Genomic DNA, 134,674 nt, shown 5'->3' on the forward strand with positions numbered 1-134,674 from the left:
TTTTTCATGGTTCAGACTAGGCCCCTTAGTTCCAGTGAAGGGAAATGTTAACGCTACAGCATACAATGTCATTCTAGACAATTCTGTGCTTCCAACTTTGTGGCAACAGTTTGGGGAAGGCCCTTTTCTGTTTCAGCATGACAATGCCCCCGTGCACAAAGCAAGGTCCATACAGAAATGGTTTGTTGAGATTGGTGTGGAAGAACTTGACAGGCCTGCACAGAGACCTGACCTCAACCTCATCGAAGACCTTTGGGATGAATTGGAACGCCGCCTGCAAACCAGGCATAATCGCCCAACATCAGTGCCTGACCTTACTAATGACCTTGTGGCTGAATGAAAACAAGTCCTCACAGCAATGTTCCAACATCTAGTGGAAAGCCTTCCCAGAAGAGTGGTGGTTGTTATAGCAGCAAAGGGGGGGACCAACTCCATATTAATGCCGATGATTTTGGAATGAGATGGTCGAGCAGGTGTCCACATACTTTTGGTCATGTAGTGTAGTTTCTTATCATTTTGATGTATAGCATTTAGAATTTCACCATTGCAAAGTGAACATCACTGTAAGGTTCATAAAGCAGTGAGACAGAATGCTGACTACCAGGCAACTCCATGAAACACACTCTGGTACTGCCCTCTTCAGGAGACCTTTATTCATGTCAAACATTACACTTCACTCACTTTTCGATTGAGTTCAGCATATCTGTATGCTTTGCATGCATCCTGTTCACTTACGTAAAGATGACATACAAGGCCCTTGTCATAGTTTTGAGGTTTGAAATACTACTTTCATTGTCAGTTGATATCATAGCGTGAGTCCTGGCTCTCACTCCTCTGTCTTTAGGAAATACACCTTTTTAGCTGTAGATTTTTACAGGAACCTTTCAATTCACATTGAACAGTCGGATCATGTCTCTACCGCTCACTCCAGCACAGTCTTCCTGTGGTAAGGTCAGATGGCATGCCAAGACAGCTTACTCCACCAAACTCAGTGGCCTATGGATGAGAAGAGCAGATAACCAAAGGTGGGTTAGTCACATCATGAATCTGCAAGTTAATTTTACCATAAGTGAATGAATCTCAGGAATTCCATTGTGTAATCAAGTGGTAACATAAGTAGTTCTTGACTGAGTAATGTATGTAGTATTTAATCAATTTGGGGTTTTGCTCTCATTTAATGATTTCTTAAAATTTCCTCTCTGCATCTTGCAAATAGAGTTTATTAACAAATGTATGCTTGACATTGTCAAGTCCTATTTTACAGGTGAGAGAGGATGCTATTCTCCAATATCAATATTTGTTGCAGAACATGACATGTACTGTATACTGAACAAAAATATAAATATAAATGCAACATACAGTTACAGTTCATATAAGGAAATCAAATCAAATTGTATTTGTCACCAAATACAACAGATGTAGTCTTACCATGAAATGCTTACTTACAAGCCCTTAACCTTAATATTTACTAAATAAACTAAAGTAAAAAAATGTAAGGAACACAATAAAATAACAATAGCGAGGCTATATACAGGGGGTACCGGTACCAAGGCAATGTGCGGGGATACAGGTTAGTTGAGGTAAGTAGGGGTAAAGTGACTGCATAGATAATAAACAGTGAGTAGTGTTGGCGTTCCGGTACCGCTTGCCGTGCGGGTAGCAGAGAGAACAGTCTATGACTTGGGTGACTGGAGTCTTTGACAATCTTTTGGGCCTTCAATTGAAATATTCATTAGGCCTAAATCTATGGATTTCACATGACTGGGTAGGGGCGCACCCATTTATTATTTTATTATTTTAAACCTTTATTTAACTAGGCAAGTCAGTTAAGAACAAATTCTTATTTACAATGACGGCCTACATGGTGAGCCTGGGAGGGCATCGGCCCACCCACTGGGGAGCCAGGCCCAACCAATCAGAATGAGTCTTTCCCCACAAAATAGCTTTATTACAGACAGAAATACTCCTCAGTTTCATCAGCTGTCCGGGTGGCTGGTCTCAAGACAATCCCGCGGGTGAAGAAGCCGGATGTGGTCCTGGGCTGGCGTGGTTACACACTTGGTCAGAGGTTGGACGTACTGCCAAATTCTCTAAAACAACGTTGGAGGCGGCTTATGGTAGAGAAATGAACATTAAATTATCTGGGAACAGCTCTGATGGGCATTCCTGCAGTCAGCATGCCAATTGCATGCTCCCTCAAAATTGTAGACATCTGTGGCATTGTGTTGTGTGACACAACTGCACATTTTAGAGTGGCCTTTTATTGTCCCCAGCACAAGGTGCACCTGTGTAATTATCATACTGTTTAATCAGCTTCTTGATATGCCACACTTGTCAGGTGGATGGATTATCTTGGCAAGGAGAAATGTTCACTAACAGGGATGTAAACAAATGTGTGTGCTAAATTTGGGAGAAATAAGCTTTTTGTTTGTGTTGAAAAATTCCGGGATCTTTTTTAATATCAGCTCATGAAACATGGGACCAACACTTTACATGTTGCGCTTATATTTTTGGTCCAACCCATAGTCTTTTACTGTGAGTGGTCCCACAGACCCACACTCTGCTTTATAAGACTATGTATTTGTACCTTCACTTTTCATGATAAAAAAATTATACATCTGTATAATTCCTCCTGATAAAAAAATTATACATCTGTATAATTCCTCCTGATGGGCCAAATCCTAATCTGAGATTTCAGTAGCATACATATTTTATTAATAATGGAAATATACTTTGGAATGTTCAAATCAAGTATTTATGATACCGAAGGCTATATTAATGTAGGCCTACTACCCACACAATTGAGTCTATATCAGGCCTACACCATGAGAAGATGTAGTTATAAATTAGCCTGACATGGCCGACTTTATGAAATCAATCATTTACATTTTAAAAACAACTTTATGATGCACAATAGCCTAATGGCGGGAGATTGTATGAAGTTTGCACCACATGGTTTCATATTGAAAACTCATTCAAACTAAATGACAAAAGCAATGTTTTTATCCTGTCTGCAAGATTTCTTCAGTTTCTTTTTCTAATAATTTCATTTTAAATTAGGCTACAGATTAGAAATCATAAAATAACTACCAGACATCTGTTTTTTTAAGAAGTCCAAGGTAAAAGAAACAAAAGAGTGACCAATCCCAAGTAGTTCTGCTGAGGTTAAAATAACTTTTAATTTGAGATTTAAGTATTGTACTTTCTCTTTGTCTCCTTTTGATTCGTGCATCCATGGATCAGTAAATGTTAACCAATAGTTAATTAGACATTTCCGCATGCAGCTATAGCCAAAACATGTTGCATTTGTTATTCTGATGTCATTCCATATAGGCTAGAGTTTAACAAACTCTTCCAAGCAAGACAATTTGTTTGGCCAGAGGCTTTCTAATCAATACAAGATAATTGCTTTTCTAATTTTGTTTACTGTTTAATGAATGTTCTTGTGGTCCTGTCCAAAATGATCATAACATTTTATAACATTTCCAATACTCCTGCTAAGGGGCTTAGAATGAACAATTACTGGACTTCCGAACTAAAAAGTATCAACAACCAACCACAAATATTCAAAAAAATACAATTTATCTCACAGTGTAATGTAAAAGACCTCATAGTTATTGGTAACCTGAAAATTATTTTGTATTTTAAATCCATGTCAGGAGAAATACAACTTAGGCTTCTTCAAAAATGTTATTAAAAGACATTGAGTTTATTGTCAAAGCAATGTGACATTTTAGAAATATTATTGTTTGTTTCATATAAATAGCCTACTCATTTGTTTAACCTCTCATATCAACAGTTTAGGAAAAAAGATTTATAGTTAGTTTTCAAATGATACATTTATGGTTATTGATAATCAAATCCATGAATGTCTTGTACAATGCATATTGGAACCGTCAATTACAAATAGCTATATTCAATTCAAATAGGCCTACCCAGTACACTGTGGCGAAATACACAATGCATGCACCCCAATCGAATTTTTTTGATTAACGTCATCCAAGAAGTGAGCAACAAGTAAAACATTTGTTTTAGCATTTGGGTTAAAAAGGGTTAAAAAATATTTTTCCCATGAGTAGACGTTATAAAAAATAATGCTTTCAGTTGCATAAACCTGCATTTTCAAAAAACAGAACATAATGAAAAGCCTTGTTTGGGCCTAGATCTAACTATCAAACATTAGGCTATTGCGTCATTAGCAAATAAAAAGTGCAATCAAAGTCAGAAAACACAATCACACACTCACTATTGAATGGATTTGGTCATTTTTGTCTCATATTAAATACTCCTGTATGGATTTTGCATGATTCGTTTGACTGTTAAAATGCAAACCTGAGACTTCAATTCAAACAGGTGTATTATCCATTGCGTAATCAAGTTGCTACCCTAGATAAGACCTTAATATTCTAAATCAAATTGTTATATTACGATTCTAATGAAAGGGCCATTTGACATTTGAACAGTGAAGTTAAGTCGAAAGAGAAAAATAATCCAGTAATTGCCTATACATAGGGGATGTAAATGCTACTACTAAAAATTATTAGTTCAGTTTAAGATAGGTAGCGACAAAAATGGTCTCTCGCATGCAAGCTACACATCTCTTAGAACCTAGTTATATAATTGCAATAAAAACCGAATTCTTCAACCAAAGAATGCATATTCATGTCGGTCAATTATCACTAATTTCTAGAATTATGTAATATATATATATATATATATACTGCTTTATGATGTTTTTAAATGTGCTCATGGCCTACAGTTTTCAAGCCCTTTAGGCCTAATGAACTGAAACGCAGAAAGCAGGTGAACACACTGGGTTATTATCTGGGAATGTCACTCTTATAAACTCAAGTATGACATTCCTAAATGTTTTCATTTATAACATGTCATAAGCCACATACTTTCGTGAGTGTTGAAGAATATTGGTAAACTTTTTTGTTGTTGACGTTTCCAATATGAAGCTGCAGAACCCAGTTGGAGACGCGGGGTTAATTCCGTGAAAAAGTAAAGTTATAAGAATACTTCTACATTTATGAAAGTGAATATCAATAGCAAAACGACTAGGCTATGAATTAATTATAAATAGGCTACTCATTAATAAATTATCAAATAATCTTCCGTTTGGAATGTTAGTATAATAGTAGGCTATAGCAAACTTGAGATGTATTTTCCTTGAGGATTTACGCACAACCGACTGTGGTCAAGTTCCCTGCTGCTCTTTTGAAAAGTGTGTGAGCAAAGTGGGGTTAAAGGCAATGGCAGATATGACAACACCTGAAACTTTGACAGCTCTCTAAACCATGAGGTTCCCTCCCAGGAAATACATTGAATTGAATTGTTTATGTGTAATCACCAGTGTAACAAAGAGCTGGGGATGTAATTCTGAAAACACACACACACACACAGAGAGAGAGAGAAGTATAGCCACGTTCCAAACTTTAAACTTGCCATAGAACAGTGAGAGGAAGAACAATTTCATTGTATATCTATCAGAGATGACATGTTTTGTAATAGCGGCTCACAGTGGGTAAATAGTTGTCTTTTTGCTTTTTATGAACTACGGCATCAAGTGCCACCCTAATACAATGCCCTAGCCACACACACTCCCTCTCTCGCACACACACATCCGCGCACACAGACACACACACACAACCTTCGTGTTCATATATTCTTTCTCCGAGACGACTGTAAGATCTCCTATTAGCCCATCGTTCGGGCCGTCTTTAAGGACATCCATGATCATACGAAGCATTGGTACCATCATAACTAAGGACATCTATGTGTACAATGCTGCAAAGCAATGAGACCGAAGACTCAGTTCTGTAATTTAAAGATAGACAACCAACAACAGCACGATACATTACGACACCATCAAGCAGTTTACAGTTAGCAGTTTCTGCCCGAAATCGTAGCTGTAATATTATAGTAAAATCTTTATTTTGTTCTATTGTACCTTGTAGCGAGGATTCTGCTGGGATTGAAGCTGCAGATATCGCGTGGGACGTGTCTGATTGATCTCTGTGCGGTGTAGTCTCCCCTCCGAAGACCACGGATTACCTCTGTTCGCGGATAAATGGATATGGAATAATAATAGAAACCCGTCGACGAGATGACCAGGCGCTGAACCGCGGTGCTGCATAAACTCTAACTTTTCTGGGGGGGTTGGCAGTTTCGCTTTGAAATGGTACGTTAACAAATCAATTTAATCATTATTTGTCTATGTTCCAACAGACGCAAAGCGAGAATGATCACGAGTTGTGTGCACTTCGTAAAATCCAATTAAGATAATCGCGTAGAGCTATATTTTGGTGTTCTGCTCCTTTGTTTCTCAGCAGTTGGGCTACTCATTTTCTTGTTGGTTTTCAGCCAAGCGGAACGTTTGTTGGAAAGGCTAGAAAGGCAGACATACTGTATATTTGTTACACCGACGCGTAATGATTAAGATCGTCTGCTAAGCGTTTTGGCACTTCTCCCGTAGTGAAATGTATTAGTTTTTTGCCAGTTTGAGTGGGGCAACGCAGATTCGGTACCGGACGTCGAAGGCCAAGTTGAAGTTCAAAGCCAATAGACTCTGTGCCGGGTTTAGTTTGTTCAGCAGAAAATGGCCGTAGCCTCAGGCGCGCCGGCTTGAATTTGAACGGTAGACCGACAGAGGCGCTCCGTCCCTGGATGCAGTACAGTCCGAGTGCGGTTATAACACACATACTCGCGAGTGTTTTGAAAGTGCACTCAACTGGCATATTTAGAGTTTTTGTGAAAACAATGTAATTTATTTGGCCCGCTGTTTTGGAAATAATAAATAAATATATTCAGGACGTTATATTTTTGGATGTCATAAATAACAAAATGGCCAATTTTGTCTGAACTGCAGTTCACTTCATGAAGGTTGATTTACCCACCACCACCACCGAACTGCTATAGACAAACTTGTGCTAATGGATTGGATGCAATTATTACTTCACGGTATTGTCAGATCAAGGTGAAAACAATATTGATGGAGACAACATTGTCCCTTCAGACTGATCTCAGAATAGTTTTCTTAGCTTTGCCGGATATAACCTGGTCTACTCACTCAAAGTAGACCAAGAAGAAAGTTTGTATGTCCTTTTTCTCTGGTCTGCCCATATGGAGAGTCCATGTATAGGCCTACTCTTGTGTGTAATGACATGGGGATATACTTACACTTTATAGGCCCCTTACAATCAACTTTTTGTGTGCATAGTTACAAAAGCAGAACGTGTCCATATAGTTGAAAGAGAGAATGTGATCATCTTTCTTGGATAGTTCTCCAAATATTATTGTCATTACACCTACCACTTGTTTTGTGGTCAAGTCACATCTGACAATAAATACAATACTGTAGAAATTGATAAAAGTAGGTTAAGTCTGAATTCAATGAAAAGTAACTGTATGCTCACCACTGACGTCTTTGCGCTTTTACGTACATACGTTTATAGCTTATTATTAGTTTGTATAGATGTCTGTGTGACATGATTATAGAAAACAGTTGATAACGGATGATGAATTCAGAAGCTTGGTTTTCTGAATTGGTATTACATGATTAGGATATCCACGTTATCAGAAGCTTATCGATTCTGAACATTTTGAAAAGCGGTTACATTTACAGCAATAACAGCTCAATTAAGTGTAGTTCGTGTTGTAGGTTAGTCGTGAGAGGCCACTTGGGAGTGCAGGCTATTGTGTCTGTGATGCAAGACTGTCATCAACGCACTCCGATGGTTCATTTGTACGATATTACGCAGCAATTTGCCAACGACACGTTTTGAATAAACGGCACAAGCGCACATCCAACATCGCTGTCTTCGATGCTGGGATAGGCTACGCGCGGGAGGGAGTGTACGCTCTTGCTTGGGTGAGAGAAAGTCCTCTGCAATTTTTGTTTCTGACCATCTGTTCCAGCGTTGCTCCTGATGATCTTACGCATTACTTTGTTTTTCGTGGATTTAACGGGTATTGCTGGACACAGGGAATCAGGGTTACTGCTTCTTTAAGTTCTTTTGGGGGGATGGGCTATTTTCATAACGTCATTTCATTCCTCCCTCTTTTTCATTTTGTCATTCTTTGATTCTTTTTCTCCCCCCATTTCCTAAATGGAACAGATTGCCCGAGCCTTTTCATTTCCTAGCTTTCCTAATTTTTATTCAAAGTTACCCTTTTTATTTTTTGGGATTTTTAAATTGAACTTTTCTTCTGTGTCATAATTTTTGGAGGGCTAACACCTTAGTGGACGTAAACTGCAAGTCAATTGAGGCGATGGTGGAGGTGTTTATGGTGATGATGATGATGATGATGAACTGTAAAAGAATGATTCACTAACTTGTCTGTCTTTTGCTACCTGACAAGTCATTATAAGTTCATTTTCATCATGATGTACTCTCCTCTCTGTCTTACTCAGGTAAATTATTCATTTTGCTTACTTTTTGGGGAGTTATTATGCATGAGCGTCTGTGTTGATTGAATGAACGTGGCTATGAAATGCAGATGATATTTCAGTTTAGAAAAGGGCGGGATGAGTGTTGGCACAGTCGGTAAGGAGACGTGGAAACCTGAGTCTCTCAGCTTATATTAACTTCAGTCGTTTTGTTAACACTGCTATAGTTTACTCAATAGCATTATGCTGACTCATGTTTAAAGCAGATTTTTTTTGTCCCAGCTTTTCATGAAGTTTGTTAAATTTGGAGAAGTGTATGGCTAAAATAACATGTAATTCATTAGCTGTGGCGGATGAAGATGCATGATGGCAAGCTGTGCATGCCAGAAGTATCAGAATTCTTAATCTTAAAGTATCAGAAAAAGTTAGTCTATCGACCCTGTGTATGGAGAGTTCTCCACAAAGTATCCCACTCTCTTTTGAGTTAAGGAGGGACAACAAACCACCCCAAGAACTGTGGTCAGGCCTGGAGCACTTCGGCTCAGTAATGATGTCCTGATTAATTATTTAAATGCTTAGAATCATTGTAAATAGAGAGTGTGTGTGTGTGTGTGTGTGTGTGTGTGTGTGTGTGTGTGTGTGTGTGTGTTTACCTGTGTCATGGAGTAGTTTGCACTTAAAGCGTTTTGTGACATATTCGGAGTGCGGAAAGTTGTGTATCCAAATAGTCTGTTTATTTAGAACAACTATCACAGCCTGCAATCAGGATATTTATTTAGAATATTTATGATTGAACAAGTCAGAGGCGCATTTCTTACCTGATGTTGAGGATTCTTTTATTTTTGCTTCATGCATTAGGATTAGGCCTATTTTGAGTCAGGTTGACGCACAACGTTTAGACATCTAGTTGAAGAAAATTAAGAAAATGTCGTTTTCATCTAGTATGCAATTCAAATTTAATTGAGTTGTAATTGAGGAGATAATATTTCATACACTTTGAATGTAAAACTTAGAAGTAATATCTAAAGAAAGGGACAGCCTGGCCTAAATGAGAGAAACCACGTAGCCTATGACCTTGCAAGGTAGGCCTATAATAGTCCATGGTTAGATTTGAGGAGCCTGTTTCAGTCTGTAGGTGGATGTGTTTCACTTGGTTAAAATGATCTAAATATGAAAAAAACTTTCTTCCATTTATCGATAGCCTTTAGATGCCATTTACACACGATAAGTCATAGCCATAAAGTCTTCATAGAGACCTATATAGTTCACCAGTAAAATTCAAATGTGTTTTTTTTTTTTTTTCAAATGGAATTACACTTAACTTAATTCACATAAAGTAACGGGATAAAAAAATCTATATACCTTATTTTAATAGCTGAAGACATAAATAGTGCTTTAGTTTCTGTTAATAAATGCACTGCAAGAGGAATCCAGGGAAGAGCTTGGGTTTTCTTGCCAGTTGGCAGAACTCAAGCAAGGACAAAGGGTGTTTTAAGGTCGATTTTCAGTAAAAGGCATCATCTGTATATTGAATATGAGACTTGATGTGGCATTTCAGATGGACACAACTGCCGTATTTACTTTGGCTTTGGGATCTGCAATGGATTTTATAGCCCTGTTCAAAGATTTGTTTTAATTACAGAGGAAATTGTACTTTTCTTCAAAAATAAACAGACACATTGTTGCAAGGTTCTAAACTGTTATTCTGAAGGAGGAGAAAGAATATTAGAAACAATTACTCATGTTGCTGTATGCAACAGGTTCCATATGTTTTACTGAATGTATATTTCAATAGTATTGTAACTTAACTTTGTAATAATACTGGTGACAGTTGTATTATTAGTGTGCTTTTGGAGTTGCCTTATATGAATTGTAGCAGTTCAAACTAAATAATGCCTTTGCTAGTTTATTTTTTAGAAGACTTTATTGATGTCTCAGATAGTGACATTATATTTTTACTGAAATATACAGTATATAATTATGATTCGTTAAAATGAGCCAATGCACCTATGGTTTATTCATTGAGATTATCCAAATGAAATAATTAATATGCTAAACCAATTGTGACGTGAAAAGTAATAAAGTTGAGTAATTATGTAGGATTAGTAGTTTTAACTCCTAGTTTATGCAGCCAGCTGGTTTGTTGAATTGCTCATATGCACATCTTTAAAAGTTTTGAACAATGGTGAATTCAGACTTGTTTTAAGGTAGTAGAATATCAGTGCTGTTTGTAATATTTAGATTCACGTTAATAAAGCGAAACAGTTCGAAACAGTTCCTGATCGGCTCCTTTCATTGAGTTGGAATGCACAAGTAATTCATAAATTCCTGTGTATTTTAATTTGTAAACACCTGAGACTTCTGAATTCTGACCACTAGTAGCCCTGTTCTAAATGAGGGAGGAAATGTTTGTTTACAAAAAAGCACTCCGCTATAGTTTTCTAAAGTTGGAGTTGAGGCGCTTTGCCATGCTAATTTCTGAGCCGTGAGCCTCCACCTGAGGAGAGCTGCTCTTGTGCCCAGCTCAAGTTGCACCTTTTCCTGGTGTTGATTTTGACAGGGTCTGATAGCTGGAGTGAGCCAGGCTGAGCTCCACAGTGTGCTGCTGCACTGTACTGTAGCTGTAGCAGGCCAACCAGCTAGGCAGGCAGGCAGGAGGTGAAGGGCCGGACCAGGCTTGCATGAGGCCTCTGGTCTGCTGGCTGTCTGAGGCAGGGAGAGAGAGGGGAGGCTGGGAGAGAGCAAGGGAGGGAGGCAGGGCGTGCCAGACAACGCTGCTGCGGCTCTGGCTCTGCTGGCAACCTGAAGGGTTGTGGCACTGCTAACGCACAACACAAGTTAATACACATTATTCCTTTTCTGCTTCTTCTCTCTGTAGCTGCGAAATGCAGATCGCTAGATTCAAATGTTCTGCTAACTTTTCCAAGAAGAAGATTTTTTTCTTTACTTCAGTTTCATTTCCTTGAATTCATAAGCGATTCTCCTTTAATGGCCTGACTGAGTTTTTGCTGACCTCTAAACCACTGTTTAACAAATTCTTTTCAGCAGGTTTTCCTGCTTGTGGTAGTGGGTTTTAAGGGGCATAACCCCAAGCTAGCATCAGTATGTTCAATAAATCTTGTCATGACTAAGTGCATGCCCTCAGCTACAAAGTGACAGTCACACCAGGGTATTCCTACAGCTGCATACAAAAACAGATATAGGGTCAAATATATATTTTAAGAGGGAGTAGAGCAAAAAATGAGTAGGCAGGGGTTTAATGCTTGGTAAAAATATATGTGGAATTCATGGATGACAATTTTTCTGTTATTTTTGACAAATGTAGATATTTACTAAATGTATTATGCTGAATCACATGATCATGAAATTATGACCCACCTTTTGTTTTTGTGAAGGCATACATTTTCAAGATAGAGTACTTTGAAGCATGTCAGTTTATATTATCTGTCAATCTGAGACTGCCGCTTTGTAAGCCTGAGCAGACACAGTTTGGGGCATGTTTGCCAACACACTCTGATGTCTGCTGGAGATCTCAAATCCCACTGTGCTGTAAGTGTGCTCTCCTGCACCCATTTGTCATCGATTCATTCCATTAGAGCTGCAATTAGTGCCCACGAGAGAGCCCAGCGTCGGGCCATTCACTCACCTGCCCTGTGTTTTGTTGTAATGGATGTGAATCCTAAATCTCATGATTGTTCGCTTACTCAACACAGGCCTTTATTTTTGTCCCTGCTGTACTTGTCGTTTGCAAAGTTGTTTCCATTCATCCATCCGCATAATAGTTTTGCTTTTGTGCGATCAGTGCATGCGTTGCATAAGCATGTTATAAAATGTAGGTTTCCTCCCCAATACTTTTTAAGCCCAGTCTCAACAAGAACTGTTTTTGTGTGTAACAGTTGTTCTGGGCCTAGCAGACAGAGCAGGCCCTTCTTTAATTAATGCTGAAATGCTCTCCATGGTTGGACACATTGTGTTTTGAGTGGCGCTTGCTGCTCTCTCAAACCCAACAGTTTCCAACAGAACCCCTGCTGGGTAGAGACTGGTCCTCTCTGAAGCCATCATCATCAACAGAACCCCTGCTGGGTAGAGACTGGTCCTCTCTGAAGCCATCATCATCAACAGAACCCCTGCTGGGTAGAGACTGGTCCTCTCTGAAGCCAGAGAGGACCAGTCTCTACCCAGCAGAGACTGGTCCTCTCTGAAGCAATCATCGCTAGAGTGGGGGTGGGGAGTTCTTTCGGAGCAGAAATTCTTGCCCCACTTTTCCTCTGTGTCCTGAGGGGTAGTCCCTGACATGCTGCTCCTCTGCACCGCTCATCAGATGCACTGTATCTGATGATGGTCGCTGTCTGCCTGCGTGTGCCAATCAACATGCTAATTAAGTTTATTTTGATTATTGGCCTCTCTGGAGTGTTGGGGGGGTCTTCTACTTTTTTAAAGTCTTTATTTATTAATGTCAAGAAGTGGAAAAATGGGACGGATCTTAAGTGGAGCAACTGCCTTCATGTGTTGATCCCGGTGACTGCCTGATTGTCACTAGGGAAAGTGGGAGGGCGGGGACCCTAAAAAGTGCCCGCAGTTATAAAACCTCGGGACACTTGGCATTGAGGCTGGGACTCCATGTGTCCGTCGCTGCAGATGTCTGTGGAAGGTTGGCTGCATTTCATATCACACCCAGGTTCCTCGGCAGGGAGCATGGTGAGGAACATTTTAAAATATTTACAGTATGATGCCTTGTTTAAATTCCATCTGAATATGCAACCTCCTCTCACCGGCAGCCAGGGGAGATTAGAACTGAGGAAGCTTTCTGGGCTTTTCACTTGTCACATTGGCCAGACCAGGGTGTTGCTAGCTCTCTGTGACAGTTTAGCCAGGTTGGCAATGTCTCTCTTGTGGAATGATGCTTATAGTGGATGCCTTGGCCTGCAAAACCCTGGCTCAGAACTGGCCTACAGGAGCCAGTTAGAACAACTACATCTAGGCTAGTCTCTGAAGTGCTATTAGATAGAAGGAATTACAAACACAAACAAATAGGCTACACTTCAGCTCTGTGGTCCCTATTCTTATTCAGTTGTTATTTGTATTTGTCTGAAAGATATATAATATCTATTACCGTGTACCCACATGGGCAAAGTTCTGGAAATGGAGAGACATGGTCTTTACTGTGTTTACTGTCTGTGTATGTGTTTTGGAAGTGGATGAAAGCTTGTGAAGGCAGGCAGTTTGTTTCAGAGTTACGGGGTTTGAGGCTCAGTATTCGGTCGATGTGAGATGAACCTCCGTTCTTGGCAACACAGAGTGCTGCTGGAGACGCTTTTTGAAATGGTCCAACTGGAGGGATATCAAAAATATACTGCTGCCGTGGCACAGCACTGGGTTTATTTAAAATATCTGTGAATCTAACCTTGGTCCACTGCTGGTGCCAATGTAGCCTTGTTATGTAGCCGTGTTATGTAGGCTTTTTGTAGGCTTTTTATGCACCTGACTGAATTCCTGAGTTTTAACCATTCAATTACTCTTTCTAACATCCACCAAACTTTATTTTTAAATGTACCATAGAGCTCGTAAAATGGGAAATATTTTCTGAAGGATTTTGCTCAACTCATCATAGCGTCACGTTGTCTTTGTGTTAGGCTGTACGCCACGTAGTGTATATTGATCCGACAGTGATATGAATTGTTTATCAGGAATACTCTGGCACTTGACAAGTTCTTATTTTGAAGGCTCAACACATAGGGATAGAAAGGGCATTCAGGATCTTGGCTCTGTTTGCCTTTGATAATTGTGTGTGTGTGGCATTAGAGGTGCTGGTGGGGGGTGGCAGGGCGATCATGACTACTTTAACACCACTTCTCCTGTGTACTGTAATATAAAAGAACGGCATACATGGCAAGTGCTGTAGCAGTGTGTGGAGATGGTTCTGTTGTTTATGGCTGTAGAGAGGAACGGTAAGCGAGGAGATAAAGCTGTGTTCTGTGATTGGGACCCAGTCATGCACAACTGCCACTGAGGGAGAGCAAACATTCGCCCTGCTCACTCCTCTGCTGCAGGTGCTCTCAGGAGGTCTATCATGCATATTTTGTATGGCTTGAGTTTTCTTTCCTCCTGGAGCTGAAATTCAAATATTTTGGCTCAGTGTGAGACAGGCGCATGTGACTTCCAGCCGCGTGTGACTTGTCCACCACTTTGTATCCTTAATATTAATACGGGTACTATATTACCACCTGAAATTAAGTGGCTTAGAAACGCTATCTAATAGCGTACGAGGCTTTAATTAATGCAACACAGTTTATTGGCATATTTCAAAATGCATGTCTCTAAGAACATACTCAATTGAAACACTAGTGATGCTTGTCACAGTGGAAAATAGGCTTGTTCTCTGTCCCTCCATCTCTCCTAGCTGGGTTCAGCTCTATCCCTGACTGACTAATGCATACAGTAAAACAGCCTCTCTTAAAGCCTGATCCATAGCCCATCATGTCATCTCATCCAGGTCAGGGACACAGCAGGTACTGTACTGCTGCAGCAGGAGCCCAGTGGGCTCTGTGGGTTTCTCCCAGTCCACCAGCAGACCTACAGAACAGTATGGGTGGTATGTGTGTTGTGTTGTACTGTATGGTGGTGCCCTCTGCAGCATGCTCTCTTGCGTCTTATGTTCCTGTTGGACAAGTGACAAGGAACTATCCTGCCCTCTATTGAGATGCCCAGTTCTGATATTCCATCATCGTTGCAGGTCATTTGTGATTTCATTACAGTAGGGGGAAGAGTTGGAGCCCAGTGCACCGAGGTACAGTTTCACACTGCTTAATAGTTGTTCTGTAATAACCAGAACAAAATCATTTCTATGTTTCTTTAGTAGAATCAGAAGCATAAAACATTTACCGTGAAGGAAACTGACACTGTTCTGCAGGTTCCGAACCACACGCATTGTTCATTGTTACTTTGACATAAAGGTGGAATTTAGAAAGAAATGACAGATCCCTTCTGTTGAATTATTTGGTTTAGCAGGAACCTGAAATGCTTAGAAACTGCTCTGTGCCTGTGGTTGGTTTTACTCCCTTGTTTTAGTTTCACTCAGTCAAAACAGGGTTTCCTAGTCACACAGGGTTGACTTAATTGCATAAGAAAAATAATAACTCACAAAGACCTATTCAGCAGCAATAACTTCATTGTGGCAGTGAATGCAGACAATGTGCGAGTATTTAGGCACATCATATATCACTGTCAAAGCAGAGGCTGCTCAGTGTAGAGATTTGCAGGAAGTACGGAGATAGAGACAGTCCCGTGGGACTCCTGCTAGCTGGCTGCTGCTGGGCTGCTGGAACTCAACTCTCCTTGGCTCACATACGCCACAGGGCACTGGTCCCAAACCAAAGTCAATTATGGAGGGAATTGTATGATATTGATGTTTCAGAAGATCTGATGATGGTGGTGATGATCAGAATTTTTGATGAAAGGATATTTTTTAAGTGCATGTCAACGTTTCCATGACAGTTGACCTAATGAGGCAATCTACGACATAGTCATGTTTGTCATTGTCCCCCTGTAGAGGGATTTCTTTGTGTGGGAAATAAGTTCACCCTTTCATCCGGTGTGCCATGTTAATAGAGGGGGGAACAGGAGGGTGGGCGGGGGGTGTACTCTCAAGGGCGGTGACCTAGGATACCTGTGAGGACAGTGCTTGGGCCTGGGCTGACAAGAGGTTGGGATACGATTGGGGGCTTTACCCTATGCCTGAATGGATCTCTATTGCAAAGCTGCTGGGGGATAAACCATGTTCAGCAAGTTTTCTGTTCTCCCTCTTTTTTCGTGGACTTCATTTTTTTGCATGAACCGTTCACTTACAGCCGCTCTCCCACCAAGCAGAGCAGAGTAGAAAAACAGAGCACAGAGCATCTATTCATGCTGGGTCTCTTTATTGAAAGGGTTTAAGAGCATTCTGCTCACTCTCTTTTCTCTTTACTTTAGATGACACTGTGAGTGTATTCCTCGTCTTCCCGGCGCTCTCACACTGTGCGACATATATCGACGGGCTTAAGAGTTGTCAGAAAATACATTCGAGGGAGAGGGCCCTATAAAATCCGCGATGCGGACGGAATCACGGAATATGGACTTTAAAACGAAGTTCAACAATATAATTTTTTTTATTGAACCAAGTAGGAAATCTACTAAATGTATTATTTCAGTAATTTACAACAGATTATCATAAGACATGAACAAAATGCATCAGTGATTCTTATTTTCCTTCAGCTTTCTACAGCGGCAGTGTGGGAATGTCTCTGTCTGTGTGTGGATGTTTGTCTACCACTTTGTGTAGCTGTTAGCAATGAAGCTAATAATGTTAACTGTCTCTTGCTGGTGCGCACTGAATTATAGGGTATCTACACCCAATGATACACATTTCTTTGATTTTTCCCAGACCTCAAAAGTGGTCTCCTGATGTGGTTTAAGCATTGTTGTGGACTTAGAACACACAATGTTGTTTTCTTTCTATTAAAAACGTGTGATTTTGAGAGAGAAACCCCCACCAAAAAACGGGGGGGAAACTGAATTTGGGAGGGAAAATAAAACAGATTGTATTGAGCCCTAAAGAGGGAGAGAGAAGCAGAAAGACTGCAGGCCCCTTCAGAGGTGTGTGTGTCACAAGCCCAGACAGGGCTCCCTGTGAATTAGGAGGCTTGGCAACGAGCTGGGAACCATGAGGACACGTCAACATTTGGCCATTCTGCTGTGACCTAATATGACTCCAGCACCGTTCCGCTGCAGAAGTAGGGCAGGAATATCGCTCTCACCCAGTCTTATCTCAACAGGCAATATTGCACATGAGAATTTCCTTTTACTTCAGCCCTGATGGTTGCCACATAACTGTACTCCGAGGCGGTGTGATGTTTATTGATAAACATTGTCAAGGTTGTTGGAAGCTGTAGAGGAGGCTGTCTAATGGAACACGTATGGAACAAATAATACGTTCTCAATACTGTAACCTGGTTAAGTAAAGGTTGAATGTTATGACATAAATGAAACGATGGTGAAGTACAGTAAACTGTTTCATTTGAGCTGTTCTGAGAACACTCAGTCTACAGGAAATAGACTACATATTTAACATTTCAGTGGGAAAGTATTGAAACAAAGCATTTAGCTTACTCACTTCCTCAGAGAAATGGTGTGCATTTTTTCCAGTCATTTTTTAAGTTTGTATATTATGAAATTATGATTCTGAACATGTGTTACTGAAAGGATGCTTCTCCACTCCCCGACCACGCTGTTTCAATATCACTGGGAGATTTCAGTTACAAAATGATACTTGAGACTAAGGAACAAGCAGGTCAATTGAAGACTCAATAAAAGCAAACCTCATTACCAGAGTGGGATTCAGCCACAGTGAGGCTCAGTGGGTTGATCTTCAAAGAGCAGTCAGCCCACATCTCACTGAGTGGCAGCACAAGGCCTGATGGCTCCAGCACAGCTCTCAGTGCAGGGTTTTCTTCCTCAAAACACTTATGGAGGAGGAAGGGAGCTTAAAGAACAGGCTTTGTTCAAGGCTCAGAGCGGTGCCCTGTTGTGGCACGACAGGGATTAGGGAGATTAGCCCGCTAGTATGTTATGTAATTGAATGTAACTGTTAGGGAGAGAGGCGCTAGGGACATCACTGTCAGGATTTACTGCTGCTTGAAAAATCACCCAGCCACAGAGCGAGGGAGAGACACAGAGAGAGAAAGACTGAGATGGAGAGAGATGGAGATAGAGGGGGAGAAAGAGACAGAGATAGGGGATTGCTGTTGGCCCGTCATGATCAGGTCACTCAGTTATTTTACCTAGAATGGCGCGGCAGACGTAAAGCTCTTCCAATTTGGGTCAGAGTTAGTTTAATCTGGAAAACATTTAGTGGAAAGTCAACAGAAATTTATCCATTGCCAAGCTGGTCCTAATTATATTTTGTTTTTAAGCTGATCCTTCTGTTATGCCCTCTGAGATATAGAACCATGTTTATCTATTCAATCAATTTCTATGAATAGACACAAATTGTCATTTATTTTAATCAGCCACGTAAGCCTCCAACATTTCTCTATTTGAATCATTCAATGACCAGTATGGAAAACAACAATGTACTTTGATGCAGTGGTGGAAAAAGTACCCAATTGTCATAGTTGAGTAAAAGTAAAGATACCTCAATAGAAAATGACTTAAGTGAAAGTCACCCAGTAGAATACTACTTGAGTAAAAGTATTTGGTTTTAAATATACTTAGGTATCAAAAGTAAATGTAATTGATCAAATATACTTGAGTATCAAAAGTAAAAGTATAAATCATTTAACATTCCTTATATTAAGCAAACCAGATGGTACCATTACATATTTTTTTCAAGAATAGCCAGGGGCACACTCCAACACTCAGACATAATTTACAAAAGAGGCGTTTGTGTTTATTGAGTCCACCAGATCAGAGGCAGTAGGGATGACCAGGGATGTTCTCTTTGATAAGTGTGTGAATTGGATCATTTTCCTGTCCTGCTAAGCATTCGAAATGTAACGAGTACTTTTGGATGCCAAGGAAAATATAATGGAGTAAAAAGTACATTATTTGCTTTAGGAATGTAGTGAAGTAAAAAATATATAAATAGTAACGTAATGTACAGATACCCCAAAAAATTACATAAGTAGTACTTAAACTATTTTTACTTAAGTACTTTAAACCACTGCTTTTATGTGCTTTAATCAACTAGAAAAGCACAGTAATACTATTGTAATTCTCTATTTTTATGTAATGCCTTGAGGCTTCTGGCCACAACATCCTGGCTGTTAAGAGGGTAAAAGAGGTCAGGGCAACTTAGGATAACTGTATTTATGATCATAGGAAATCTAACTGGTTGTTCAAGACATCGATCCACGTATGCAAGTTCTCATATGTTTACTGAATATTACAGCACCTGAACAGAGTTGCTACAGACCTACTTTTAAAGAGGCTAAACATTTTGTGAAGGTTGTGCTTCTGGCACCAACAGCTTATCCGTTCATGACATTTTTCTCATTAGAGATGTTCGTAAAGTAAAATATGTTAGTAAGTGTCCCGTGTGGCTGAGTTGGTAGAGCATGGCGCTTGCAATGCCAGGGTTGTGGGTTTGATTCCCATTGGGGACCAGTACGAAAAAAGTCTGAAAATGTATTAAGTCACTGCTGTAAGTTGCTCTGGGAAAGAGCGTCTGCTAAATGACATAAATGTTAAACACCTTATACCTGCTCCTCAACCAGATTTACAGCACAGAGCCAGAGGCTGCAAGTGTTGCTAGCACTCATGGAAGAGAACTACATTCTCTTGACAGCAACCCATTTAGTTAGAGCTTCAATAAAACTCTCACACTTGCTTTTAAAAACCATATGACTTAACCGATCTTGATAAGGAAAGCTTCAAACTGGGACGTATAACTGTCAGCCAGTCTTGAAATTCACTTCTGACTTTAAATTATTGAAAGGCTCCATATCCTCCTCTTTTTGACTGATCAATTATTAATCCCATTTGAAAGTAGATTTAATTTGATTTGGGTCTCTCGCTCTCTCTCGGATCTGCGGTTCCCCTGACATAGAGGAGTGGCGAAAAAGACATAGAGAGAGACGGAAGACCTAGTTATTTTTCCCTGGATTCTCCAGGATTAGAACTGTGCTGTCACAGTAGAGAGCTGAACCCAAATTCAATGAATGTGATTAAAGCAGTGGAGAGGACAGGGGTGGAGAGGAGACAGGGACCCCGCCTGTCCACGGACCAGTCAACCGCAGACCAAGAAGGTTACTGAAGCCCCTAGCTCCTCAGGCATAATCAGCCTGGGTCCCTTTTTTCCCCTCATTCTAATCATAAATCACCTTACAAATATGATTTCTTTATGACACTACAATAAATTAACATCTTCTGTAGAAACAGGAAGATCTGTCACCTGTGCGTCTGTGGTCTGTTCTTCACCACAGTCAGTTTATTTCCCTGTCTTTGGGTTATTCTCCGTCGAGCTGGGAGGAGGACCGTTCTGGGCTTAGTGTTGTCTGAGCCTGCATTGGCACACTCATTACACAGGCGAGTTTTAAATAGCTGTTGTCTGCTTTCCCAAATAGTTTTGTTGTGTTTAGCAGCGTGATAAACATCCATTATTAATCCAGCTATGAGTAGTTCTTCATAGGGTTCCCTGTGATGCGCTTTATGCCATTTTGCAGATGCCTTTCCAAGACTCCATGTTCTACTTTTCAGGCACAGTGTATCGTAATAGGGACATCAATATTGTATAGTCATGTTCCGTTGTATTTGCATGAAGTCTAGGGGGCCTGTTCTGTCTAGTGCATACTGTACTTTCACTGTACAATGACTTAATGATTGTGTACATGGTGCACCTTCACAAGTAAAAACCTAAAAATGATGACTCGGACTGAGTGTAGCCTAAAAAAGAATTGTCTAGTTTACAAAATGGCATTGTTTCTCTCTCACAGAGGCGGACATGCTTTGAAATGGGGCAGTTTTCAAAAGGACGTCAGAATTCCATGAAAACATTTTGTAATCTGTCTCCACTTAAATAAAGACTATTGTAATGTAGAAACAGCTGGGATGGAACTAGTTTTCAGAGACTGTCCTTTTTATGTATTTGGATTGGGATGAGATTAGAATGAGATGCGAGTCAAATGATCTCACCATCGTGCTGTTGCTTAACAGATCCATGCTATCAACATGATTGAAAACTATAATCCATATAGCTACTACAACAGGTCACACCAGTAGTGTGTGCTTAACTAAAAACTCTAGCTAATAAGAATAGTATTCTGAAGATACCACATTAGATAGCAGGGCAGTTGAGTTTTCAAATTAAGTAAAACAAGCAGTTTTTACACTAGGCCTATATACACTACATGACCAAATGTGGACACCTGCTTGTCGAACATCTCGTTCCAATAGCATGGACATCAATATGGAGTTGGTCCCCCCCTTTGCTGCTAGAACATCCTCCACTCGTCTGGGAAGGCTTTCCGCTAGATGTTGGAACTTTGCTGTGGGGACTTGCTTCCATTCAGCCACAAGAGCATTAGAGAGGCCAGGCACTGATGTTGGGCGATTAGGCCTGGCTCGCAGTCGGTGTTCCAATTCATCCCAAAGCTGTTTGATAGGATTGAGGTCAGGGCTCTGTGCAGACCAGTCAAGTTCTTCCACACCGATCTTGACAAACCTTTTCTGTATGGACCTCGCTTTGTGCACGGGGGCATTGTCATGCTGAAACAGGAAAGGACCTTCCCCAAACTGTTGCCACAAAGTTGGAAGCATAGAATTGTCTAGCATTTCATTGTATGCTGTAGGGTTAAGATTTCCCTTCACTGGAACTAAGGGGCCTAGCCCGAGCCATGAAAAACAGCCCCAGACCATTATACCTCCCCCACCAAACTTTACAGTTGGCACTATGCATTCGGGCAGGTAGCGTTCTCCTGGTATCCGCCAAACCCAGATTCGCCCGTCGAACTGCCAGATGGTGAAGCGTGAATTATCACTCCAGAGAACGTGTTTCTACTGCTCCAGAGTCCAATGGCGGTGAGCTTTACATCACTCCAGTCGACACTTGGCATTGCGTATGGTGATCTTTGGCTTGTGTGTGGCTGTTCGGCCCTGGAAACCCATTTCATGAAGCTCCCAACAAACAGTTATTGTGCTGACGTTGCTTCCAGAGGCAGTTTGGAACTCGGTGAGTGTTGCAACCGAGGACAGACGATTTTTACACGCTACGCACTTCAGCACTCGGAGGTCCCATTCTGTGAGCTTGTGTGGACTACCACTTCGCGGCTGAGCCTTTGTTGCCGCTAGATGTTTCCATTTCACAATAACAGCACTTACATTTGACTGAGGCAGCTCTAGCAGGGCAAAGATGACTTGTTGGAAAGATGGCATCCTATGACGGTGCCACGTTGAAAGTCACTGAGCTCTTCAGTAAGACCATTCTACTCCCAATGTTTGTCAATGGAGATTGCATGTCGATTTTATACACCTGTCAGCAACGGGTGTGGCTGAAAGAGCCGTATCCACTAATTTGAAGGGGTGGCCACATACATTTGTGTATATATTGTATCTAAAGGTGTGTTTTTCCTGAGCACACTGCACATGTATCTGTGTGAGTACAGTATGTGTTGAAGAACCCTATCAACCCTATCTCTGGGTCACTGGAGCTAATGGGGTCTGCTGCTGTCATGTTCACGTGTGGAGGCATAACGTGTCCACATGCCTGCAGTCACAGTGTCTGCTCTACATGGGCCCTCTATGATATTTATTGATGGGCCGTGGCGCATTGGAATTTTCAGTCTTGCCACCGGCTGTTATATGAAGTCGGTTACAATGTTTTTTTTTAGCTAGGCCTTCTTTGTGTGTCTGTAGGTTCATTGGGTTTGTGGTTTCTGATATCTACTGCAAGGGAAAGACCAGGATAACATCTGAATCAAGTGCCATAAAACCAATTTTATATGTGTCCAACTGTAACAAACTGGAACTATGAATGGAAATGATCCAACAGCACCACTAGAAAGTTCTGTCATGATGTCATGCATATGGTTTTATATTATTACTCATTGCTTACTGAGTGAATAACAGCATCTGTGACTCAAGCCGCTCAATGGGTCCTTTAGGGGACATTTGATCCCAGTAACCGGTTGGTTAGTCCGATGCGAGTTTCGATGGATGTCGTGCGGCGCTTTTGGTGGCATCATCCTCTACGTCAGCAAAACAAAGGGGTCGATTGTTGACTTCAGGAAACATCAATGGAACTGCAGTAGAGAGAGCCAGCAGTTTTAAGTTCCTGGGCGTCCACATCACCAAGGACTTGTCATGGACTAACAACATCACCACTCTTGTCAAGAGTTCCTACTTCCTAAGGCGGCCGAAGAAATTCGGCATGCCATCCCGGTCCTCTCCAAATACTACTGCTGCACCATCGAGAGCATCCTGACCTGGTGCGGGAATGGGACCACGAGCGCAAGGCCCTCCAGCGGGTGGTAAAGATGGCCCAGTACATCACTTGGACCGTGTCCCCACCCATCCGGGGCATCTATTTGAAACAGTGCCTGAGGAAGGCCCTCAGCATCATCAAAGACCTAAGGATGAGGTCTGATACCAACAGTCTCAGAGACAGTTTCTATTTACAAGCCATCAGACTGCTGAGCACTTGAACTGGACTGACCACCTGCACTGATTCTCCACACCTTAGCACACATGCACTCTCACACACACACACACACACACACACACACACACACACACACACACACACACACAGATATACACTGATCTAAACACACACACGCTACACACAGATATACACTGATCCAAACACACACACGCTACACACAGATATACACTGATCCAAACACACACACGCTACACACAGATATACACTGATCCAAACACACACACGCTACACAAACATTCATGCTACATTACAACTAAATACTGCACAATTTAAACACTTGCCCACCAATCCCCCATTCCCCATAACACGTGTAAATATTGGACTATAAATTGTGCCTTCCTGTATTATACTGTACTTATGCTAAAAAAAATTATATTCTACTGAGCCATTTACTTTATGTTCATATTGTTATATTTTATGATTTCTTATTGTTGTGAAGGAACCTGCTAGTAACCATTTAGTTGGATGGTGTCCTGTATACCATGTGTATCCCGTACATACGACTAATAAAACTTGAAAGTTATTCATGTCAGCCGTGTCATAATGTGGAGTGGCCCCTGGCGATGCTGTCAATGTCAGTGTGCATGGCCTCAAATCGTTTTAGTCCCAAGGTCATGCCCTGGCTGACCTGGCCATTGAGTTGGGGCTTAAGCAGAGCTCAGTGTCTCGCAGGCCTGGGACTGTAGAGTCAATAGGAGTCTATGAGACGGCACATATTCTCAAGGTCTTTGATCCTATAAATCGAAGGCCCATTGTTTTGTGCTTAACAAGGTCAGAGCTCAAACCTTTTGCGCTGCTGTGAGATTCAGCAATGCATTACTGAGGACACCTGACCAATCATGTTGTTGAGAGAGAGAGAGAGAGAGAGAGAGAGAGAGAGAGAGAGAGAGAGAGAGAGAGAGAGAGAGAGAGAGAGAGAGAGAGAGAGAGAGAGAGAGAGAGAGAGAGAGAGAGAGAGAGAGAGAGAGAGAGAGAGAGAGAGAGAGAGAGAGAGAGAGAGAGAGAGAGAGAGAGAGAGAGAGAGAGAGAGAGAGAGAGAGAGAGAGAGAGAGAGAGAGAGAGAGAGAGAGAGAGAGAAACTCCCCTGTGTCATTTTCTGTTATGCTGCACCAATCAATGTAGCTAATGTATGATGTCTTTGTTTCAAAGAGCCCTACTAGCACACCTGCGATCAGAACCGGGCTGGCAGGGTTCAATGTCAGGCTGAAGCATTGGTCTTGTTCCCACGCTGGCGGCCTAACAACTTAACCGTGGTGGTGGTCTCAGCTGCAGTCTGCAGTGTCGGCGCCTCAACCTGCTTGCAGAACATGACTCAGTCTGTCAGCATGTGTGCAAACCAGGGAATTCCTAGCCTGCTCACCTCTCTCTTTCTCAGTATGAGCACGCCAGGGGAGGGTTGGAGAGGACAGATTAAAAGTAAGTTCTTTTGAAGTGAGACACTGACTGAAAAAAATGTCATATTGCATTTACAGGAAAGTAAGCTTATCAGGGGTTTCACCTTGAATCGGCAGAGTATTTTCAGCCTGAGTTCATCATTCTGGCACTGACGGAGGAGGAGCGATATGTCTGTATTGTCGCTTTAAACTGTGTCATTATGAATCTGGATTCTCTCTTTTTGAATCTTTCGTCATGACATGGGTTGCTCCAGTCATCCATGGATCTGAAACTTATGTATGGCAACGGAAATGCACAACTCCCTCCCACAAACAAACATAAATATCACTGATTGTCATGACTGAAATATAAACTGAAATAGCCTATACATTTGTATTCAATCCCAATGTCACAGTTTACAGGAATACTGAAACGGTTAAGGTCAAATAAAATTGTATTTGTCACATGCGCCGAATACAACAGCTGTAGACTTTACAGTGAAATGCTTACTTACAAGCCCTTAACCAACAATGCAGTTTTAAGAAAAGTAACCGAAAATAAATAAGAAAAAAAAGTAACAAATAATTAAAAAGCAGCAGTAACATAACAGTAGCGAGGCTATATACAGGCGGTACCGGTACAGAGTCAATGTGCGGGGGTTACCGGTTAGTCGAGGTAATTGAGGTAATATGTACATGTAGGTAGTATAATAGATAATTAACAGAGAGTAGCAGCAGCGTAAAAGGGGGAGCAATGCAAATAGTCTGGGTTAGAGGTCGACAGATTATGATTTTTCAACGTCTATACCGATACTGATTATTGGAGGACCAAAAAAAGCCGATACTGATTAATCGGCCGATTTTTATATATTTATTTGTAATAATGACAATTACAACAATACTGAATGAACAATGAACATTTTTATTTTAACTTAATACATAAATAATATCAATTTAGTCTCAAATGAATAATGAAACATGTTCAATTTGGTTTAAATAATGCAAAAACAAAGTGTTGGAGAAGAAAGTAAAAGTGCAATATGTGCCATGTAAGAAAGCTAACATTTAAGTTCCTTGCTCCGAACATGAGAACATATGAAAGCAGGTGGTTCATTTTAACATGCGTCTTCAATATTCCCAGGTAAGAAGTTTTAGGTTGTAGTTATTATAGGACTATTTCTCTCTATATAATTTGTATTTCATATACCTTTTGACTATTGGATGTTCTTATAGGCACTTTAGTATTGCCAGCCTAATCTCGGGAGATGATCGGCTTGAAGTCATAAACAGCGCTGTGTTTCAAGCATTATGAAGAGCTGCTGGCAAATGCAGGAAAGTGCTGTTTGAATGAATGCTTACGAGCCTGCTGCAGCCTACCACCACTCAGTCAGACTGCTATATCAAATCAGATTTAATTATAATATAATAAACACACAGAAATACGAGCCTTAGGTCATTATTATGGTTAAATCCAGAAACGATCATTTCGAAAACAGAACGTTTATTCTTTCAGTGAAATCCGGAACTGTTCTGTATTTTATCGAACGGGTGGCATTCCTAAGTCTAAATATTGCTGTTACATTGCACAACCTTCAATGTTATGTCAAGAAATGGTCTTCACACAGTTCGCAACGAGCCAGGCGGCCCAAACTGCTGCATATACCCTGACTCTGCTTGCACAGAATGCAAGAGAGGTGACACAATTTCCCTAGTTAATATTGCCTGCTAACATACATTTATTTTAACTAAATATGCAGGTTTAAATAAATATACTTGTGTATTGATTTTAAGAAAGGCATTGATGTTTATGGTTAGGTACATTGGTGCAACGACAGTGCTTTTTACGCGAATGCGCTTGTTAAATCATCACCCGTTTGGCGAAGTAGGCTGTAATTCGATGATAAATTAACAGGCACCGCATTGATTATTTGCAACGCAGGACAAGTTAGTTGAACTAGTAATATCATCAACCATGTGTAGTTAACTAGTGATTATGTTAAGATTGATTGTTTTTTATAAGATAAGTTTAATGCTAGCTAGCAACTTACCTTGGCTCATTAATGCACTCGTGTAACAGGTGGTCAGCCTGCCACGCAGTCTCCTTGTGGAGAGCAATGTAATCGGCGTCCAAAAATGCTGATTACCGATTGTTATGAAAACTTGAAATCGGCCCTAATTAATCGGCCATCCTCTAGTCTGGGTAGCCTTAAGATGAGCTGTTCAGGAGTCTTATGGCTTGGGGGTAGAAGCTGTTAAGAAGTCTTTTGGACCTAGACTTGACGCTCAGGAACCGCTTGCCGTGCGGTAGCAGAGAGAACAGTCTGTGACTAGGGTGGCTGGAGTCTTTGACAATTTTTAGGGCCTTCTTCTGACACTGCCTGGTATAAAGGTCCTGGATGGCAGGAAGCTTGGCCCCAGGGATGTACTGGCCCGTACGCACTACCCTCTGTAGTACCTTGCGGTCGGAGGCTGAGCGGTTGCCATACCAGGCAGTGATGCAACCAGTCAGGATGCTCTCGACGGTGCAGCTGTAGAACTTTTTAAGGATCTGAGGACACATGCCAAATCTTTTCAGTCTCCTGAGGGGGAATAGGCTTTGTCGTGCCCTCTTCACACCTGTCTTGGTGTGTTTGGACCATGATAGTTTGTTGGTGATGTGGACACCAAGGAACTTGAAGCTCTCAACCTGCACCACTACAGCCCCGTCGATGAGAATGGGGGCGTGCTCGGTCCTCCTTTTCCTGTTGCTGTGATTTCTTGAACGGTTCAGGAATCTTGTTATTTCTTGCAATTAGAAAACCTCCCTCCATCACTCCCACGCTCCTAAATTATGCTTTTTAACATTGAAAGGACTTTCTTTGATGTTGAGGCAATACTACATTATCAGTTACTCTCTCAGGATGTCTGTTACTGAACAGTCCTTTGCCAAGCCTAGAGAGCCAGACGCCCACATGTTCAACCATCCTATATACACAGAGACATGGATGGTCATTACTTGCAGTCTCTTTTCCCATGTTAGGGGCTCTCTTGGGATGTGTTGAAGGCACACAGATGCCCCCTGTGGCTCCTTTATCTCTGACATAAGGCTGTCTCAAAGCAGCTCAGACGCACAATTGCTTGTGCTGCTTGAACCCAAAGCAGAGGCAGGGAATAGATCCGTCAACATAAAGCAACTTATTGTTAATGGCATGCAGTGGAGTTAATTGTTTATTTGCCACTTCTTTACAATTAATAGCAGAGAATTATGCACCCTCACTACTCACACTGAGACTGATTTAATGTTGTTTTCTCATTCAGTCTTTTCTAAGAAGAAGAAGTGCCATGGACAATGGCCCTTTGTATCAATCCAGGGGATAAGAATGAACATTATCCGTTGGGTGATCTGTTCATCAACACTAATAAACAACTTTGAAGAGGAAATTGCAGATGGGTTTTCCCCAGTATTGAACTGTGTCGTATTAAGATGTGAATGTGGCAAAACTCGTACCGACACATCACAAAACATCGTTTGTTAGATCATCATTTCAAAGGTCAGGGGGTTTCCTTTCAGTTGACGGAGCACCTCCATAGTTGTCAGCCTCCACGAGGGAGATCGACAGAGCCGGCACAAGGAGCTAACCCAAATATTGCAGTGAGTCTTCCCTCTGTAGCTTGCTGCCTCTGAGTGTCCCCCCGCCTCACTATTGTCATTGTGCGTGGCTGAGGGCTGACTCAGCAATTGTGCAGCGACTAGGCAGGATGACTCACTGCTGGAAGTCAACTACATGTCCCCTTTGACCCACTTAACATGCACAGCCCTACCTTCCAAGGCCCTGCTGGAAACACGCCAACACACTTTCCCTAACTAGCTCTGTTATTAGTCAGTAATGGAGCCAACCGTTATTGACATTCAGAATCACACAGGCACATTCCTGTAATAGAGAAGTGTGAGAGTGGTGCACTCTTGGGGTTATGATTGTTGGTTTGTTCTTGAGGGGAATGATATCGTTTAACATCATAATAAGGAATGCCTCTGAAACTAGTGGAATTGAGTTTATGGTCTGGAGGAGACAGACATTGCAGACACTTTCGTGAATGGTCAGTGTCTAGCCAGTCACACCCTCGTCACTTTCTTTCTAAATCTGGTTCCCTTCTCTGCAGTATTGTGCCTCTTTGTAGGTGGAGTTGGCCGGAAGTGTGGTTGGAAGGCCTTTTTGGTACTAGCAGAGAGCATTTTTCAGATTGTTGGCAACAGGCTATTTTAGTATTCTACTACCATTCGCATTGAAACGAGAGAGAGAAAAGGGGAGGGAGGGGCAGAGAGAGAGATTTTGTTCAATTTTAATCCAGAGCCTCTGGCGATTGGTGCAGTTACAGTGCAGGATGGTGTGGGGAGGGAGGGATTATTGTCATGAAAGCTTAGAAAGGCATAAATTCAGAGTTTAATAACTTCTCCATGGCACTTGCCTGGATAAAGAGAATATGAAGAAAAAAAATCTCTTCAGTTTAAGTTGATGTCATAATATCGTACCTACAATATTCACAATGCAAAATAGAATAAGGCTATACCAACCTTCCTTATGGCAGAGTTGGTAGATTCTGTAGAAGTCATTTGGAAGCTCCACCACTTAGATTTATTTTGTTAACTGTAAGAACACTTTTTCTCCTCTCTGTGTATGCTTGGGTCGGGACACGTGCATCTGACCACAACTCCACCATTCTCTCATCTGCTAGAAAGACCAAACGCCTCCCAATTCCTCTCTCATTGAAAAAAGATTGGCAAATAAATTACATTTTCTGTTTAAGACAAAATAAAAAATGGTATCCGAGCAACGAGCAGGAATAAAAGCACATCTCCCTGGGCTCTGCAATAACAAAATTATTCAATTACTGCATAAATACAGCTGTTAAGGCCATGCCTTTCCTCTGTGTCTTTCCTCTCTGTGTGCAGGGGCCTAGACTAAAGTTATTTCTGGCCACTCTGACTCCAGTAGCCACCAGTATATCCCTTTAAAAAAAACATGTAAAATGTTCATTTTCACATCGGGCTGGGCGATATGGCCTAAAACTCATATCTCTATTTTTTTCGAACTTATGGGCGATTCACAATATATATCTAGATTTAAAAAATAATGTTTTCTCTAAATAAACGTTGTACAATTAAAGGTCAAATACACTGGATTTAAAATAGTCAGCAATAATATAATGAATTTAGAGCTTGTGTAATTAAACCTAGGCGGAATATAGGCCTTCCACAACCATAAGACTCACTAATAATGTAATGTAAATTATACCTAGGCTGAATTTATGCCTTCCACCATCCCAACCGTGAAGCACGGGGGTGGCGGCATCATGTTGTGGGGGTGCTTTGCTGCAGGAGGGTCTGGTGCACTTCGCAAAATAGATGGCATCATGAGGCCGGAAAATTATGCAACATCTCAAGACATCAGTCAGGAAGTTAAAGCTTGTTCGCAAATGGGTCTTCCAAATGAACAATGACCCCAAGCATACTTCCAAAGTCGTGGCAAAATGGCTTAAGGACAACAAAGTCAAGGTATTGGAGTGGCCATCACAAAGCCCTGACCTCAATCCCATAGAAAAGTTGAGGGTAGAACTGAACAAGCGTGTGCGAGCAAGGAGGCCTACAAACCTGACTCAGTTACACCAGCTCTGTCAGGAGGAATGGGCCAAAATTCACCCAACTTATTGTGGGAAGCTTGTGGAAGGCTACCTGAAATGTTTGACCCAAGTTAAACAATTTAAAGGCAATGCTACCAAATACTAATTGAGTGTATGCAAACTTCTGACCCACTGGGAATGTGATGAAAGAAATAAAAGCTGAAATAAATAATTCTCTCTACTATTATTCTGACATTTCACATTCTTAAAATAAAGTGGTGATCCTAGCTGACCTAACACAGGGAATTTTTACTTGGATTAAATGTCAGGAATTGTGAAAAACTGAGTTTAAATGTATTTGGCTAAAGTGTATGTAAACTTCCGACTTCAACTGTAAGTATTCAGACCCTTTGCCATGAGACTCGAAATTGAGCTCCGGTGCATCCTGTTTCCATTGATCATCCTTGAGATGTTTCTACAACTTGATTGGAGTCCACCTGTGGTAAATTCAATTGATTGGACATGATTTGGAAAGGCACACACCTGTCTATATAAGGTCCCACAGTTGACAGTGCATGTGAGAGCAAGAACCAAGGCATAAGGTTGAAAGAATTGTCCGTAGAGCTCCGAGACAGGATTGTGTCGAGGCACAGATCTGGGGATGGGTACCAAAACATTTCTGCAGCATTGAAGGTCCCCAAGAACACAGTGGCCTCCATCATTCTTAAATGGAAGAAGTTTGTAACCACCAAGACTCTTCCTAGAGCTGGCCGCATGGCCAAACTGAGCAATCGGGGGAGAAGGGCCTTGGTCAGGGAGGTGACCAAGAACCCGATGGTCACTCTGGCAGAGCTCCAGCGTTCTTCTGGCACATGACAGGCTGCTTGGAGTTTGGCAAAAGGCACCTAAAGAACTCTCAGACCATGAGACACAAGATTCTCTGGTCTGATGAAACCAAGATTGAACTCTTTGGCCTGAGTGCCAAGCGTCATGTCTTGAGAGAACCTGGCAGCATCCCTACGGTAAAGCATGGTGGTGGGAGCATCATGCTGTGGGTATGTTTTTCAGCGACAGGGACTGGGAGACTAGTCAGGATCAAGGCAAAGATAAATAGAGCAAAGTACAGAGAGATCCTTGATGAAAATCTGCTCCAGAGCGCTCAGGACCTCAGACTGGGGTGAAGGTTCACCTTCAAACAGGACAATGACCCTAAGCACACAGCCAAGACAATGCAGGAGTGGCTTCGGGACAAGTCTCTGAATTTCCTAGAGTGGCCCAGCCAGAGCCTGGATTTGAACCCGATCTAACATCTCTGTAGAGACCTGAAAATAGCTGCGCAGCGACGCTCCCCATCCAACCTGACAGAGCTTGAGAGGATCTGCAGAGAAGAATGGGAGAAACTCCCCAAATAAAGTTGTCAAGCTTGTAGCGTCATACCTAAGAAGACTCGAGGATTATTCGCTGCCAAAGGTATTTCAACAATGTACTGAGTAAAGGGTCTGAATACTTATGTGAATGTGATATTTTTTTTAATGTACATTTGCAAACATTTCAAAAAATCTGTTTTTGCTTTGTCATTACAATGTATTGTGTATAGATTGATGAGGGGGAAAAAAATATTTAATCAATTTTAGAAGAAGGCTGTAACGTAACAAAATGTGGAAAAAGTCAAAGGGTCTGAATAATTTCAGAATGCACTGTATGTGTATATATATGTGTGTATTTATGGTTATGTATGTATAGATTTTTTCTGCTCCAGGGATATAATTATTGTTTGGATAACCTTATTTACTATTATTATAGATTTTTATCAAATAATGTTTCACTCTTTATGCAATGCGAACTGCAGAGAACACCAGAAGAAGAATGATCAATTAATTATCACAGTTAATTATTGTAATATTTTGTTGTGTCAATTAATCCCATAAGGGATGGGTTGCCAAGTGGCGATTTGACACAAAAATAAAATGTAATTCATTCATACAGAATAATACTCTGAAACCAGGTTGAATTGTCGTACCCCATCCTAACTCCAAATATTAGCTTGTTTTCTCCAATGTTTGTAAACAAAGCGTAAACAGCAACTGTATATCCTAAAAACATGGTTAAAACTATAATTTTGATATCGTGGTTAGTCAGTCCTTGCATCCATAGCATAGTCTATGGATTTGATAGTGGTTGAGTGCTGGCAACAATTTAATTATGTTTTTTGTGGTTGCATTTCTCAAGCCCCATCCCTCAGCTTTTTACTGAAACTGTGGCGGGGAGGTCACTTTGTTGATGTTTTAATCAAGGATTGCTGCTTTAAACACCTTTTAAAAGAGTAATAGTGTTATAATATGGTGCGATCCTCTAGTGAGTGAGTTACTTTTGCGCCATTATCAAGCAAGCTTCAGAAGTCGAGAACAAAATTCTCATTATTGCAAACAAAAATGATGATATTGAAAGCAAAACATAAACCCAAAAGTATTGATTGCAAGACGAAATATTACAAGGAAATCATTTCAAAATGCGAGAAGAAATTAATTGTAAATGGATGCCAAAAAATTGTTTTCAGTGAAATAAATATTATGTTACGCTGGCCTTTGTTTTGGATGCCTTTTTTTGCAGTTGCAAGTTTGGCAGGTTCATTCCAGCAACATATCACCCTGCATCCCACTGCTGGATTGCCTATGAAGCTAAGCAGGGTTGGTCCTGGTCTGTCCCTGGATGGGAAACCAGATGTAGCTGGAAGTGGTAAAAAATAAACATGGGAAAAATAAATGTCACATGAAAAGTTAACATGTGAAACTTCACATGTCTGAAAACCTTGTGTCTGCTTCTTGGGGGGGGGGGGATCATAAAATAAATAGACATTCACGTGGAATTTTTCGGATGTGATTTGTTCACACGTGTCTGAAAACCAAGTGTTTTTTGTTGTAAGGGATACCATTGAGTGGCCAGACTGAGCTAGGTGCACAGAGCAGATCTCTCAGCAGGCCTCTGCGCTGAGCTGCCTTCAGACCCAGGCTCTGATCAGAGATCTGCAGTCTGTTTGCAATAGGGAACTCATTCATCACTTCTGTTTATCAATAACATTCTCATCGTCAGAGCGTAAACAGATCTAAAGTCGAGGCAACCTTTTGATTTTGATTGTAGGAAAATCAGAGCATTCCATTGGAGCAGGTCCAGGCCTAATATGGAAAGGCAAGAGGAGAGCGAGGGCCTGCTTCTCAACTCCTTCCCTCTGCGCAGCTTTTTCATCCTCGTGTTACTGTAGTAAACACGCCTTAAGGCAGCACTTGTTTTGCGGCTAGGTTAATGGGTACATTTCAATGAAGGCGTCTGTTTGGTCTCAGACCTCTATTCACCTGTGTATTGGGGTGGGGTTGGGCTGAAGAGACGCTGGAGCACAGGTGAAAGAGGGACAGGTTTGTGTGGCTAGAGACTACCATTAGGGGCCTGTAAAAGTCTGGTTTGCACAGATGGAGGCTATAGCTAGGGGGTATGTGGATGGAAAGAGCTAAGAAAACATAAGAACATCATAAAAGTGGAGGCAGGGATAAGTGGAAAAGAGCGACCTACCCTAAAGATCAGAAATGCACCCCTTTAACTCCAGTTAACATGTTTGGAGTTCACTCTAAACATCTTGGGAATATTTCAAAAATATGAACTAACCTCAGTGAAATCCTAATTAGTGTTTACTTTTGCCGCAGGAGTGGTTGGTGGAGATTCCAGCTCAATGTGTTTAATGAGAGCAATTTTACATGGGCCAGGGAGGAGAACATCCATGGTTAGGAGTCTTGTATGTCTGGGCTAGACTGTTAAATAAGCCCCCAATTGAGAAGTATAGCACACATTGAAAATGGATTTGGCCTTGGCCTCAAACTGTTACAATATCTTCAGGCTTTTCCCTATAAACGTTTTGTGGTGTTATCATTTGGCTAAAACACATGATTTATGAATGCCTGAAATGGAAGCTAACTTCTCTTCATTTTGACAGGAGAGATGCAGCTCTACTTTAAACGTTCAGTTCAAAACCCAAACGTTATGTCGATGTTAGATAGATGTACTGAGAGATTGTTGTACCCGTGGCAGTGTTGAATTGCCTTCTCTTTTTGGAAATTCATAAAGGCCTCATCAGATTGTCTGTCTTGTTTCCAGGCCTCTGGTTTCTATCAGGAGAGTTTCTCTTTGTTAGCTTTGGAACGTAACTCTATCACTTCTCCATGATCCCTCTTCCGCCCCTGATTGTAGATGTGTGTATGTGTGCTTTGCATTCAACAAGCCAAGACAAGGGACTCTGAACCCCGGAATTACAGCTGACTGTTTTCTTTGAACCCTGTTCAGATATAAAGTTGACATAAGCGGACATGAAAACACAATTTGCCCTGCTGTTAGTTTAAAATAGAAGGTATAAGTCTGGCTTCCTCTTCTCAGTGGAGTCACTGCTTTCAATATATTGGTTTTTACAACTGTCCCGAAACGGAATACAATGAAGCCAGACTGAATAAACCTTGAATGAAGGATGTCACCACAGATGTTTTAATGCGATTACATTTTTTTTTTTTTTAAAGCATAAACCTTATCATACAGAATGCCCTCAAGGACATGATGCATATTTTATTTAATACAAACAGTAGTGTTACTTTTCAAGAACAAAGGAAAGAATACATTGGCCATCCCAGATGAAATGAAACATCAGTGTGGGAGGGATGGGTTTTTTAAAGATTTATCTGAAACCGATGTCGTCTGCTTGGAGCAGGCAGCCATGGTTGAGACAGCTGGAAGCATTTAAAATGTTGTGCTGCTGAGAGCAGTGCTGCAGACTGTTTATTGCATGAGATCTGCAGAGTGCCACAGTCATGTCCAATTACACTCCCTGGGCCGGCTCCTAGGGCCTGTATTGGCTCTCTGGAGCACCTTCACACTCCACTCTGCTCCAACCTCTGTGTGTGGACACCAAGCAGCCCATAGAGACTCCATTAATCAACATATTAACCCTTTGAGGAAAGAGATTCCAGAATGTTCTATTTGGAATTGTACAGTTTTATGAAAGAGATGATGATCACTGAATAGTTGATATTGTAACATTTGTATTCCACAAAGGGTTAAACCTCTTAGACACCAGGACAAACATACTAAGCCAAAAGGGCAGCAGGGCAAATGGCTTGTACCAATTTGAACACTATACTCGCAATACATCTTTAACTCTGCTTATATGTGCAAGTTTCATTTGATTATATTTGGATGGATGATCTCTTTGCACGCAGTCACTCAAAATTCATTGGCCTCCATGTGCAAAGTACAAACACATACATATGCATGCATTTATAGCCTTTGTGCTCACAAACAACTATGTTCTCACAAACAAATACATTGTTTGGCTCAACCTGCATACGTGCAAACACATACACGCAGGCACCGTGCCTATATTTAATACCATATAGTTTTGCATATTATACAGTACCAGTCAAAAGTTTAGACACTTACTCATTCCAGGTTTTTTCTTTATTTTTACTATTTCCTACATTGTAGAATAGTAGTGAAGACATCACAACTATGATATAACATGGAATCATGTAGTAACCAAAAAAGTGTTAAACAAATAAAAATATATTTATAATTTCAACTCTGAACAGTTGATGTTGAGATGTGTCTGTTACTTGAACTCTGTGAAGCATTTATTTGGGCTGCAATCTGAGGCTGGTAACTCTAATGAACTTATCCTCTGCAGCAGAGGTAACTCTGGGTCTTCCTTTCCTGTGGCAGTCCTCATGAGAGCCAGCTTCATCATTGCGCTTGATGGTTTTTGCGACTGCACTTGAAGAAACGTTCAAAGTTCTTGAAAATTTCCGGATTGACTGATCTACTTTGAAGAATCTAAAAGAGTTTTTGATTTGTTTAAAACTTTTTTTTGGTTACTACATGATTCCATATGTGTTAGTTAATAGTTTTGATGTCTTCACTATTATTCTACAATGTAGAAAATAGTCCAAATAAAGAAAAACCCTGGAATTACTAGGTGGGGGCAGGCTGGTGTATATGGGCTTTTTGCTCTGTGGAAATATGGAAGTAATTAGAGATACCAAGAGGATATTGCTGAACGGTTGTGTTCTAAACAGCAAAGCAACTGGCTTGTGAGGTTCCCCAAAGGCACGCAGATGTATATTTTGGTTGTTGAAAATCGGACCACAAAGAAGGAAAACAATCAACAAAGCATAATTGAATAAATGATTAGTGTTGGTGGTGGTGTTTCACTGAGCATGGAGACAAAGAACCACTATAGTTAAACTTGTATTTTATTTACGCTCATTTGTTCCATACACACGTACTGTAGATGCTGTTTACGGTTACGGTTCATACAGCATGGTCTTTTCTGGTGCAGTAGTACTGACCCCTTCTCTTGTCTCCTTCTCCAGGATGAGTTTCATCCGTTCATCGAGGCCCTACTGCCGCATGTGCGTGCCTTTGCCTACACCTGGTTCAACCTGCAGGCGCGCAAACGCAAGTACTTCAAGAAGCACGAGAAGAGGATGACCAAGGAGGAAGAGCGGGCAGTGAAGGACGAGCTGCTGGGAGAGAAACCCGAGGTCAAGCAGAAGTGGGCATCGCGGCTGCTGGCCAAACTCCGCAAGGACATCCGGCCCGAGTGCCGCGAGGACTTTGTGCTGTCCATCACGGGGAAGAAGCCCCCCTGCTGCGTCCTTTCCAACCCTGACCAGAAGGGCAAGATGAGGAGGATCGACTGCCTGCGTCAGGCCGACAAGGTGTGGAGGCTGGACCTGGTCATGGTCATCCTGTTCAAGGGCATCCCGCTGGAGAGCACGGACGGAGAGCGCCTGGTCAAGGCTGGGCCATGCAACAACCCCATCCTCTGTGTCCAGCCACACCACATCAGCGTCTCGGTCAAGGAGTTGGACCTCTACCTGGCCTACTTCGTACAGGAGAGAGGTACGTGTACTACACTCACAAACACACACACGCGCATTCTCCCTCTTTATTGTCTTTATCAGAAGTCAGTCAACTGTTGACCATTTAGAATATATATTTCCTCCCCATACAGTAACGGCAAATAATTACTAGAATTATGACGCCTATGTGTTTTACTAGGAACAGACTATAGGTAGGAAGTATCCTTAAGCGTCAGTGACATAGGAGGAAGTCTACGTAGATGCTGAGTCATAGTGAAGACTCAGTGGATGTTCAGCCCTGTCCAGGGGTGGTGTGTAAACGCACACATCCTGCAGCAGCAGACCTAGCACCGTGCTCTGGGACCTTTTAAACATCTGTTTTACTCTGTCACAGCACTGTGCTGTAGAAGTTGGTTTGTGTGACAGTGTAAATAATTTTAAATGAACATGGGTTTCGAACACCAGCCTCGGAGATGTGTTAAAATTTACAGTGTTGAATAAAAAAGGGTGTAGCCTGGTAGTTAGCGGGGAAAGCTGGGCGCCAGCTGATGCACAGGCAGGAGGGCTGTCTCTCAGGGCTGGTGCCAGCAGACATCAGCTAGGACCACTCTGCATATCCACTGCTACATGGCTCATCCTCTGATGGGGCAGCTCTTCCCTGGCCCCTGCCGTGGGTCCCGATCAGCCTGCCAGGCCACCCCACATAACCCACAACCATTAGGATAGACACACAATGGGCCTGTGTGCCCACTATTAGGTGAATAGGCTGTTCTATTAGGTGTCATTAGTGGCAGGGAGGAGCACAGCCTGTCATTAAATAAAAGGATCATAAAAATTGAATAATCTGTGACTGTAAGCCTCTGTTACAATGAAAATATTATGGGAACAATTTGGCGTCCGTATGCAGTTAAAATAATAATTTTGCTGTTTTAAATACTGAACGCTGGGAATCAGCACTGCAGATGAAGTCCTCAGCCCCTTTGTGCGTGAGTTGACCCTAGCAGACAGACAGGGTGTGTGTGTGTCAGGATGATGGAGAGCGAGTGTGAGGGGGGGATGTGTGCGTATATATGTGTGTGTGTGTGGCATGGCCGAAATTGTGGTGTAGATATTTAAAATGCATTTCCTGCAATTCTACACAGTTTGACATTACTTATTATGCTTTTCTTGAGGGGTATTTTGAGAGCTATATGGAGGGGTATTTAGAAAAACAGTATAAGTGGAAGGATAATTGAAAGACCCCCCCCAACAACAACAAAAATTACGTGAAAAAAGCTAACTTCCTGCATTTCAACACATTTTGCCATGGTGCACAGGGAACAATTTCCAGTTTTATAATGCATTTCTACACATTTTGCCATGAGGCTGAGAGAAAATGTTGTAGTTTTAAAGTAACTGTCCAGTGAAAATCCCACTTTTAAAAGTTAATATTCTGTTAACTCATACCTAAATAATGTTGTTGACTCATCCTATACTCATATTTGTGGCCAAAGCATAAATTGAAGAAACCCCCCCCCACTTCTATCTCAAACAGACCGTTTAAAAAATGCTTGCTATTTCCTCATAGAGGATGATGTCACCTTCCTGAGGAGAATGAGCTGGCCATGCAGTCTACTCGCATTAATATTTTTAATGACCAGTATACACCATTCTGTTGTCGCCGTACGCCTACACCATTCCAACACAGAAAAGCTCATTTTTAACATACGTAATAACAATATTTTGGAAGGAAAACTATTTCACTCATATTGTAATATATTTAATAGAAATCTGGAAACACTGGACAGTTACTTTAAAGGTTGACTTGGCAAAAACACAAATAACGCCTTTAAACTGTATAGCTGATCAATGTACTGTACCATCATACCAGGTCATTAAAATAAATAATAAATAAATAAAAATTGATGAATAAGATATTTGGCTACAGAAGTCCCATTTCTTACTTCTCTACAGCAGGGATCATCAACTATATTCAGCCGCGGCCCGATGGTCATGACCATACACTTAAACATTAAGAACACCTTCCTAAGACGCTGACCACACCGCCTGCGTTGTGTGCGTGAGCATTGCAAAATAAATGTACACATACTTGTTATTCAATAATTTAATCCAAGCTGCTCGCGCGAGACAACGAGCGTCTGTGTAGCCAGGCACTAAAATAGAACCAGGTTCTATTTTTGACTCTTGATACGCTGCAAGTCCCATCTCCTCATTGGTTTTTAGGAGCATATACCCACGTGGGTGATTGAAAGATGAACTGAGGTCCACACTCCAGTCAAAGTTGGTTGCCAACCGCTATATAAAGTCCACAGAAGAAGAAGAAGACTGAAGGAGGAGAGATTACTAAAAACTAACTAGGTTTCCCCTTTTTTTCTGTGGATGAATTGTTGGAGTAGAGAACATACGATTTTGTGTGAGTCAAAATGGGTAAAAACAAAGATCCAGAAAAAAGGTCCTTGTGCATTTCATGTAAAATAACAACCCAATGTTTATATCCCAGGACAAATTAGCTAGCAGCAACTAGCTAGCTAAATGTTCATGAATGTTTCATGTGTTTCAAACTGTCCCCAAATGAATATAGCTGGTTCAGAGTTCGTTTTGATATTTCAACCTGCGTGTCCTGATCGTGTCTGGTGTGGTTGGACAAAATCAACATGTGAGAGATGGCGGCACACCCAGACGCATGAGTGTGCCCCATCTAGTCAGCATGTAATATCGAGTTGCACCCCCCCCCCCCCCCCCCTTGCCCTTAGAACAGCCTCAATTCATCAAGGCATGGACTCTACAAGATGTCGAAAGCATTCCACAGGGATACTGGCCCATGTTGACACCAAAGCTTCCCACAGTTGTGTCAAGTTGGCTAGATGTCATTTGGGTGGTGAACCATTATTGATACACGGCAAAATGTTGAGCGTGAAAAACCCGGCAGCGTTGCAGTTCTTAACACAAATCAATACCCCGTTCAAAGGCACTTCAATCTTGCCCATTCACTCTCTGACCGGGGCACACACAATACATATCTCAATTGTCTCGAGGTTTAAAAATCTTTCTTGAACCTGTCTCCTCAGATTAAAGTGGATTTAAAAAGTGACATCAATAAGGGATCATAGCTTTCACCTGGATTCACCTAGTCAGTCGATGTCATGGAAAGAGCAAATGTTTTGTACACTCAGTTTATATCTATTATGCGTGAAAATATTTTGGAACAGATTTCCAAAATGAACATAAATTTGAGCTGATTTGATGGTGTATTTTTTTAAATATATATATATATATATGTCCAACAATAAAAATATATATATATATTTTTTGCTCAGAAGACTTGGGGAGACAAATAAAACCACCCACAGGCCGCCAGTTGGGAAACCGTGCTCTACATCTTTTGTCCAAAAACAAATCCTGTGAAATTAAGTCAACACATACTGGAGGAGTTACTGGCTAACTACACATAGCTAGCTTAGCTAGTGAACTAGCTATGTTTTATCGTGGCGTGCATGACCAGTATGACACAACAAAGGCACACCCTATTTATGTTTGAAAATTGAGAAAGAGGAGGAGTTGGAACGTTTTCGTGCCCAAAGTTGACCGTTAAAGTTAATTCCCTGCAATTCTACACATTTAACCATTGCTTAATGGTTATAAAAAATAATATATCTATTTTTGGGGGGGGGGTTTAAAGAAAATATTGGGTGGGACGTATTGACATGTCCCATCCCCCGTGGCAATTTTGCCAATGGTGTGTGTGCAGTGCGGTGGCCCAGATAGGGTGACTCCAACAGTGGAGGCTGCTGAGGGGAGGACAGCTCATAGTAATGGTTGGAACAGAGCAAATGGAATGGCAGCAAACACAAAGAAACAATGTCTTTGATACCATTCCACTATTCCGCTCCAGTCAATACCACGAGCCTGTCCTCCCCAATTAAGGTGCCACCAACCTCCTGTGCTCAGCAATAGCAGCATCCCAGGGCAGGCTGTCTCCACACAGCCCCGATTCACACACAGGCCTCCCACCCCTCCCTCCCTCTGCAGCTACGGATGCTCACATTCATTACCTTCTCATGTCACCACCAGTATCATCATGCAATTGTACATACTGTACTGTACAGTACTCCCATGTACAGCCCAGGCAACCCTGTGGATGTTCCCTGCTATGCACACTGTCCTGGTGTGATTTGTGTGTGTGTGTGTGTGTGTGTGTGTGTGTGTGTGTGTGTGTGTGTGTGTGTGTGTGTTGTGTAGGCTACATTATCAATAATTGCTTTCATTTCCCTGAATACTCTTAGCCAAAATACATTTTGCTAAAGTTTTGGCGCTTGTTAGCTTAGTTTGTTTTCTTCTTAATTATTAATATCTTGGTATTTTTATTTATGATATTTTTCTACATTTCACTCTGAATATGATTGGCCTACTGTATCTGGAAAGCTGAAAGCCTTTCTGTTCTGGTCAATCTGCTGTACTCGTTTAGATTGAATAAACATGGCTGTTCCTGAGGTGAACGGAAAAAGAAAGATGGCAGAGAAAAAGAAAGGGGGGGTGGGAACCTGATAGCCGAGCTAGCACTGGAAATTGTTTCTGTCCTCAGCTGTGTGTTGCGTGTCTCCGCCACTGATCTACCTCTGGCCGGCTGGCCCCTCCCAGTAAATCCTATCACAACCCCCCCCACCCTTAGTTGACCTTCACCCTGAAACGTCTGGGTCACGGTGCTGCTCGGCCTCCCTGTCACCTGACCTGCCTAATAGCCTACAAACCCCTGGCTGTAAACACTCAGATAAGGAGCTGCAGCTTTTCACTTTCACTCAGACCAAAGAAAGAGGGAGGGAGGGAGGGAGGAAGGCTAGTGCTGAGAGAGGGAAAGGAAGGAGGCGGGAGAGGGGAGGGAGGTAACCAGTCAGCATTTGTTCTTAAAGGCACAGACCCCCCTTTCAGTTTCAAGGCTATGTTATGCTCTGCTTCCTTCATCAGAACTCTGTCCCCCTCCTCCCTGCTCTCATCTCTGAGTTGGACAGAGTGAGCAGTGTTAAGCCATCAAACAGCAACACCAGCTGGGCTTTGTGTTGGTCCCTTCTCATAGCCTGTGTTTTGGTATCTTAACTAATTGAACAGAGTGCAGTACTCCTAAATGCATTGGATGCGAAGGACAATGCTGGGTTAAAATTTGTTGTTTGAGTTAAGTTTTTATTACAGAACGGAAAAAAAATATTACCCAATGCAACTGTGCCAGCTCTTTGAACACGTTCAACTTATATTGTGTCATTCGGGATTTTCCAGATCTCGTGTTCAAATACTTTTTGTTAAACTCAATGTGGCATAAAAGTTGTCATAATAGATGGTACGGTGGTTTAACCAATTTCACAAAACACTCTTGTGAGGAGAGTGTGCCAAAGTTCTAAGTGAGCTCATACTGAGAAGCCGAGCTCAGTCTCTCTTCCTCGACCTGACCGTGAACCCCTCCCATCTGCGGCCTCTTCCATCTGCAGCCACAGCATTGCACAAAACACGTGTGTGTGTATGTACAATACCAGTCAAAAGTTTCTTTATTTTGACTATTTTCTACATTGTAGAATAATAGTGAAGACATCAAAACTATGAATTAACGTGCCTCCCGGGTGGCGCAGTGGTCTAGGGCACTGCATCGCAGTGCTAACTGCGCCACCAGAGTCTCTGGGTTCGCGCCCAGGCTCTGTCGCAGCCGGCCGCGACCGGGAGGTCCGTGGGGCGACGCACAATTGGCATAGCGTCGTCCGGGTTAGGGAGGGTTTGGCCGGTAGGGATATCCTTGTCTCATCGCGCTCCAGCGACTCCTGTGGCGGGCCGGGCGCAGTGCGCGCTAACCAAGGGGGCCAGGTACACGGTGTTTCCTCCGACACATTGGTGCGGCTGGCTTCCGGGTTGGAGGCGCGCTGTGTTAAGAAGCAGTGCGGCTTGGTTGGGTTGTGCTTCGGAGGACGCATGGCTTTCGACCTTCGTCTCTCCCGAGCCCGTACGGGAGTTGTAGCGATGAGACAAGATAGTAATTACTAGCGATTGGATACCACGAAAATTGGGGAGAAAATGGGATAAAATTAAAAAAAAAAAAAAAAAAAAAAATAACTATGAATTAACACATGGAATCATGTAGTAACCAAAAAAGTTGTTGTGTTGAACAAATCAAAATATATTTTCGATTTTCGATTCAAAGTAGCCAACCTTTGCCTTGATGACTGCTTTGCACATTCTTGGCATTCTCTCAACCAGCTGAATGAGGAATGCTTTTCCAACAAACAGTCTTGAAGGAGTTCCCACATATGCTGAGCACTTGTTGGCTGCTTTTCCTTCACTCTGTGGTCCAACTCATCCCAAACCCCAATTGGGTTGAGGTCTGGTGATTTGTGGAAGCCAGGTCATCTGATGCAGCACTCCATCACTATCCTTGGCCAAAAAGCCCTTAGGTGTGTTAGGTCATTGTCCTGTTAAAAAAACAAATGATAATTGCACACCAGATGGGATGGTGTATCGCTGCAGAAGGCTGTGGTAGCCATGCTGGTTAAGTGTGCCTTGAATTCTAAATAAATCACTGGCAGTGTCACCAGCAAAGCACCATCACACCTCCTCCTCCATGCTTCACGGTGGGAACCACCAGAGATCATCCGTTCACCTACTCTGCGTCTCACAAAGACACAGGGGTTGGAACCAAAAATCTTTTAACGAGGCACACCTGTTAATTGAAATGCATTCTAGGTGACTACCTCATGAAGCTGGTTGAGAGAATGCCAAGAGTGTGCAAAACTGTCATCAAGGCAAAGGGTGGCTACTTTGAAGAATCTCAAATATAAAATATATTTAGATTTGTTTAACACTTTTTTTGGTTACTACATGATTCCATATGTGTTATTTCATAGTGTTGATGTCTTCACTATTATTCTACAATGTAGAAAGTAGTCAAAATAAAGACAAACTCTGGAATTAGGTGTGTCCAAACTTTTGACTGGTACTGCATGTGTTTACTGTAACATTGTGCTGTTATCTCACACAGACTAAAACTACTACACTGCAGTGTACAGTACAGTTGTCTCTGTGACTGTTGAACGGCATACCGTAAGTCTGCACATTGCACTGTGGCGGCTGGAGTCTGCTGCTGCAGAGGCTCAGCCTCAGAGAGATCACGCTCTCTCCGGCTCAGTCAACAACACGCATGTTCAGTCAACACAGCCACAGAGGAATGTGGTCCGCGGCTCTGGCAACGGAAATTTAGAAGGGGCGGGAGGAGGAGCGAGCCACCTCAGGTCAAGTTCAGCAGTGTTGTTTGCCTCCGATAGGGGGAGGTGTTCTGCTCTCGCCTAATCACTTTTAAAGGGCCAGCGCCTGGAGTTCTTTAACAGCCAATGAAACAGGCTGTGATAGACACTTGAGCTAATTATATCACCTTGGACGGCTAAAAATGGTACTGTGAGCTCCCCTCCATGTTTTGCATGCCTTTCCCCTCTGGTTATCATATATCATTGCCAGTAGTTTGAAGGTGCTGTAGTATGACTGATATGGAACAACACCAGGCTACATTCATTGGTAGGCCACGTTTTCAACATAGGAATTAATCAATCTGGTGGTGGTGTTAATTACTACTTGATATTTAAACATAGAAGTTTAAAGGTAAACAAGACATTAGTCCATATTGTCATATGAGTTTGCCTTTTGTTTACTGTAAATAGAGGAATGTATCCTTTGTCTCTACCCCCTCTGGCCCTTAGGGCTCCCATTCCCAGTTGACAGAAATAACGCTTGAGCCTGGACCTGAGCCTGGCCAGGAGTCTCACTTTCAGCCTGCTGGAAAATCCATGGGGCTGACCCCTTTCCCCCTCCCTCCCCGCTCCAGCTTGCGCTTGGCTGCATATGTCAATATGAAAGGAAGTAGAGCAGGGAGTTGGTGGCTGTGATTCCACTGTAGTCACCTTCACAACCCTATCTTTCACTATTATCACCAGGCTTCTACACTCACACACACACATAGATACCGCCAGTGTGAGAGAGGAGATGGATAGAAAGGCAAGCAAGAGATAAATAGAGGGAGGGAGAGAGAGAGAGTGAGTGAGAAATACAGTAGATAGCATGAGGGAGAAGGAGAGGGAGGTCACGGGTGAAAGTCAAAGACATTGCAGCACTACGGTAATCAATCTAATAGATCGATAGGCTGGGAGTGTGCTGGCAGAATGCAGATGGGTCGTTTCACGAATAGAGGACATTTTTGGGTAGTGTAACTTGATTTTAAAAAAGTAAAAAAAATCTACACATTTTAGCATTCTGTCATAGAGCACAAGTTCTCCATAAAAAAAGACTATAGTAAGTGCCAATAAAGTGGCTTTAAAGTAACATGGTTGAGGTTTTCATCTTAAATCAGGCATTACTCCCCCTTGTGACAGGGGAAATGGAAGCTTGTTGTGTGCAACAGGGAAGGGCAATTGAATGCAAGCTTCACACATATATTTTTTAAATTGTTAAACATTTGTATAGCCTATCGTTCTAGGGGTTTCATAGTTGACGTTTTATGCTCGATGCACTTAGTTTTCCATCACAAAACACCAGACAATGGCCAAAAAAAGAGTAGAACCAGCTCACCTGCTTTTACACTATCATTTGACTAGTATATGAGTAAAAAAAATATTAAAAAAGGAATAGTTTCACCATATTAAAACAAGAGTTCAGTTCACATAACAGGGTTGACCTTTAAAATGAGGGACAGAAGTAAATTGATCACTAATCACATGACATTGATTATTTTCGTCAGAAATTACTTTGTCAAAGCAAGAACATAACTAGGGCTTTACAATGATGGTGAAAAAAATGCGATATTTGGGGTTTAAGTGGGTTAAACTCTTCCTAGAAGTCGGGAAAAACATAAGAGGGACATGTCAAAATGCAGATGTTTGGCGCTTTAGCAAGTCTTTATTCATATTTTAAAAATCTGATTTATTTAATGTTCCATGTGGTCTATATTAAAGAGCCACTGAGCATGCCAATATGCATGTGTGTTTTTCATTTGCTCATTAGAAAAACGAGATTTCAGTCTTGGAGGGGTTTCCTGACTGATTCCGCGTTTGGTTAATGATGTTTGTCGCCCATGCGACACTGTAGACGCCGAAGCCTATTTCACTTCCTCAAAATCCCCAGAATGAATCTAGAAACTCAAGAAATCTATAATAAATGTTGACGTTTTTGCCAAGGATGTTTTAGTTGCGCAATTTTTACATATAACTAAGTTGTTTGGTGCAATATTTCTCAAGTAAAAAAAATGTGCGACGTGTTGTCTTATGTAAACAAAGTCGGGATGCTGGGCAGGTCTGTCTCACTGTCTACGCTATTGGATAGAAAGCAATCACCGCAGTTGTTTAACCCATGTTAATGGGCAAATGTACATAATCAAATCAAAACCCAACCTTCATTTACCCGTTGTGATGCACGGATGTGCCAAACTCTGTTTTAGACAAGACTGAATTTATGCCCCAAATTATCCTATTTACACTTTGTAGTAAATTTTGCCACTAGAATAACTGTTTTTGACTCATATTGATGCCACATACATTTGAAGTTGGAAGTTTACAAACCTTAGCCAAATACATTTAAACTCAGTTTTTCTCAATTCCTGACATTTAATCCTAGTAAAAATGCCATGTCTTAGGTCAGTTAGGATCACCACTTTATTTTAAGAATGTGAAATGTCAGAATAATAGTAGAGAGAATGATTTATTTCAGCTTTTATTTCTTTCATCACATTCCCAGTGGGTCAGAAGTTTGCATACACTCAATTAGTATTTGGTAGCATTGCCTTTAAATTGTTTAACTTGGGTCAAACATTTCAGGTAGCCTTCCACAGGCTTCCCACATTAAGTTGGGTGAATTTTGGCCCATTCCTCCTGACAGAGTTGGTGTAACTGAGTCAGGTTTGGTGCCTCCTGAAGCCATTTTGCCACAACTTTGGAAGGATGCTTGGAGTCATTGTCCATTTGGAAGACCCATTTGCGACCAAGCTTTAACTTCCTAACTGATGTCTTGAGATGTTGCTTCAATATATCCACATCATTTTTCTTCCTCATGAAGCCATCTATTTTGTGAAGTGCACCAGTCCCTCCTGTAGCAAAGCACCCCCACAATATGATGCCGCCACCCCCTTGCTTCACGGTTGGGATGGTGTTCTTCGGCTTGCAAGCCTCCCCCTTTTTCCTCCAAACATAACGATGGTCATTATGGCCTAACAGTTCTATTTTTGTTTCATCAGACCGGAGGACATTTCTCCAAAAAGTATGATCTTTGTCCACATGTGCAGTTGCAAAACGTAGTCTGGCTTTTTTTTATGGTGGCTTTGGAGTAGTGGCTTCCTTGCTGAGCGGCCTTTCAGGTTATGTCGATATAGAACTCGTTTTACTGTGGATATAGATACTTTTGTACCTGTTTCCTCCAGCATCTTCACAAGGTCCTTTGCTGTTCTGGGATTGATTTGCACTTTTCGCACCAAAGTACGTTCATCTCTAGGAGACAGAATGCATCTCCTTCCTCAGCGGTATGACGGCTGCGTGTTTCCATGGTGTTTATACTTGCGTACTATTGTTTGTACAGATGATCTTGGTACCTTCAGGCATTTGGAAATTGCTCCCAAGGATGAACCAGACTTGTGGAGGTCTACAATTTTTTTCCTGAGGTCTTGGCTGATTTCTTTTGATTTTCCCATGATGTCAAGCAAAGAGGCACTGAGTTTGAAGGTAGGCCTTGAAATACATCCACAGGTACACCTCCAATTGACTCAAATGATGTCAATTAGCCTATCAGAAGCTTCTAAAGCCATGACATAATTTTCTGGAATTTTCCAAGCTGTTTAAAGGCACAGTCAACTTAGTGTATGTAAACTTCTGACCCACTGGAATTGTGATACAGTAAATTATAAGATAAATTATCTGTCTGTAAACAATTGTTGGAAAAATGACTTGTGTCATGCACAAAGTAGATGTCCTAACCGACTTGCCAAAACAGGTATTCGAAAGCCAAGTTAACAAACAGATTAACGACCATTTCGAATCCCACCGTACCTTCTCCGCTATGCTATCTGGTTTCAGAGCTGGTCATGGGTGCACCTCAGCCACGCTCAAGGTCCTAAACGATATCATTACCGCCATCGATAAGAGACATTACTGTGCAGCCGTATTCATCGACCAGGCAGAGGCTTTCAACTCTGTCAATCACCGCATTCTTATCAGCAGACTAAACAGACTTGGTTTCTCAAATAATTGCCTCGCCTGGTTCACCAACTACTTCTCTGATAGAGTTCAGTGTGTCAAATCGGAGGGCCTGTTGTCCGGACCTCTGGCAGTCTCTATGGGGGTGCCACAGGGTTCAGTTCTCGGGCCACCCGTAGCACGCGCTCCAGCAGGTATATCTCACTAGTCACACCCAAAGCCAATTTCTCCTTTGGTCGCCTTTCCTTCCAGTTCTCTGCTGCAAATGACTAGAACGAACTGCAAAATTCCCTGAAGCTGGAGACACATATCTCCCTCACTAGCTTCAAGCACCAGCTGTCAGAGCAGCTCACAGATCACTACACCTGTACATAGCCCATCTGCAAATAGCCCATCCAACTACCTCATCCCCATACTGTATTTATTTATTTATCTTGCTCTTTTGCACCCCAGTATCTCTACTTGCACATTCATCTTCTGCACATCAATCACTCCAGTGTCTAACTGTTATATTGTAATTACTTCGCCACCATGGCCTATTTATTGCCTTACCTCCCTTATCTTACCTCATTTGCACACACTGTATATAGATTTTCTTCAACTGTATTATTGACTGTATGTTCTGTTTATTCCATGTGTAACTCTGTGTGGTATGTGTTCAACTGCTTTGCTTTATTTTTGGCCAGGTCGCAGTTGTAAATGAGAACTTGTTCTCAACTAGCCTACCTGGTTAAATAAAGGTGAAATAAAATTAATTAAAAAACTATAGTTAACAATAAATTTGTGGAGTGGTTGAAAAACAAGTTTTAATGACTCCAACCTAAGTGTATGTAAACTTACGACTTCAACTGTAGGCTGTTTTCAAATGGATTTGTTGCTTTTTATAGGCAGTCACTCTTTAAAGGGCACTGCATTTAATATAAAACACTTTCAAAATTCAATATTGGTGCAACATTTCTACTTAAAATATCAAAGGGACGCAAAATGTACTCTATTCGTGGAATGACTCAGGTATTGTGCTGAGTCTGGGCTCTGTGTTGGAGAGATGTCAGTGGACATGTGAGAGAACTCAGATAGGCAGGCTGGCCGGGGTGTGAGAGGATACTAATGTGCCTGTTTACTAGGAACACGAAACAACACAGACTGACTCAATAAGAGATATGCCCGTATGCTCTGTCCCACAAGCAAGTTGTTTTGTTGTGCATTGGCTTTTTTTACCTTCATTTTCTAGGTGTTTGTGTTCTCAAAGGAAGTATCATTTTAGCACAGCAAGTGGTCTTGGGCATACATCAATATCTATACATTTGGACTTGGTTATTGGGCCATTTAAAGTAGGCCTAGCGATGACCGGTGATCAATTTCATTTGAACTTAGTCCAAAACAGGAAATAGGTGTATATTTAGATTTTTTTCAATCAAATGTATTTATAAAACCCTTCTTACATCAGCTGATGTCACAAAGTGCTGTACAGAAACCCAGCCTAAAACCCCAAATAGCAAACAATGCAGGTGTAGAAGCACAGTGGCTAGGAAAAACTCCCTAGAAAAGGCCAGCACCTAGGATGAAACCTAGAGAGGAACCAGGTTATGAGGGGTGGCCAGTCCTCTTCTGGCTGTGCCGGGTGGAGATTATAACAGAACATGGCCAAGATGTTCAAATGTTCATAGATGACCAGCAGGGTCAAATAATAATAATCACAGTGGTTGTAGAGGGTGCAACAGGTCAGCACCTCAAGAGTAAATGTCAGTTGGCTTTTCATAGCCGATCATTCAGAGTATCTCTACCGCTCCTGCTCTCTCTAGAGAGTTGAAACAGCAGGTCTGGGACAGGTAGCACGTCCGGTGAACATGTCAGGGTTCCATAGCCACAGGCAGAACAGTTGAAACTGGAGCAGCAGCACGACCAGGTGGACTGGGGACAGCAAGGAGTCATCAGGCCAGGTAGTCCTGAGGCATGGTCCTAGGGCTCAGGTCATCAGAAAGAGAGAAACTTAAACTTAAATTCACACAGGACACTGGATAGACAGGAGAAATACTCCAGATATAACAGACTGACCCTAGCCCCCTGACACACAAACTATTGCAGCATAAATACTGGAGGCTGAGACAGGAGGGGTCAGGAGACACTGTGGCCCCGTCCGACGATACCCCCAGACAGGGCCAAACAGGCAGGATATAACCCCACCCACTTTGCCAAAGCACAGCCCCCACACCACTAGAGGGATATCTTCAACCACCAACTTACCATCCTGAAACAAGGCCGAGTATAGCCCACGAAGATCTCCCCCACGGCACATCCCAAGGGGGGGCGCTAACCCGGACAGGAAGACCACGTCAGTGACTCAACCCACTCAAGTGATGCACCCCTCCTAGGGATGGCATGAAAGAGCACCAGTAAGCCAGTGACTCACACGGAACCCAAACCGGCTGCACGTGTGCACCATCGTGAGCTATCGTGCATACATTTATTTTGTCCCCCTACACCACATATGTCAGAGTCAAGGCCCGCGGGCCACATCCGGCCCGCGAGAAGGTTTTTTACGGCCCCTGGGATGATCTTGATTTATTATTAGAACCGGCCCGCAGACCGCAGCAAGCCGGCAGCCCGCAGATCTTTTACACGCACCAATACTACATTTCCCACAATGCAACGGTGACGCACCGAGCAGTAGGCTGCTTCATTTCAATATTTATTGGCACAGCAGTCGTCAGCATCACAGTAAAATTAACTTTCAGATACCCATCAAAAATGGCAAAACGGAAGGTGGACACTGAGAACCGGGGGTTTCAAACAAGGTGGGAGTCGGAGTATATGTTCACGGAGGTAGCTGGAAAACCTGTGTGTCTTCTGTGTGGAGAAAGTGTGGCGGTACTGAAAGAGTATAATCTGAGACGACATTATGAAACGAAACACGCGGACAAAAACAAGAATATGGACATGGAACAAAGGCTACAAAAGGCAGAGGAATTAAAACGAGGCCTCAAATCTCGACAGGCTCTGTTCAAAAAAGCCAAATCACAAGGCCAGGCTGCTGTCAAGGCCAGTTTTATTTTGGCAGAAGAGATCGCTAAATCAGCCCGGCCATTTACGGAGGGGGATTTCATCAAAAACTGCATGATTAAAGTTTGTGACGAAGTTTGCCCAGAAAAAAGGCAACTCTTTTTAAATGTGAGTCTGAGCAGAAACACCATTGCCGAGAGAGTAGACCAGTTGTCCATCAATCTAAAAGAGCAGCTTGTGAAAAAGGGAAAAGATTTCATTGCATATTCCTTGGCTGTGGATGAGAGCACCGACATTTCTGACATTGCCCAGTTGTCAATTTTCATCCGCGGAGTGGACTCCAGCCTAAGCGTGACAGAGGAGTTTTTGGCTTTACGTCCTATGCATGGCACAACTACGGGGCATGATTTGTATGAAGAGGTGTCAAGATGTGTAAATGAGATGGAGCTGCCTTGGGAAAAACTCGTGGGTTTGACAACCGACGGAGCACCTGCGATGTGTGGACACAGGAGCGGACTGGTGGCGAAGATACGGGAAAAGATGCAAGAGGAAAACGCGACAGGTGAGCTGACAGCTTATCATTGTATCATACACCAGGAAGCGTTGTGCGGTAAAGCCTTGAAAATGGAGCATGTAATGAGCATCATCACGCGCACAGTTAACTTTATCAGAGCCAAAGGTTTGAATCACCGCCAGTTCAAGGCATAAGAAAATATTGCTTTATTTATCTGATCATATTGGAATATATTTGTTAGGTTTTCAGTAGGTTCAATTAGGTTCACTAGACTATATGCGTCATTTAAAAATTTTTCAATGAACATTCGAACAGTCCGGCCCTCGGCTTGTAGCTAAATTTTTTATTTGGCCCTCCGTCCATTTGACTTTGACACCCCTGCCCTACACCAAACGCAATCACGACACGCAGGTTAAAATATCAAAACTAACTCTGAACCAATGACATTAATTTGTCGGCAGGTCAAAAAGCATTAAACATGTGTGGCAATTTAGCTAGTTAGCTTGCTGTTGCTAGCTAATTTGTTCTGGAATATGAACATTGAGTTGTTATTTTACCTGAAATGCACATGGTCCTCTACTCCGACAATTAATCCACACATAAAACGGCCAACCGAATCGTTTCTAGTCATCTCTCCTCCTTCCAGGCTTTTTCATCTTTGAACTTATATGATGATTGGCATCTAAACTTTCATAGTATTACCATGACAACCGGCAAAACATTTCGTCTTTCAATCACACACGTGGGTATAACCAATGAGGAGATGGCACGATCTGCGTCAGAAATAGGAATTACTTCTATTTTAGCCCTTGGGAATGCAGACACTCGTTGGTGCGCGCGAGCAGTGTGGGAGCAATAATTGTATAACATGGATTTCTACATTTATTTTGTGACGCTCGCGCACGCAACGTGTCCGGTCTGGTCAGCATGTCAGCCCCTGTAATAGGGTTTGAGGCAGAGAATCCCAGGGGAGAGAGGGGAACCGGCCAGGCAGTGACAGCAAGGGCGGTTCGTTGCTCCAGTGCCTTTCCGTTCACCTTCACACTCCTGGGCCAGACTACACTCAATCATAGGACCTACTGAAGAGATGAGTCTTCAATAAAGACTTAAAGGTTGAGACCGAGTCTGTGTCTCTTACATGGATAGGCAGACCATTCCATAAAAATGGAGCTCTATAGGAGAAAGCCCTGCCTCCAGCTGTTTGCTTAGAAATTTTAGGGACAGAAAGGAGGCCGTAGCTTACGTGTAGGTATGTACGGCAGGACCAAATCGGAAAGATAGGTAGGAGCAAGCCCATGTAATGCTTTGAAGGTTAGCAGTAAAACTTGAAATCAGCCCTAGCCTTAACAGGAAGTCAGTGTAGAGAGGCTAGCGCTGGAGTAATATGATAACATTTTGGGGTTTTAGTCAAGATTCTAGCAGCCGTGTTTAGCGCTAACTGAAGTTTATTTAGTGCTTTATCTGGGTAGCCGGAAAGTAGAGCATTGCAGTAGTCCAACATAGAAGTGACAAAAGTATGGATTCATTTTTCTGCATAATTTTTTGACAAAGTCTCTGATTTTTGCAATGTTATGTAGATGGAAAAAAGCTGTCCTTGAAACAGTCTTGATATGTTCGTCAAAAGCAAGATCAGGGTCCAGAGTAACGCGGAGGTCCTTCACAGTTTTATTTGAGACGACTGTACAAGCATCAAGATTAATGGTCAGATTCAACAGAAGATCTCTTTGTTTCTTGGGACCTAGAACTAGCATCTCTGTTTTGTCCGAGTTTAAAAGTAGAACATTTGCTGCCATCCACTTCCTTATGTCTGAAACACAGGCTTTCAGGGAGGGCAATTTTGGAGCTTCACCATGTTTCATCGAAATGTACAGCTGTGTGTCTTCCGCATAGCAGTGAAAGTTAACATTATGTTTCGGAATGACATAACCAAGAGGTAAAATATATAGTGAAAACAATAGTGGTCCTAAAACGGAGCCTTGAGGAACACCGAAATATACAGTTGATTTGTCAGAGGACAAACCATCCACAGAGACAAACTGATATCTTTCTGACAGATAAAATCTTAACCAGGTCAGAACTTGTCCGTGTAGACCAATTTGGGTTTCCAATCTCTCCAAAATAATATGGTGATCGATGGTATCAAAAGCAACACTAAGCAACACTAAGTATCAATAACAAATTCCACTCACCAAGCTCAATAATAGTTGAAGAGGCTAATGGAATAGAATTATATCTGACATTCTCTAAGTATGACTTTTCAAGCAGAGCACTTTGACACATTGCTTTCCGAGTCCCTGTCTCTGTGCTGTAAGAGTGCTATTTAACACCCCCACCAAACCATTATGAGACCACATCCTCTATGTTGCTGTAACCCAACTCACAACGTTACTCATAATGTTATAGCTAAGAAAGAGCTCACCGATGGCTCATGTTTTATATTAAATCCAGATGCTAGATCCCTGTAACGTCTCATTGAAGATCTAGGTAACTTTTCTGGCCTCTCTGGACTAAAACCTAGTTATGATAAGTGTACCATATTACTTATTGGATCTTATAAAATACAACTTTTACATTACGCTGCAGTTTACCTATAAAATAGGCTGACGCTGAAGTAGACATTCTTGGTGTTCATATCACAAAATATATAAATGAGCTTTCCACAATGAATTCCAATAGAACACTAGTAAAAAATAGATAAGATCCTGTAACCATGGAGAAGTAAATACCTGTATTTATGGAACAATTACACTGATTAACGCCTTAGTCATATCTCAGTTTACTCACTTATGGCGCTGCCTACCCCTGAGGATTCGTTTTTCAAATCTTATGAGCAAGAAAGATAAAGTGTGCCTATCTACATAATGAATTTGAACTGGGTGGGTTGAGATTATTACATATAAAAGCACTAAACCTCTCTCTAAAAGCTTCACTTATACAAAAGTTTTACTTGAACCCAAAATGGTTCTCAAGTAGATTACTAAGAAAAGCTGATCCATTGTTTAAAAATTGCATTTTTACCTTTGTGCACATTGCCATGTCTCATTTTCAATACATTTTTCAAACAAGCATCGCAGAGCTGGTAACAATTTCAATTTCATCCTCCTGAAAAGATGGAACAAAAATGATGGTTGAACTCAAATGTGTTGGTTGATAAAATACCTGTATTTATGGAAAATATGTTTGAAAAGGAGATTTTGTTTTTAAATTATATTGTAAATTGGAATGGTAGAATTATGTCTTTCATGGAGTTATCAGAATTCTCTGGGAAGATCTGCTCAATCCAAAATTACAATTGATTACAGCATTACCACAAAAATGGAGAAGGCAGGTGGCAGCGGGAGGAGGTAGGGAACTGGTCTGTCTGCCCAAATATAAAGGATCAAAGCTGGCAGAGGAACAAAAATAGCATAAATAGGAAAGTATGCCAGTTTCATTTGAGGACCAGGATGTTGACAGCTGTGCCATGCAGATTTCAAAATAGCTGGGAAGAGATTTTATGAATTGATATATCAAACGATGCCAGATTGAACAATGTGCTTTTCAGCTAAAATTATTGTACAGAATTCATGCCACCAACACACACTTGACTTTCCAAGGGGATCTTGGAGGGCTGGTGGCCTGGCGGTTGGGGGCTTGGGCCGGTGGCCGATAGGTCGCTGGTTCGGGTCACCATTTTGACTTGGTGGGATATCTGTTGACGTGCCCTTGGACGGTGTGCTTGTCCCTGGTTGCTCTTGTGGGTCGCTCTGGATGGGAGTCTGTTCGAATGTTAAGTAAATGTTAAGTAAACGGCTTCACTGCTGGTAGATTGTATGTTTTAATATTCAATTAAAAAATATTCCAAACAAAAAGCGAAAAACAAAGAGGTCACCAGCCCTAATGCCTGGCAGTTAAAATTGCTAGTGCTAACACCCTCCCACCCCTTGCTGCTTTTCATCTTCAGACCAGCTGCAGGCTCATATGCACCCTAATTGCTGAGAAGGTTGGAACATCAGTGACTTAACATTAGGCTCACTCTCTCCCTGCCTGGTCTATCCCACACCCAGTGGTCTGGTCAGGGCCTGGCAGACAGCAGAGCAGGGCTCCCCACCACAGCTAATTGGAGTTGAGGAGAAGTGGATTTGAGTCGTGATCCTGTGGGTAGGTGATGAGGCCATCAGTCTCTGGGAGTCTGGAGTTACCTCTCCTCCAGGTAGGGCTGGCATCATTACTGTATCACCATGTAACCAATGGTTATGGTTGAAGACCATCATGAAAATATATTAAACATCATCATTTATTTTGGAATGAACAGCTGACTGAAGATGGGACGGCCCTGGCATTCGTGCAGTTGAGTCAGTTTCTGCGATTAACATGGACTCTTAACAACATGATGAAGCTTTTCCACTTGCTGAAACAAGCAAGGTGTTATAGCAAATGGTGAATAGAATCGGCTTGGAACCTCTAACCCAGACAATTTGACTGGGTACACTCGCAATGGCTGTCTGGTATTGTGATGCAATAATTTCTATGTAATGTAGAATGTTCGTTCATTCAAATGATGTTAACTGCTGTGGCTCATGCAGTGGAATGTATGTTTTGTAATCTCAGTTGAGTCAAATAAAAAAAATCACAGCACGTGTTGATGGGTACACTTCCTGCTATTACTTCCTGCTTTGCTCCTATTGCTACACTCGCATTGGTCGCTAGTCCACTCATTATCCCATCTTTGACTTGAATGGAAATTCCCGTTCAATTCATTATATTTCTATGGCAGCACATGAAATCAGGAGCAAAGGAAAGGGGAACATGTGCATATTCGAATGTGTTTTACTGAGACCGCAGTCATTTGGCTGGCCAGTTACCGACATCCTAAATTCCATGACCGTCACAGCCCTACCTCCAGGTCCCTCTATTCAGGCCAAACAATGTGAGGGAATCGCTTCCCCAACTCCCAGCTATTAACAAAAGAGAGAGAGAGAGATAGATTTTGATGGAGGGAGGACGGGGGAGTTTGTCAGAGAGAGAATACAAATATTTTCATCAGAATTGATGTGCAGCTGTTGTCATGCAGAAAGACAGCTTAATTGACTCCCCTTGTCTTGACACTGCCAGACTGTTATTTGGTCTGGTGGAGGGCGTCAGACGTCAGAATCCTCTCCACAGAGCCGTGTTACGTTACGCCTGTGTATCAGAGACAAAAGAGACCCACTGAGAGGAAAATAAGCCTCTAGTCCTGGAGCTGGAGGTGTTGTTTATACTCTCATTCCAGTCACTCAGTAAACCACCTGATTCCATTAATCATGGTTTGAAACAAGCTAATTCAGCTGGCCGCCCTGCTTCTCCCACTGTTGATGTTTCTAATAAAATCTCTTTAAAACCTCCAGGACCTTAGTGTAGCCACGGAGCCCCTGGCCAATCCAACAGCCTCCCCAAACCCCAGTGCTCTGATTGGTTTCCTTAGTGAGCCATGCCCCAGCCAAGCACCAGCACTGTACTGGAGCAGCAGGAGAGACATTTATTTTCATTAGGCCTGGGACTTCATTATGAAAACACGTCTCATTCTCAGCCAATGTTATTTTTATTATATGTACATCATCCTCCTCACTAATGGGAACTTACACATAAAACATTTCCCATCTTGAGTACATAGGAGTGACAATTTGACACACAGTCACGTTGTTTCCAACTTTGCACAGTATATTCATATAGTATAGGGACTGTGACCTTCTGAAGCGTCCAGTTTACAGTAGCTCTCTGTCATTTCTGGTATCACACTGTATGTGTACAGTAAACAAAACACTCATACGCAGAGTGAAACTTCACATAGACACACCTATGGGACTCCAAAACTTAGTGAGGTTTCTGTTTTACAGAGCATAACTTTAAGTTGCTTTCATGCAGTTGGTGAAATGACTCATGAGTAGGACTGGGCGATGTGGCCAAAATATTATATCACGGTATTTAAAAGTAATTGGACGGTATGACGGTATTTGATGGTATTTTAAGTTTTTGAATAATAAAAGTTCTACATTTGCTTTATGAGTAGTGACTGATCCTAGGGTGGCAACACATACATTCTAAGTGATTTCAATGAGTCTTTCTCCATTCTGATTGTTTTATACTGTTCAATTCAACTTCAACCAAAACTAATTTCAGCACTTTAATCATTTCTGCATTTCCTGCACTCAACTGCAGTGGTGGAAAAAGTACCCAATTGTCATACTTGAGTAAAAGTAAAGATACGTTAATAGAAAATTATTCAAGAAAAAGTGAGTCACCCAGTAAAATACTACTTGAGAAAAATTCTAAAAGTATTTGGTTTTAAATGTACTTAAGTATCAAATGTAATTGATAAAATGTACTTAAGTATCAAAACTAAAAGTATAAATCATTTCAAATTCCTTATATTAAGAAAACCAGATGGCACCATTTTCTTTTTTTACATTTTTTATTTATGGATAGCCAGGGGCACACTCCAACACTCAGACTTAATTTACAAACAAAGCATTTGTGTTTAGTGAGTCCTCCAGATCATAGGCAGTAGGTATGACCAGGGGTGTTCTCTTAACAAGTGTGTGAATTGGATAATTTTCCTGTCCTGCTAAGCATTCAAAATGTAACGATTACTTTTAGGTGTCAGGGAAAATGTATGGAGTAAAAAGTACAGTATTTTCTTTAGGAATGTAGTGAAGTAAAAGTAAAAGTTGTCAAAAATAAAGTAAAGTACATATACCAAAAAAACAAAACTTAAGTAGTACTTGAAAGTATTTTTTACTTAAGTACTTTTTACCACTGCTCAATTGAAATAGTTTCCACACTGCCACGTAGGGCTGCACGATATGGGCAAATAATTTAGGACTTATTTTTAACCAAATGTTGCCATTTGACTTGCGAATTAGAGCAAAACTCTTGGAATCATGGAAATAAAATGACTATTATAATTATATAGTTAGAACATACAGTACATTTATTAGCTAGCTAGCTATTAGCATTAGCGGCTAACAATTAACGTCTTGCTAAGAAAAGACAAACTAGCTGTTTGCTGATGTAAGAAACACAAATTAATAGTGACATAATAGAACGCTAGTGGATTTATATTAAGAAGCAAAGTGAAACAGGATTGTTGTCAACATTATTGCATGTGCTGCATTGACCATGCAGACTGAACGCAAGTGTCTCGTAGTTGAGTAATATCAAATGCGCTCCTTGAGTGACAGGGGGCGTGGCTAGGTCTGTGTGGAAAGTGGCATGGAGAGAAAGAGCGGCGAGAGATGAAGTAAACTATAAAAATTGACATTACACATGGCGTATCACATTTAACAAACCAAACATTCAAATACCGGTATAGAAGGTAAAGTAAAAACCAAAACCTGTCCTTGCATCAATACCGGTATATCATAAAATACAGTATACCGCCCAGCCCTACTCATGAGAAATCACTTTTCAGAGGTTATGATGTATCTGCATCCATTCGTTGTTGTAGGTAGATGATGAGACCTCTGAGCCTCTTTGAAGCTTGTTGTAGGGGACGGCTGGGAGCTGCGGTGTTGGTAGCCAGGCTGCGGTGTTGGTAGCCAGGCTGCGGTGTTGGTAGCGTTGGAGCTGATCAAAGTGCTGAAGGATAGAAGTGACAGATGAAAGGCAGACATGAAGGAGTGCTGCTGTTCCTCCCAGATGGAGAGATGGAGCACATGTCCTCCCATAGAGAGACTTGGCAGGATCTCCCGCTCACTGAGACCTAGCCTACATACTGGCCTCCTTTCAATGCTCGGGGAGCAGCAACTCTCACACAGCATACACAGACGCATGCACGCACACACACACGTACACGTGCGCATGAATAAACACTCAGGGGAGTCACAGAGGAGCGTACATGCTCCAGATACCCATGCTACACAATACATAAGATGTAGTGTCCATCCATGAAGATCAACAGGAGACACATTCATGAGATGTGCACCCTTAATAACAGCAATTCAAAGTGTGGTAGTGGAACAGCATACAGTATTACAGTTTGTTCCTCAGCTACTGTCTGTGCTGCTGTGGGTGTTGGCTTTTTGCAAATTTGTCAGGCTTCTCTGACAGAGATTGAAAGCATTAACCGTTTTGCTGCCCTGCATATACGCCACTCCACCCATAAGCATTTGTCATGTGCATCCCCTTTGAATACTGAGCTGGTGTTTGACAGTGGTACGTTCTAAAACAAAGTGTATTGATCACAGTATAGTTCAGTGAGTTCAAAATAAAGTTGCAGTGCTCAAACATTCCCTCTTGTTTTTGTTGGTGGAGAAATGCAGTATGCTTGTCAATGGAGGATGGTGGAAAATGGTGGAAAACTTGGCTTCCCCTAGATATCTGACTTTCTGTGATTACGATGAAGTCTTTAGTAGATCATCTAATAGTCTAGATCTGGACAGATATGATACATTTAAGGCAAGCTATTTACTCTCCAACATGCCAGCATGTCATTAGTACACTCTAAATTCCTGGAAAAGTCCTACCTAGAACCAATTAATGTGCTAAGAGTCTGTAAATGCACGTATTTATTCATTTGGTGGGAGAATCCTACGAGACCCTGCGCCTCGGCCTCGTTTCTTGTTGGCCTCATCTCCCTTGATCAAATCCTTTCTGCCCTCAAAGGAAGCAATTAAGACCCTTCCTTAAATCCCTGCAGTTAAACAGGGAGATTGCAGACTACTTTGACGGCCAAATGAACCATAAGTGGTTGTTTTGCAGAGGGACTGCAGTTGGGAATAGCAGGATCGGAATTTAGCGGAGGTTAAAAGGCTGAACTACTTTAAAGAGAAAAGTATATCAGTGTTTGAACTGAAACTGAAAATGAACTTAGTATTTTAGTGAAGTTGCTCTGAGAATGCGACTGCAACTGTCCTGGATGTTTTATGTTTTAGTTTGTTTTATGAGATTTATGATTTAAAACTGGAAGCTTAGTATGGTAATTTGGAAAGTCAAGTGTGTCTTGGGGGCAAGTAGTTTACAGTTTGACCATAAAAATAATTGTTTCTCTTTAGTGCAAATGTACAGTATGAGTTCTAATTTACAGTCTGAATCAGGGAGGTTTCTTCTTTCTCTCAAACCATATGATCTTGGAGTATATGTTATGCAATGGACTAAATAGGCACTGACAAATTCATGTGGGATTGTAATAGCTAGGCTCCAGAGGTTTCTTCTCAGGACTACACAGCTGGCGGCAATCAGTCCTGTCTTCCTCCTCTTTCTATCTAGCATTTCTCCCTCTCCCCATCTGTCTTTCCAGTTCTCCATCTCTCCTTCTAGCCTACAGTATATGTGTGACTTCATCTGTAGGGGTGAGCCAAACCTGCTGATGTTACACATGATGCATATGACAAAACAGACAATGTGTTTATAGTCAGAGTGCTGTGGTCAGTCCCTTTATGGTAGCTGTTCACTAAAACCAACGAAGAGAAACCTGGCTGTTCAAGGCCCACTGCAGTCAAAAACGTGATTTCCTGTATTTTTTATATTAAAGCCTTAAGGACACCTGCTCTTTCCATGACATAGACTGATCAGGTGAATCCAGGTGAAAGCTATGATCCCTTATTGATGTCACCACTTGTCAATTAGATGTGGGATGTGGATGAGAGTTGAGATGTGGATTGTGTGTGTTCCATTCAGAGGGTGAATGGACAAGACACAAGATTTAAGTGCCTTTGAATGGGTATGGTTCTCGTTTCAAGAACTGTAACACTGCTGGGTTTTTTCACGCTTAAGAGTTTGCTGTGTGTATCAAGAATGGTCCACCACCCAAAGGATATCCAGCCAACTTGACACAACTGTGGGAAGCATTGGAGTCAACATGGGTCAGCATCCCTGTGGAACGCTTTCGACACCTTGTAGAGTCCATGTCCTGACGAATTGAGGCTGTTCTGAGGGCAAAAGGGGGGGGGGGGGTTGCAACTCAATATTAGGAAGGTGTTGTTAATGTTTTGTACACTCAGTGTATATTTCCAACCCATGAGATTGGAATAATACTGTGAAAATTATGATAATGCCCTTTTAGTGAAAGAGCTGTTTGATAGTACCGCCTGAAATGTCTGCCTGTTTTGGTGGGATGGAGTTTTGGCCTGCCTGGTGACTTCACCAGGTGGTAAATTAGTTAATAGACCAATAAGAAAGAAGTTCCAAACCTCTCTGCAAATAACAGATAGTTTTCCGTTTTTCACTCTGACAGTCCTAGATAAATTGTTGCTTGAGAAATTGCTTTTTGCTAAGAAACTAATTGTGTTTATTTTTGAACATTTTAATTGAAAACAATCACAGTAATTGTTGATTTTTAGATAAAAACGGCTGCATTGGACCTTTAAACTCAACATTTCTGAAATTACATTTGGTTATGATATATTGTGCCGACTGTAAAAGGAAAAAACCTTGCCAGCTCACCCCTAAACAATGGGAAACAGTGCTATGTTGCGTTTAACACATTTTAAAAACCCAGTATCTTCAATTATCATTCACATCCTTTATTTACTGTAGTGTGATCTGATCTGTTTTTTTTCTCTCCATAACCTGAGAAAAGGGAGAGGGAATGCTTTAGCCTCAGCCTGGTTTATCTGGTCCATATCTATAGATTCCTTTTTGCTGTCAGCCTAATTCACTGTCTACATCTGGAGAATTCTCTTTTCTCCATAATAGCGCTCAAATGAGCCACGGCAGGCTTGGGCTGCAGTAAGTTAACCTCAGTTGACATCATGGTATAGCTCAAACCGTTTTCCAGCTATACACAACAAAGCTAGTGCTTGGATCAGCGTTTATTTCTATTTTTCTCTGTGCAAGGAATAAATTATCTGTCAACTTTGATTTTCTGTAAGTTAATTCATGTTTAAACATATTTAATCAATGGTAGCATATAAAGCAACAAAACATGATACTTGTTTGAGGGTTCGGAAGAAGGCTGGCTTCTTCCTTGGTGAATAAACAAATGACACTTTGAATAGGATGTCAAACTTTTTCACGTCGCCATTGTGTGTGTGAGACGATTTAGTTATTTTACTGTAGAGGGACATGATCGAGGCAGTAAAGGTGTTCACATAATGTGATGTACCTACTGCATATCATGGTGTTTCATTGTGAGTTCTAGGGAGTTATGGAGGCTGTTGTGTGCTTAGGGCCACCTGAAGGTCTTTTTCAGCTCATTAAAGTACACAGAGTAAAAGGAGTTTGAAACTCGTGCTTGTAATTCTTTTCTCACACTGTATATGTATAAGTAACCGCTTTTTCTTTTCACCTACATCAGCTACTCGGCATAACTCGTCCTCCTTTGCTCTGTCTATCTCTCTATGTCTGTACCCAGGAGGAATGTGGTCGGACTGTTTGGCTGAGCGTGTTTGTGGTTTTCATTGTTCCAGGGTTTATTTTTCACTGCCCGTATGTGATACATTGTTAATATTGATTTTACAAGAATGGATAAAAGTAGGGTACAAAAGTTAAACAAAAATAACAGGATACCGAGAAAATATTGTTGCAGCGGCATTGTGGTCACATTAATATACAATATTTATTGCATCAGCCATGCAGAACTTTATTTGTATTACAAGGCTCGTTGAAGTTACAATGCTCGATATCCACAGTTCTCATGTTTTTACAGTTCCACAATTATAAATAAATAGTGTAGCAATACATGTAGTTGCTGCTGTACAGTACTTTGAAGTAGGGTTAACTTTGTAGTGATGTGCCATGGTCTACAGTACCCACATGAACAGACTTGATTCAACTGTTTAATTGGAATAGAGTAACACATCTACAGTAAATGTCACATATTTGCACGTTACCAGTCGGTATAAGTAAACATCTTTTAGGGTTATGCTTAGAGGAGGACTGTGGATGAAGTGTCCTTGGTGGAGGAGAGGGGAGAAAGGGGGTGTCTCCACTGCCTTCCACCTGTCACCCCATGGCATTAGAAAGTGGAACATGAGGGTCCAAAGATTGAGAAGGGTGTGTGTTCTGCACTTCATCTCAGTTATCTCCTCCTATCATGACTGTACTTTTGTTTATACCATGTGTAACTCTGTGTTGTTGCTTTTGTCGCACTGCTTTGCTTCATCTTGGCCAGGTCGCAGTTGTAAATGAGAACTTGTTCTCAACTGGCCTACCTGGTTAAATAATGGTGAAAAATAAAATAAAAATGGCGGTCTCTATTATCTCTCACACTGAACACCATAGAGATCCTATTAAATTACTAGAGGGGATGTGTCATAAACCTTCAAACGTTCCAGAATGGTATGAAAATGGCAGCCATTGTGGTCAGGGAGAAATCCAAACAATTCTAATAGGAATGAATAGCAGCAGAGGCATGGGTGAAAGTAAGGCATGTGATATATCAGAAATGATCTTATAGAAATATTGTTAACCTAAAATATTGTAATACAATTCTAAATACAGTTTATACAAGTTTTATACCAAGTTTCTGTATAAATAGCCTCTAAAATATATGTAAACATAAATGTATTCATGTTTGTTTTCAGCGGGAGTGTTATAATATGATACAATATCAGTACTTGTTGCATTTACAGCCTGTGAAAGTCCTATCATCATCTGATTTCAGCCAGTTTATGACTGGATTGACTGCATTGTTTGTATGGAATGTTGGCATATTGGCAGTTCATTTGAATTTGTTTTGGAATCATTCCACTTAAACTGTCGGGCTAGCTAGCTAACAAACATGCTGTGTAGATAATCTTCAAATTCATTCTTTGCACTACAGTATCTTATCACAGCACTGGCTGACCATGGCTGAGCTACTCTCCCTGACCAAAATGACTGACCTTTTACACGGTCATAAGAACAATCATGTCCATTCTAGTCTTCTAATTCCTAATTTGGTGCATAACACAGTGAACACGCTGAATAGACTGAATAAAAGGAGGCTGTCTGCATTTGCGTTCAACTCCCATAAGATCTACATTTTCAAATTGTGTTTCAAGTTTAACAGATTCATCATTATTATTCCCCTTTCTGTTTGTAAGCGTATGTCTTCCTACAATTACGTTTTAGTTGTGCTTAAAAGGGACAGAGACTAAATACCAGGGAGTATTATAGTTCATGGTTCTCTGGAGACCAGAATAGCACAGCTTTTGGGCATACTTTTTGTCAGAGATCCAAGTTTGTGTGTGTGTGTGCGTGTATATTATGCGCGCATGCTTGTTTCCAATTTAAGACATCTTTTGTTTTTATCTTTATTTCCCTAAAAGAATTCATCAAAGATAAAGAGACGTTGATAGTGAGCAGCTGCTGTGCATCCTGCACCACCTGCTATTGATGAGACAAACAAATAAACAATAGAGCAAGAGAGAAGAAACATAACAGCCAGTCGACAAGGCAGGCAGTTGGGCATCTGGTTAGGGGCACAGAGTGGGGTTACTGGTGGCAGCTGTTCACTATGAACCAATACACACCTGGAGCCTCTGAGAAGGTAGGCAGGCTAGATATGGTGGACGTTGTCAGGTTGGATGCTGTTTGTTGTTTATCATGTCATTACACACTGTCTCTAAACAGATGATGTAGGCCTACCTCATTCAGCAGAAGACAAAGGTCATAAGTACTATCATCACAGATCACTGCATTATGTCAGTGCAAGGCCTAAACTGTTTGGGAGTCTCCGCAGAGTCTCTGTAGTAAAAAAGAGAGCAAATACACTTGTCTTAATTTAGTCTTTAACTCAACACAGGCTTTCACGTTACATTTCCCCCCAACCCTAATTTACCCACAACCAGCGTCCCTCCCATCCCATCTCCCAACCCCCCAGAACCTTCATCTCCTCAGTGTTCCCAGCATAGTACCAGCTGTCTATAGGCCACATGGAGCCCTGCCAACAGTGGCAGCTGGTATCACTGGTGGCATGGAGACAATGACACTGCCACTGATGGCATGCTTGGCATGCTGCCCATCCGCATCAAGAGGAAGATGAAGAGATGGAGGGATGGAAAAGCAGCAGGAGCAGATATACACAGGGAGAAGAGAGCGAGAATGGGCAATTACATGGTTGTTTAGGTTTACTCAGCTCCCCCTTTCTCCCCTCCCCCCTCCTGATTCATTACGGTTTGATTAAAAACCTCTCCACTCCACAATCTACATCTGGCAGAATGGGGCAGCTGCCTTGTGTCACACATTAATTACAACGTGCTAGATTGGTCCATTTGCAATCCGTATGCTACACAGGGTGTTATTGTTCTCCTCTCGTGTTTATTGCTTACTGATAATATTGTCTGCTTTGTCTGAGGCAGCCTTTATTGCCTTTATGATTGAGGAAGTATGTGGTCTATGGCAGTAAGTCACACGGCTTTGTTGGCGTCGTCAGGCTGCATTAAACCACACAGTGCCAAGACGGTGCTAACTAGAGTTAGAAGCATTATGGTATAAACATTATGGCTGCAACATCTCCTACTGTGTTTAAAATGGCAAGCTCTGTTTGTCCCATCCCTTCCACATGATCTATTAGATCAATGATTCAGAAAAACTGACTGTACATCCTCCATGTATCTTCACATCAATGGGGAAATAAGAATTGTCATAATTTAATAGATAAAAAATCTGGATAATCTGTGATAAGATCTCGCACAGCCTTTGTTGTGTTGTTGGTCAACCCCCCCCAAAATATATATTTTCCAACTCTACCACAGAACAGTGGCACAAAGTGAGTGGCCTGACTGAGAGGAAACAGATTGATATGTCAGCCACAGGGACAGAGATGGGGAGAGGAGGACTGAACAGGGACAGGAGGACTGAACAGGGACAGAGATGGGGAGAGGAGGACTGAACGGGGACAGAGATGGGGAGAGGAGGACTGAACGGGGACAGAGATGGGGAGAGGAGGACTGAACGGGGACAGAGATGGGGAGAGGAGGACTGAACGGGGACAGAGATGGGGAGAGGAGGACTGAACGGGGACAGAGATGGGGGAGAGGAGGACTGAACGGGGACAGAGATGGGGGAGAGGAGGACTGAACGGGGACAGAGATGGGGGAGAGGAGGACTGAACGGGGACAGAGATGGGGGAGAGGAGGACTGAACGGGGACAGAGATGGGGGAGAGGAGGACTGAACGGGGACAGAGATGGGGAGAGGAGGACTGAACGGGGACAGAGATGGGGGAGAGGAGGACTGAACGGGGACAGAGATGGGGGAGAGGAGGACTGAACGGGGACAGAGATGGGGGAGAGGAGGACTGAACGGGGACAGAGATGGGGGAGAGGAGGACTGAACGGGGACAGAGATGGGGGAGAGGAGGACTGAACGGGGACAGAGATGGGGGAGAGGAGGACTGAACGGGGACAGAGATGGGGGAGAGGAGGACTGAACGGGGACAGAGATGGGGGAGAGGAGGACTGAACGGGGACAGAGATGGGGGAGAGGAGGACTGAACGGGGACAGAGATGGGGGAGAGGAGGACTGAACGGGGACAGAGATGGGGAGAGGAGGACTGAACTGGGACAGAGATGGGGGAGAGGAGGACTGAACGGGGACAGAGATGGGGGAGAGGAGGACTGAACGGGGACAGAGATGGGGGAGAGGAGGACTGAACGGGGACAGAGATGGGGAGAGGAGGACTGAACGGGGACAGAGATGGGGGAGAGGAGGACTGAACGGGGACAGAGATGGGGGAGAGGAGGACTGAACGGGGACAGAGATGGGGGAGAGGAGGACTGAACGGGGACAGAGATGGGGAGAGGAGGACTGAACGGGGACAGAGATGGGGAGAGGAGGACTGAACGGGGACAGATGGGGAGAGGAGGACTGAACAGGGGCAAAGATGGGGAGAGGAGAACTGAACTGGGACAAAGATGGGGAGAGGAGGACTGAACAGGGACAGAGATGGGGAGAGGAGGACTGAACAGGGACAGAGATGGGGAGAGGAGGACTGAACAGGGGCAAAGTGAGGCTACACTTTAAGCAGGTTTTAATAATAAATCTGTCTCCCCTCCCCTGATCCTTTCAGCCTCTGAACTCAGTACCACTCCCCAGGGGCTGGCAGATGAACAGTTTATTTTACCAAGGCCCAGTCCTGTTTATTCCTCAGGAGCTGCAGTAGGTTATTTTACCTCAGGACCTGTGGGAGAATGAATCATGTTTAAGTTGTTCTATTGTAAATGATTAGTGAAGGTTCACTTGGTTTTTCAAGTTCAAAACTGTTTACCTTAAAAATGGAAATGTGTCTTTGGCGTCCATTTTAGGGGCTCACATTGAAATGATTGTTATTGTTCACCGTTGTTCACCTCTAATGTATGGTCTACATTCTAAAATAAAATAATATTAACGCTAGTTCTTTTCACCTAGAGAGATGACCTTTCCACTAATCTGTGGCTAGATTGTGAATTTGAGTTATCTCCCAAGACTGGAGGACCTGCAGGCAGACAGGAAGCCTGCTGATAGGTCAGCAATATCCTGCCACACCTTATCTGGCCAGACCACTCTTCAGGATTTACTACTATTTGTTGTAGAGTTACAGTCTGGTTATGACTGTCTCTGTTTTCAATTCTTGGAGCGGAAGTGTGGTAGTAGGGGCATTTTTTTTGCACATGACTAGAAGGCTACTCAGGGCTGCTGGACTTGGGACAGGCCTGGGCAAACCTTCCATGTGCCAACTGACTCTGTGTGTTTGTTTCGACTGCAAACAGAGCAGTGGGTCGTTGGCACCAGCAGGGCAGGGGCAGCACAGAGCAGCTGGACTGGAGCTGAAGGGGAGGAGAGAGGGAAGGGAAGACAGTTAGAGCAGAGATGGATATTGAACAGGAGAGTGGGCTGCGGTTCTTTGTAGTGCCTCTCGTCCTGTGTTCTGTGTTATGCTCTGTCAGCATGTTAGGAGAGAGGAATATGTTTTAGGTCCTCTACTGATTTGGTCCTAAAGGGCTGTCCTAAAAAAACGACAGTAAATTCACTAAGTTGTACATTTTATTGATTTGAACTGTTGTAAGAGGAGGTAGACAGTGGAGTAAATGCTTCATAAACACAGGCGATAAAGTATCTGGATTGTTTACGTTGGAAAAGGCAGTGTAATTCAAAAAAGGAAGAGAAAAAAAGTTATTTAAAATAAAATTAAAAAATATCTGGTACAAGTTCAGGATAAGCTCTGGATAATGTTCCTAGTATGGAACAACTGCTTAGTCCAGAGATTGTGGAAAAGTTAAATGGCTCTCCCTTATTGTGTCCAAATCACATTTTATGGGCATAGTGTCCAAGTGGGAAGGGGTAGAATTTTTCACTGAACAGATTTTTTCCTTCTCTGTCTCTTCCCTCAATCCCTTATTAAATTGATTGAGAACAGGAAAATGTACACTTAAACCCACCCGAAAAATATGAAATATTTTATATGCATGTTTATTTGGAATAAAAAGCATGTGAGCGATTACTCCGACAGAGAAAGAGCTGGCACCAGCTGTTTAGGGGGTTTGAGTTACACAGCTGCATTCACCCATGACCCTCGCCTCCCTCCATAAACCCCCATCCTACCAGCCCCAAGCCTCTTGCAGGGATTTCTACCCCATAAATGAGCCTGTAACAAACTGCTAGATAGATAGATAGATACTGTAGATAGATAGAGAGATAGATACTGTAGATAGATAGAGAGATAGATACTGTAGATAGATAGATACTGTAGATAGATAGATACTGTAGATAGATAGACACTAGATAGATACTGTAGATAAATACTGTAGATCTATAGATAGATGGTTGATAGATACTATAGATAGATGAATAGATAGGAGTGGTGTGGAGATCTGGCTCTAGGAAACCTATGAACATGCAAGTTAACTGTAATAGACAAGCTCAAGTATTACTAGTGTTAATACCTTTTGCTCAAAATAAGACCACTACAGGTTACAAAGGTCACTGATGGCATGTAATTGAGCTTCTTCCAGCAGATTTACAGCTGCAAGTATCTGCTTAGAACATCATTCATCCATATGATTAATGGCGTGTGCACCGATGGCTAATAAAGTCTGTTTTGATTTAAAAGACAGGCCTCATTTGTTGGGGCCATGAACTGCAATCCATTGGCTCAATTGGACGTTTCCTGTTCTCCAAGTGGGTGACCGCATCGTCCGTCTGAATGACTGGCTTTGTACAGTACGCTGTTTGGACAGTATTTGGATGGCTCGTGCATTTTGTAGCGTTACCATACATAATTATGCTGTGAATCAAAGAGTCGTCAATCAGTTATTTGCAAGGTGTTATGCCTTTGGCTCGTGTTCAAGTCTTCTGTCTATAGGGGAGTAAACGTCTCTACGGGAGTAAATGTGTATCCAAAAACAACTCGCTAAAAGTGTATGTTGGTCTAGAATGTGCCACTGCAGCTCTGACACACACACACAACCACAGCCATTCTGGTATTTTTATTAAAGGGTCTGGATTGTGGATCTGTGGTGCGTGTGTGTGTGTCAGTCACAGGCAGCAGCTCAGCTCCCATCTGGATCGGCCCCAATCAGCAGAATACCTGCAGATTGGCAGCCCCAGACACACGCTCTGTGACTGGATGAGCCTGCTAGCGGATTGGATTTCCTGGCTGTGTCTCTCTCTGTCTGCCTCTCTCATATTGATCAGGGTTTCCATGCTATTCTTAGTCCCACTGGGGCCCTGAGCACTCAGCACAGCACGGGGCTGCTGCTCCGCTCCATGGGAACACAGGCCTAGTTTCATGCACTATCATGCTGTAGGGCTTGTCTGCTATTGTAGAGCAGTCATGATGCTTTTCAACTACAAGACATTGAAGAAAATTGTGCTTGAAGTGAAGCCAGAAGCACTGATATTACTGCTATGTTATATACTGTTATGTTTTACTTTTTACTTTTTTTCTTTACTGTATATGTATCAAGACAAGCATCCGAGCCAGTATACTGTATTACCACGTGTAAAATTATAGTAACACTTTGTTAGTGCCAAGTTAGGGACACTCATGGAGAAATGCTGAACACTGCACTGGACTCTGTACATTGAAGTATACTTTTGTTTTTGGTTAGTGCAGGCACTGGGCTGTAAAATAATATTTCACTTTTTCAGACTTAGTTAGACAGTAGCCTATTTGCGTTTAGTGATGATATACAATGACATGATTTTGTTTGTTTGATTTATACTTCTTCTCTACTTGTTCCTGAAGCCCAGAAAATGAGCAAACTTGATTAGAGGCAGCAAAAAGAGAGAGGGAGGGAAGTAGATGTAGCTCCCTTTCTAACGAGGATTCCAGATGGCTTGAGGTTAATGTTTGCCACGTTGCTGCATTGTTGCACAAAGCATACAATAAAACTATAAAGAGAGGAAAGTGAGAGAGAAAAACAAGAGAGGGAAGGAGAGAGAGAGTTGGGGGAGGAGAATAACAGTCACGTATTGAAGAAAGGGCATTTCAGGACAAGTGCCACATCACACCCTCAAACTCTCCTCCATCCCCTTTTCCCTTCTCCCTCCTTCACTCACTCACACTCTCTCTCTCTCTCTGTCGCCGTTACTGCACAGTAAAATATCATATCTTTAGAAGAAATGTTTTGCCAGAGAGTGTCAATCTTAGTTCAGAGTATGATATTAAAGTTACATTAACACACCAGTGATATAGTGAGAGAACAGCATGTCAACACAGCAAGTCTTTGAACCTTTTTAAATGTCACTTTCTATCTCCTTCAACCTCGTGGATTGCATGTGTGATTGTTTCCACCATCATTTTGATTAGAACCATAACTGTCTATCGCAAGTTTTCTAATCCCACACAGATGGAGGGAGCCTCAGCCTTGATTAATCTTGTTTTTAAGTTTCCATGCAGAAGAAATGACAAGCGTCTGTTATTTAATTCCATTTCTCCAGTTTTTATCAGAGTAGGGTTTCAGAAACAGAAACAACACACTGTATTATCTTGGTGAATCTAGCTAGGTTAGGATAGTTGTTAACTGTAGGGTATAGATTGGGGATAATGACAAAGTACATGGCAGTGATGCTTCCCCTAATTCCCCAAAATCAGATATGGTAATCAGGCCCAACGTTTCGTCAGTGTAATCAGGCAGAGCTGAGTCCCAGGACAGGCCCCCTGCCACTGCAGATAATCACCCCTCCCTCTAAACTGGGGAGATGTGAAGCACCCCGCCGCGTAGCCTACGTCAGGGGCGGGATCACAACTACAGGAGGGAAGATAGCTAGATAACCATCATCCTGTAACTGCCTTTACCCTCCAACCGAACCAAGGACACAGTCATCTTCTCATGTCTTGTGCTGCTATTTAAGAATAACAAAGCTACAGCTTTGAGAGGGCGTCATGAAGATATTCCTATGAAACGTCCTCGCTCATCCCTTTCCCTCCGACCGCTTTATTGAATTGATTGAATCCAGACGTATGTGCTCTTTTTCTGAACTATTTAGCTATGCTCATTAGTTCTACTGTACCTCTCAAAGTCTATATGATCAACACCCAAGATATTAGTCAGTCCCAGGCCCCAGCTCTAGCAGATCGCCTTTTGACAAGGCAATTTTCCCTCCAGAGGGATTCCTTTTGCCTAGTAGTTGAGGTTAAGCCTTTAGGCACTAGTGCCAAGCCACAGTCCATCAGCTGGAGCTGCCATCCATCTATACAACACATCGCATCACCCAGGCAGGCTCCAGGCAAGCACCCAGCCATTTGTGGGAGGAGGGTTGCCTCAGATGACCTCCTGTTTTGATGCCTATCTGGTCTCTCGACACACGCTGCAAGTTTTATAGGAGTGCTGAGATACTCAGTCGCTATTCACTATTTCCCCACCTTGGGGGAAAACATGGGGGAAGCCTCAATTTACAGTGCCTTCAGAAAGTATTCACACCCCTTGACTTTTTTCACATTTTGTTGTGTTTCAGCCTGAAATTTAAATGGATTAAATTTAGATTTTTTTGTCACTGGCTGACACAAAATACCCCATAAATTAATAAAAAATGAAAAGCTGAAATGTCTTGAATCAATAAGTATACAACCCCATCTTTATGGCAAGCCTAAATAAGTTCAGGCATAAAAATGTGCTTAACAAGTCACATAATAACTTGCATGGACTCACTCTGTGTGCTTATAATAGTGTTTAACATTATTTTTTAAAGACTACCTCATCTCTAGACCCCACATATACAATTATATGTAAGGTCTCTCAGTCGAGCAGTGAATTTCAAACAATTTCAGATTCACCCACAAAGACCAGGGCAGTTTTCCAATGCATTACAAAGAAGGGTACATATTGGTAGATGGGTAAAAAAAGAGGGTGAAAAAAGAATATCCCCTTTGAGCATGGTGACATTGTTAATTACACTTTGAATGGTGTATCAATACACCCAGTCACTACAAAGATACAGGCCTCCTTCCTAACTCAGTTGACAGAGAGGTAAGAAATTGCTCAGGGATTTCACCATGAGGCCAATGGTGACTTTAAAACAGTTACAGAGTTTAATGGCTATGATGGGAGATAACTGAGGATTTGGTCAACAACATTGTAGTTACTCCACAATACTAAACTAATTGACATAGTGAAAAGAAGGAAGCCTGTACCGAATAAAAAATATTCCAAAAACATTCATCCTGTTTGCAACAAGGCACTAAAGTAATACTGCAAAAAATGTGGCAAAGCAATTCACGTTTTGTCTTGAATATAAAGTGTTGTGTTTGGGGCAAATCCAATACAACACATTACTTAGTACCACTCTCCATATTTTCAAGCATGGTGGTGGCTGCATCATGTTATGGGTATGCTTGTAATCGTTAAGGGCTGGAGAGTTTTTCAGGATAAAAAATAAACATAATAGAGCTAAGCACAGGCAATATCCTAGAGGAAAACCTGTTTGTCTGCTTTCCACCAGACGCTGGGAGATGAATTCACCCTTCAGCAGGACAATAACCTAAAACACAAGGCCAAATCTACACTGGAGTTACTTACCAAGAAGACAATGTTCCTGGCTGAGTTACAGTTTTTACTTAAATATACTTGAAAATCTATGGCATTACCTGAAAATGTATGTCTAGCAATGATCTATAACCAATTTGACAGAGCTTGTAGAATTTTTTAAAGAATAATAGGCACAATCAAGGTGTGGAAAGCTTTTAGAGACCCAGAAAGACCCACAGCTGTAATCGTGGCCAAATGTTCTTCTACAAAGTATTGACTTAGGGGTGTGAATACTTGGGTAAATTAAATATTTCTGTATTTCATTTTTAATACATTTGCAAAAATGTCTAAACATGTTTTCCCGTTGTCATTATGGGCTATTGTGTGTCAAAAATATATTCAATCCATTTCAGAATTCAGGCTGTAACACAACAGAATGTGGAATAAGTCAAGGGGTATGAATACTTTCTGAAGACACTGCATATGCTCCTTTTGAGTGCATTTCACACTACTTTTGGATTATAATTGGATTGTAAGGCTCGTATGAATGAAAATCAGCTGCATTATACAAAAAAAAAACACTTCAACTTCAACCAGTAAAATGGCTCTTTGGCTAGCTTTGCTACAGTGTATGTCAATGAGTGTTAGCATTCTAGCTAATAACTGCTGCATCCAAAATAAGTATTTTGCAACTAGATCAACCAAATATAATCTTAGTGACTGTTCAAGCAATAAACAAAACATAATTGTAAGCCAATGAAAAGTAATAACTAAGTAAATCTATGCTATGTTGAATGGGAGGAGATGGTGAACCGCAATTGTTTTCCTCCAAAATTGTACTTGTTTATGACGTAAATACAGTAGCAACACAGAGTATAAGTGGTTTGAACTGAGAGATTAAGTTAAGGGTCTCACTTTCAAGGCAATACTTTCAAAGAATCTCCAACAGCATATTAGACAGAGCATTATCCCTGTATCTAAACTAAACATGAGACCTACAGAGGTCTGTCATGGTTCCACCCCTCGCTCTTTCTCTCAGTGTACCCAGGCTGCACTTGACAGCTCACAGATTTGTGCTGTGGTGGTGGACAGACAGTGGTGAGGTCTCGTCAAAAGAACACTAACAATCTTACGAAAAACCACTCTGGTTGCTTAACAACCTCCCTTTCTCTTTCTGGTCGCTGCTGGTTCACCCCTCACATGTGGCGTAAACATGCCAGAGTGTCAGACCACCTCAGTCTGACTCTCATTAGCCTCCCTGACATCACTGGCTCTGGTTCACTTCAATGCTGCTTATTGCACCAATAGGATGGATGACAGCATCTGCATCTGCCAATGAAGTGTCCCATAGTGACTGATTACACTAGTGCTTTAATTTAATGTATTACAGTAGATGTAATGTAGACTAAGATCAATTGCGAAAACACTCATTAATCAATTCAGGCTCATTCTCTTGATAGCCGCCATGAAGCGCACCGTTATGTTAAGGCTGGTCAAGACGACAAGCCACCAGTTGTGAATGTGTGTATGTTGCAGCTGGAAATGTCTTTACTCACAAGCAGAGCACTGTACAGTAATGTAGTAGTTAGTGGCTGTGGCTGGGTCATCAAAGCTGAAGCATGTTGTATCAGTAGTGAGTGCTCAGGGCACCACTGGCCTCCACACTGCCCCCTGTGGTTACAGGTGGACATCCACCCAGGCCAGGCCTACTTGGAAAAGGTTTTTAAAATGGTAATGCATTTACAGTGCATTCCGAAAGAAAAGACCCCTTTACTTTTTCAATTGTTTTTTTCCCCCTAATCAATCTACACACAATACCCCATAATTACAAAGCAAAAACATTTTAGCAAATGTATTACAAATAAAAAAAACTGAAATATAACATTTACATAAGTATTCAGACCCTTTACTCAGTACTTTGTTGAAGCACCTTTGGCAGCAAATTACAGCCTTGAGTCTTCTTGGGTATGACGCTGTAAGCTTGGCACACCTGAATTTGGGAAGTTTCTCCCATTTTTCTCTGCAGATCCTCTCAAGCTCTGTCAGGTTGGATGGGGAGCATCGCTGCACAGCTATTTTCAGGTCTCTCCAGAGATGTTCGATCGGGTTCAAGTCCGAGCTCTGGTTGGGCCACTCAAGGACATTCAGAAACTTGTCCCGAAGCCACTCCTGCGTTGTCTTGGCTGTGTGCTTGGGGTCGTCGTCCTGTTGGAAGGTGAACCTTAACCCCAGTCTGAGTTCCTGAGTGCTCTGGAACAGGTTTTCATCAAGGATCTCTCTGTACTTTGCTCCTTTCATCTTTCCCTCGATCCTGACTAGTCTCCCAGTCCCTGCCACTGAAAAACATCCCCACAGCATGATGCTGCCACCACCATGCTTCACTGTAGGGATGGTGCCAGGTGTCATGTGCCTTTTACTGAGGAGTGGCTTTTGTCTGGCCACTACCATAAAGGCCTGATTCATGGAGTGCTGCAGAGATCGTTGTCCTTCTGGAAGGTTTTCCCATCTCCACAGAGGAACTCTGGAGCGCTGTCAGAGTGACCATCAGGTTCTTGGTCCCCTCCCTGACCAAGGCCCTTCTCCCCCGATTGCTCAGTTTGGCTGGGCAGCCAGCTCTAGTAAGAGTCTTGGTGGTTCCAAACTTCTTCCATTTAAGAATGATGGAGGCCACTGTGGTCTTGGGGACCTTCAATGCTACCGAAATGTTTTGGTACCCTTCCCCAGATCTGTGCCTTGACACAATCCTGTCTCGGAGCTCTACGGACAATTCCTTTGACCTCGTGGCTTGATTTTTGCTCTGAAATTTTATTTGAAATACATTTGCCAAAAAAAATGAAAAAAAGGTTTTTACTTTGTCATTATGGGGTATTGTGTGTAGATTGATGAGATATTTTTTTATTTAATACATTTTAGAGTAAGGCAGTAACGTAATACTTTCCGAATGCACTGTATATTAGTGTAACTAACTGTCTTGGTGAACATTATGCGAGTCTGCTGTGAAACTATCATTGACCACACAGAATAACAAGGCATTGGCCCTCTGTGTAAAAAAAATCTATGTAAAAAATGAGCTGGGCAGACAGAGAGCAGCAGGAAAGTGAGACATTAACATCCTTGGCGGGCCTGTCCATGAAGTTGTTCCTAAAGCATACCATTGTGGTCTGATATATGTTATTGTTTGCCATCAATTCAGCTCTCTGGCTCACATTATTGTCATTCCAGTAAAGTCCACTTGAAGCAAGCGGGAAACTGTAGACAGAGTGTAAAGAAAGGGATCAGCGAGCTAGCCGGGGCTTCTCACCACGGAGTGTGAGAGTTTGTTATGGATATACTACATTGTTGCCAAGCCAAAAGCCTATTTGAAAGGGAATCTGCTGTGAATGGAAGAAAGAGGGGAGCGTGAAGGACAGCCTGCCTGCCTGGTGGTAATTCTTCTCTGTTGAGGGTCCAGGTGGTGGTTTGAAGACTCCTGTAGCTGTCTCCAACACAAACAGGCCAAACAGGCCGCGCCACCTAGGTGCCCACCCAGGAAGGAGAGGCCAAGACAGGCTGCCACACAGTCACTGTGCCACCCTGTCGATACGGGGATGCTTGGTGTAACTATGTTATCATGTGATTATATGTTAAGGTGTGCATGCGTGTGTTTTATAATTTATTATTTAATCTGCAAGATTTTGTGTGCACACCGCTCCACAAATGAAATGTTGTGCTCAGATTTTAGGGAGAGATCTTTATATCCAATCCAAAGGGGACGGTGGGTGGTTTAAACATTTTATATAAATATATATTTTAATAAGTCAATGAAATCTGTCCAAAAATAGCTTGAAAAGTACACGGCATTCGCATCTGGTTTTAATATTGTGGCTTATGGAAAAGCAGGAAAAATAGAGTTTCATCATTCTTACACACAATATAAACGAGTCCTGTCCTGGCGCGATTGAGGCTCACGACTACCGTAATTGCTGGACTATTAAGCGCACCTGAATATAAGCCGCACCCACTGAATTTTTTACAAATATGTATTTTGTACATAAATAAACCGCACATGTCTATAAGCCGCAAGTGCCTACCGGTATATTGAAACAAATGAACTTTACACAGCCTTTAAACGAAACACGGCTTGTAACAGAAATAAATAGGCTTTTAAACGAAACACGGCTTGTAACAAAAATAAATAGGCTTTAACGAAACACGGCTTGTAACAAAAATAAATAGCAGTAAACAGTAGCCTACCAAGAAAGTCAAACTTCATTGCGGTGGCGATTGTTATGGCTTTCAGTCGGATCTGCACAGTTCCAACGTCTTATCATCGACTCATTAAGGCCAAGCTCCCGTGCATCAGCTCTATTTCCTTTTCCAACAGCCAGATCGATCGCCTTCAACTTGAAAGCTGCATCATATGCATTTCTCCGTGTCTTTGCCATGATGAGGGTGACAAAATGACTACCGTAATCAGAATGATGGCAAGTTTCTGGGCCTCCCGGGTGGCGCAGTGGTCTAGGGCACTGCATCGCAGTGCTAACTGCGCCACCAGAGTCTCTGGGTTCGCGCCCAGGCTCTGTCGCAGCCGGCCGCGACCGGGAGGTCCGTGGGGCGACGCACAATTGGGCTAGCGTCGTCCGGGTTAGGGTGGGTTTGGCCGGTAGGGATATCCTTGTCTCATCGCGCTCCAGCGACTCCTGTGGCGGGCCGGGCGCAGTGCGCGCTAACCAAGGGGGCCAGGTGCACGGTGTTTCCTCCGACACATTGGTGCGGCTGGCTTCCGGGTTGGAGGCGCGCTGTGTTAAAGAAGCAGTGCGGCTAGGTTGGGTTGTGCTTCAGAGGACGCATGGCTTTCGACCGTCGTCTCTACCGAGCCCGTACGGGAGTTGTAGCGATGAGACAAGATAGTAATTACTAGCGATTGGATACCACGAAAATTGGGGAGAAAAGGGGAGAAAATTAAAAAAAAAAAAAAAAAAATGATGGCAAGTTTGAGCGCGCTCGATTTACGTCACATTATGTGACTGTGCTCAGTTTTTTGGCGGCATGAATCTTGTGAAAAAAAACAAACATAAATTAGCTGCGTCATTGTATAAACCGCGAGGTTCATAGCGTGGGAAAAAAGTAGCGGCTTATAGTCCGGAAATTACGGTAGTCACTATTGTTGTTTAATAGCTCTTCGTGTTAGCTGGGGGGGGGGGTCTGTGGGAATACCCTCGCGGCATGTAGTCTAGCGGTGAAGATTGTTGGGCCAGTAACCGAAAGGTTGCTGGTTGAATCCCCCTAGCTGACTAAGTGAAAAATCTGTTGATGTGCCCCTGAGCAAAGTGCTTAACCCTAATTGCTCCTATAATTTGCTCTGGAAAAGAGCGTCTGCTAAATGACAAAACGTTATTCATTTGAAAGGTTGTAGAACAACTGTGAGAAGAGCACTTCTGGTGACTTTTTAAAAGGACATTCTACTCCAAAATGCAAGAAAATTGTATTATGTTGACACCATCTGAAATATAACTGATGCACGCCACTGCACTGTAGGAAGATGATGAGGAGCAAGCTGTGGCTGTGCTCTCGTGGCTCTCATTTGTGCCACTGCTCGCTCTGTCTACTACAAATATAAGTTATAATTTGTCACACTGTTCTTAACGGCATAGTGCAAGATTATGGAAATCAAGCCCTTTTGGTACTTATCTAGAGTCAATTAACTGATGAATAAAAATTATCTGCATGTAATTTGAAGGAAGCTGAAGGTAGTTTCGTGAGCCATTGCTAACTAGCGCAATGACATTTAAGTCATTTAGCAGACGCTCTTATCCAGAGCGACTTACAAGTACATACATTCATACTTTTTTTTGTACTGGTCCCCCGTGGGAATCGAACCCACAACCCTGGCGTTGCAAGCACCATGCTCTACCAACTGAGCCACACGGGAGCCACACGGGACCACACTGGAAGTCTATGGGATTAGCTAACTCCCTTCAGACTGCACACAGAAACAAATGGTATCCATGAGCTCATCTGAGTCTGGGTAAGTAGAAAATGGTTTAATTGGCCAAGTATCGCATTGTCCCTTTTTTAAAGCAGAAATATACAGTTGAAGTCGGAAGTTTACATGCACTTAGGTTGTTGTCATTAAAACTCGTTTTTCAACCACTCCACAAATTTCTTGTTAAACAAACTATAGTTTTGACAAGTCGGTTAGGACATCTACTTTGTGCATATGACACAAGTCATTTTTCTAACAATTGTTTATAGACAGATTATTACACTTATAATTCACTGTATCACAATTCCAGTGGGCCATCTATTTTGTGCACTTCACAAAATAGATGGCGTCATGAGGAAGGAAAATGATGTGGATATATTGAAGCAACATCTCAAGACATCAGTCAGGAAGTTAAAGCTTGGTTGCAAATGGGTCTTCCAAATGGACAATGACCCCAAGCATACTTCCAAAGTTGTGGCAAAATGGCTTAAGGACAACAAAGTCCAGGTATTGGAGTGGCCATCACAAAGCCCTGACCTCAATCCTATAGAAAATTTCTGGGCAGAACTGAAAAGGCGTGTGCGAGCAAGGAGGCCTACAAACCTGACTCCGTTACACGAGTTCTGTCAGGAGGAATGGGCCAAAATTCACCCAACTTATTGTGGGAAGCCTGTGGAAGGCTACCCAAAACGTTTGACCCAAGTTAAACAATTTTAAGGCAATGCTACCAAATACTAATTGAGTGTATGTCAACTTCTGACCCACTGCGAATGTGATGAAAAAAATAAAAGCTGAAATAAATCATTCTCTCTACTATTATTCTGACATTTCACATTCTTAAAATAAAGTGGTGATCCTAACTGGCCTAAGACAGGGAATTTTTACTAGGATTAAATGTCAGGAATTGTGAAAAACTGAGTTTAAATGTATTTGGCTAAGGTGTATGTAAACTTCCGACTTCAACTGTGTGTATATATATATATACACACACACACTACTGTAGAAAAGTTTGGGGTCACTTAGAAATGTCCTTGTTTTTGAAAGGAAGAACATTTTTTGTCCATTAAAATAACATCAAATTGATCAGAAATACAGTGTAGACATTGTTAATGTTGTAAATGACTATTGTAGCTGGAAACAGCAGATTCTTTTAATGGAATATCTACATAGGCGTACAGAGGCCCATTATCAGCAACCATCACTCCTGTGTTCCGATAGCACGTTGTGTTAGGTAATTCAAGTTTATCATTTTAAAAGGCTAATTGATCATTATAAAACCCTTTTGCAATTATGTTAGCACAGCTGAAACTGTTGTTCTGATTAAAGAAGCAATAAAACTGCCCTTCTTTAGACTAGTTGAGTATCTGGAGCATCAGCATTTGTGGGTTCAATTACAGGCTCAAAATGGCCAGAAAAGTCCTTTCTTCTGAAACTCGTCAGTCTATTCTTGTTCTGAGAAATGAAGGCTATTCCATGTGAGAAATTGCCAAGAAACTGAGGATCTGGTACAACGCTGTGTACTACTCCCTTCACAGAACAGCGCAGACTGGCGCTAAACAGAATAGAAAGAGGAGTGGGAGGCCCCGGTGCACAACTGAGCAAGAGGACAAGTACATTAGAGTGTCTAGTTTGAGTAACAGACGCCTCACAAGTCCTCAACTGGCAGCTTCATTAAAAAGTACCTGCCAAACACCAGTCTCAATGTCAACAGTGAAGAGGAGACTCCAGAATGCTGGCCTTCTAGGCAGAGTTCCTCTGTCCAGTGTCTGTGTTCTTTTGCCCATCTTAATATTTTATTTTTATTGGCCAGTCTCTTTTTCTTTGCAACTCTGCCTAGAATGCCAGCATTCCGGAATAGCCTCTTCACCATTGACGTTGAGACTGGTGTTTTATATATATCTGTGTGTGTGTGTGTGTGTGTGTGTGTGTGTGTGTGTGTGTGTGTGTGTGTGTGTGTGTGTGTGTGTGTGTGTGTGTGTGTGTGTATGTATGTGTACACAGTAGCAGTCAAAAGTTTGGACACACCTACTCATTAACAAAATGTGGAAAAGGTCAATGGGTCTGAATACTTTCCAAATGCACTGTATCTACAGTACCAGTCAAACGTTTGGACACACCTACTCACTCAAGGGTTTTTATTTATTTTTACAATGTTCTACATTGTAAAATAATAGTAAAGACAGTGAAGACATCATATAAAATAACACATGGAATCATGTAGTAACCAAAAAAGTGTTAAACAAATGTAAATATATTGTATATTCTTCATTGTAGCCACCCTTTGCATTGATGGCAGCTTTGCACACTCTTGGCATTCTCTCAACCAGCTTCACCTGGAATGCTTTTCCAACAGTCTTGAAGGAGTTCCCACATATGCTGAGAACTTGTTGGTTGCTTTTCCTTCACTCTTTGGTCCATCTCATCCCAAACCATCTCAATTGGGTTGAGGTCGAGTGATTGTGGAGGCCAGGTCATCTGATGCAGCACCATCTCTCTTCTTCTTGGTCAAATAGCCCTTAAACAGCCTGGAGGTGTGTTGGGTCATTGTCCTGTTGAAAAACTAATTGAACTCTGAAGCATTTATTTGGGCTGCAATTTCTGAGGCAGGTAACTCTAATGAACTTATCCTCTTCAGCAGAGGTAACTTTGGGTCTTCCTTTCCTGTGGTAGTCCTCACGAGAGCCAGTTTCATCATAGCGCTTGATGGTTTTTGCGGCTGCACTTGAAGACACTTTCAAAGTTCTTGAAATGTTCCGTATTGACTGACCTTCATGTCCTAAAGTAATGATGGATTGTAGTTTCTCTTTGCTTCTTTGAGCTGTTCTTGCCATAATATGGACTTGATCTTTTACCAAATAGGGCTTTCTTCTGTATACCACCCCTACCTTTGTCACAACTGATTGGCTCAAATGCATTAAGAAGGAAAGAAGTTCGACAAATTAGCTTTTAACAAGGCACACCTGTTAATTGAAATGCATTCCAGGTGACTACCTCATGAAGCTGGTTGAGAGAATGCCAAGAGTATGCAAAGCTGTTATCAAGGCAAAGGGTGGCTACTTTGACGAATCTCAAATATATTTCGATTTGTTTAACACTTTTTTTGGTTACGACATGATTCCATATGTGTTATTTCATAGTGTTGTCTTCTATTATGCTACAATGTAGAAAATAGTCCAAATAAATAAAAACCCTGGAATGAGAAGGTGCGTCCAAACTTTTGACTGGTACTGTATATATTACAATGAAATCATATTTTTCGGAGTGCCGGCTACAATTTGGTAGCGGCGCACCACCACTGCTAAATGAATATTAGGGAAACGCTGCAATGTGTTTGCTTAGGGGAAAAACACACATATCCAGACACTTTATCCTTTATCTGAATGAGTACCCTTCCGCAAACTGGTAGCTATTCCTCTAGTCTCCTGATAGAGCAAGAAGCCTTGTGTGTTATTACTGTCACGCCGCTCCCACCCCTTAAAGACCCAGTACTACAGGAAGCTGCAATCTACTGCAAGAAAAGGCCAGCTGGTCCAATTATCAGAGCCCACCATTTTCACACAAATGCCTGACATTCACTGTAACCCACTCCTTTCCTGGGTTCTCAGCCCGGCCAGCCGAGGAGCTGGAATTTTGGCTTTTTGCAGCTGCATAACGTGTGTCTTTTACTGTTGACATATTTTTCAGATGCCTGACTTTTCCCATTCATTTATTTTTTAGTATCGTAACATTTATTTGACGACAACCTGACCTCTACTGTACTTTTATTTTTCCTGTCATCTAATTTTCTTTCCCTTTATCCTTCTCTGTCCTTGCGTCTCACTTTTCCACCCTCCGAATCCCTGTACTTTTTCTGTATGTGTTTTACTGTTGGCCGCGGTTGTTTATCAGTTTGAGAGCTGTGCGTAGTGTTTGACAGACATGACTTAGGGCTGTCCTCTACCCAGCTCTCCTCGGCATAGCCTCTATCTATCCGACTGTATATAGGACACTTTAGTGCTCCAGCACATAAAAGGATGGCTGTATTAAATTAAATTAAAGCCAGTACTGCAGCGCCTGATTTTCTCATGCTCAGCTATTTTTTTCTGAATGAATTAAAAGAATGCTCTCCAAGCTGACTTAGGGCTCTGTAATTCTGCTAGGACTTTCCATTGTGTAATCAGAGCAGGTTTACTGTGTATTTCAGCAATAACCCAGATTCAGGCTTAAGTGTAGGAAAGTCTATCTTGAAATATATAGTATAAACAGGATTAAAGCAGCCATTTACCAGCCAAGCCAGTGCAGACAGAACTTGCTTGTTTACAAGAGAGGTTAGCTACCTTGAATGTAAATTAGCGGTCTCTGCAACTTATTCTGAATAAATTAGGATTATGTTTAACAATACCATGGAACTCATTAGATGGTTGGGTAATTTGGCCAATAAAAGTTTTCCGTAGGATTGGTTTCTATGTGGAATCTGGTCTAATGGATCAGTCCTCTTCTATTGACTGTATTTTTCGGACATTCTCCACACCATCCATTCTAAATGTTAAACAGCGTAGGTAGTTTGTGGGTGGGGAGGGCTAACGGGGCTCGGTCGATAGCTGTAACTCAGACTGTCTGCATGGGCAGAAAATGAGGGAGGGAAAGAAGCGAGGCAGAGAAGTGCAAGCAAGAGGGGGAAAGAAATCGAACAGATGGGGAGAGAGAGACCATCAACGTTTTTTGCAGTAATATCTCTGCATTGACTATGTTCTTGTCATTCCCAAAAATTAGGTTTGAAATTGAATTGGCGATGTGAAATTGATTGGGGTTGCTGAAGGGAAAACCGAGACGGAGAGAGAGAGAGAGCGAGGCAGACAAAATTAAGGGAGATCGGTGAGCTCGCTAGCTCTGTTGCTGGGGCAGAACGCCATTGTTTGGTTTGTTCTCCCGGCATGTAGGCCTTGCCAGCCAGGCTCTAAGCTCAGCTGCAGTGAGCGGAACAATCTTACCACACAAACACTGAGACATAGATGTACACTGAGACGTACCAGCAAACGGTACCAGAGCGTCGGCTCTCGAACCAAATGGATCTGAGACAGCTTCTACCCCAAGCCATAAGACTGCTAAATAGTTAATTAAATGGTTACAAGGACTATTTGCACTGACCCGATCTTGCACTGACTCTATGCACACTCACAAGACTACACTGAGTGTACAAAACATTAGGAACACCTGCTCTTTCCATGACAGATTGAGCAGGTGAATCCAGGAATTTGCTGCTGCTACTCTGTTTTTCATTTTACTCATTATTATCCATCCTGATAACTAATCACTTTACCCAGCCTTCATGTATTGGTATATTTGGTATTTTATTAGGATCCCCATTAGCTGTTGCAAAAGCAGCAGCTACTCTTCCTGGGATCCACACAAAACATGAAACATAATACAGAATGACATAATACAAAACATCAATAGACAAGAACAGCTCAAGGACAGAACTACGTTAAAAAGATTTAAAGGCACACTTAGCCTACATATCAATACATACACACAAACTATCTAGGTCAAATAGGGGAGAGGCGTTTTGCCTTAAGGTATTGCTTTATCTGTTTTTTGAAACCAGGTTTGCTGTTTATTTGAGCAATATGAGATGGAAGGAAGTTCCATGCAATTAGGGCTCTATATAATACTGTAAACTTTCTTGAATTTGTTCTGGATTTGGGGACTGTGGAAAGACCCCTGGTGGCATGTCTGGTGGGATAAGTGTGTGTGTCAGAGCTGTGTGTAAGTTGACTATGCAAACAATTTGAGATTTTCAACACATTGATGTTTCTTATGAAAAGAATAAGTCGCTCCTCAACTCTTAGCCAAGAGAGACTGGCATGCATAGTATTTATATCAGCCCTCTGATTACAATTAAGAGCAAAACGTGCTGCTCTGTTTTGGGCCAGCTGCAGCTTAACTAGGTCTTTCCTTGCAGCACTGGACCACACAACTGGACAATAATCAAGATTAGACAAAACTAGTGCCTGCAGAACTTACTTTTTGGAGTATGGTGTCAAAAAAGCAGAGCATCTCTTTATTACAGACAGACCTCTCCCCATCTTTACAACCATTGAATCTATATATTTTGACCATGACAGTTTACAATCTAAAGTAACACCAAGTTATTTAGTCTCCTCAACTTGTTCAACAGCCCCACCATTCATTGCCAGATCCAGCTGAGGTCTAGAACTTAAGGAATGATTCGTACCAAATACAATGCTCTTAGTTTTAGAGATGTTCAGGACCAGTTTATTGCTGGCCACCCATTCCGAAACAAAACTCTTTGTTAAGGGTTTCAGTGACTTCATTAGCTGTGGTTGCTGATGCGTATATGGTTGAATCATCAGCATACATGGACACACATGCTTTGTTTAATGCCAGTGGCAGGTCATTGGTAAAAATAGAAAAGAGTAGAGGGCCTAGAGAGCTGCCCTGCGGTACACCATACTTTACATGTGTAACATTAGAGAAGCTTCCATTAAAGAAAACCCTTTGAGTTCTATTAGATAGATGGCTCTGAATCCATGATATGGCAGAGGTTGAAAAGCCATAACACATGAGTTTTTCAACAACAGGTTATGGTCAATAATATCAAAGGCTGCATTGAAATCTAACAGTACAGCTCCCACAATCTTCTTATTATCAATTTATCATTTGTGTCAGTGCAGTACATGTTGAGTACCCTTCTCTGTAAGTGTGCTGAAAGTCTGTTGTTAATTTGTTTATTGAGAAATAGCATTGTATTTGGTCAAACACAATTTTTTCCAACAGTTTGCTAAGAGCTGGCCGCAAGCTTATAGGTCTGCTGTTCGAACTAGTAAAGGCAGCTTTACCACTCTTGGATAGCAGAATTACTTTGGCTTCCCTTCAGGCCTGAGGACAAAGGCTTTCCTCTCAGCTCAGATTAAAGATATGACAGATAGTAGTGGCTATAGAGTCAGCTACTGTACCATCCTCAGTAGCTTTCCATCTAAGCTGTTAATGTACATATCTACTTCAAATACCTCATACCCCTCCCTGCACATTGATCTGGTACTGGAACTCCCTGTATATAGCTAAACAAAATTGTATTTTATTCCTTGTGTTACTATATTTATTTTTATTATAATTTTTTAACTCTGCAACTTAAAGCAAGCATTTCATGGGTATGTCTACACCTGTTGTATTTGGTGCATGTGAAAAGTAAACATTACATTTGAGAGAGATCACAAGAGACAGCCACTGGTGTCAGGGCACAAGCACTAAACATTGTTTTATTTACCTGCATTTTTCAATATCATTCCAAACTAGTAAAGTGTGCAGTATGCTTCAACATACCACAACAAGAAGTAAGCTTCGTATATATTCATGTTTTAGGAAACATATATGGTACTGTGGTTGAGGATAGAATTTGAGTGAATTATCTATTATACAGCAGTAAGAAGGGGTGGTCTTACTCCAGCCAGACAGAGCCTAGATGAGCTTTGCTCCAGCACTGTCAATACTGCTAAAAAGTGCATTACTGTGATTACCTTGTTACACACTACAGAGAGGTTATCAGTTATACATTGAATTTGAATTGACCATTCAATTCCAATTCCATTTGAGATTTCACAGTAGAAAGTTGGTCTGACCAGTTTAATCGTTACAAGGTAGCCTTCTCTATACCAACGACACAGATGGTAAAAGCTTGATTATCTTCATTAATTAGTGCATTATCATTACATATTAAAGCCTCTTATAATGGTTCATGTTTATTAAGTTATTTTTCACAATGGCTCCAGTAAGGGATGTGGTATTGAGAACACAGCAATGTCTGTGATTCATATGAAATTCCTGCTCTCGGTTGTAAGGGAACAGACCGGTCATAATTGTTTCAGTATTTTGGCCTATGCTGTCCTACTGTCACATCATCATAGCTTGGATTCTAGTTCCTGCCAGAAACAGAGCTGCTGGAGAAATAGCTCCTCTCACTGAGTGACTGATGGGAAATGGGTTTGGGAGAAGCCAAAGGTTTTCTCTCCAAATCAGCCCAGGCACCAGGGTAACTGTGAATAGACAGCCTTGCCTCCAAATGCGTCTCTTGGCTTCCTCTGTCCACTTCAGCCTACTGTTGGCTTTAGCCAGCCTCTATATTTACAATAATGTCATGAGATCAAAATGAAACCAAATACTGGGAGCATGGTAGAAATTCTAATTCACCAGCCTTGTGGTTTTCTTGTTATGGGAACATGTACACTGTACAAATGGTTGTGTTACAACAATGAATATCTGAGTTACGAGTATACTTGCATCTTGGACCATATCTCTGGTGGTGGGGGACTTTTATGAGTATTTGTGGTCAGTTTACGACAGACAAGCATGTGTCCCCTGGTTGGACTGAGGAGGGAAGCTACTTTGCTTCCCTGTGCTTGTAATGCTGTCTTTTCTGTGTTGTAATTTAACTGTGACTCACTGTGATTCCAGAGTAACTCGGCTAGTATGTCTTTCTCGTTAAGTCACTTCTTTAACAAAACATTTTCTCTTTCTCTCTGCCCTCCCCCCCCCCCCCCACACACACACTGTGCATCTCTATCCCTCTCTTTATTTCTCTCTTTGTTTCTCTCTTTTTCTCTCTTTCTCTCCCTCTGCCAACAGCAGTTCACTGGCACTGCTCTGTCTTTTTGTCTTTCGTCTCAAGGGGTGACTTGGCACAGGGGCATGCTGGCACTGTTCAACAGGGTTAGTTGTACTTTGTGTGCTCTTGCTCTGGGCGAGAAAGAGAGTGGGAGGGAGGGAGGGAGAGTGAGTGAAAGAGAGACGGGAGAAAGAGCAATCTAAAATGGCTGCCAAAAGCAAACTCCTCTGCACATGAAATGTCTGCCAAAAAATGATGTTATGTTGAGCGATCCCTAGCCAGAGAAATAACTTACTTGGAAAGAAAATAGCAACAACAAGGGCCATGATAAATATGTATTAATAGTAAATGTGTAAAGATGAGGTCGGGGAATATGAGGGAGAGGATAGATAGAGAGAGAGATAGGAGAGAGAGTTTTTCGGCAAATTCAGAAAGTACGTAATAACACATTTCCAAACTGCTTATATTGATGCAATGTGAATAAAGAAATATAAAAGAAGAGAATAACAAGTTTAGGGCCAGGGTGTGGGGCAGTAAGAAGATCAGTTTCACCCTCATTGAACTTTTGTCAAGCTCACGAGGGGACAGCTGCAATGGTCATTTAATATCCGTTCTGACATTTATAAGTTTATCACGTTTAAATGATATTGCAGAGGTGTTGGTGATTTGTTCGTTAACTCTTACAATCCTGGAATGATAAAACCATCAAAAGTAAGATATTACTTGAAAATATAACAATAACTTTTGAACAGTTAACAAAATGGCCGTCAACTACTTTCGTAGGGAAAATGGATGGTGTCCTGCTTCGGACATCGTTTTATTGCATCATCATATGGCATGATGCCCTGCACCCCCACCCTCCCAAAAACCGTTAGAAACCCTAATATAAACTTTGTTCTAAAATATATGAACGAAAATATGGAAACTATGTATTTGTTTTCCAGAGCAATGTCTTTGGGGAATTACGGGTCTTTGTGTGTGCCAGTCTGTCTAGCCTAGTCTTGCTCTCGTTCTCTCTTTCTTTTGCTCATTGTGCCAGCAATTTTGTCTGAGGGCATATTAAAAAGTCTAATCAATCCATGTAATATAGCCTACACCTGCACAATAAATGCATAATTTTTTTTAGACAGGTCTAAAGAAGCATGAGATGAAGAAAATGTAGTCTGTTTCAGAAGAAAATAATAGCATACTCTGAGTTGTCCTTATGTTAGGTCCTGATATGGCTATGCCATATGACTGTGGGCTACGTTAGTTCATTTAGAAGACAAGATTTACTTATAATTCCATGGCATTATTTTACAGTATGAAGAATACAATTGAACAAAGCTGAATAAAATATAAATATTTTATCCAAACGATTTGAGGGAGTGCGCACATGCAGCTATTCTGTGTTGAGCGGTTAACAAAGAAATAGGTATTCCTATATGCTTAATTTAAACATATTAATGTAACTTTAGTTGGGCTATATGTTTTGATTTTTAATACATTGTAAGGCTGTTTTTTGCTCAGGCTGTACACACTCCAATAGTCTCTCATTCACAATTTGACAAGCACTTGATAATGCCTCGAATTCCACGGCGGCATCCCCTTTGTGGACGTAATACTCTAAAAAAATATCCATGCCTTTTGTGGCCCGGAGTGCTGCGTTGTGCCTTTCTCCCTGAGTGTGCTGGGCATTCCGAAGAGTCTCTCACTCACACGGCTCTCTGTCACATGATTGGGTCTTTCTCACAGGCTACAAGTTAAGACAGACACATCGGGGATGCAACTGCACGCGTCCTTATCCAATCCAATGCATATTGAAGATATTTTTTTGTCAGTCAACAAGATGAGTAGACCTAACGAACAACAAAAGCACTAGCCTATGTCAATCTACTATCCTCAACAGTAAAGGTCAACCTATTATTTTCTGTGCGAGAAATAAATATTCCAAACATGGTCTGGGACAGTTGTGGGATGTGATAGATCCCAAATGAATACAAACCTTTTTTATGCAATGTGGCTGACGCAACAGATCAGAATGTTTAGCTTAAAATGTTGATAAACTATTAGGCTATTTCTTCACATTATAAGCACAGCAATGTGCACATGGTAGTAGGCTATAAACACAAATGTTCCATTAGTGGAAAACACCATTATCAAAAGTGACCGCAAAAGCATGTAATGCTTTTATTATAAAGGTGCATTTTTATGGTGAAAATGATCTTCCCCAAACTTGAAACTCACTCGCTGCTTGTATGCCAGTTAGGCTCTACACCCCTTATAAAGCAGACTAATGTGGTTAATTTTAAGAAGTTATTTGGCCACTTTAGTTGTGATACGAACCTTATTAAAACATATAGGCCTATGGGCTAGGCTACATGAGGTAACTATGATTAAAACAAGTCGCAAAAAAAGGCATTGTTTGTTATGCTGAGCATCATTCACAAGTGATAATATATAATTCACAAGTGACACCATCAGACTATTCTTGTTTTAATCTTGTCTTTACATATACTAAATAATATGTGTGACATTTACTTTGATTTAGAATGGACCATTATCATGCACCTGTATCGAAACTGGGGCAGTGGGGGGAAAAATACATGTCATCTATGCACTTAAATAGCAAATGGAGGACGCTTTTCCCCATGTTTTTTTTTCTTCATCCCAGCCATATAGGCTATACTCCTGTTGTAAATATATGCAATGTGCGTAATATTAGGAAAGTTGGGAAATAAATATAGTAGACCAAGCCTATAGAAAGCTGATGGGACCTCCTCTTTTTATTAGCGGCCATCACTCTGTTTCCCCCCTGCATTCGCATAGCCTATAGAAATGTTGCGCAACATGAGCATTGATGTCAGAGTGTTTCGTGGGACAATAGAGTGCTGAGTACCAGTGTCTGGCTCACTTGTCCAGTGTAGAGGGAAGCAGGGTGCTTGTTCTAGTGACGGGGAGTTAATGTGAAGATCTCAATGAGGCGCGCCCTCCACAGGCTCTAAACTCCAACATGTGGAGCATTGTGGAATGTGTGTGGCTTTGATCTGTGAGTGGAGTCATGCCTATCTGATAGAAGAGAGCCCCATTTATTTATCTTTTAGGTTTTCACTGCTGTTCACTTGGAATGCCAGCCAGACTCTTTGTGGTAAATCTAGTGTTCTTCCTGTTTGGACCGCACTTTATTGATTTACTTGTATTATTTGCATTTGCCAGGTGTCAGTTCACACAAATAAAAGTTGGTTTTCTGGTTGGATTGTGTGGCCTTGCCATTGTTGTGATGCTTCACTGAGTGTACATTTTGGCAAAACAACTAAAATAGCCTGCCAGAAACCTTTGTTGCAATTGGATTAGAGTTACATTTCCTAAACAAGAAATTTATTAAGTGAGGTATTTGGGTCATGTTTCACATTGAAACCCTACTTGTTATAATAGCTTTAGTACTATCTATTTAATATAGTGCTTAACCTTTTTGATATTTGTCACATTATTTCTCACTAAATAGGTTATTTTCTAAAGACTGTTTACAACTACTTTAACACCCTCAAATGAGCCTTTTATGTGGTAAGACAAATTATGCTGGATTTAGACTTGTTTCTGACTTCCCCCAACACCCCCTCTCTGTCTGTCTCTTTCTACCCCCTCTCTCTTCCTTTCCTTCCCTCTCTTCAGAGTCAGAGCAGAGCAGTAGCCCACGCACAGGTATTGGGTCAGATCAGGAGGATAGCCGAGCTGCCACCATGGGTAAGGGGCCCGAAGGACTCTCTCTCTCTCTCTCTCTCACACACACACACACTCTGAATTATTTACACACTACCAGACAGTGACATACGCTTTGAGATAGTTATTAATCCAGTACCCACAGACACACACAATACCTTTCACTGTAATATATGGAATCCAATATATTACAGGTTTCTATCAGGCTAAAACATTATTTAAATGTGTTTTACTGGCTTGCTGATACTCTGACATTTGTTGTGTCCTTTTCTTGTGATGTCTCTTAAAAGTGAGAAGTTACTGTGATGCTTGTTGTATTATGTCATAGAACTCTCCATGGTGACAAATCTCTGTGTTTTCCAGATGCTCCTGAGTTTCAGGAAAGCTTTGTGACGTCAGGAGTTTTTAATGTAACAGAGCTGGTGCAAGTGTCCAGAAGTAAGATTTTTCACCTTTTTATTAAGCTACTCGTGGTTTAAAATATTTGTGGTTGAATGGAAAAATATAACAAAAATCCATATTTTGTTCTTAAAACGTCATGTGTGGCGCCTTTCAGCCATAACTTACACAGCAACATGCTTAGGAGCTGGACATGTGTCACATAAACTATGGTGATTAAACTTCTGACAGCCCTCTTCAGTAAAGAAATTGCTAGCTCACTAACTCTGGCCCTCAGGCAGGGGGTGGAAACTCCCAGCCACTCTCTGGCAGTCACTCTACTCCCCTCAGTAGCTGAGCTCCTAGTCTCTGCAATGCTGCCTGTTTCACTGCAATTCAATCATATCCCCATCAGATAGATACACAGAAATAGGGAACACATGGATGGTATAACAGGCTAGATGATAAAGATGGTAGGGAATATCCAGATCCAGGATTGCAGGAGATACTAACGTAATCCACTTACAGCATTAATCACAGACAACATGCAGAGTAAACCTCTCCTTACTGTCTACACCCCATCAGACACTCAATATGATTTCTGACTGGGAATCAGATCATATGGCTTTAGAATGAAATTTTTTATGACTTCCTAGTCCTTTATGTTGTTTTATCTGTCTCAGGGTGGATTTTGCAGATGTTATATCCATTCAATATTTTCTATTCACATTGCCAAGGCTATGTGCTCAGTCGTTGGCTGGGGATGCTGTGCTCACCAGGCCTGGCATTAGCAGTGAATTAGGGCCACATTAACACAGCCCCCACATGGCCAACCAGCCTCTAATTACTCTGTATGAATAAGCATCCTCTCCCAGCCACACACAGGCTTCACTAGTCACCACCTGAGATCTCCATTCACTTACCCTCCAATCTGACTTGTCATTTGCATCCGTTATTTCATTAGGTTTAGAAATGGAGTTGAATCAGATTTGAAAGACAGCTAATGTTAAGGGAGCTGAAGGGAGAGAAGCTCGGCCATCTGTCACATGTAATTGATCGCGTTTTCAGTTTTCCCAGTGATATGCCGTTCTCCAAAGGGTCAGTCTTCATCTGTCATTCAGTAGGAGCAACAAGCTCTGATGCGCGTACATTCACCCACCCACACACACACACACACACACACACACACACACACCACAGCTGACAGCTGATGTGGAACGCTGTAGCTACAATTATCAAAACTAAATGAGTGAGTTATTATGGTGCATAGGGAAAACATTTCACTTTACACCTGTCAAACAGGCTCTCTGTTTTCCATGTCACGCCTTGACTGACTAATTGGAAGGAAACGTAGTTAAAGACTTCAATTAACCACCTGCCATCTGGTCTCCCTGGGGAAAAGACTGCTATTTCAGATTCACTCCCTCCACTCCCCAAATCCTCAGCTGCACATGATGCTATGCTATAACAGCTATCACCTGCACCTCTGTTTATGTGACACATTCAGATTCATATCACAAACTCCACAACACTTGTATCATGTATTTACGCTAATATCAAAGCGTGTGTTTTAAACCCCAAGAGGCGTTGATTTTAGACTACGTAATTAGCTTATTTAACTAATGTTACTTTTAAGTGCTTTCTACTGTATTTACCCAGGCCTCATATGGGATGCATATCCTATGAGACATTAGCCGCTTTTTAGAAGTTATAATTATTAGAACAGGAATCCCCCTACAAGTCAATGTGTTGGATTCTATTTCTATGGTTGAGCTGGATAGCCGTGGTGATGCAAAGCAGTAATAACAACACATTCTGCTCTGTTTAATTACACTAGTAAAGTATGTTTCTATGCGTTCAACCACCCCTGCTCATGTTTGGAGATCCCTCCATGGTTATTCCTTTTTGGCCAGGGTTTCCTGTAAGGTGCACGTGAAGGACTTTCTACACTGGAGATCCATGAATCCTCCCTTTGTCTTGTGTTCCCCAGCGTCTCGGTACAGTGTATGAGTTAGGGAGAGATTGATTGCCTGGGGATCTGTAGTGACGCCATCCCACTGTGCGTACCTGCCCTAACAAATGGGACATTGTTCTCCGAGCTCACTGTCTCCCCACGGCTCAGTACAGTATAGTACACACTAGCGTAGTATACTGCAACAACATCTCTGTCCACTCCAACCTGAACACAGCACAGTAGCAGGCAGCCATTAATGCACATGGCCATATAAATGACATTAGTGGAAACCTGAGAGGGGAAATGGGGTAAATGCTGATAGATGGCTGCTACATCCTCATACTGTTGTCCTGAGAGTTGAAGTGCAGTAGCAGACTGCAGCTGGGATTGTCCACTTTTTGTAACCTCTCGCTCAACGTCAACAAAACGAAGGAGCTGATCGTGGACTACAGGAGACAGCAGAGAGAGTACACCCCCATCCACATCGACGGGACCACAGTGGAGAGAGTCCAAAGCTTAAAGTTCCTCGGTGTACACATCACTGAGGACCTGAAATGGTCCCTCCACACCGACAGAGAGTGGTGCGGTCAGTCCAATGCATCATCGGGGGCACACTGCCTGCCCTCCAGGACATATACAGCAACCTGCTTCACATGAAGGCCAAGAAGATCATCAAGGACCTCAGCCACCTGAGCCACAGCCTATTCACCCCTCTACCATCTAGAAGGCAGAGACAGTACAGGTGCATCAAAGCTGGGACCAAGAGGCTGAGAAACAGATTCTTTCTCCACAGCTTCTATCATCAGACTGTTAAACAGTCACCACTAGCCAGCCTCCACTCAGTACCCTGCCCTGAACCTTAGACACTGTTACTAACCGGCTACCACTCAGTACCCTGCCCTGAACCTTAGACACTGTTACTAACCGGCTACCACTCAGTACCCTGCCCTGAACCTTAGACACTGTTACTAACCGGCTACCACTCAGTACCCTGCCCTGAACCTTAGACACTGTTACTAACCGGCTACCACTCAGTACCCTGCCCTGAACCTTAGACACTGTTACTAACCGGCTACCACTCAGTACCCTGCCCTGAACCTTAGACACTGTTACTAACCAGCTACCACCCAGTACCCTGCCCTGAACCGTAGACACTGTTACTAACCAGCTACCACTCAGTCCCCAGCCCTGAACCGTAGACACTGTTACTAACCGGCTACCACTCAGTCCCCAGCCCTGAACCTTAGACACTGTTACTAACCGGCTACCACCCAGTACTCTACCCTGAACCTTAGACACTGTTACTAACCAGCTACCACCCAGTACTCTACCCTGAACCTTAGACACTGTTACTAACCGGCTACCACCCAGTACTCTACCCTGAACCTTAGACACTGTTACTAACCGGCTACCACCCAGTACTCTACCCTGAACCTTAGAGACTGCTGCCCTATGTACATAGTCATTGAACACTATAATTTTAATAATGTTTACATGCTGTTTTACCCACTTTATATATACACTGAGTGTACAAAACATTAAGGATACCTGCTCTTGGCATGTTATAGACTGACCAGGTGAATCCAGGTGAAAGCTATGATCCTTTATTGATGTCACTTGTTAAATCCACTTCAATCAGTGTAGATGAAGGGGAGGAGACAGGTAAAATAATGATTTTTAAGCCTTGAGACAATTGAGACATGGATTGTATATGTGTGCCATTCAGAGGGTGAATGGGCAAGACAAAATATTTAAGTGCCTTTGAACAGGGTATGGTAGTAGGTGCCAGGCACACCGGTTTGAGTGTGCCAAGAACTGCAAGCTGCTGGGTTTTTCATGCTCTACAGTTTCCCGTGTGTATCAAGAATGGTCCACCACCCAAAGGGCATCCATCCAACTTGACACAACTGTGGGAAGCATTGGAGTCAACATGGGCCAGCATCCCTGTGGAACACTTTCAACACCTTGTAGTTTAGGCCCCGACAAATTGAGGCTGTTCTGAGGGAAAAATGGGGTGCAACTCAATATTAGGAAGGTGTTCTTAATGTTTTGTACAGTGTGTGTACGTACGTACGTACGTATGTACGTACGTACGTACCAGACAAAGTTTGGACACACCTTCTCATTCAAGGGTTTTCCTTTATTTTTACTATTTTCTACATTGTAGAGTAATGGTGAAGACATCAAAACTATGAAATAACACATATTGAATCATGTAATAACCAAAAATGTAATATATTTTAGATTTTAGATTCTTCAAAGTTTACCCTTTAACCTGATGACAGCGTTACACACGCTTGGCATTCTCTCAACCAGCTTCATGAGGTAGTCACCTGGAATGCATTTCAATTAACAGGTGTGCCTTGTAAAAGTTAATTTGAGGAATTTCTTTCCTTAATGCGTTTGAGACAATCAGTTGTGTTGTGACAAGGTAGCGGTAGTATACAGAACATAGTCCTATTTGGTAAAATACTAAGTCCATATTATGGCAAGAACAGCTCAAATAAGCAAAGAGAAACGACAGTCCATCATTACTTTAAGACATGAAGGTCAGTCAATACAGAAAATTTGAAGAACTTTTAAGTTTCTTCAAGTGCAGTCGCAAAAACCATCAAGCACTTTGATGAAACTCGCTCTCATGAGGACCGCCACAGGAAAGGAAGACCCAAAGTTACCTCTGCTGCAGAGGATAGGTTCATTAGAGTTACCAGCCTTAAATTGCTGCCCAAATAAATGCTTCACAGAGTTCAAGTAACAGACACAACTTTTCAGAGGAGACTGCGTGAATCAGGCCTTCATGGTCGAATTGCTGCAAAGAAACCACTACTAAAGGACACCAATAAGAAGAAAATAGTTGCTTTGGCCAAGGAACAAGCAATGGACATTAGACCGGTAGAAATCTGTCCTTTAGGTCTGATGAGTCCAAATTTGCGATTTTTGGTTCCAACCGCCATGTCTTTGTGAGACGCAGAGTGGGTGAACGGATGATCTCTGCATGTATGGTTCCCACCGTGAAACATGGAGGAGGTGTGATGGTGTGGGGGTGCTTTGCTGGTGACACTGTCAGTGATTTATTTAGAATTCAAGGCACACTTAACCAGCATGGCTACCACAGCATTCTGCAGCGATACGCCATCCCATCTGGTTTGCGCTTAGTGGGTCTATCATTTATTTTTTAACAGGACAATGACCCAACACACCTCCAGGCTGTGTAAGGGCTATTTTACCAAGAAGGAGAGTGATGGAGTGCTGCATCAGATGACCTGGCCTCCACAATCACCCGACCTTAACCCAATTGAGATGGGATGAGTTGGACCGCAGAGTGAAGGAAAAGCAGCCAACAAGTGCTCAGTATATGTGGGAACTCCTTCAAGACTGTTGGAAAAGCATTCCAGGTGAAGCTGGATGAGAGAATGCCAAGAGTGTGCAAAGCTGTCATCAAAGCAAAGGGTGGCTACTTTGAAGAATCACAAATATAAAATAAATGTTGTTTTGTTTAACACTTTTTTGGTTACTACATGATTCCATATGTGTTATTTCATAGTTTTGATGTTTTCACTATTATTCTACAATGTAGAAAAACCCTTGAATGAGTAGGTGTGTCCAAACTTTTGACTGGTACTGTATATATAAATTCCGTACTGTGACGTTGCTCATTCTGATATTTCGTCATTTCTTTCTTTTTACTTTTATGGATTATTTGTGTATTGTTATGTATTGCTAGGTATTACTGCACTGTTGGAGCTAATCTGCGTATGCAACCAATAAACTTGGATTTGATTAGATTTGTGGAGGCTTTTCTTGTTGTTACAGAGAAGTACACACAGATATAACACAATATGTTTGCTCACAGAGCGACACACTTCTTCAGCTGCGTGTGAAGCTGAGTTAGCTTGAGGATGGTGTTATGTCATTTATGTAGATATTTGAGTATTATTCCATAGATAATTGATGTCTAATTGAAAGTGTGGTACAGTGTGTGTTCCTCCCCTGACCGACCTGTCCCCCCTGTGTGTTGTGTGCAGCTCCGGTGGTGACGGGGGCAGGCCCTAACTTTTCTCTGGGAGAGCTGCAGGGGCACCTGGCCTATGACCTTAACCCCTCAGGGGTGGGCATGAGGAGAACCCTGCCCAGCACCTCCTCCAGCGGGTCAGTACCCAGCCCCGAAACACACACACACACACCTAGACTGGAAATGAATATACTGCATATAGTTCAAATAGACAAAACACTCAGTTTGTTTGTACTCTACCCTGCGAAAAAACTCACATTTAGAGGGAATGTTAGAATACATTCCATATTATTAACACGAGCCTTGCATAAGTGAATGGCTGGATGTGCAACCACTAGGCAGATGACAGGAGGACTGTATGGTTGTTTTTATTGATGCACAGAGAGCAGTATCCTGGTGTTGAAAGCACAAGACCTTCACTACAGTGACAATGGCTGTTCCTCATGAGATTTATCTGGGCGTGTGCAACACTGCCAAAACACAAGCTGTGACTTATTGTCTTATTTTTCACTGTAAACGTCAAGTAAAGCTGGGACAAACTGAAACCGTAAATAACTGGTTTACCTGAAAATCCTGGAGCTGCTCAGTTTCCTCCCGGCCATCTCCAGGTTGCCGGTGTTGACCCACTTGTGTACTGTGCGTGTGTACATACTTTATACACAGTTTTGAACTGTCAATATGTCACATTGCCTTCCCCTTATTTCCTCCTGCCTCTCTCCCTTTGTGTGACATCCAGGAGTAAGAGGCACAAGTCAGGCTCCATGGAGGATGATGTGGACACCAGTCCTGGGGGGGAGTACTACACCTCTCCCAACTCCCCGGCTAGCAGCTCCCGCACCTGGCAAGAGGATCTGGAAGGAGGTGAGCATCCCCTCTGGGCTTCCACACAAACTCTTAGCTATTATATAGTTTTGACAAGGACAGTGCTTATTGCTCATCAGTTAGTACAAACTCATGATGTCATGCTGAGGACACTGGCTCTCCTCCAACTCTTCAGTAATTACAAACGGTGACTCAGTTCTGGTGTCCCTCTTAAATGTTCTTCATTAGGGCTGTCGAGAAACATCAACTCGTACTTTTCATAATCACAGTGGGGAAACAGCTGAAATATCAGGCCGTACTTTCACTTCAATTACCTTGAAAGCCACTGACACAGTGCTAAAGAGCAAATTATAAATATATCATGTTATAAACAGAAAGTACGCAGCTTCAAATTTCCCAAATTGAGCCTGAAGTCATAATTAATGAACCAAAATTTTTTGTGAAAGTCTGCAAAAATCCAAGTGGCCCAAGGTACCTTGGAGCAGTATCCACAGATGCAATGTCGCATTAGCTACCTTCTTGCTTTCCTCTCACCTCAGGTTCACCTATCAGTTTGCTGGTATGGAATAATATTCCTAACAAAGATTTTTAGCAAACAGGAAAGCTACTATGGATCTCTCATCTAGATACAAGCAATCATTTCAAGATGATTGTATAAAGCAGTATTTTAAATATTGAAATGGCATGTGTCTTTCTCATGGTCTTGTACAGTATGACCCTCAGCACTGACCTGGTTCTGGTAAAAAAAAATAGGATGAGTAGGTTACAGCATGCACAGTGTGGTTGAGTGAGTGAGTGTGGGACAGAGTAAGTTGTCAGGTAGTGGGTGTGCTGAGTGAGTGGGGCCTGCCTAGTAAGTGCACTACACATGTGTGTACGAGCCACGAGGCAGCTCTCTAACCATGGGTTGGCAGCAGTAAGTGGGAGGAGGATCAGCATCTTTACAACAGAACTGTTACCTGAGTGTTTAACGCACTGTGTGTTGTTCTACCAGGGGGGTTCTCGGTCTCCCATATGATCTAATCCTGTTAAACTGTGGTGGACTCTTCACGCTACGCTAATAGAGTGTCCAGTGGCCTGTAAAGGGCCCTGGTGGCGTGTCTGGGGGCTTTGTGGTGCTATTAACCAGAGTGGCCCCGGCTGGGCCCCGGGCTCCAGGAGGGCCCCACGATACAGGGACCCTGATGCTGACACCAGAGCTGTGGAGGTCAATAGAGCAGAGCCGGCCCCTCTCCCCCCCAGCCTCGACCCCGTCAGAGACCCTGCAGGAGTCTGGCCCAGCCCTCCTCGTGTCGTGCTCACGCTCTTCCTGTCTAGACAGCTCTAACGAGCTCCTCTTTAACGACCCCTTCGGATGATTGCTCTGAGATGGTGGGGGGGTTACAGGCTGTGTGAGAGGAGGATGTTTGTGCACCTTCCCCAGGTAGAGGTGGTCTGGGGAAGCTTGCCTCTATACTAGGGAAGCTTGCGCCAGTCTGCAGCCGGGCGAATGGATTGGAAAGGGTAATGCCTGGCCTCCTGTAGAGCTGTGGTTTGACCCCTGGCTCAGGTCACCAGCACTACCAACTCTGTTAAGGAGGTTACGGTTTAAGCCGCACTTAACCATCGATTAGATTACATCTCATACTCTGTAGACTTTGTTCAAAAGATATATTCTCAAGATATTGCAATGTAAATATTAATATAATGTGTCACTACAGTAGGTAGATGTGTGGGTTGGCCTAGACCCTTGAAGACTGAGCGGAGTGGTCAGTCAGATTAGTGTGATCAGGTAATTAGCGTCAGTGCTGTAATGGCTGCCCTTGCCTAGCCCCCAGCACTAAGCCGGACGTGCATGTTTATCCTATGAGCAAGTCTCCCGTTGAACCTCAGCTTGCCCTCTGACATTCCTGAAAAGCCCTGGTTTACTCACTCCACTCTGAGACAGAGGGCTGGTGTAGAGCAGGGGAAGAGGAAGCTGTCAAATAAGGCTTTCCCCCTCTCTCTCTGTCTTCCTCCCTCTCTCTCAATCTCTTTCTCAGAAAACAATTAGAGTGAGGGGTATAAACGTATAATGTGTGAGAGAGAAACCTCCGTCACTCCATGACTGACTCCCTCTGTACAGTATCACAGTAATAACTTGTGTACTGTGTGCTCCACCACTCCTAAGAAGGAAACAAAGAGCTGTGCAATGTTAATACCCTAATGTATAACAGGCCCTAGCTGGGTGGAGAAAGGGTTCCTTACGCACATTCTGTGTGCGATAGCAAACTAAACACGGAGGAGGAGGAGGAGGGTTCCACCCTGCCAGTAATACCACTGCAACAAAGATGCATTTGTTTTAGCACATCTAAGCAACTCTGGTATCAGGCACTGCAGGCCTCTTGGGAATGTGAGTGATCTACCTAGACTAACCGGATTTGGGGTAGACCTGACCAAAACATAACATTGATTCTGATCCTGTTGTTTCCTCTCAATGAGGAAGTTAGTTGGGAGCCCATGTGCTCACTGCAATGTGCTGCAGCACTGAGGACTTACTGGGTCGCGTCAATGCACCCTGCCACCCTGTGGTGAGTTACTGTAATTACAAAAGCCATGTAGTAGCAGATTCAATTGGGCAATTAAATGTAGGGTCTTTTCAATAGTCTTCTCCAGACAGGCATTTTTATTATGGGAGTCCTAGTGGCATCAGTAACACCCTCTGTGTATCTCTGTCTCTGTGTCCAGGCATGTCCCCTGGAGTAAAGAAGACAGAGATGGACAGCCCGTCTCCTCAGGAGAGCTCCCCACGTCTCGGCTTCACACAGCACCACCGGCCCGTCATCGCAGTGCACAGTGGTCAGTACACACACTCTTATGCAAATCACATTCACAGGAGACGTCTTGTCACTGTTGCCACAATCCATCACCCTCACACATGCACGTCTCCAAAGGATGAGAATCGTTTATAAAAAAAAAAATAGCAAAAAAGTCTGAACTGTCAATAAAAAAGAGATGACGTGTCATACTTCTCCACAGCTGAGATTCCTTATGTAGTGTCTCGTGCTGTAGGGAGGTTCAACAGCAACACTATCTACATAGTTCCACATTTCTAATGCCTGTATCTGTTGAGTTAAGCCTGATGTAGGCACTGACTGCAGGCATTATGCTTTCAACAAGACCAGCTTCCTGTCAGGCAATGCATTATTTGAGGTTTTAATTGAACATCCCGTGAACACTTTCTGACAGATAATTTGTTGTGGAGTCAATGAAGACTAATCGATGAGCAGGTAGTGTTCCCCAGCCAAACGTTTGCTGGATGATGCATGAACAATTAAAGCCGCGAATAAAATGAATTGGTCGTGCATCTTCATATGTCAGCTAAATTAGCGCGTGGTGCTGATAGAGTTGCTGTACTAAATGTGAAACACAAACCCTTGCAATAGGTACTGTACCAAAGGAGAGGCGCAAAGACTGAGTCATTTCATTACATGTATATATCATTTTTTCCCATGAAGAGTGGTTGTATTAAAGTCACTGAGTGTAGAGAATTGAACTCACACGGAATTGTAATTTTGTTTTGCAGAACCACACATCTTTCAATGTCACTTTTATTATCTCAAGCATACCATCATTTTGGAGCATGAACAAGTACACTTATTCAAATATTTTCTCTCTTTGTCTCCATCTCTCTCTTTCTTCCTCTCCCTCCCTCTCTTTTCTCCCTTTGTCTCTCTCTGTGCAGGGATTTCTCGGAGTCCGCACCCCTCCTCGTCTTTGCACTTCCCCACCACCTCCATCCTGCCCCAGTCCACCTCCTACTTCCCCCACACCGCCATCCGCTACCCGCCACACCTCAGCTCCCAAGACCCGCTGAAGGACCTGGTCTCCCTGGCCTGTGACCCGTCCAACCAGCAGCCCAGCCCAGTGAGTCCAGCCCATCTAACAACTCTAACTAAGGCCCAGAGTTTGTCCTGGTCAGGTTATGTGGTCAGTAAAACTCCTGACCCTACTCATTACTCACTGTCATTCTAGATAGGAGTAGAACCCAGCAGCGCCAGGTTACAACTGAGCCAGCCACCAATGCTGTCACTCATTGATGTGCAGAGAGAGGTGGCTTTCAGTTCACCATGTTTAATGTGTTCATCTAGTAGAACCTGTAGTAATGTGACATCATGTCGGGCTGTGAGGTCATGGCCATCTCTTTAGTTTGAGGTCATGTTAAGGGAAGTTCACTCACTCGGGTATATTTCCCAGAGGGAATGTATTATACGTTTGAATGGTTTATTCAGAGAATTGTGTTATTTCCATTTGTCATTTAGATTCACCTATTCGTTTGTTTGCTATTTAATTCCTTCATGCTTCATGTTTCCTATATTGTCACCCTGTCTCAGATGGCCTGGTCCCCTGTGAACAGTATGATATGCCATTTCTTTCCCATATTCTCCCCCACTGTGGTCTTTACTGGCCAGGGGATACTCTACTGTAGGGGGTGTAACCTGAGAGAGAAGCAGCCCGCAGCCATGTAGGAACATAGTAAACAGCTAGAGTCAGGTTTTCCTCACGTAGCTGCTACTCCTCCCCTCTGCTCCAGACTGCAGACTCTCCGTGACTCTCAGAACAATTAACACTCACCATACTGTATCTTTAAACATGACAAAGGAGAAAGGGGCAACAATTCGATAGATCTGAAGCCATAAAATCATTGTAATCACTTTAGCCAACTTCTTAGATTATAGTTGTTCAATGTATTGGCTGGCTGGTAGTACAGCAGTTGTGAATCCCCTGTCACAGAGAGGAAAATAAGCCCTGAGACTTCCTGCTCTGTTTAGACTCAGCCTGCTGGCCCTGGGACCAGCCCAGATCCTCAGACATGGTTATACTCATTATCCATATATGACACACAGCTGAGAGGACCTGCCACTGCACCACATGCAAATGACCCCCCTCCCTGCTTCAATAATGCCGGCATTACAAGCCAGGTTGCTCAATGAAGCTGCTGTACTGTTTCTGTTTTCACTTGGAAAGGAGTGGAGGGAGAAGGAGATCCCTGTACGTCTCTAGCGGTGATGCTGAGGTTGGCAGAGTGCACGGCTCTGGCGCAGGCAGGCAGCTCACAGAGGAAAGAGGAGAGACATTTATCAGGAGTGCCCCCCAGCAGCAACCACGCTGGGCTCTGCTCAGCCCAAACTGCAGAGTCATTGAAATTCCCCCTGCTGCAGTGCGACTGCAGCCAGGCAGTCACAAAGGACGAGCGCATGGGACCATAATGAAGCTGACTCATTTGCTCATCCATTGTTGTGGAGGACAGTGAGTGTGCACTGCAGTCCTTTCCATCTGGGGAGGAGAGAGTCTATGAAAGCCATGCCAGCCAGTAGAAGAGCAGCCATGGATGGATGACTGGCTGAGCAGTGCAGGCCCCTGGACATCACTCATTCCCTCTCCCCTCTCTCTCTGACTCCCTTACACACACACACACACACACACACACACACACACACACACACACACACACACACACACACACGCTGATGGAGAGGGAAGGTGTGTGTTTGAGAGACCGGGACAGTGCAGTGACATCAACAGTATTATATCATCTGTGCTGCCGCAGTGAAGCCTCCTCCTCCTTTCCCCCTCCTTCTTACCATCCCCCACTGTACAGCTGACATGTGCCCCCCTCTCTCCCTTCCCAGCTGAACGGCAGTGGTCAAGTGAAGGTGCCCAGTCACTACATCTCCTCCCAGATGCTGGCGCCTCCTCCGCCCCCTGGAATGCCTCGACTGACGCTGCCCTCCGACTCCAAGTCCAGCACCACCACCTCGGACGGGGGAGCCAACTCCCCCACGTCACCCAGTAAGTGGGCCGCTGGTGAGCCTGCTACTCCCAGCCCCTAGGTCTTCAGTGACAATAGTTTCTAAGTGCATAGGGTTGTCATACAGACCCATCGTACTTATTACTGATTCATTACCTGAAGGACGAGGCTATTGTCTCTCAGTCCTTTATAAGAGAGGGGGGAGAGAGGAAACGTTCAGGCATTGCAGTGCAACTCCTACTCCCATCATCATTAATCATGATTATTTCATTCAGAGAGGACAGCTCTATATGCTTTACTGACGACGCTTTAATAATACCAATAAATCCTCATGTGACTTTGATTGAAATCTCTGCTAAGGTCCTTCACCACGCCAGCTTCCATTAGCGATACATTTTCTTAATCAGTATTGGAAAGTTACAGTACAAAGTTTGTTGGATGCTGACAAGAGTCCACTGTTTCAGTGAAATGCGAAGGGCCTACGTGTCAACAGATCAATTTGTCAATCCACAGATCACTGTCTAATTGATAGGATACTAAGTTCCATTACATTGTACTGGATGATCAAGATAAATTATGACCAACAATGGTTCTGATGAAGGGTCTGAGGTCTTGTATTGCTGCACAGTATTTCAAAATGATGCATATACCAGAATATGATGTCAATTTCAGTTAGTGTCTGAGGCAGGGGAATTCCCTTGAAATAACTGTGTGCACGACACATCTGCCAGTCTTAATGATCTGGCACAGGCGGCTAATTCAGTTAACAAGAGATTAAACACACATATTCATTACTGCCCAATCTGATTGATATAACAAGCCTTTATGTTATAAGAGTGTCCTCTCTCGCTCTCTCTCAGCATACTCAGCTCCTGGGACGCCCCCTGCCAACCGCTCCTTTGTAGGGATCGGACCTCGAGACCCTGGCGCACTCTACCAGGCACAGGTACACAGCACCGTTAACTTTACGGGAGAAAAGACATTGATTTCTATGTTTGTTACACACTATTTCACTGATGTCCGTAACTGTACATAACTCACGCTTATGTTCACATAGCCACCACAGGGAATGCTACTGAATTAGTAACAGTTGATGAAAGGAATATCTATACACTGTATTACGGTATATTATGTAAATCACTTAAATAATCCTAATCACTATGATACAAGAATTTTGCTGATGTCAGACATACTGTATATAGGCCTCAAAGCAGCTTAGAGCTGTAAACTCTCTCACCCCCTGGCTCTGTTCCTCTCTCTGATATCAAAGCCATACATCTATGTTCAATTATATATCTGAGGGCATTAGCTAGGATTTGCCTCAGGGTCCGAATGTTTACAGCCAGCCCAGGACCCTTTTGATATAACAGGGCTTTTGGCTGTGTGTGAGAGATTAACACGGCCTAAGAAATGTCTCTCGTTCAAGCTTACATTTACCTCAGTGTGATCGTAGATATTCAGTGTTAACACTCATGGATTTCTCTTCCATTTAGGGAAAGTTGAGGCTTGAATTTTGTCAACTTTGAAATATGAAGTTGATCTCACTAATATACCAACGAAACCAACACATTACCTCTATATGTCCCAATGTGGCTACAGAGCTGAGGCATTTTGGGGCTTGCTGCTGCATTGCAGTGCTTCCTGCTCCATAAAAAGTGCAAGTGTACCTCGGTGAGGGTTGTGATGATGTAGAGGAAGAGAATGAGAGAGACTGCTGAGCTAGGAGAGGTGTGTGTGTGTGTGTGTGTGCGCGCTTTAAAAAAAATTTAACTTGAGAGGTGAATTAGATGTGAAGTAAAATGGCAGAGTCATCTCATCTGGCCAGTAGAAATATGAAAGAACGCAGGGATCATGCACATGCAATAATAACAAACACATTGGAATGTAGTAACACAGGGACAATGCTACACCCCAGATTACCTTTTCTTTTGTTGTAACCCAACTCAAAAGTATAGAGAGAAACGACTTTGTAGTGTTAATTCTGCCAATTGTCACGGGATATCTAGTCTCTGTTGCATAGTCCTGCTGCACTCATAGGGGAAGTATTTCTTTGTCAGAGGAAGTCCTTTTTCCTTTGCTCTGTGTCGTCTAGCCTCTTGTGGGCCTCTGCTCCTTCAGCCCTGCTCAGAGAGAGGAACATAAGGGAACCGAAGGGGGATGGAGGGGGCCTTATGAGCCTGCTCCGGGGATGGTCACGTCCAGGGCTGTCTGGTTGCTAAGGGAAACCAGACATGGTGTAATTGCAGGATGAACTTGAACTTCAGGGAGTGTAGAATAAAAAGTAACAGCAGACCAAACTAATGCAAGCCCTGTCCAGCGCCAGTCATTCATCAGCTAGCGCCCCGTCCACTACGCAAAAAAAGTTGGGATTGATTGCGCAGGCCTCGATTGAAAACCTGCTCCAGCGCATGCAGTGTCTACTGTCTGTGTCACTATTGTTTACATTTGAATTATCTTATCATTTTCTTTTGGATAGTTGTACAGTTTCTTTTTGTTTTCAGAAACATACGACCTCCTAACTCAAGGCAGCAGTGTAATAGAGTAATGTCATGTCAGTGAGTATTCAGTACAATAGTGTGCTGCGTTGAGGAGACATCTGGGTAGCTGTTTTGCTTCCCTCAGACTGTGCAGCTCTGTCCCAGACTCCCAGCTTTGTATTTTCAGAATTATACTTTCCCCTCCTGGCGAAACGTTTGCAAGAAACAAAATATTTTTGGGGGAGTGAGACACTCACCACGGTTAACCTTGATTGGCTGTGATTGGTTGTCTTTACCGTCACTAAAATGTGCTTTTGGTTTTGTGTATAATATTCAAATAATGAAGTCAGTTACATAAGTTGGCATGCAACGAGTACTGAAAGAAAAGTTGAACGCCTTTCCAAAACAACAGAGAGAAATGGTAAGACTATCTTTTTTTATTTCCAGCATTTTTTACCTGCTCCTTTCTCTAAACCTAATTCTTATTTACGCGTAATTCACCATCAAATCATAACATTTTAAGGGACTTAAAGGACTTAACTTTAAGATGCGATCAACTTTTTGTATTCATTTATTTTTACGTTAGTAGGCATACTCATTACCATGTTACACTGTTGAGATTCATCATTCATATGGATGAATGTATTTTCCAGTTGTATCGGTAGTAAAGAAAGGAGTAGTGGGGGAGGGAGGCATCCCCCAAGAGGACAGAGTGAACTACTGCTTGACTGGTGGCTCAGTGTTCCCTCCCTTCATTGTTGTTCAAAGTTCATTCATAATCATCACATGAATTGTTACAACAGTTGTCCTTGAATAATTGAGGGATTTATTTTGTTTATGTACTGTAGCCTCACACTTTAATTTAGCCGTGAGTGTGTTGTGTTTTGGTTTGGCCTGTATGTTACTTAGTTGGATTGTAGGTCCAGTACTACTGCATATTGAAACAGTTTCCATTCTCACTGCTCCAAGTCCACATCGCTCCCATTGCAGATGTGTCTTTCCTTCTAAGTGTGCAGAGGAGTTGGACACAGCTGGATGTTTTCTCCAGCTCCCCTGACGGTAACGTGGGCTCTCTGTGACTCCAGGCTAGGGCTGCTGCTATTGACCAACTCACATGAAGGTTTCACCTAAAGCTGGGCCTTTAGAAAGCACATTCATCAGTTACATTGTATTGCTCAACATGTAAAGAGAGAGATGTTCTGTTTTAAGGAAGGAGTCAGAGTCCAATGCAGAGGGGTCTGGTAAAGCTTATGCTCATTTGTAAAGAGAGAGACCCAGGAGGTTGCCACATAAATGCCCAAATGAGAGGGGGAAACTCAGAATGTAAATTACGAGCCTCCACTGAGGCAAGTATTGTGTTTCTATAACATAAACTCAAAATGTATTGAATCATGACTGGCTTCTTGAGAGTGGGTGTAGATTGTATATTTATCCCAACAACAAAAAAGCGTTTCCAAAATACTGGATTGGCATGCGGTCATTTTAATCTATTGCATAGATGAGATCCAGAACTCAAGAAACACATGTATTTGTTGATTCAATTATGCCAGTAGTAGAAGACTCAGGGGACTGTGTTGAATGTTATGAATTTGACGAGGGGCTGCAGTAAATTTTCTTTCAATGGCCAAGGTATGGCGCCTGTAGCCTACAGTATGTGCATTTAGCCTTTGCACACGGTGAAGACACCAGCTCCAGTCATTACAGTAGGCTCTATCCCCATAGACTCAACAAGCAAGGGGCCCTCCTGAGTTCACCCCTGGCACAGACCCTCATCGCCCCCTGCTTTGACTGGCAACCTCCATTGTGGTCTTTCCAATGAGCCAGGCAACCCCTCTGAATTACAATACTGCCTCTTTAATGTGGCTTTGGCTTGGTTTCTCCCGACCCTGCTCAGCAGTTTGTTTCCAAACCCCATTTCAACGTTTTTCCAAGAGTCTGTCCATAGCTCACTCCCCATTCCCACAGCATACAGTGCTAAGTAAGTACAAATTTGTGCATCTGTGAATGATGAAGCGCCACTACATTGATGGTATAAGCATACTAGCAGGGTGTGTTTGTGCGTGTGCGTGTGTGTGTGTGTGCGTGTGTGTGTGCGTGCGCCTGGTGGGCAGGCAGGAGTTAGAGGCTGGGGCCATGGACCACATGGTATTTTACTCTGAGCAGTAACAAGGAATAGGCTAGATGTTTCCTTTTTTAACTTTATTAAATCAATACAATTGGGTGTAGTTAAAGACGTCTGTTTAAGGGCTGTTAAAATGACATAAACCTCGTGGAAAATGTTGAGGTGGGGGCTGAGTTCTCTGTGATTTCTTTATTCAGCCCTGTCAAGTTTTAAAAAGACTTCAGTGGTCTGCAGGAGAAAGCCAACGTCTCATTATGTTTTTTAAAAGGTTTGGGTGGAATCCTGCTGAGATCTCTCGCCGTAGCTGCTCTTTTACTCCATATTATTTTGAATTGCTCTATTTGGTTGGTCGTCCTGACCAGAGTTAAGTGTTTGGGGCCCATTAGTGGAGAAGACACTGATTGTAGAACACTGTGAAAGTAAAGCACTGTGTCTGGAGTTGGCCACAGTGCTACCCCTGGTCATGCATTATCCCCAATCACTGCTCTTCACATCTCATACTGTACTGTAGGCCCAGAACAACACTGACATGCGGGCACCCACTTACTTTCACACACAGCTGTGCAATTATACAAGTCATATGCAACACACGGACATGTACTACGAAACCTCTTAATGGCAATTGTTAAAGCAAAACATACTTTTATTGTATTTATGCACTTCAAGTTTTATTTGTCGCATACACAAGTACAGTGAATTACTTGCACGCCCTACCCAACAGTACAGTATTCATTATCGAAATACTATAACTAATAATAATATATATATATATGAACACGAGAAATAAGAAATAAAGGAGCTACAGTGGGGCAAAAAAGTATTTAGTCAGCCACCAATTGTGCAAGTTCTCCCACTTAAAAAGATGAGAGAGGCCTGTAATTTTCATCATAGGTACACTTCAACTATGACAGACAAAACGAGAGAAAAAAAATCCAGAAAATCACATTGTAGGATTTTTTTATGAATTTATTTGCAAATTATGGTGGAAAATAAGTATTTGGTCAATAACAAAAGTTTATCTCAATACTTTGTTATATACGCCTTTGTTGGCAATGACAGAGGTCAAACGTTTTCTGTAAGTCTTCACAAGGTTTTCACACACTGTTGCTGGTATTTTGGCCCATTCCTCCATGCAGATCTCCTCTAGAGCAGTGATGTTTTGGGGCTGTTGCTGGGCAACACGGACTTTCAACTCCCTCCAAAGATTTTCTATGGGGTTGAGATCTGGAGACTGGCTAGGCCACTCCAGGACCTTGAAATGCTTCTTACGAAGCCACTCCTTCGTTGCCCGGGCGGTGTGTTTGGGATCATTGTCATGCTTAAAGACCCAGCCACGTTTCATCTTCAATGCCCTTGCTGATGGAAGGAGGTTTTCACTCAAAAGCTCACGATACATGGCCCCATTCATTCTTTCCTTTACACGGATCAGTCGTCCTGGTCCCTTTGCAGAAAAACAGCCCCAAAGCATGATGTTTCCACCCCCATGCTTCACAGTAGGTATGGTGTTCTTTGGATGCAACTCAGCATTCTTTGTCCTCCAAACACGACGAGTTGAGTTTTTACCAAAAAGTTATATTTTGGTTTCATCTGACCATATGACATTCTCCCAATCTTCTTCTGGATCATCCAAATGCTCTCTAGCAAACTTCAGACGGGCCTGGACATGTACTGGCTTAAGCAGGGGGACACGTCTGGCACTGCAGGATTTGAGTCCCTGGCGGCGTAGTGTGTTACTGATGGTAGGCTTTGTTACTTTGGTCCTAGCTCTCTGCAGGTCATTCACTAGGTCCCCCCGTGTGGTTCTGGGATTTTTGCTCACCGTTCTTGTGATCATTTTGACCCCACGGGGTGAGATCTTGCGTGGAGCCCCAGATCGAGGGAGATTATCAGTGGTCTTGTATGTCTTCCATTTCCTAATAATTGCTCCCACAGTTGATTTCTTCAAACCAAGCTGCTTACCTATTGCAGATTCAGTCTTCCCAGCCTGGTGCAGGTCTACAATTTTGTTTCTGGTGTCCTTTGACAGCTCTTTGGTCTTGGCCATAGTGGAGTTTGGAGTGTGACTGTTTGAGGTTGTGGACAGGTGTCTTTTACACTGATAACAAGTTCAAACAGGTGCCATTAATACAGGTAACGAGTGGAGGACAGAGGAGCCTCTTAAAGAAGAAGTTACAGGTCTGTGAGAGCCAGAAATCTTGCTTGTTTGTAGGTGACCAAATACTTATTTTCCACCATAATTTGCGAATAAATTGATTAAAAATCCTACAATGTGATTTTCTGGATTTTTTTTTCTCATTTTGTCTGTCATAGTTGAAGTGTACCTATGATGAAAATTACAGGCCTCTCTCATCTTTTTAAGTGGGAGAACTTGCACAATTGGTGGCTGACTAAATACTTTTTTGCCCCACTGTATATATAGGGTCAGTGCCAGTACCAAATGTATAATGTGCAGGGATACTGGAGTATTGAGCTAGATATGTACATGAAGTCAGGGATACTGTAGTATTGTGCTAGATATGTACATGTAGTCAGAGATACTGGAGTATTGTGCTAGATATGTAGTCAGGGATACTGGAGTATTGTGCTAGATATGTACATGTAGTCAGGGATACTGGAGTATTGAGCTAGATATGTACATGTAGTCAGGGATACTGGAGTATTGTGCTAGATATGTACATGTAGTCAGGGATACTGGAGTATTGAGCTAGATATGTACATGTAGTCAGGGATACTGGAGTATTGTGCTAGATATGTACATGTAGTCAGGGATATTGGAGTATTGAGCTAGAAATGTACATGTAGTCAGGGATACTGGAGTATTGAGCTAGATATGTACATGTAGTCAGGGATTAGGATAAAGTGACTGGTAGCAGGAGAGATGATAATAATATTAGTAAACGGTATGGCAGCAGCATAAGTGGTGGTTGTTGGGTGTGGTGCATGTGCACTTGATGTAGACATAAAAATCTACTGTTTATCAGCATTGTCGTCAAATATGAAAATGTAGAGAACATTCTTTTTCTTTGACTATCATATAACCATTTCTGCAATTCATGTGTAAAGTGACTTTTCTTTCTTTCTTTCAGTCCTGGTACCTGGGGAACTAAACAACACAAGGATAAGCGAAAGGGGCAGGGACACATGGATTTGTGATTCAACACTTTTTGTGGAATTTAGAAAATTGCAAATGAGATGCAAGAGGGAAAGTGTATATATATAAATATATATATGTGCATATATATTTATGTATATCAACATAAAAGATGCTTCAACACACCTTTTTGGAATGCAAGACAGAGGCCGAGAGAGCAACGCCAAGGAAAGAAAGAGAAAAAGTTTGCGCAGCCAAAATGAACGGTGGGGCAAAGACATGACCCCATGAACCTCCCCCCTGCCTCCAGGATAGTGCCCCTCCTCTTCAACACCCCTCTGCTACAGGTGCTGCTTCCTCATATATGCAAAATAAGTATCCTTTATTTTCTCAATCAACAAGAAAGAGAAGAATCCAGATCCAGTCATTATACTTTTCCACACTTCTTCGGAGACGGTAAAAAACAACTCTTTGAAAGTAGTTAGGGGAGGCTGGTCACGCATGGTCAATAACCTCCCTTTACCCACGAAAAGTCTACTTTTCATCCAGTTTTATTGACAATCCTGTATCTGTGTCAGTTACTTTGTTTAAAGAGTGGGGTATTTTTAAGATTTCATTTAACACAGCCCATTTGTCATGTTTAAAAGTGTCTTCTATGAGGCACAGTGATATGCACACACAATCAAAAGGATCAGTCTTTAGAGCAGTAGAGAGCATCGTAAAAAGACAGGTACTGTAACAGGTGTGTTAGTTTTCACAATAACTGAGACGCCCTTTTGTGCCTGTCAACTGTTGTCTGTTTGTTTAGACATTTGTTTGTGTTTGCATACGATTCAAACATAATGAAACCTCCTCTTCCTATCCTTGCCCCACTCTTTAGTTAATATTGCATAACGTTTGTATTAATGTAGATAACAGGGGTTTATTCTGCATAGTGACAAAGGGAGTACAAAAATAGTAATGTCACTATTGAGACAGTATTGGGTGTAGAGGGGAGAGTTTTTCTTTTTTGTGTATTTAGTTTAAATTGCATTGGACATTACAGGCATTGCACTACTAAAATGTAAATGTTTCCTTTTTAGCAGCTATCCCTTGGCCTAATCATATGAAATGTTGCAAGTCAGAGGTAGGTTTTAGGATTATGTTGTAGAAACTACTATGTTGTGTTGCTTTGGTAGCAGGGTACAAGAGTTATGAGTGTTGGCTTTCTTGAGCTATCGATTAGGATCAGAACAATCCAGCCCTATTGTGTTTCAGATATTCTATACTCATCTAGAGGACGTTTCCTTGTGTATGTTGAGGTACAGGGAATCCTGACAGGTTTAGGTAATCGCACCCTTTTGGATCTCTTTCTACATTCTGTGTATCTAAGTCACACTTTTATTATCTTACTCATGCTGTCTTTATATAATCGAAAACAAAAGCAATTTATGAATCTTTTTTTAAAGCAGATCACATACTTTGGATGAGTCGAGAAGAATGTGAATGATTTGATCATTAGAAGCGTGTCTGTAAAGGTAACCATTGATTGTGCCACCACCGACCCCAGACCTAATGGTTGCTAGGCCAACGGCACTGCATGTATCCATGTGTGCACATGGCATGATTCTGGCTCATTGATGACGGGCAACTGACTGACCAGCAGTGTCCATCACCAGTCTATTTGTTCAGAAAGTTCTTTACAGGATTTGTCCTTGTCTCATTTGCTAATGCAATGTTTGTGACAACAGACTTTGTTGCAGCATGTGTTGGGATGAATGCAGATACATATTTATAAATTGAAAACATCAGGGCTTAAGACTCCTCAACCAAGCCCAAACCATATATACAGCCATGAAAAGTGCCTAAGACATAGCAAGAGTTCTTTCTACATTTCTTTGTATTATTGTTTTGGTTTGTTTGAAGTACTGCAAACATTAATGAGCTCTAGACAGGCAACAGATGTGGTGGGAGAGAGAGATGTGATGCACAGAGGGGGAGAAGTTATGGAGAGCTCACAGCCCTAACCTGTCGCCAGCCAAATGCACCTTCCATGTGTTTTTCTGAGCACAGGCTTCTCATTGGTTGTCTGCTGGGGACAAGCTAAGAAAAGACACAAGTATAAAACCCTGCTATCAGCAATGACATAATTAAACCAACATATCAAAGCTATATACACACACACACACTGAACATAAATGTAAACGCAACATGTAAAGTGTTTATGAGCTGAAATAAAAGATCCCAGAAATGTACAATACGCACAAAGAGCTTATTTCTCTCAAATTTTGTGCAGAAATGTGTTTACATTCCTGTTAGTGAGCATTTCTCCTTTGCCAAGATAATCCATCCACCTGACAGGTGAGGCATATCAAGAAGCTGATTAAACAGCATCATCATTACACAGGTGCACCTTGTGCTGGGGACAATAAAAGGACACTTTAAAATGTACAGTTTTATTACACAACACAATGCCACAGATGTCTGAAGTTGAGGGAGTGTGCAATTGGCATGCTGACTGCAGGAATGTCCACCACAGCTGTTGCCAGAGAATTGAATGTTCATTTCTCTACCATAAGCTGCCTCCAACATTGTTTTAGAGAATTTGGCAGTACGTCCAACCGGCCTTGACCGCAGACCACGTTTATGGCATCATGTGGGCAAGTGGTTTGCTGATGTCAACGTTGTGAATTGAGTGCCCCATGGTGGCGGTGGGGTTATGGTATGGGCAGGCATAAGCTACGGACAACGAACACAATTGCATTTTAACTATGGCAATTTGAGTGCACAGAAATACTGTGACAAGTTTCTGAGGCCCATTTATTTTAAGGTATCTGTGAGCAACAGATGCATATCTGTATTCCTAATCATGTGAAATCCATAGATTAGGGCCTAATGAATTGATTTCAATTGACTGATTTCCTCATATGAACTGTAACTCAGTAAAATCTTTGAAATTGTTGCATGTTGCATTTATATTTTTGTTCAGTGGAGAGAGAGAACACAGATGCAGATATGGCTCATTAAGACAGATACACTTCTAGGAAATAATGTCCATACACGCTGGTTACGAAAAGCTAACCTTTAAATACGGCTTTGCAATGGAAAACATCAAATTTGCGGTGAGTGTTCCAATTCACATCTGTTATTTAAAAACAGAATACCTACAATGACTTGTTTTAAAGGTGCTCATATGAAATTATACTGATATATATTCATGCATGGTGCTTTCAAAAGAAAATAATGAGATACTAGCTCTATTGACCACCATAATGCTGACATGGGTGCATGGCAGAAACTCTTACTACCCTTCTGAAGCTGCCCCCCCTGCCCCCCATAGCTCTTCCCTCTAATCTTTGGAACAGAGAGCAAATAATACTGATGGGTTCTTACCTTTTTACCTATTTGTTTGGATTTTTATTCCCTATTGTTAACTTCTATTTTGCACGATATTTTATATAACACATTATGTGCCTTGCCTTTAGTTAAGAACAATAATACATGATACAAATTATGTAAATTAATTTATCTTTTTGGTATAACCGGTAACACTGCAAAAATGACAAAAAACATTGCTGCATGTTTGATTGCTTGTCATTATCCAGTTTAGATGAATACAGTAGTAGATTAAAGTAGTGACAGATTGCGATTATCGAGATGGGGTATTTTCACCATTTTCCCTTTCTGTGGTTATTATACAGTAGTATTTGTCGTTCCATCACATGGAAACCTTGCTACAATTGAATCTTGTTAAGTTCTTCATTTTTATTGACTCTTGTTGCTTTCCCTTTCATTATGTCTTCCAGCTTGGTGTAATATGTGAAATATGCAATTCTCGCTTCCTCTGCTCAGCGTTTGCTTAAGTTGTATTTTGCCCCCTTTTTAAAGCTCTTCTTCAATGATAAAGAATGTGCTGCAAGAATTAGAGAAAATGTCCAAGTACTCCAATTCAAGATGGAGGTCAGGGTAGAGAGCTGTGAGGGATGTGTTGTAGGTGATCAGGCTCCTAGCACGGAACAGAGCTGTAAAGCACTGAGATGGGCTCACATTTCCCCCAGCACCATGGCAACTTCTGCCCCTGCAGACAATTTTTGGCACCAAATGACCAGAACTGAATATGGGGTACATTTTGTCCCACTATTTTGTTACATTACAACCTGCGAGTCTCCTATACGCAGATAGGCAAATCCAAGCACTTTAATAGCTTTTCAAACAGGAACATCTAAAAAATTATGAATCTCTATCCATATGCTAAAACAAGGGAAATTACTCATTTGGAATTGTTTAAGGATAAAGCTGAAGCTTCCGAGACAAATTCTTTACATGGAATGCTAACTGTCTTATTATGTCGTGTCAGTGATGAGCAGGGCACAGTGCTTCACATCTTTGTTTTTGTTTGTGTGTTTCATGGGTGTATGAGAGAGAAAGGGATTGAGATCGTGTGAGTGTGTGGCTAGATAGCCTCACCTACCACAGTACTTTGCTGGTTCTCAGATTGCACATACATAAATCGGCCGATAGCAAAGAGAGAGAGTGTATTAGGTGTATTCAAAAACACTAGATGTGGATTTCACTTCAGAAGACTGATAACGAAAGAGAGAGAAAAGGATGGGGTATTTTAGCACTACTAGATGGAATTGTCGGAGGAGAGTAGAAATGTGTGACACAATAAACTAGTGCAGTGAGATGCAATAATGACATGATAAATTCCCCTCCTCAATTTTATACCTTGTGATTTAGAGTTACATTTTTGCATCGCATTTCATTTTCCATCGGGTTAAGGGGTCAAATTATTTCACTGGGAATATGCACAATACCTGGATGTTATTGAAATTAACTGATCGAAAATCTGTAAAAAAATATATAAAAAAATAAAAAAAATTGAAGGTTTCATAGCACTGGCTACAATAGAATGTTAAGCTTTATGTACCATGTGTAGATTATTATTTTCATGTTTAGTGTGTAGTTACATTTTTAGGTTCTCCACATTTAGGTCCATTGTGTGGAATCTACAAATCCACCTTGTGTTGTTTTGAATATTAGCCCTTCAGAAGTATAGACTGACCTAGTCAGAATCATGGTATAGAGAATGAAAACAACAGAAAATCTGTTAATAGCTGTTCAAATTACTGAAAGATGCCAAGACATTCGTTTTTTTATTAGAGGGTAGATTATAATTGATAATTTCTTACTGCGTAGTGTAATGGGAGTATATTGAATAAGAGAGAATATTGTGTATTTTTTTCAGCAGGGTCAGAAAAGGCCATGTGAAAGTTTGTTATGTAGTGTACAGTATTGTTTCTGCAATAGATATTGCAATGCTGGTAGCTATTGAGAATTCAAGTAAAATGGCAGAACAAGAAGTATTGTTTACATCAGTGTTTCCTAACTCCAGCAGCTCCAACAATACATATCTTTGTTGCATCCCCGGACAAGCACCCCTGATTCAACTTATCAACTAATCATCAAGCCCTCAATGAGTTGAATCAGGTTAGTCAGGGACTACAACAAAAATGTGTACTGTTGGGAGGACTGGAGTTGGGAAACACTGGTTTGCATGCCCTTCTTAAGATCTTGGCGATGACGGTTTATGTGTCCCGGTTCACAGTCCCAGGTTGAAGTGGCGTGCTGTAGCAAAGGCATTCCATCAAATCCATACGATCCTCAAGCTAAACAAAATGCTGCCGTCATTCAGCAAGCTAATTTATATTTGTTAAACAGGACATGTGGTGAGGCAAGCGTCTGCTCCTGATCAAAGAACTCCCACGGTGTGGGTTATGTCCCTGGGGTCTGTCATGTATCGAAGGAGGACAAGGCCAACTGACGCGTTAACCATACACACAGTACAGTCAGTGGACTAGTTGGAACACAAGGCCCATAATCAAGTCATCACATTCGCCTCCTAGATTTCAGCATTGAGTCCAATTACTGCTGTAGTACTGAGGGTGCCAAAGTGCTCATGTTTGGTAGCGCTGGAGAATGCTCAAGCTTACTGTATGTCGACTTATTAGGCTTTTCAAAAAACTACATTTGGATGTTTTAAACACACAATTCATGGAAATAGAGAAAGAATCCCATGTAAAGTTCCCCTCTGGTTCTAACTGTACAGTAACAGCAGACGCTGGAGTCTCATGACATGTTCTGTGAAGATTTGCACTGCTCCACACTCACCTCTCCAGTCCAGTTTACCCTCCAGCCTGGGTCTGACTGGGACACATAGGGACAGGGGTCTGACGCCACGGTAGTCTAGCCAACACAGTGGTCCTTCAGCACACCGTCTTCTTTTTTCATTCGCTTTTTGTAACTAAACTCGGCTATACATTATATTATTATGACAGCGACATAGACTTTTGTTTTCAGAGCAGGTGTTCCCCCCCCCCCACCCCCCAACACTTTTTAAAGTGGCCACAGGTGATGGTTGAACTTACTCTGAAAGACATTCATATGCATTTGATACTGATGCATGTAAAACATTATCTTATTATATTTCAAAACCCTTACTAATATTTTTGTAGTGATTATTATCATTGTGATTATTGTAGGATTGTTACATTTTGGACACATTATCCTGTGTATAAATGCTTACAGTATATCAATGAGAATGAAATAGGCAAAATGTACATACCATTTTTTTTCTTTTTTGTATAAGAAAGTACATGTTTATGTTTGTGTTTAGATTTAGTTGTTATAAGCTTGTGGCCAAGCCACAAAATATAAGAATTCCTTCTTAGGGTTCTGCTATGGTTGGTATGAGCTCACCACCAATGCTGCATGCCTTTTTAAACAAGGTACCTGTATTTGGTTTTATTAACCCTGAAACTTGGACTCCAGTAATTTCAGCATCACTTGTTGTCATTTTAAACAGAGCCAAAAGCTTCAGTAAGCCTCAAGGGGATATGCAAATTCCATTGCCATTTATTTTTCATTTTTTCCACAAGTCATCTAGCAGTTCTGCACTTCTTTTTATTTTAACTGTTGCTGTGCAAGCTTCAAGATCTCAAACACCTTCCTTCTATTTGGAAGGTTGCACTAAATAACCTGGTATTGATGTTTAAGGAAACTTCTCAATGTGTGCTTCTCTGAAAATATTTCTCAAGCTTAACCTTTGAGATGTAGGAATTGTGTGTGTAAGAGAGACAGAGCAAGATAAATTGAGAAAACAGCTGCTTGTAACAAGCTAAGAATATTATTCACTATATTTTGCCCCTTTTATTGTTTATCGTTAGAGAACTCACTGAGTACATCATTTGAACGTCCACCCGGGTGGTACATTTTTAGACATCCATTGAAGATGTTGAATTGGTTTGTGGGTTTCGGGCTTGTAAAGATATTTGAATCAGTCCTAGACAAACAACGGCAGGGCTGCCAGTCGTACTAGTTTTGCTGCAGTCCATACAAAGTGTGGTCACAGTGTGTTTGTGTGTGATTTTGTCTGAGGGTTTGGTCAGGAAAGGCATGTGTGCAGATGAAGCACATTCGTCTGGTAGTGCAGGTGTGAGGCCCCACACTGCTCCGAGTGCCTTTCTTCAGCAGCGCTGCGTTGTTGTGAATGTTACTCTAGTTTTACTCAAGGACGCACTGCTCTGCTCCACCCAGGGACTTGCTACTGATATGATGTGAGGGTGTGGAAGGTGTGTGTGGTAGCTCATGCTGCAGCCGCACTGCAACGGGTATTGATCAGTATGAGTTTATGAAAAGAGAAGTCTTTACACATGGTGGCAACACAACGTTGAAGATTAGAATATGAAAAAAGTTGATTTACTATATTGGCCTATGATTTTTCTTCACGGTTTTTCAACGGATCTAGTTTATCTTTATGCAATTGGTACAGTATATAGATTAGAAATATGTAATTTATAGTCTGTGCAACTATTTCGGGCAGGAACTCTGAATTCTCCCTATGCAATTAAGGGCTGGTGTACCCTGACAGGATAAAGACCTGGGAATCTGATACCTATTGATATTCCTTCATAAGTTCGTAGTAACTCAACAGTCACTGTCCAGACTCATGCAGATATTTATTTACCTACAATTAGAATCGGGACTGGATTAAAATGGTCACAATTCCCATTCAAGTGTCAAGATTATTTCTTCAGAGAGCCAAAATACCTAGCAGTACACCAGTCCAAAGTGTAGAATGACCAGACTTGTATGCTTGTGAGAGTTTTGGGGGATCAGTAGATGGGAAGCCCAGATCAACGCAATGATTTAATGATCAGTTAGTGGAGTTTTTTTTAATGCAAACTCAAAAATCGCAAATGAGGAGACGAGTAGTAAACAGTCTCCATAATCCTCTTGTATGAAGAGACATGGAGCACAGAATAATGGAGACCAGGCCACAACTCTCAGATGTGTCACAACATAGTTTTTGTGGTGAAATGTGCTTATGTTCACCCAGTGGATAAAGGTAACTGTTTTTAAGTTTGGTCTATATATTTTACTTTCAACAAACCAGCAGGTAAAAAAGCTAACTTACATAGATGTGAATACTGAATACCAAAAATGATTTAAACAAGCAGTGCCTGTCATTTTACTGCTAATTTCATTTATTTGTGGCCATTGCCCTTTTCAAGCTCTGATGTACATAGTCTTTGTACTCTAAGCTGCTGGGGGTCATTCTGACTTTGTGTGGGACTCTGTTTGGTGCCTGAGCCCCACTCTCACATTGGCCTCTGCTCATAGCTTTCCACACAAACTGTCACAATGAGGTCCTACAGTACTACAAGGTGAAGGGCACCCACTGGCCAATGGCCTTTGGCTATGGAGGTGAAAAGCCATACAAAACAAGTGCAGTTATGAAGATCTGTTAATGTTATTGATAATCACAGATTCACTGACGTCAGGACCAGGAAGCCCCACCCACACAAGAGGAAAGAACAAGGCGACATTTTAATGAGGGCTCTTTTTACAAAAATTCAATTCCTCACATGATCTTCAACTGCTTGGCGCGCCAAACCTTTCTTGGCAATTCTATTACTTTCATCTTGTTCTGGACATGTATGTTGATTCCATCTTTAAGCATGCTGTTTTCTCAGTGTGATGAAGTTGGTTGGGTGGAGGAGGAAAGAGATCAAGATGATTCTCAGAGAACATTCTAATGCAGTGTTACATTTTAAGGTTTTTTGTTTTTCCTCATTATTCTTTACAAATATTACCATAGTAGTTATTCATTAATCGCTTGCTTGCTGCACAGACATACACACTGCACACCAGGAAAGAGCATGTGGACATTTAGTTCTGACACATCCGGTAGAATAGAACAGGAAACGGCTTCATAGCGCACACAGATCACTTTGAACTGCTTGTGATTTTATTTTCCTTTTTGAAACTTTTAGTACAAAAGTATCAGCAAAAGTCGGTAATAAAACTTTTCTGCTAATTATTTGAAATGACTCTCATACAGGAAAACTAAAGTTGCCATGTGTTTTTGAACTGGTGTGGGAGAAATTTACAGCTTTGACAATATTTCATTATAACATTGTATTTAGCCATCGCTGTTAGCAAATACATTACTGGAAGTGAGTATGTTTCCCTATGCAAAAAAGTATAAAAAATAATAAACAAGCTATGCTACAACTCAGTGATATGTCCTTGTCATCTTTATATTTTCATTGTTCATATCAATTACATGTTCAGTAATGTCTGCCTTGTAATTCTTTTAACATTCTGATTTGATATCTGTTCGTTTAATTCTAGTGATCTTGACAATATATCATCATTGAGGGTAATTGCAATGTTATTCATTTTGACAATGAGGAATAACTAATAAGTGACTAATTTGAAGCAGCAGTTTTCCTCAACTATTGAATGTGAAATCTCATTCATTTTGATTCCTCAATTGAAATTGTCTGCTCTTCCTCAATATCTATTCTCTGCTATAAAAACTTGTCCTTGAACCAACAAAAGCATTTGCCTTGGAAGGAATGCACTTTGGAAGGCTTTCCCGGGCTGGAGGTCGGGAGTGGAAGAAGACCTGTGGGGGCGTCTGGCTGTATGGAACTGAAGATACTGTGAACAGAGTTCTGATAGAAGCCAGTGAACTCCAGGGAGTCAGTGATGTGCCTGTGATCTCTGGCCTTGAGGTTGGGAAGCCCAGATGAGGCCAGGGCCGGTTGGCTGACAGAGCAGACACTACCCAGACCTAAAGATAGGCTAATTATAGCACCTCTGGCCCTGGCCTCTCATAACCCCCACACCTCCTGGAACGTTTTGGACACAGAGAGGAAATACTGTCATTTCTTGGACGGTAAATGTCTCATTTGGAAACGTAATGATGCATTAAATGGTAACTGCCAAATGCACATACTGTATGCATAAGCATACACAGTCTGTAGGCAAAACCAGGGGAACATTTTGCATTTGAGTGAAAAGTTTATTAGCTGACCTTTCAGTGTTTTTCCTCAGTCATCAACTGTTAATTTATCCAAAATAGTTTAAATCTGATTTCTATTTAAAATCAATTACTTATTAGTCAGTTACCTTTATTTGCCTTGCAATTTCCCAGAGAATGATGTCATAGTACATTTTAAAGTATGCAATCTCGTGTAATGTTTAGATGTAGGATCTTCATTTAATCACTCCTTTGTTGCTGAAAAATGTCCTGCACTGCAGGAAATGCAAACCTGTAGTGTATCAAAGATTTTAAAAGGCGTCTAAAGTTTTAAATTTTCACTTTAAAATGTCACACTTGATTTGCCCTAATGAAAAATGTATCAACCCCTACAAAACATCTCCATTAATTATAATCCACAAAATAATTCACATTTCCTGTTACTGCGGGATTATTTTCCCGCTATAGCAAACTGGCTCAAATTAAGATCCTACATCAGTATGGTCACTTATCACAGCTACTAGACTTTTTATGAATCTCAACGTTGTGGCAGTTTGATGGTTTTACCTTGGCCGGAATTGTACACTGGCTGCTTTGAAATGGTTCCATGTAAAGATGTTAGCAGGCATACAGTTTAGTTATGCTTAGTTTGGTGATGGGGGCTAAGTGAAACCCCACACCATTGCTGTATAATACACAGATTAGCAGTGCTCCATCTCTTTGTGTTGTTTTACCTACATAAACTAAAGAGTACAAAGCATTGGCCCATCTCTGTCCTTGGAAAAATATACTAATAATAGCATGTAAATCACTGGCAACTTCTACAGCACTTACCTCAGGAGGCCAGCAGAGCAGACAATGAACTATAATTCTAGAAGAATAAAAAGGAAAGCTGAACACTTGCGGTTTAAGGTATGTTTTCAGTTAGACTTGGCTGCAGGATTTGACGCACCTGACTCTAATCATTCCTCAAGCCATTACCCTCAATATAAGTTTGTTGGAACCAAGCTTGGAAAAACACAATTTCAGTTTTGGAAAGGAAGTCAAATTTTATTAGATTTGAATGATTCACAATAAAAAAAAATACCAGCAACACATTTGTGAAAGGGTGAGTGAGTGCAGAAACGCTTTAGTTGAAGGGGTATCACATAAGTTGCATACACACCACAGAAAGACCAAAATGAAATAAACATAAGGGGATCCCACTGGGCACAGACGTCAATTCAACGTCTGTTCCACGTTGGTTCAATGTCATTTCATTGAAATGACATGGAAACAACGTTGATTCAACCAGTGTGTGCACAGGGGGAAGTTTGTACCCCACTAACTCATTTTAACTTACCCTGAGTCCGATTACTTGAAAGATACTTAAGAATGTAGAGTGCAATTTAGGACAGGGGCTTTAAGAAATATAAGTACAATGTCCTTATGGAAACATAGTAAGTAATGGCTCGAGCAATCTTTCCTCTGCTCCAGATATCAATGCGGGAGACAATAAAATAAAAGAGAACCGGAGGAGAACAGCTCAGAGAACAGAAGTGGCGCCAAGTGTGAGCAGGGTTATGAAACAAAGCCATTGAATGAATGACTAATGGGGCGACTCCCCTACAGACAGAGCCATGAGCTGTAGCTGTTTCATACTGAAATTACACCGTCCACAGATCCAAAGAAAACAAATACCTCAGAGACCAAGTCAGTTGTTTTTGCAAAGGCCCCACGCTGCATATAGATGAGAGAGAATTGAAGACTGATTCATAAAAACAATTACTTACAAAGTAACATTTTAATGACACTGCTGCGTAGGGCCTGCTACTAAGACAGTCTTTAGTTTTTTTATTCTACCAGGTAAATTGACTGAAAACACATTCTCATTTACAGCAACGACCTGGGGAATAGTTACAGGGGAGGTAGGGGGGATGAATGAGCCAATTGGAAGCTGGGGATGATTAGGTGGCCATGATGGTATGAGGGCCAGATGGGGAATTTAGCCAGGACACCGGGGTTAACACCCCTACTCTTACAATAAGTGCCATGGGATCTTTAGTGACCACAGAAAGTCAGGACACCCGTCTAACATCCCATCTGAAAGATAGAGGGAAAAAAACGTCACCGGCCTGATCACCAAGTATTTACACAGCAGCCTGGTGCTTCTCTGCTGCAATTGTTTTTGGCTTCTTAACTGTTATGACTTCAATTATCCCTATACTGTAGATTTTACAGAGAAATCCCTGGGTGAACTCGCTGCTTCTTTGCTGTTGATCCTAGTAATCATACAAATATAGCCTTTGAGTGAAATAGCATTTCCTGGTGTCAATGTGATGGGAGAATTTGATGTCTCTGCTTGGGGCAGATACGGGGTCAGTGCTTCAGGAAGGGTCCAAAATGAAAACTACAGAGGTTTATATTAGGATTGGAATACATAGAGATTATTCCATTCCACGTTTTTCCTTTTGTCAAGTGACTGCTTGCTGCAACAAGTGAGGCCGTCTACAGTATGAGTCTCTTTTATACACAAAGAGACTAAAAGCTTATATGTCTCCTTCTCAGGATAGGATGACAAAACTGCTCCTCTGATTCTAAATATGAGGGGATGAAGAGTGTGTTGCTCTTCTGGCTCCAGATTAAACAAAGACCACAAAAGCACCAACTACTGCCAGGAAATATGAAGTTGATGCCGCAGTTGAGCGATGCAGTATAAAAACGTGACATTTCCACACATTGTAAAAATGTCAAATTTAAAAAAGGGGTATTTGATGCACTGCAAAAGGAAATTGTGTAGGAGCAACAGCCAGATCAACCAAAGATAAGTCCCGTCTTGATAGTCACTGGAGAATGGTATTGAGTGGCCTAATCACAGTTCTGATTTACACTAAATCTGCTTGAAAAACAGGCAACAAAATGTGACCATGCAAAGGGAGTAGAAACTTCCTACTTCCAATGTACATAATGTACAGAATATATATTATATTGTTCAGAAAACCCCATTCAAGAAGGTCCATGCTTGGAGCTGGACCAGGTTATTCAGTGGCTCTTTTAATTACAGTGGTTTGTGTTTTGTGTGACTGTCAACTATAATGAAAAGGTCTATGCTTATGAATTTAATAAGTCAATTTACAGTATGTGATGTGAACGCCTTGTAAAAACACTGCGTCAACTCCTTCCAGATGTCCAAACAAAGGCCAGTATTCCCCTGAGACTCTCCTCTCTGCTATATGATAGCAATTAGGTCACTAAATTATATGGAGGCTGCTGGAGGAATAGCATGCATTAAAAAGTGACCCTTGCTTGTTAACAAGACTCTGGCAGAGCATGCAAAAGAGTTGTGAGGACTCCTTTGAAATGTGTCCCCTTGTCCCAGAGTCCTTTGTGATGCACATGACTCTGACAGCATTGTTAGGAGACCTATAAAAGTACCAGAGGTTTTTAGAAGGTTGATAGCATGCATGCAGTTGCATGTCAGTGTATACATATCTGCTAGTTCAGTGTATAGCTCTAGATTGAGCTTTTCAGGATTGTAAAATGCTTCATGATAGTCATTATTTCATTGTTTCAGAGGTCAAAGCAGAGTGTTTACTATGTTGAAATTCACCCATACGTAGATACCCACTGGGTACAAACTGGTTGACTCAACGTTGCTTCAACATAATTTGTCCATGTATTGTGGAATCTACGTGTAAAATACATTGGATAAAAAAGTCAATGTAAACTGTTGTTTTGAGGGTGAAATTTTAACCACAGAATTATTTTTATTTTTTTATTATTATTATTTTTTTTTTCACCTTTATTTAACCAGGTAGGCTAGTTGAGAACAAGTTCTCATTTGCAACTGCGACCTGGCCAAGATAAAGCAAAGCAGTTCGACACATACAACAACACAGAGTTACACATGAAATAAACAAACATACAGTCAATATATACAGCATGTGCAAATGAGGTAGGATAAGAGAGGTAAGGCAATAAATAGGCCATGGTGGCGAAGTAATTACAATATAGCAATCAAACACTGGAATGGTAGAATGTGCAGAAGATGAATGTGCAAGTAGAGATACTGGGGTGCAAAGGAGCAAGATAAATAAATAAATACAGTATGGGGATGAGGTAGATTGGATGGGCTATGTACAGATGAGCTATGTACAGGTGCAGTGATCTGTGAGCTGCCCTGACAGCTGGTGCGTAAAGCTAGTGAGGGAGATAAGAGTCTCCAGCTTTAGTGATTTTTGCAGTTCGTTCCAGTCATTGGCAACAGATAACTGGAAGGAGAGGCGGCCAAAGGAAGAATTGGCTTGGGGGTGACCAGTGAGATAAACCTGCTGGAGAGCGTGCTACGGGTGGGTGCTGCTATGGTGACCAGTGAGCTGAGATAAGGCGGGGCTTTACCTAGCAGAGACTTGTAGATGACCTGGAGCCAGTGGGTTTGGCGACGAGTATGAAGCGAGGGCCAGCCAACGAGAGCGTACAGGTCGCAGTGGTGGGTAGTATATGGGGCTTTGGTGACACAACGGATGGCACTGTGGTAGACTGCATCCAATTTGTTGAGTAGAGTGTTGGAGGCTATTTTGTAAATGACATCGCCGAAGTCGAGGATCGGTAGGATGGTCAGTTTTACGAGGGTATGTTTGGCAGCATGAGTGAAGGATGCTTTGTTGCGAAATAGGAAGAAGCTTCTAGATTTAATTTTGGATTGGAGATGTTTATGTCATCATAGTAACCAAATTTCAAAATAGACAAACCTTGTATACTGTGGCGACCCATCATTCAGTGCAGGTGGGGTTTTGAGCCCCACATTTTTACCCCCCCCCAAAAAAAGTAATAATATTTTTTTTTATACATGTCACATATCAGTTTACAAACAATGTGAAAAATTATCATTGAGTTAATAAAGCTGTATACAAACATAGTCTCTTTTCTGCTTTCTAGAGTAAGGCAGCTCCAAAATGCAGGTGTTTCAGCCTAGCTCAGTGCTTTCTGTGGTGGTGGGGCAGCCAGAGGAAAATATGGAGCGTAGGGGTTGGTAATGTTCTCTAGTTGCCCCGTGATTGGCTCAGTGTTCTGTCACTCATGGGGACACTACGTCACCGCCAAATCTAAGGGTAGAGCTCAAAAATTCAAGGCCCTTGGGTGCTGCCATAGAGTTACATTAGAAGTGTCCATCCAAGAAGGCTCAAGGTCATTGGCCACAGATAAAATGACGTCAAATCACGTTATATCTACAATAGCTTTGATTGGACTGATTTCAAAATCAAGTCGACAATCTACTGGAAAATCCTTTTTAATCCTTGTCATATGAAAATAAATAATGATGAGAAATTATAGATAAAATGTATTGGTGCTCATCGGCCATTGGACATAAACATCACACAACAAGTTGGAAATCGCAAATTCAACAATGAGTGGTTTGGAAGGAATCAGTGGCTAACTGCAAGCATTGCAAAGCAATCACTAGCCTGCTATTTAGTGGAGTGGGTGTGTGGTCCCAAGTCTGGGTTTAAGGGTCTCTTTTCCAATCTTAAAATGATAAACATTCAACATTGGCCATGCTGTCAATCCAGCATGATTTCTGCCGCGCTCAAAACAATTTAACTCAGAGCTGGGAAATCTGACTTCAGTGAGTTCAAAACAACTGGAAACTCGGAAAAAAACGAGCTCCAACTGGGAAAATAAGTTTTGAACGGTCATCCAACTCGGAATTGTAAGTCGTGAACTTGGGTCTCTTTCTAGAGCTAAGACCTGAAGATCACTGACGTCATCATGATTCAACCTTGTTTTTTTCAGAGTTCCCAGTTGTCTTGAATGTACAATAAATCCAGAGAATGCCAGACTTTGATCTTCTGCTTGGATAGTTCCATCTGTGCCACTGACTTCGTCTGGGTTTTAATTCCAGTTTGTTTACAACTTTATAATTGATATGTTGGATTCATGTCTCCATCTGGAACTATCCAAGCAGAAGATACATCTCCTTCAAATGTTGAGATTTGGTTGCGTTGACAACCAAACACAATTCAGTATCACTTCTGAAATACAATAACTAGCCAATTAACTTGTCCACAAATTCGCAAATTAATGTTGGATTCACGTCTCCAACTCAACCAAAAATAAAAGTTAAAGAATGGGATTAAGCCAGTGGCTCAGATGGAACTATCCAAGCAGTAGATACATCTCCTTTAAATGTTGATATTTGGTTGCTTGTCAAGCAAACACAATTCAATATTACTTTTGTAATACACTAAATAGCACTAAATAAATGGAGGCTATCTTACAAACTAATGTAACATTTAACCTTAAAATGAGTAACACATCCCATGGACACATTTTGAGGTTACTGTAACTATAAATATCTTCTTATGTAATCATATAAAGCATGCATGTTCAAGATAGCATGCATAGGTCATCACAGGTCTGTGGAGATCTTCGCAATTGATGTAATAATCTGCTACGTAGAATCTCAAACGGCATTGATCGCTTGCACCATGTACTTTTAATGTAATCTCAACTGCAATCCAGGTCATTTGGTTCTGCTATTAGATAAAGCACAGTGATAACACCATCTGTTGTATAAATAAACAAAATATCTGACATTGGATTCCCATTTGAACTTTGCTGTGCTTCTTAATGTTTGAAAGCACAGTGACAGACATTTGGGTGACAACTAAACCAAAATCAAACATTGTTTTCCATTGTTGTGCTTTTAGATGGTTGAACTCATAGTGATAACACATTGGAAATTCAACTAACTTTGAAAAGCTCCACCCGCAGAAACCTGTCATGCTGCCACTCTGTTTAATGTCCCAAGGAGGCCTAGCCAATGTTCAGAACTCAAACCAGTCAAGGCTGGAAAACATTTAGCAAAGATCATGTTAGCCTTGCTTGATTCATAAAAAGCAGCATTAGAGTCTAAGGCAGAAGACATTTTCAGCTAAAAGTGGATCCTCTTGGACCATTTTTTAAAATCGTTTGGTTTGGGCCCTGTTTCTGTCCGTTGGAAGTAGCGGTCTAAATAAGGGCAGACGTGTAACCCCTCTGCTTCGCTGACAAGTTCTAGATTGCCACAAGTTCTGGATTGCACAGCTTTCCCCTGCTGTATCCTCATGCTCTGTGGTTGAGGACCAGCCCACCATGTGCCCAGTTAAAGTTTGACACGGACTCCTGGCTCATATGTGGCTCTAAATGGGTCTATTTGTGAGTGCTTCTATTTCAGGCTGTCTCCTGTCTTCTCTCTGGCCACTGGAGTGCTGCAAGCTGTCTGGAGAAGGAGGCAAAGTCAGGATTTATGTCACTCTTTTTCCTCCACAGAGGGATCAATGTAATACCGAAGTCAAACAGGAATAACAATTTCAAGGTTTTCCATGCTTTTCTCAAAAAATTGTGTTCTGGGCCATTTTGCTCATTCTTTACTTTAAATTTGGTCTTATAGTCTTTTTATCTAGATGCATTATGAATAAAGTCTCATTGTCTATATTTCGTTGTCTAACTTTTAAGCTTACCTTTACAGACTGTTGTCATTACACATTTGGAGCAGTGGGATTGAGTCACACCTAATGGTGCGAAATTGTAATGACGGTAACATTGTAATCTTAACATGCAATCAAGTTTTAAAGTAACTTTTGGTCAGGTGGTTCACTGTAGAGTGCAGATGGTCTTGTTATGATGATTATCCTGCAATTATAAAATTTATTTGTTGCTTATATTTGAAGGTGAAAACATCATCAAACTGTACTCACACCACATGCAGTTAACCCCATGGATGGGTAATCAGAGAGTAGGCATTGATTATGTGCCTCTAAAAATCAGCAGGCTCAATTTAAATAGAGAAATAGACAATGGATTGGTCTCCAGCGCAAACACCTACTTTTAAATAACTTTTTATCTTACAACATGACCAAGTCACTGATTTATGTCAATATCAAGTGAATCAGTTTTATTGTGCCAAAGATCTGAGCATTCTCTGGTATTTGGATGGTTGGAAACCTGATGAATATAAAATTAGAAATATCGATAAAAAATAACATATATCATCACTGTGCTGGAACCATTTAAGCTGTCAGGGCTGCCATTCAAAATGAGTATTCGACCTCATACTGTAGGGCACTGCATTTATACATATACTTGTAGATTTCAGAGCTGTAATATAATGCAAAGCCCAGTTAATCATTCCATTCTGGCACTCTGGCTTCTTGATGATTCACACTTGGACGCAAGCCCACCCAATGTACGAATTAATTTAAACAAGCCATTTCCTACAATACACAGGATCCAGGGAGAAGAGTGCCAGTGATCCAATATACATACTCTGCACTGTGGTGGCCCTTTAGACAAAAAGGGAGAGCCTGAACTCCGGAACAGACAGCCTGAATATGCTGAATACTCTTTAAAGTGGAACTGGCAGGATTTTAACTACTTTGCAGATATGAAACAAACAGATAATCATAATATCAGCAAAAATATCAAATTCCCAGTTTATGCTCCAAAACCTATAAAAGTTTTTAAAAATAGGTTATATTTGACAAAAAATTCCATGACGTACAGTAAAAGGCATTGTTGGCAGAATTGATGGACGCAGTTCAATGTATGATTAACATAATTCACCAATAAATGCGTTGGTAGTCCAAAATATATTGCTATCAGGTTGTAAATCATACCTACCTAGAAAATTGTTTGCTGCCTCCACCCACTCAGTTTCAATGACTCAATATTTTGAACACAAACGGACGACTGTAACTAGGCTAGAAATGTCAGTACAATCAAACTAGCAAGGGCAATGATCAGAAGTCAGTCTAATAGGCTAGCGCACATGTGTCAAACACAAGGCCCGCAGGCCGAATAGGACAAACAAGCAAGTATTAGTCAACAGTTGAGTCATCTACTTTATGAAATTACAGCCTGATGCACTTGCTTCGGTGAATTCAACTTCAACTACATTTGAGCAGTAGCCTAGGTTGACACCTCAACTACAATACATTTTGAGCGCGCCATACAGCAATGCTGCATTCAACTGCACCGGTGATCGATGGAGAACAGCTATTTTTTAAACATGTTTAAACTTTAAATGTTACAACAACCTATAGCTACCTTTTTGTTATTTTGATTTATTAAATACTTTTTTATTAGGGTCGCAGCATATTATGCACATCTGCAAGCATATCAGCAAAGGCTGGACAAATATTATTTATCTCTTATTTTGTTTTAATATGTAAACATTCTATATACAGCAAGCTAAAAACACGGAGCCTAACGTTAGCTTGCTAGGTGCTGGCAGGATGTCATGTCATTGGAGGAGTTGGTGAGTGACGGACATTTCCCCTCATATGGTTGTTCGTTGCCTACAGCGAGATATGCAGGTGTCATTTGGTTAACGTTAGCTAGCAAGAAATGTGAATCGCTATGCTAGCTAGCTATGCTGAATTTAAACAACTGTTATCCACAGTTAGCATATCTCTTAGTTGTCGATCAAATGGGCGGGCAGGCAGGCAAGTTCCCATCAGATGTCAAAACGTGGGTTGGGACAGGCATGCATTGGCAGGCAAGCTGCAAAAGGATGAGCTCTAGCTGGCATTAGTTTGTTGATCTTGTTGTTCTTGACTTGTGCATAGGCAACTGAGGAATAGAGCGCTTACCTTTTCGTGGTTGTTTGATCAATAGGACTGTGAAGTTCTCAAATGTAAGAGGACTCCCATGGTATTTACATATTTGCAGAAATCTATTCAGATGGCTTTTGGCGAATGCGTTCTAATGTTCTAAAGTCGCGCTGTTGGTACTGGCTGTAATCACAGTCCAGTTCAAAGAGGATTGCAGGCCTGTGTGGCAAACGGCTTATTTGCATATCAGCCTACTGTAGCTATGATTGTTCCACTTTAAGCTACAAGGCAAGCTACCCTTTATATCCTCTCTTCAGCAATTTGAGAGGATGGCTAAATTGACCTAATTTCAAGTCCTCCAGTGATTTGCATTCATGGACATCAATATTGCCATCTCATACTGTGGTACTGCCTAAGCAATGAGGGAAAGATGGGTATTTCCCTCATTGAGGTCAGGGGAATGCAAAAATTAATATGAATGTTATGCCAAATTAGGGGTTAGGGTTATGCTGAGATTAGGGTTAGGGTTATGGCAAGCATTTTTGATGTAAATGCATTCTATTACCAATCTAGGGTTTGCCAGTTGAATATACACTACCTATTCTCTATTTTGGGATGTAATTGCAACAACTGACAGCGAAAATATACTTGCAAATGACCAATCAATAACATTGATTGTAGTACATGTATTTAGATACATTTGAGCTATAGCTTCACAATTTCCACTTTATTCTCAATTTAAAATTGACTAGGGGAAAGTGGGGTAAGCTGAGCCATTTTTTACATTCAGCATGACTGTCAAAGGAAATATAGTATTATTTCTAACAAAGATATCTACATATATTTCAGGATGTTGTGTATCCCTGAAAATAGAATTCATGTAAACATTACAATTTTGAAAACAAAGCTTGTCCAAAAAAAAGAGGTCTCTTGGTACAACTTACCCCAGGAAAATTAAGCTGCCTATACATTTCTGTACTGAATGAAATATTTCCACTACCTTTTTAAAACCATCTCTATCTTTATTTCCCAAACACAATTCAACACAATCACTTGTTTCTCTTTGAAGCATCTTTAACACAGGTTTAACACCTAACAGTTTGTACTTTAAAAAAAACACTTTTAACATAGCCCTGTTCTTACCTCCTATCCCAGTGATAATGCCTTGCATTAGGCCTGGGAATTTACTAAACTTGCCATTGGCTCAACCATTGGCTCACTTACCCCATGGCAAACATTTTGACTATGTTAGCCCACACAGCTCCAAGGATGCACTTTCATGCTAGGTTTAGGATCTCACAGTTAAGCTTATAGAGACCCCGACTGATATAGAACAATCTTAAAATTATCTGCTTTGGTTTAGATACATAATGAAGTCTCTAACACAATAAATTCATTTGACTTGGTGAAAATCAGTTTTGTTGGACCTGACTTGCTTACCACTTTTTCCATGTGGTTTCTTCCTTCACAGACTCCGTGACATGATGACCTCTTCCTAAATGTTTGGTCAAATTGTGTGTGGTTTCCTAGAAACAAGGCTCAACTTACTCCACTCTCCCCTAAACAATTTGTGTAGTACTGTAGGTCTAGTGAGTTCTAAATGTAAAAAGAGAATCCAGTTCCATCTAGTGGTAGTATAAGTAAAATCACTAGTTTCTGTTAGTGTAAAAGTATTGGTTACTAAATGAGACAAAATCACTATTGTTACCATCAACATGTCATTCATTACAGTATAATACAGCCAACACTGTGACTGCACAACAAACAATTTTGCCAACAATAAAAGAGATCCTGTTAAGAGTTATCTTGTTTGCACAGTAAACAGGCAATATTTTCTTAATTTGTTTAATTGCACAAACATAGGATATGACAATCATAGAGTTGAAAGAAATGCATGTGCAGGAGAAGTGG

General features: G+C 41.8%; 1 protein-coding gene across 2 annotated transcripts; it reads left to right on the plus strand.

Moving 5' to 3' along the window:
- The first annotated feature begins 5,639 nt into the window (after positions 1-5,639).
- LOC120054830 (nuclear factor 1 C-type-like) lies at positions 5,640-115,118 on the plus strand. Of its 2 annotated transcripts, none has more exons than XM_039002482.1 (11): positions 5,640-6,184; positions 36,958-37,489; positions 92,209-92,280; positions 92,620-92,694; positions 98,614-98,737; positions 99,337-99,461; positions 102,129-102,239; positions 103,126-103,307; positions 105,074-105,248; positions 106,053-106,138; positions 112,878-115,118. In XM_039002482.1, exons 1-11 carry the CDS (start codon positions 6,182-6,184, stop codon positions 112,896-112,898), a joined length of 1,506 nt encoding a protein of 501 aa, XP_038858410.1. In that variant the 5' UTR covers positions 5,640-6,181; the 3' UTR covers positions 112,899-115,118. The 2 variants fall into 2 exon arrangements, with proteins under 2 accessions (XP_038858410.1, XP_038858411.1); XM_039002483.1 differs by having other exon boundaries at positions 105,074-105,233.
- Positions 115,119-134,674: the final 19,556 nt, after the last annotated feature.

The sequence above is a fragment of the Salvelinus namaycush genome, chromosome 10 (genome assembly GCF_016432855.1).
Source record: "Salvelinus namaycush isolate Seneca chromosome 10, SaNama_1.0, whole genome shotgun sequence".
Taxonomy (NCBI): Eukaryota; Metazoa; Chordata; class Actinopteri; order Salmoniformes; family Salmonidae; genus Salvelinus; species Salvelinus namaycush.

Excerpts from the sequence above, each read along its gene's own strand:
- LOC120054830 (XM_039002482.1), top strand. Across the intron at positions 37,490-92,208 it reads CTACTTCGTACAGGAGAGAG|AGTCAGAGCAGAGCAGTAGC; the intron begins GTACGTGTACTA and ends CCCTCTCTTCAG. Across the intron at positions 92,695-98,613 it reads GCTGGTGCAAGTGTCCAGAA|CTCCGGTGGTGACGGGGGCA; the intron begins GTAAGATTTTTC and ends TGTTGTGTGCAG.